Genomic DNA, 121896 nt, shown 5'->3' on the forward strand with positions numbered 1-121896 from the left:
GGCACCAACTATATGTACATTAGAGTTCTCAAAGTCTGCCCGAACCCGACAGGTACCCGACCCGACCCGACTTTCGGGTAGGGTAGGGCCTGAAATATATGCTAATTGGTCGGGCCGGGCGGTCGTCGGGTGGCGCTGCTGGGGGATGATTTTTTATTTTTATTTTTTTATAATAATAATAATTTTCTGTCAATCTGTCTGTGTGTATTCATTTATTAATTATGAACAGCAGACCGTGCTGTCTGTGTTGTATGGTGCTGCTCTGAGGCTCGGATTCGAACAATTGATTGGGTTTTTATAATGTTGGAGTGAGAGAGACTAGCGCGCAGCGCTGCAGAAGAGAGGGACATACACATTGGCAGAGAGGAATGTGAGAGATGATGCGCGATGTGTGGGCGTGGTGAACAACAGGTCAGTCAGAGTGTGAAGGAGTCAGAGACGGAGAGAAGATGGATGCGGAGACAATAAAGAAAAAACCTATGAAAGGCGAATTTAGTCTGTCTGAGAAGGAGGGAGGGAAGGCTAAAGCATGGCAGAGTTTCAAAGTGGTTGTAGTCTCTCAAGGCAAGGCGTTGGACTTTGTCCAGTGTTTAAAATGCAAAACGGTGCTTAACTACAACAGCAAGACGACAAGCACGTCGTCCATGAAGCGTCACATGGAGCATTCGTGTCCCGCAACACAATAGCCTGACTGCAAGCGTCAGACTCTAACACCACCACTACCAACAGGGGGTGGTGTTGTGCAGTCTGGTTTATTAACCAGGCTAGCAACACAAGGCCCTAAGCCCTCCACGTCAGGGCAGCCGTCAATGGAAGCATTTGTTGAAAAGAGTGCTGATACTGTCCCACTCAAGACCAAGCAGGCTGTGACAAAAATATGCGTCTCATTCTGTGCAAAGGACATCATGCCATTTTAGTTTGTGGAAGGAAAAGGCTTCGAGGAATTAGCCCAGGAGCTAATTAATGTCGGGGCCACGCACGGTAAAGTACCAGCCAAGTCCGTTCTTCCGTGCGCAAACACCATATGCACACACTGCAAGGCCATTGCTGAGGAAAAAAGAGGAGCCCTGTTAGACATGTCAACTGACATGTGGACAGATGATTTCCGGAAAGTTAGTTATCTAGCCATTACATGCCATTTTGTAATGGGAGAGTTCACATTGATTGCAAACAATCTGACCACGGCCATGTTCCCAGTGGATGAGAAAAAGACGGGGGACAACATCAAACGGGAGATAGATTGTCCTGGAGACAAAGTTTGGACTGGACCCAATGTCTTTGAGCCAAATTGTTTGGGTGACTGACCAGGGATCGAATATGATCAAAGCCCTTCAGACCTACACCAGGCTTGACTGCCAGGATCATGTCCTCAATACAGTGCTCAAGCATGGCCTCGACAACGATGACGCACTTGCTGAGAATGCCCCTGACATCGCCAAAACACTGGCTGCAGCAAAAGCCCTAGTGAGGTAGGTTTTGTTTACTGTTAAAATGTATATACCAAAATGATACTAAATTTGTCTATTGTACTTTTAGTCATGTCGTTTTCTGATGTTATTATATTTGTAGGCTGTGTGTGTAACACAATTACAAAGCAACTTAACATGTGCGTCATTTGCTATACAGTTAATAGTTATTTTTTCATTACACTGTCTAGGCATGTCAAGCAGTCTGGATTGGCAGCGCAGCTATCGAAGACCCTGCTGCAGGTGGCTGAGACGAGGTTCAGTTCTGTGTATTTGTCCTTGAAGTCAATTCAGGATATATACACAGAGCTACACCAGAAGCTGGAGTCTCGTGGAGAGGGGAAGAGGGTGGATAAAGTGGCCCCTGACACGCTCGCCTTTCTAGTGGCCTTCCTCAAGCCCTTTTGGGATGTGCAGCAAGAAATGGAGGGGGAAAAATATGCCACGCTGCATCTTATCATCCTGTGGGCAGAAAGGCAGAAACACTGTCAGCCAAAGTTTCAAGACGCACCAGGGCAAGCCTTTGTGCACCAGCGCTATCCGCAGTGGCTGGACAAGAAGCTGGAAATTCACGATCTCCACAAGGCTGCAACATTTCTCCACCCCAAATTCAACCAGCTCCGCATGTTTTCTATCGAGGAAAGGGCACAGGTTCACCAATACGTGAAGTCCCGTCTGGTAGCGGCTGCTGCCGCCGCCCCACCACCAGAGGAGACGGCAGAAATGGGAGAAGAGGAGGGGAGCGATGATGAAAGGAGAACCCGCCTTGATCCAGACACTGTAGATGCACTGTTGTTCCTCCACTGTGCTGATAAGTAGCCAATAGTTCTGGTCAGTGGTCAAAAAGATCGGTGTGAAATTTGTGTGTGCAATGTGCATGTTTAAAATGTAGTCTAGACTCTTGAGTGTGCTTGTAGTTGTCTTATTACATACATAGTCATAGGCTACATTTAAACAAATATATATATATTTTATTTTAGTTAGGAGTGCCATTTATAGCTTTACGTGTTACACTGGTTGTAACATGTTGTATTCATTTACATGTTGATGCCTGTTGTTGTTTAAAGTCAGAAACTCAGGTTCTGTTATTTTCTTTCATTATTTTTTTTGCTGCTATAATGTTAAATTAAGAATTCAGACTTGGTTTCCTTATTTTATTCCAGTCACTTTATTTTTTGCAGCTATAATGTTAATAATAAGAATTTAAGAATTCAGAGAAACTCGGTTTCTGTTATTTTGTTCATTACGTTAATTTCTTTATTAATATATATACATATACATTTTTACCATCTTTGTTATTTTGTTTGTTTGGTTTAGTTTATAGGCTATTGTAGGCCTATTTGAAGTTTGCAGTTTACACAATTGCCATTTCTGTTAAAGGACAACTTTAGTTTTTTACAACAAGGGTTCATATTTTAGATTGTAATTAAATAATATAAAAGATGAGTGTTACAATTATTTCATGTACTTCTTTCTATTGTTTTAGGGATTCTTATTTCAGTGGTTGGGGGCATGCGTACAAGTGGCTAAATATGTCATTTTACACAGAATAAGATAAGATACAACGCAACCTTTCATGGTTGGATGTGACTTACAGTATGGGGGCTAGAAGTGTTACTGTAAATAGCAATAAAGAAACTGCTGGCTTATTGTGTCTAAAAAGACACATTTTGCCACTTGTACGCATGCCCCCATGCGTACGCATGCCCCACATTTTTGCACGGTAAACGCGATAAAACTAGAGAACAAAGCAAATGAAAACATTTTAACACTCACTTTTTCTTTTCTCTAATTATAATTTAAAATATGAACCCTTGTTGTAAAAAAACAAAGTTGTCCTTTAAACACATATTTTTAATAAAGTTGAAGTAATGGAGTTGAAGTATCGTATTGCTGTGTAATACTTATGATGAATTAAATGGGCAATAATAATGAAATAAGAAGAACATCGAAGATTTAAAAGCCTAGTAGCATAGTTGTCTAATACTATATATAAAGTATATGCCTATGATTAACGAGTGAAGAAGAGCCGACGACGAGTCACAAGCAAGAATGATTAGAGGTAAGTGCTGTCTGCCGAGGTGTTATAGCATTGTTAGAAGAAAGATTCAAAGAATGAATAGCCTGTCTGCATTACAATAGCCTATTAGAGCATGCAGCTTATACAGCCGCGGTGCTCAGAGCAGCAACTCCACCAAGCACATATAGCAGACAGACAGGCAGCTATAAGCACGCAGCACTAGCAGCAGCTGCAGCAGGTTTCTGCTTGGTGCCTCCTCGGTCGTGCATCGATCAATAGCGAACTAGAATGTGTTTTTAACTTGTTACTTTGCACTGAGTCTGTGCTGCAGCTGATGTCACGCAACCATTGAAGGACACAATATAAATTACATTGTACAGGCACGCAGCATCACTTCCACTCTCCGCTATAATTTAAGCCACTGTCGCTACTTTAAAAAAAAAAAAAATTCGGGTACTCTAGGGTGTCGGGCTTATAGTTTACTCTAATTTGTCGGGTCGGGCGAGCGTCGGGTAGGCCCAGTGAGGGCCCAGTTAGGGCCCAGTTAGGGCCGGGCCTTAATTTTCAGGCCCGTTGAGAACTCTAATGTACATACAGTATGTCGGTGTCTGTAGTGGCGTTTCCATAAACGTATTCGAATTAGGGAAGCGCATTATCAGAAATGCGCTTTAAGACAAAGCGAATTTAGCCCGTTTCCATTAAACTGGTGAAACGCGATTCTTGGGAGATCCTGCCTGGGTCCGTCTGACCGACCTGCTGTAAACACTTCCCGCGGGCTTGCACACAGTGCACAGAGCTGGGATGGGGCTGAATTTTTCAGACCGAGAGACGTGAGGGCACTGCTGTGACTCGCTGCACACGCATCCCGACCCAGAGCCAGTCGCGACGCAACGCCGCGGAGAAAGTGCGGCCGGCGGGAGCACAGAGCAAGCGACCCCGGCCGGGGCACCCCGAGGGGCGTCCCCGAGCCGAGGCGGCCGGCCCGCCGCCCGGTTGAGTCCTCCGGGCAGACTGCATCCTGCAGCATCGCAGATGCGAGCTGCTGTGAGCTTGTACGGACACTTTTGGCCTGCGCAACATGGTGTGATGACGAAGGGTCACTCTGTATTTTTTCTTCCTTTCCTAGGCTACTCCGTGTGTAACAACCGGTTTGTTTTGTAGGCTAACGCTATGCAATGGACGTTAATTAAGCGGCGGGGGAAAGTGTTATAGGAGGACGATATGGACCAGAACGTCATATATTATTCGCATTTATTGTCTGACCCGTTTCCATTCACTTATGCGCATTTAGTTTATTCGATTAAAGTTGTACCATGTAACTTTTTTTATAAAACAAATCTTAAAATTGTCCTAACTGTTAAATCGCTAAAGTTTTAGAACACCCACTCCGTTATTTTCAGCTTCTGAAGCCTTCTCTTTATATGTTTTCTATGATCCTGGCCGTAGACCGGATTTCGCGCCAAAATGACGTAATCTGCATCATCTGTATACGTTGTGTATACGTTGCCCAATCACATCGCCGATCATGCACACATGGTACACTACCGGCCAATCACAGCGCATCTTGAAGTGGGGTCGCCATATTTGTAGTCGCCCGTGTGTCTCTTTACTCAAAAGGTAATCTCGCCTACCAGGCAGGGTGAAGTAGTCCGTTTCTCCGGAATGCCTGAACGCACAGGAACCAGGGACCCCTCTAAAGATAGCTCTCGGCGTTGTGGAGGCAGACGCGGGGGTGTGAAGGTACGAAAAACGGGCGAAAGACGCGAACGCGACCGCGGTTTGCTATAGGGCTACTGACCACTAGTTGAGCATCTTACACAGTATAGCTTTAAGCCTCAAAATCCTCCTCCTCCAAGCGGATAATCTTTTTTGCAGATAATGAAAGTTTATTCGCATTTTGAAGTGTTTCCATAAAAACATTTTGCTAATAAGCCGTTAATGCGCAAAAAGTAGCTTTATGGAAACGCTACTAATGTCTGTTTAAGCACGTTGCCCAATCAGGGACCAGCATTTCTGGCTATGTCATCATTAACAGCCAATGAGGAACCAGCATTCCTGGCATCACCAGTGGTGAGCGCGCTCTGCTTGCACACAAGTAGTCCATACTGTACATGGCCTACTTGTGCAGAAGATGCAAGTTGGCACCTCGACAGAGTGCTGTTCTAGTTTTCCATTGCAGTGGTGCCAAAAAAATCATGAATGAAGTGTTTAATCAAATATTGAACTCCCACATTAAGGAGCATCTATGCAGGTACAGGTGGCAGGAGTGATAGAGGAGGCACAGAGAAACAGATTCAGATGGCGGTCCTGATGGGAATTAGCTGAAAGAAGATTAAGGTAGCATAAAGAGGATTTCTTCGCCAGGTTATGTAGGCCTACAAATGATCCTGTGCATCATGCGGCAATGACGTCATTGTTTTTTTCTTTTTGGATACACATCTTTTTTATTTTGGTCATTGTGGGCTTACCTGAAAGGCGAGAATAGTATGTTATCGTCATTATTTATCTATCAAGTTCTCCTTAAAAATTACGTAATTTATCTATCAGTCAAGTTCTCCTCGACAGTACAAAGGCAGGCCCTTAACCAATGAGGTGCAGTCAGAAAGCGTTACAATAATATGTAATTGGAAATTGCAGGTGTGGTTGCTGTGACTATATTCTGCAGGTGGGTAACTGTCATGTGAAGTCAGACCAATCCTGGAGCTAGTATCACTCTCCCATTTAACCCATTGAATTGCAATTGTACCTTTCCCTCATTGAATTCCAATGTAAATTACACATTTACAAATAAAGTGTTGTTTTTTTCTTCAAAATTGTTAAATAAATAAATCAAAATCGCACCTGTGCGAAGTGAGCGGTGCAAAGGCGATCTCGTAAATGGTGAATATGTTGTTGTAGAATTGTCTGTGATGTTACAATGATAACACATTCATGATTGAGTATAATTGGTTTATATTGATGATGTATATGAATTAATAAACTAATAATACATTATTTTGTGATCCATACATGGAGATCCGTGCTCGTACACACAGATTGAAATGTATTATGATTATAGTGCTCACTGTGAATGGGTTTTTACCTTGAATCAATAGGCAGGTACATTTGGCTGGCATTTTGTCTAATTATGGACATAATAATAGATACAGTATGTGACATCATAGATAACATATACTATATGCAGTTATAAAGTGATAGGGCTTTTAAGCCGTGACATCATTTTGTAGGCAGAGGAGAACTCTGCCCCCAGAGCATTTTCTGTCCCTCGCTATTTCAACAGATCCGAGACAAAAATAACGACTAAAGTATAATTCTAACACTTTCCTTTCAACAACAAAGAGAAGAAAAATGTGTAAATAGTAAAAATAGTAAAAAGATTCACGGAAACTGGGGGCAGAAATTCTCCTCTGCCTACAAAATGATGTCATACTTAACAGCCCAATTGTCACTGTCTGCTTAATCTGAAGTTAATGTGAGTATTATGAGATCCTTGCAGCTGCCATTAGGGTGTTCCCTGCCAGGAACAACTCATTCTCCTTGGCGATTCCAACGCCAGGATTAGGCTATCACCAAAGTAATTCCACCGAACCAAGGCAAAGGGAAACCCTAGAATTAACACCAGCAAGATGTCTCAACCAGACCTTGTAGAGCAGTTTGCAGAGAACTTTGAAAGAGAAGTTTGGGGCCTTACCTTACAGTGAGATCGTCACTGCAAAATGGGAAACTCTGTGGGACATCATGCACCTCAAAAACCAATGACTGGTTTGAGTCCAAGTCGAGATGATTCCTGTCATTACAGTCAAGCGCACTGCCCTCACGGAATGTATGCAGTCACCAAGCAAGAGTCTCTCAGGGCTGCAAAGAGTAAGGTCCAGCAGGCTTCCAGACGCTGTGCCAATGAGCACTGGACACAGCTCAGCGAAGACATCGAAGCAGCTGCCTTATCAGGCAATATCAGGGGGATGTACGATGGCTTCAAGAAAGTGCATGGACCTGCCCAGTGCAAGACAGCTCATCTCAAATCCTCCACAGGAGAGACACTTATTACAGACGAGGGCCAGCATATGGAGAGATGGGTGGAACACTACTCTGACCTTAAAGGACAACTTTAGTTTTTTACAACAAGGGTTCATATTTTAGATTGTAATGAAAGAATATAAAAGATGAGTGTTAAATTGATTACTTCTTTCTATTGTTTTAGAGATTCTTATTTCAGTGGTTGGGGGCCTGCGTACAAGTGGCTAAATATGTCATTTTACACAGAATAAGCCCATTCCCCAGATACCAAGCAACCTTTTATGGTTGGATGTGACGCGTATGGGGGCTAGAAGTGTTACTAAATAGCAATAAAGAAACTGATGGCTTATTGTGTCTAAACAGACTTATTTAGCCACTTGTACGCATGCCCCCATGAGTATGCATGCCCCACATTTTAGCAAGGCAAACACAATAAAACAATAGAACAAAGCAAATGAAAACATTTTAACGCTCACTTTTTCTTTTCTCTAATTAATATCTAAAATATGAACCCTTGTTGTAAAAAAACAAAGTTGTCCTTTAAACATTATCGACCAGACCAAAGGCTATTGACAATTTATCGTGCACATTCATGTGCACATTTATGTGTCACCATAAATTCCATTTGGAATAGCCAAGATGCAGGAGAAACTCCTAAATTTCGCAAAATTATTGAAGTACGAATTCAGAGAACATTACAGAAAACAGGCAGGAGGTCAGACAAAGTCAGAGTGACCAACCAACCCCATATCCTGGACCTATCCTGAACTTTAAACCGGCACAAATCGAACACCAACTAGGATTTGAAATAGCAATCATAACCTGCAAGGGTAATGTAGTGTGGTCGTTGTCTCGAATCCTGGGTGGTGTTTGATTTGTGCCGGTTTAAAGTTCAGGAAAGGTCCAGCATATAGGGTTGGTCAGACTTTGCACTCTGACTTTGACTGATGTCCAACGCCAAGAGGTTCCGGGTTGCTCTGAAGATAATAGACTTTGCCTGGATTTTGGGCCACTGTTGGCTGGGTGCAACCTAGCCATAAATCATAACACATGTAGAGGTCGCTAATATTCGGACGTTACGTCTCTACAGGAGTTATAAAGGGTAGTCAGAACGCTCTTGATGGTTGAGCTCCAACGTCCATTTTCGGCTCATAACATGTACAAATCAATAAGGTGCTCACCGCATCGTCGAAACAGCTTTCTATCTACCGATGGGCTCACTCGTTGGCATGTGTTAGTCCATGTGTTTCCAATGAATTCATGTTTACTCAAACATCTCTGAAATATAGGAGCGGTTTGCACCGCTCAAAAAAAAAAAAAAAAATCCCAACAAAAGGGACATTGCACTTGCCTACCCTCAATGGCCATACATGTAATTTAGATAGCATTTTGTACATAATATCTTTAGTTTTTATGAAGTTTGTTTTTACTGAATAGGTGCGTGGTCTACCTACATTTGTATAGATTACTATTTCTTATGTATTGATGTTGATGTATTGATGTATTACCTTGCTTATTGTAAATCGCTCTGGATCCATTTGGCGTCTACCAAATGCCTAAATTGTAAATTGTAATTCATTCTTCTCCAAGCTTCTGTTCCATTTTCTCCAATAAACACTGTTATTATTCAGCAGCTCTCTGTCTGTTGGTGTTGCTCAGCGCTCAAACATTATTTTATAGATTGTAGCCGTAAAGTTTATTTAAATCAAAGTAATATAACTTTTTACAGTTTATTTCATTGTCTGTGTACAGAGTACGTTGATGTCAGGTTGGTGGGAGGAACCAGTAACTGTACTGGCACACTGGAGGTGAAACACCAGGGAGAGTGGAGAACAGCGACTGATTTTACGTCTGACTTGAACCTCTATTCATCATCTGTAGTGTGTAGACAGCTGGGCTGTGGCTCTGCTGTTGACGCAAAATGGAGTCCTGGTTCTGTACGTAAACCTGTATGGATGATTACATCTTCTTGTAATGGATCTGAGGCATCACTGAAGGAGTGTGTAACAATGCAGTCCTTTTTGTCTGGGGAGAGACTGGAGGTAACCTGTTCAGGTAACAAACAATGACTTCAACATTGACACAAATCTATACAGTCTCTTATTTAATCTATCTGTCTGTCTGTCTGTAGTTTGACAAATGTACAAACTTAGTCAAAATATTAAAGGTAACCTTTTTTAGTTTTTGGTCATAACTTACTGACTTCAACAATGACACTAAGTAAGACCTCCTTTAGTGCATTACCCTCTGTTGTTGTTCGGGGCAGATGTTCTTGGGGGATGTTAAAAGTTGACTTCTGCCTTCTTGGCATTTAGCCTGAGGCCAACTTTAACACAATCAAACTCCACTCTGGTCAGTCTGGTGAAGAACTCCTGTGCCAATAACCTTTACATTGAAAACTATAGGATGCCAGCTTAACAATGACCTGGTAACAAGCTATCCAAATTACATTTTATCCTTTGCATAAGGCCAAGTGCTATGGGCTGAGGGATCATGTTTCCATTACGACATGCTGCCACTCCGACATTGACTTCTTATTGTCGGAGTGGCGACACTTCCATGGGGGTTCTGTTTAGGGTATGTTTTCGCCTCCTTCCGTCCGTCCGTCCGTCCGTCCGTCCATAAAGTTTGTTACCAGCTAATCTCCGGAGGCGTTGGCCCGGTCGCTGCCAAACTGAGCACACACACTCCCTGGATGCCAATTCAGAACCTCTGCCCCACATTTTTCACATGGGCCTGTTCTAGCGCCACCGGGAGGCCAATTTGTGCAAAACTACCTTTTGGCCAGTACTCCTACAGATGTTGTCCAAAAATCACGCAAATCGGTAGACAGTATCTCTACAGTCATGTGATCGACATGGATCTGTCTGATTGTCCATATTCCATCCTGCTTGGCTGAGATTGGCTTTCAATGTTTGTAAGATTGGTCAGTTTTGAACAAAATGCCTCAAATCACGAACACAGCGTGCATTTTTTGTGAAATTGTGCACGCACATTCCCACTAGGCTGAGGAAACTTTTCAAATCAGCCTCATGGTGGAGACCTGTGCTCAGGAGCAGCACTGCTTCTAATTATTATATTGATTTTTTTTTTTATATACCATGAAGTTGCGGAATCTGTGCATACATAATGTAATCTGATACATAATGAAATCCATGCTAAACTCCGCCCCCTCGCATAGCCAGGCTTGCTCATCTGCCCCTCGCCTCCCAGTCTTTCTCACATAAACATTAGCATGCATGCCGTGCAAACTGAAGCTCTCCCCACATTCACGTTCGCGGAGTTTTTCTTCCTCTCTCCCACTTCCGTTTCCTCCTTATTCTTAAAGGGGCAGTACGTAAAATAGTATTGTCACACCAAAGAAATTAACAATAATTCCCACCTTCAAAATAACAATCAAAGACTTCAAATAAAGACTATATACAAACATAAGGCATATAAACCATGAACATTGAATAGAATTATTTCTCCGGGGCACTACAAATACTAAAATATCTCAAAACACAGATTGAACACAAAAAATAACTCAGGATTGTGTTGATCTTGTCCCAAACAACAATGAAATAAGATCTGGTTGTCCCAGAGGTGAACTGGCCCTTTAAAGATGTTTTAATGAGATGTTTCAGTCTCATGTGATCTATGATGTCATACATCTATGATGTCAGACATCTATGATGTCAGACATCTATGACATCAGCTTCTATGATGTCATGCATCTATGATCAGTCATCTCCATATTTAGGTAAATATGGCCATATTATGTCACGCTCCATATATTTTGGCCACATTTTGTCCAACTTAATCAACCAACCAGTTCTGTGCATTTTTTTTAATCTCATGGCAAAAGCCAGGGCTCACCCAGCATTCTGCTGTCACCCAGGCTGATGCGATTTGCCTGACATTGATCTATATGAAAAATAAATGCTCTCTCTCTCTCTCTCTCTCTCTCTCTCTCTCTCTCTCTCTCTCTCCTCTCTCTCTCAGGTGCTGGACCAGAACCAGTTCATGGTGGTTGGACAGGATGGTCCAGTTGGAGTCAGTGTTCTACTTCCTGTATCCCAGAAGGCCGTGCATCGACCAGGACACGTTCTCGTTCCTGTACTAACCCCGCCCCTTCCTCCTCCGGCCACAGCTGTTTTGGAGACACCAAAGAGACGGGACCCTGTGATCACATGACTTCCTGTTCAGGTACCACACTGATCACATGACTTACCAACGGCTGGTGTTGAGTTCTAGGTTAAAGGTGATACACCATGCATTTAAAAAGTATTTATGTCATATTGTTTATGTCCCAAAAAACGTTTTTCAACGTTTATGACGTCACAAACGGCAGCAAATCTGGACAGCCTGTCTTGAGAACCCGTGGGATGCTTTTAACCAGAGAAAGACACAATGGTCTGAAATGGGACTTTGTGAGGATAGAAGGTGCTAGTGGGACCCCAAAAAAAGGTTTTAAAATAGGAAAAGTGAATTTTCATATGTATCACCTTTAATAAGTTAAGTGTTGAGTTCTAGGTTAATAAGTTAAGTGTTGAGTTCTAGGTTAATAAGTTAAGTGTTGAGTTCTAGATTAATGAGTTAAGTGTTGAGTTCTAGGTTAATAAAGCTAAGTGTTGAGTTCTAGGTTAATAAGTTAAGTGTTGAGTTCTAGATTAATGAGTTAAGTGTTGAGTTCTAGGTTAATAAAGCTAAGTGTTGAGTTCTAGGTTAATAAGTTAAGTGTTGAGTTCTAGGTTAATAAGTTAAGTATTGAGTTCTACATTAATAAGTTAAGTGTTGAGTTCTAGGTTATTAAGCTAAGTGTTGAGTTATAGGTTAATAAGTTAAGTGTTGAGTTCTAGGTTAATAAGTTAAGTGTTGAGTTATAGGTTAATAAGTTAAGTGTTGAGTTATAGGTTAATAAGTCCCCCCAGGAATCCGTGTTCACAGAATTTATCACGAAATCCGATTTCTCGGCAATTCGCAGACTCTTCTGCCGTCCGCAGAATAACAGTCGCAAGTGGCGGCAGAGCGGCGGGAGTACTTATTACTACTATTATAAAACGATTTGAAATTGGAGCATATTTGACGAAGTTATGGACATTTTAAACTTGTTGCACCATAAACCCCAAAGTGCTTAAAAAGCCATTTGAATGCCAGGAACATTTTTACACCTCTAGGTAGCCAGAAGTGGGTGTGACAATGGGAGGGACAATAGGTACTTGTCTACACCCCTAAATCACTCCCCCCCAAGTCAAACCACCTCCACAGTTTTATAGCTGTCAACTTCAAATGTTGTACTTTTATTCCACTACAATTATTTAAAACTACTAGTTATTTAGTAGACAAGATTTAGATTATTATTGCAAAACATATACATTACCCACTTAGCAGATCTTGTACTTGTACTTTGCAAAGCTGCTATAACACATGCACCTACCCATAAGGGTCTATTTGGTTCCTATCATTTAGATGGCACACATCATGTGTTGGTCTACTTGTAATCTTAATGTCAAGGACCCCCAAATGGACACATTAGCACGTGGACCCCCACTTGAAAAGATACGCCAGGGACCCCCATTTGAATGTCCAAGGCTCTATCATTGATTCTCAACCATTTACATTTCAAGGACCCCCAGTTTGTCATGCATCAGAATCTGCAGTGTATACGGAACCAAATGGACCCATTCCATGTGTACCCATACCCATAAGGGTCAATTTTTTTGGTTCCTATCATTTAGCTGGCGACCCCCTAAAACTCCCTCAAGCACTTAGAGAACCAGTGCTCTAAATGTGTAGTCCCAGTTTTGCAATAAAAAACGGGCGCCCCCGCAATGTATTACCTTTTAGTTTGGCACGTTTTGAACTTCTGAAGGTACAGGGAAAAGTGTTGTGTATATCCAATCCATTGGTGCATTTTTAATATAAATCCAAACTTTGCGTTTCTCCACTGGAATTATATCCATCACGTTGATTTGTTTACAGTCGGTGGTCGCGGTTGTGAGCGTCACCGTAAATAGCAGATCTCCAAGTTTACAACCGATCGAAATGCAACATGTTGCTGGCTTGTAGATCTGTGTTTTTCCCCGCAGGACAGAGAAGGCAGCTTTTAGTTTTTTTCTTCTTCTTTTGGTTGTAGACTACTGCGTTATTCAGAAGCCTACTCACTTTTGAACGAATGATTTGTAAACGCTGAGTAAGTGAGTTCAGAGTCACTCAGCAGGTTATTTATTTAATGCTTAAGCAAGTGAAACAATTAATAACTTTAGGACCGAAACATCGACCGATTCAAGCGGTGTGTGCTCATGCAGTGAGGAGGAGGAGGAGGAGGAGGAGGAGGAGAGCGTTAGAATGAGCCTTGACGCTATGTTACCAATGAGCCCTTACGAGGCAGGAACGGCTGCGCACCCTCTCGTCTGCATGTAATAAACACAAAATACGGTTCGTTACTCAACAAAACAAAGACGGCGTAAGGGTGATGGAAGCCTACTTTACTTAGTGGGAACACTCAGAAACCCCCACCTCACGTCTAAAATACACTTTAATACACTTTTTTACCAGAGAATAAAGTTTTTCACCGGAGGTTTTAGTTACTCCACACCGCCCTCTACAGATCTTGTCAATAGAAATGTCCATTGACCACATTTTGCCTTCCGGTGAAATATTATGTTCTCTTGATAAAAAAGTGTATTTTAGACGCGATGTTGGGGACTCTGAGTGTTCCCACTAAGTAAAGTAGGCTTTCAACTCCCCAAATCCGTCTTTGTTTTGGTGAGTAGCGAAACTGTATCTTTTATTTTCACTACAGACGAGTGAGCGTGCCGCCTGTATTGCCAGCACAAGGACTCATGATGACATAGCGTTTTCAACATGCTGCTTCGATTTTCCACGTTTTCTTTGTGCGTCCAAGAGCGACTGAGATCACGATGTAGGCTATACATAAAAAAAGACATCCTTCCAGAATACTGTCTTCAGCAAACCGTTAACATTAGCGAGATGAAGTTAGTTACTGTGTGTAGACTGTTTACAACCAGATAGCACGCTGTATGGGCGTGCTGAAATACGAGACAATGCATTCCTTAGACCAATCGCGCTACCGTGAAATCGCTATGCAAATCTAAAGAGCTCCATTCTCCGCCTCCTAAAACAGCAGTAAAACTCTCCCAAAGCAAGGCAACTTTGCTACACTAATGTTGCCATTTAGCGACCTTAACAAAGATATCGTATGGAATGAAAACCCTCTAATATATTCAAACTGTCTTAAATATAAAAAAACGAAAAACAAAGCAAAAAATAAACCAATCTTATTTTCGCATTTTCTGACTTTTAAAAACGGCGACATATGGACCTTTCCACCAGCACCAGTCACAAATGTAAGAACTTAACCAAAATGTCAACCCTAATACTTATGAACAATAACTATAACACAGAGATATCTGGTTTGTAAGGCCAGCCATCCTGACTCGTATGGAAGGCTATGGGGTCTCCTTGAGAGCTGGCTAATGAATATGATTATAGACTATAGGAGTCGTGTCGGGGAGATAGGCCAAGAGTAGAGCATCTGCTTGCATCAGAGCTCGGGGACTGCCCATAAGTCCGAAGGTTCATTAGTCCTACATCTCATTAGTCCGAATTTAGCTAGGGTTACCTAATGAGCTGTAGGAACAAAGAGGTTTCGGACCAATGCCATGGCACCCTGAGCTCAAGGTGTAATGGCCACCCTTTATATAGTGCTTGGCGCATATATGGAGCTACAGTTGTCTCTCATTCAGTTTGACCCTTTTCATACCATGTACCAGGCATGGCTTGCTGAGTTAAAGCCACTGGTGTCCACTAGGGGGAGTAGAGAGCTATGTAAAAATACTGCACACAGCAACGAGGAGCAGTTGAGTAAAGTACTGACATTTTATACTGAAGTAAAAGTATCAATACTGCAATGTAGAAATACTCTGATTGTTGGGTCGCCCGCTGGTCAAGGCCATACCACCTAAAGCTCAGTGTAGCCTGACAGCTTGTCGCTGGATCAATTCCCGAGCCCGTCCAGATTTGCTGTGTGATATTTCCCATCTCTCTCCCCATTTCCTGTCAGTCTACTGTCCTGTCAATAAAGGCATAAAAGCCCTAAAACATAAATTTAAAAGAAATACTCTGTTTTCAAACGTTTACAACTCGAACTGTGTTTATTTCCTGTGCTTGGTGTGTTTTAGCAATGAATTGCCATGAATTGCCTTATTTTGTTCCAATCTAGACCACAGCACTTTTTTTATCTGACATTCCATTAATACATTATTGCGACCGTAGGTCGCATTTACTATCAAAACCTCCACCGGCTGTCCGTGCGTCAGTCAGTCCGTCAGTCACACGTCACACTTTTGCCCTGCTCATATCTCCACAACCGTTGCCCCCATCCACGCCAAATCTTGCACACACACTCCTGACCTGCCAAACTACTACCTCCAAGGACCCCCGCAGCTCCAGGGACCCCCAGGTCCCTGGGGGACCCCCAGGTCTAATTTTGCCCTGCTCCTATCTGCACAACCGTTGCCCCCATCCATGCGACATTTTGCACACACACTCCTTACCTGTCAAACTACAACCTCCAAGGACCCCCGGAGCTCCAGGGACCCCCAGGACCCTGGGGGACCCCCAGGTGTAAAAAATGACCAAATGTGCAAAAATGACCAAATGACCACCCCAACGGGGCTGCTCACGGGGAATTCCTGGGGACCACCCACTCCTGGTGCTCCAGAACGGATGCAAAAGTGGTGGCGCCCCCAGTGGAGGACCCCCTCCACTGCAGCTCACATAAAATGCCGTAACTCCTACAGATTTTGCCCTAAAATCACGAAAATTTTTGGGAAAGATTTGGGGAAAAACACATTTTTGCCCTATTTGTGGAGATAAGCGACCTACGGTCGCTTATCTCCCGATTAGGGAGTCTTACTGGTAGCAAGACCCTGGTGTAGGGGTAGGATTTAAGCATATTTCTTGCTTCTAGTTGTGTACTTGCTGGTTCGATTCCGGGAGGAGGTTTGACTGTAATTTAACCAGTAAGACTCCCTAATCTGGAGATAAAATTTAGAAGGCAATGGTAGCCAATCAGGAGGGAATATGGGAAATGGGACAGATCCATGTTGATGACATGACTTTAGAGATACTGTGTACCGTGTTGCATAATTTTAGGGAAAAATCTGTAGGAGCAGTGTCCAAAAATGTGTTTAGCAAGAATCAGCCTCATGGTGGAGCTACAGTAGAAGAGGGCCATGTGAGAAATAAGGGCGGAGATATGAGTAGGGCAAAAGTGTGACGTGACGTGTGACGGACAGACTGACAGACTGACTGACTGACTGACAGCCGGTGGAGGTTTTGTATTATAATGTCTTTGTAGATTGGCTATTTTCAGTCTGTTTTTTATCTTCAGTCACCGTCATGACGCTAAACCAGCCCTGTTGGGTATAAATTGATCTAGCGTGAGGGGGAACGAGATATCAAAAACTTCAGGGAGACCATGACACCTGAATTGTTCAGTGCGATCTCTTTTGATACATGTATGGATACTGTACGGTGGCAAAGTGATGTCATGTCTAAAATGTCAGCGGTTGTTGGAAAAATGGTAGGATATCTGTTGCATAGACATAGAAAGGTAGACACCTCCTTCGGCTAGGGGGCGTATGCATTGAGCAACTAAGGGAATCTTCATCGTTTCCGTGTTCATTGCTTCCGCATGCGTCACACATACTGAAGTCGGTAAGCCAATCAGAGGCAGGTGGGGGCTGGTCTTTACGTATGCAGCCCGTAAGAACAGCTGAGCAGCGCAACATCGGAACTGGCTCTGTTGAATTGAATTGTGGTCCTTGGATAAGTCACGGAAAAGACACGCTGTGATTGGCCAGTAGTCACTTTGACTGACAGCGTTCCCTTAGTTTTTCCAGGAAGTCCGGACTAGAACTTTTGCACATCGCTCCATCTGTTGGGTATACATGAGTTGATTTGTTTCACCAGTCCTCCATCCTACTGCCCAAGCCACTAAGGTCAGTGGTTTGATGTTTGTTTTAGCAGTCTTAGAATGTAGCAAGAGAGCTGCGTTTTTCTTTTATCAGAATGCAAACAACATTATTTCACTCTGATAGTGAGATATAATCATTTCTAAACATACTGTTGTATCCTAAAATAAACGTTTAGAAACAAACCTACAAGTTATTTAATCCATCATTTTAGGATATGTGGGGTTTATTTCAATTGGGGTCCTTTTTTAAAACTCATACAACATTGAATGACAGAAAAATAACATTCCATATATGTGTCGACAGCTGGCTTAATGTTGTATCTATTTATATTTACATTACTGATGTATGTAATTCACCTTTTTGAAGAAACAAAACACCCCTCCCCTACTGTGATGATTGGACCACAGCGTCCGACATGTTGGCCCCGCCTCCCATTGGCAGGGCTGTATTAACCATTGGGCCAGTGGGGCCGTTGCCAGGGGCCCTTGGCTCCTAGGGGCCCTTTGGGGAACTGGGCCACGTGGTCATTAACACATCGGCTGCCCCACCAGGTGGCGCCAGGCATCCCCTCTGAGTGCCCCCATAGCACTTCCATAGGAGAATAAGAGGCCATGTTGCGTCAATGCATGCGTGATGACGTCACTTGGTCACATGAGCGCAGACAGGATGTTATTGTGTAACTTACTGTATAGACCAGTGTAGATTCATAGCTGTTCATTGCCGATCAAATTTGGACATTATGCTGCATGCGGCCACAGTTTTAGCCATAAAACAAACATCGGAGATAAAGGGCTTTAAAGATGGGGAAATGCATTGGAGTATACGGACAAAAACGCCCGCGCGATGCTCTCAGCGTCGACTCGAAGCGACTAGCGGCTAATGGGCTACATCCAGGCGCAGCCCCAATGTAACGGTGAGATATAAAGTTAATACTGTAAGTACAGTAAACACGTCAACGCGTCGTGGGCCTCCAGCGACATCAAAGAAATTGACGCGTAGACACCACATGGGCACCCGCTGTGTTAACAATTAACTAAAGTTAAATGTATAGGTTAATTAAAAATCAAATGTGTGGGGCCCCTCCTCTGTTGTCTACAGGTGCTTTCTTTGCCCAGATGATCATCATGGCTTAAAATCTGAGCTGGGTAGTGCGAGTTGGGAGGGAGGGGGGTTATAGTGGAGGGTCGGGGGGGCCCTAAAAAAGTATAGGCCAGGGGCCCTCACTGGGGTTAATCCGTCCCTGCCCATTGGATCATGGATTCAGCTTTGTTTCAGATGATGATTAGTGACATTAATATCAAGAACATTTATATTACAATAATGCCATGGTGAAACGTTGCTGCTGGGGGACCTGCGACAGTGATTTGCCATTTGTCGCTGTACATGACAAGTGCCTAGTCAAAACGATGTCCAGTGATAAATTGACTGATAGATTAAGTTAATCCATAGTGCTTCTTGATATACACATATGTGTATTTTGTTTGTTAAAATGGGTATGTCATGCATATTTTCCCAGTTTATATGACAAGACTTGATGAAACTCACGTAAAAGGTATGTACCATATAGAGTACATGGATCTCCATATATGGGTACCAGGGGTCTCCATATATGGGTACCAGGGGTCTCCATATATGGATACCAGGGGTCTCGATCAATCACCGATCCGATCAAGTTATTATTTATATATTATTTATGTTTTCTAAATGTTAATGTTTTAACTTTAATTAATTAATTCACTCATGAATTCATTTATATATTTGCCTTATAGTTATTTACCAGCATTACTATGTGTTTATTTTCATAGCAGTAACTAATTATTCCTTCAGCACTGTGGAAATCAATACCCCAAAATGGCCTCAAGTGGGCATACTGAACGGCTGGTTGATCGGATGCACCGATCGGATTGGATCGGTGAATTTACCTTTTGATCTAAACCACCGATTATCGCCGATCACGCTTTGATCGGCCCGATCCGATCCATTGCCGATTGATCGGTAACATCTCGGAACACAACAGGACAGCCAATAAACGGAGGCGAAACTTTGGTGATGCGCGCTCCCCGACACAAAATAAAACGGTGACAGGGAGAATCAGTCTTGGTGAACATACACGTGGCGTAAAAAACATGGTTGCTATGGTAAACAGTTGGTTAGTAGGGTAAACCTTCAATGATTTTGACATCTTGTTACTAATCTGTCGGTAGATAATGCCGGTCTTATATAAGGGTCATTTGTGTACGGTGTGATGTCATACTGATGTCAGCAGTGTGACAGGATTAGGGAGTCTTACTGGTGTACTAGGAGGAACACAACAGGACAGCCTGTAAACGGAGGAGAAACTTTGGCGATGCGCTGATTGATTTCAGCGCTACCCGACGCAACATAAAACGAGAGACAGCCGCTGATCGGACCGTCCGTGTCCGGACGGAGCAAGCGGACACGGACGGGGACTGAGCGGGAGCTGATGTGTGAGCGGGAGCTGATGTGTGAGCGGAGGCTGATGTGTGAGGACGGGCTGTGAGCGTGAGTGGGAGCGGACGCACGGACGGACGCTCGGACGGACGCTCGGACGGACGGACGGCCGGACGGACGGCCGGACGGACGGACGGACGCTCGGACGGACACTCGGACGGACACTCGGACGGACGCTCGGACGGACGGACGGACGCTCGGACGGACGGACGCTCGGACGGATGGACGCTCGGATGGACGCTCGGACGGACGGATGCTCGGACGGACGGACGGACGGACGGACGGACGGACGGGCGGGCGGGCGGGCGGACGGACGGACGGTGTCGTGTAGTGGATACCGCACTGGACTTGATTAAGAGTCCTTAACCTTAATTGGTGCTTCCTTCACCAAACAGGACCTTCACCGTTCCTCTCATTCTTTCTCTTTCTCTCTCCCTCCCCCTCTCTTTGTCTTTGTCATACGCGGGGAGTTAGCTGTGGTTTGAGCTCAATCTGGCTGGCATAGAAGGATCCGGGTTCAAGTCGTTTATAATCAGCGTCAGATTAACATTATATTCTTATTGCATGCATCTTTTCATAAACTGAACTCGGGGGATCTGTCCTCGATCCCTCCATCTCTATCATGTTACAGAACATGTCGCTACGGCGCTATCGCGCTACCTTTCCCCGGACGTGAGAGAGAAAGAGAGAGAGAGAGAGAGGGGTGAATTTGAGCGATACGTTCCTGGTCAAACGAGCATGACTTTGCATGGAGAGAGAGAGAGAGTGAGGATAACAGAGTTTTTGGGCAAAGAAATGTGAGAGCAGTGGTGGGAAAAGTACTCAGATCTTTACTCAAGTAAAAGTATCAATACTAGAATGCAGAAATATGTGTTACTAGTAAATGTCTGGTATTCAGAATTTACTTGAGTAAAGTATAAAAGTATTTCCATCAAAATGTACTTTAAGTACAAATAGTAGCCTAAAAGTACTCATGAAGTAGCCATCTTTCATTTCAAATTGTTTTCAAAATGTATAAAATAGGCTAATAATTTGAAAATAGCAGATCTACAAGCTCACAATGTAGTGTATTGGAAACTGGAAATACTCAAGTAAGAACACATTATTTGATCTACTGGCTTGAAGGCCTGTCTTGTGAAAGGTGTTTCAGGTATTGACAGGCACACTCTTAAAAGAGATGGGTCAAAAACATCCCAAGTTGGTTTATTTAGGTAACCCAACGCGCAACGCTTTTTTTAGACCAGCCCAACATGGGTTATTGCAGACCAGCAGGGTTAAGGCTGTGACCCTGCATGTTGGGTTGGGATTGTACAACCAAGTAATGGGTTAAAAGTGACTTTGCTGTTGGGTTAACGTGTTACTGCTGATGGGTTGGGATCTTACACCCAAAAATGGTTTCAAAGTGACCTTGTTGTTGGGTTGGAATCGTACGTCCAACCACTTTAAATCTATTCATTTTTTTTACATCACTTACTTCAATGATCTTTTTCATGCTTAATCTACTCAAGGAAGAATGCATGCTGAGTAAATTATGCATTTAGTCATGACAATTTTGAACACAACAGATTATGTGGTGCTTCACTTTATTTAAAAGAATAGCACCCCTGTTTGTATGTGTCAGTCTGGACCATCTTAGTCATGGTTTGTTTTTTGTGTTTTTGCAATGCACTAACTCATGCATTGGGTAAACTCGAATTCAAAAGCCTATACCAACACTTGGGTTATGAACTCAATGCATTTTATCTGATGATGTGGGTGGGCCATCCATAGCCCAACAGATGGTTTACTAATTTTAAGTATCCATAGCCCAACAGATGGTTTACTAATTTTAAGTATTTTGAATCCAATGTTTGGTCAAACTGACCCAACCTTGTGCAGTTGACAGCTAGTGGGGGAGTGGTTGGGGGAGTGGTTAGAGGTGGGGTTAACTACTATGTCACTCCCATTTTCTGGGACCTGAAAAGGTGTTAAAATGAGAAATCTTTGAAGGGCATTTTCTCTCCTTTGCTGTTTCTGGACCAACACGTTTCAAATAATCGTATCTTCTTCAAATATTGTCCAATTTCAATGAATGATACATAATATGAAAGCTTACATTCTGTACTTTCATGAAATGTAAAAAGTAGAAAAATGACCATGGCCCCATTGTGTCTCAAAACATCATGAGCGGTCACATTTGAAAAGAGAGTATTTCTACATTGCAGTATTAGTTTTTCCACCACAATTCTTGACATAAAAAAATAAATAAAAAAATAAAAAACATACTCAACTCAAATCACTCAGAATCAGTGTGAGGTGTGATATTCAAGTAAAGTGATTTGAAAAGGAAATGGGACAAACTGAACGAGAGACTACTGTATAGGTCGTCCTGGTCCAGATATGGAGTTTGTGAGGATAGACTTTGTGAGAAGTGTCGGGTATCTCCATATATGGAGTTTCAACATTCAATGATGACCTATCAACTGCCTGTATAACATGATAGTAATTAAAGTATGATGTTTATTGATCACTATGTATGTGAAGGTACTGAATGACTGTTTATTTATCACTATGTGAAGCTACTGAATGTTTATTTATCACTATGTTGAAGGTACCGAATGACTGTTTATTTATCACTATGTGAGTGAGATTAAGTCATGCAAAGGTAATGGTGGTAAAGGTAAGGGTTAATGGCATACAACACTATATTATGACATGTATTACAGCATTAGATGAAAAACTGACTTGAAGCAGCAATTTGTAAACTCCTATATATTGCTGTTATTATTTTTATGATATGCAATAGTCTTTTTAATGTGACAAGCAGTTGTTAATCATAGTGAATCATATTAGTTAGTAATCTACAATAGATGTCTTCACACAAAGTGGTCATAGTGAATCATATTAGTTATAAACTCATTGATTGCCAAAACTGTTAAAACATCATCTATAGCTGCCCTTGCCAGCGATTCTGAACGTTTTCACTTACCTTTGAAAGATCATAGAATATTATGCAGTGCCACAATCCACCTACGGGTGGTCTCAAAAGACATACAGGGGTCTCCTAGAGTTTGGAAGATAAAATGGTCCGGTGGTGATAATCCGCAGAGTTTTGTAGAATGTACCTTGTTTTCTCCAAAAAGCAGCAGTAAAACAAAAGTAATTCTTCTTGTTTCTTTTTTCTTCAGCTCTCCAGGTTCAACCAACAGTCCACACAACAGGTAAACAAACACCAACAAATGACTAAATAGTTCTCAGGGCTGGTTCTGTCCCAATTGCTGCCCTAAGCAAGCTTTCTACAGCACTCAAACAAATTATGCCAGAGCACCTGGTAAACCTAGTAAAAAAATAAAATATAAAATAAAAAAGAAAGAAAGAAGTAAGAAAAAAAACATGAAAGAAGTGTCAAAATCTCTACCTTTTTGCCAGACCCAGGGGGTCGGCCTACATAAGGCTTTGTCGGTCGGTCTGTCGGTCGGTCTGTCGGTCTGTCGGTCTGTCGGTCCCTCTTTTCCTCCTCTGCCTGTCCCTCTTTTCCTCTGCTCATCTGCCCCTCCCTTCCCTTGCTGGGCTGATTGCCTTGAGTGCCGTCACCTGTACAGGACCAGCTGAGTTGAGTTGGCTGACGAGCTGCTGACACTATAAATTCCTCAGCCCATCTCCAAGCTCACAAACATTTCCAGCTGCTCAGCCTATACAATCCTGTGTGTTCATGTGTTAGTTCAGTGCCATACTAGTGAAAACAGCCGATCTACAAGCTCACTACGCTTTGTTGCTGAGACTATAAAATCCTGTGTGTTCATGTGTTAGTTCAGTGCCATACTAGTTTTCATTGCGGGTCTGGCACGTCCAGGTGACCTGGTCTAGTTTCCCAACAAAAGGAGTGAATGCCAGCCTAGCCTTGGGCTCAAACACAATAGATAAACATGTTATGAAGCGATAGAGCGTTATATAAAACAGACAAAATGCACTTTATTTGCAGTCGCACCCATACAATCATGAAATGATGATTAATCTGTTTTTGACGGTCCAATGTCACCACAACACTAGAGACATTCTTTCTGTCTCCAATGCTCTCTTCAGGGGCGGTCCGTGGGGGGGGGGGCAAGCAGGGCCATTGCCCAGGGCGGCACTTGGGGGGGGGGGGGGGGGGGGGTGGGTGGCGTCATGATGATGAGGGGGGGAAAAAATGCTGCTGGCCTGCTACTAGGCTGCAAGTTCTGCCCTGCAAACATAAGATCAACTCTCAGGTTCTGTTCAAGCACAAACTAGTGACATGACCTGTTATGCCATTCTCATATAGCCTATATGATATAGCCTGTTATACAGTAGATATATTCTCAGATCATTATAGCCAACCCTTGTTTTCCATACTTTAGCTAACTAGCCAAAGTTCTGATTGCATGCAGAATCATTTTTGCATGTAGGCTAATCATGTTCATACTTCACCCATTCATAATAGTCCTATACTGCTTCTTTTTTCTCCTGTTCTACTTCCTATGTATATATGCTTGACTCCTCTTGCGCATTTGCTTGAGCACTGCTGCTATTGATTAGTAATTATATATTCTGCACACCTGCACACATTTAAGCTGTGGAGCGTAGGAGGCGCCCCCGCGATTAGGCCAAAATAACCACTAAAAAACATCCAAAAGGGGGGGGGGGGGCATCACTGCTGGTTCGCCCAGGGCGCCATATAGCCTGGGACCACCACTGGCTCTCTTTGTCTTTTGTCTCTGTGGTACCCCACTCACCCGTTAGTTGGATGTTATTGTATTCAATCTGTGGTACCCCACTCACCCATTAGTTGGATGTTATTGTATTCAATCTGTGGTACCCCACTAACCCATTAGTTGGATGTTATTCCGCTAATAAAACTAGTCTTGACATGATTTCATTGTTCATACATTCTTTGGGGGATGGACATGATACACTAATCTAAACACTAGCTTATCAAACATGGATTTTAAGGATGACAAAACTTTAATTGATTTATACATTTATTTCTTACTTACCGATTTCAGTTCTGACTTTTAGGTGAATAAAACCATAATTTACAGCTACAACCTTTCCTACATGTTTAGTAAGCTAGTATTAAGCAAACCCGATGGTAACATAATCCATATACTGACCTATTTAATATTGGATTCATAACAAAATGATGGTTATTCATTGATTGATTGATTGATTGATTGATTGATTGATTGATTACTTTATTAAGGTCTGCAAACAGAAAAGCACAGGGCAGTTCAATACAATTGGTCTGCTATGAGGATTTAAACCATAGAAAGCACTATTAGTCCGAGCGTTTCAGGCAAACATCGTGCACTTTATGAAAGAAGCATGAAATTTGGCACACAGTTAGAACATGCCATATGGAACATTTTTGGCTATAGGGGCATCGCAGATTTGTCTTGGGAAACTTGTGGGAGCCAATCAAAGTTGCTCTCATAGACTTTACTATAGAGTCAAATAATACAAAAATTAAATATGCTTTAAGTAGCATGTGAGGGGTCAAACTAGGTGTTATTAGGGATTCTGAATCCAATGAAAGCATTTGTTTTGCACGAAAAACATTCCTTTCCGAGAAACGGCCGCCACAAACCTTGAAAAGTGATGACTCATCACTAAACCATAGTTATATGGGGTCCGTTTTTAGCCCAAGGAATGTTTTTCCTGCAAAACAAATGTTTGCATTGGATTCAGAATCCCCCAAAACACTCTACAGTAACTCTACTCTACAGTAAAGTCTATGAGAGCCCAACTTTAATTGGCTCCCACAAGTTTCCCAAGACAAATCTGCGATGCCCCTATAGCCAAAAATGTTCCATATGGCATGTTCTAACTGTGCGCCAAATTTCATGCTGCCCGAAACGCCTGGACTATATGGCTTTGATATTGACCCCCCTCCCAAAAATCTGTACGACGGCCCTGCTTGTAGACCAGTATTTAGTCAGGTATATGGGTATCTTAGTGGTGTAGTGTATCTTGTAGACCAGAAGTCTGTTGGTGTTGCTCAGCACTCACACATTATAGATTGTAGACAGAAAGTATTCAAATCAAAGCAATATTACTTTTTACAGTTTATTCTCTTGTCTGTGTACAGAGTCTGTTGGTGTCAGGTTGGTGGGAGGAATCAGTAACTGTACGGGTACACTGGAGGTGAAATACCAGGAAGAGTGGAGACCAGCGGCTGATTTTACATCTGACTTGAACCTGAAGTCATCATCTGTAGTGTGTAGACAGCTGAACTGTAGCTCTGCTGTTGACACTAAATGGACTTCTGGTTCTGCACGTAAGCCTGTATGGATGATGACATCTTCCTGTAATGGATCTGAGACGTCACTTGGAGAGTGTGTAACAATGCAGTCTGGTAGATCTGTGGAAAGACAAGAGGTGATCTGTTCAGGTAACAAACAATGACTTCAACATTGACACAAATCTATACAGTATCTTTTTTAATCTACCTACAGTATGTGTCCGTCTGTCTGTCTGTCTGTCTGTCTGTCTGTCTGTCTGTCTGTCTGTCTGTCTGAGGTTTGAGAAATGTACAAACTTATATTAAACTTCATGTTCCATCCTCCATGTTGTCCAGCCCTGTTCTCCCAGTGTGGCAGAGCTGAGCCTGCCGCTGCCAGCAGGATCTTGGGAGGCAGAGGGTCTGCTCCTGGGACTCATCCATGGCAGGTGTCTCTGCAACGCAGAACCAAAGGTTCATCTGAGGACTTCAAACATCACTGTGGAGGAGTCCTCATTGCATCCTGCTGGGTCCTCACTGCTGCTCACTGCATGTAAGCTGCTCTGTATTCACTGCTGCTCACTGCATGTAAGCTGCTCTGTATTCACTGCTGTTCACTGCATGTAAGCTGCTCTGTATTCACTGCTGCTCACTGCATGTAAGCTGCTCTGTATTCACTGCTGCTCACTGCATGTAAGCTGCTCTGTATTCACTGCTGCTCACTGCATGTAAGCTGCTCTGTATTCACTGTTGTTCACTGCATGTAAGCTGCTCTGTATTCACTGCTGTTCACTGCATGTAAGCTGCTGTATTCACTGCTGCTCACTGCATGTAAGCTGCTCTGTATTCACTGCTGCTCACTGCATGTAAGCTGCTCTGTATTCATAGATTTCTGCTGCTCACTGCATGTAAGCTGCTCTGTATTAATAGGTTACTGCTGCTCACTGCATGTAAGCTGCTCTGTATTCACTGCTGCTCACTGCATGTAAGCTGCTCTGTATTCACTGCTGCTCACTGCATGTAAGCTGCTCTGTATTCACTGCTGCTCACTGCATGTAAGCTGCTCTGTATTCACTGCTGCTCACTGCATGTAAGCTGCTCTGTATTAATAGGTTACTGCTGCTCACTGCATGTAAGCTGCTCTGTATTCACTGCTGCTCACTGCATGTAAGCTGCTCTGTATTCACTGCTGCTCACTGCATGTAAGCTGCTCTGTATTCACTGCTGCTCACTGCATGTAAGCTGCTCTGTATTCATAGGTTTCTGCTGCTCACTGCATGTAAGCTGCTCTGTATTCACTGCTGCTCACTGCATGTAAGCTGCTCTGTATTCATAGGTTTCTGCTGCTCACTGCATGTAAGCTGCTCTGTATTCATAGGTTTCTGCTGCTCACAGCATGTAAGCTGCTCTGTATTCATAGGTTACTGCTGCTCACTGCATGTAAGCTGCTCTGTATTCATAGGTTACTGCTGCTCACTGCATGTAAGCTGCTCTGTATTCATATCTTATGGTCATGTGTATGGATGGGTATCCGGTTATGGTTCTGCTTATTGGTTCCGGTTCCTAACAGTTCCCAATTCCAAATGGTTCAACGAGCAGAACCTCCTGTAAATGAACAGGAGGTTAGGAGTTAATCTAGTATAGCCCACTCACCAAGGGTTCTTGGGTACCTATGGTTGTCTGATTTAAAAGAAGATTGACTTTAACATAATTGTACAAAATCCCCTCCTCCCGTTCGTGACTATATACTACAGCGTGCTCACTGTCATGTGAAGCTCTACCAATTGATTCCCTATTGATTCCCACTCCCATTGATTCCCTATTGATTCCCACTGCCATTGATTCCCTATTGATTCTCTCTCCCATTGATTCCCTATTGATTCCCTATCCCAGGCAGAAGTCTGTCTGTTAATTTCCAATGGTGGCGGAAACATTACCCTAGTACTCATTTTAGGCAGGAACATTCACGTCAAGAAGGTTTAACCATTTATTGCATAAATGGAATACAGGTCAAGCATATTTAACCGTTTATTGCATTTAATGGAATACAGTTAATATTGGCGTTTGAAGGGCTCCGCGTTCGGAGATGCTCCCTGAATTTTGTGTAGGCTTTTCTGAGCATGCTAAGCAAAATCAGGGAACGCATAACAACCCCCCAAAACTAATGAAGCTTGCTCTCTGTCTTGGCAGAGCTCGGCCATCCCAGAGAGCGCATGAAAACCCCCCAAAACGCGGAACCCAACACCACATAAAACCTGGTCAGTCACACTGCTAAAAGACTGCAGAGTCTTTTACCATAAAGAAGTCATTCTACGCTTAGCAGTAACTATGTGTAACAGCCGGTAGCTGTGATCTCTACGTTGATTTTTATCTCATGCAAAAAGATTAAGGCTGGGACTTTAACTGATTAATTGCGATTAATTAATTATAGAAAATTAACGCGATTAAAAAAATTAACGCATTTTAATCGCACTTAGTTTTTTCACCACAGAACCTTCAGTTTCGGGCATACCGATCATAGCGATGCACCAACCAAGAAGAGACAACAAACGCAAAGGGAGAAGTAGCCGATCAGAGCGCTTTGCTTGGCCCAGTGGATGCGAAATTTAGATTTAAAAAACTCACTTGTTGATTCACTCGTACAACAAAATGTGTTTTACTTGAAAAAATGCTTCTCAGGTCAAATATCGACGTGCGAATAAAATGCGATTAATTGCGATTAATTAATCACAGAGCCTGTAATTAATTAGATTAAAAATTTTAATCGCATCCCAGCCCTAAAAAAGATACAGCTGCATCTTAAAAAGAGAGATCTGGAGATTTTTTGTTTGTAAAGCCTTCTTTTATGGTAAATCCAGAAGCGAGGAAAAATGAATGGAATCAATCAGTGACCCGTTTCTGCAGCAAAAAAAACCCAATATCAAAAATCCTTCCATTAAAAAACAAACAAAGCTCCAGTGTGCTATCAAAGCCTGTAGTTCCATTATCTGTTGAGACCAGTTCAAAAAGTTCCCTGTACAGTGAGAAAATTAACTTTATAAAATGCTTCCGGTGTAAATAAACTGTGCACGAAAAGGGAGCGCGCTTGGCCAGGCGTGTGCATTCTCAGCCATGCTCGTTCGTGAATGTGCCCTGTTGTTTTGAGGTTGCGTCATCAACGCAAGCAGGCACCAGCTGTTTATGGAGAAATGAAAGCTACTAGAGATGGGATTTATGGCTGTATGAGGTGAGCCGGATTCATGGAATCGTTCATTTTAAAGAGCCGTTCAAAAGATTCAATTCGTTCACGAACGTCCTATCTCTACAACGAGCATAGCTGAGAACCATGAATCAGGCTCACCTCATACAGCCATAAATCCCATCTCTAGTAGCTTTCATTTCTCCATAAACAGCTGGTGCCTGGTTGCGTTGATGACGCAACCTCAAAACAACGGGGCACATTCACGAACGAGCATGGCTGAGAATGCACACGCCTGGCCAAGCGCGCTCCCTTTTCGTGCACAGTTTATTTACACCGGAAGCATTTTATAAAGTTAATTTTCTCACTGTACAGGGAACTTTTTGAACTGGTCTCAACAGATAATGGAACTACAGACTTTGATAGCACACTGGAGCTTTGTTTGTTTTTTAATGGAAGGATTTTTTATATTGTTATTTTGCTGCAGAAAGGGGTCACTGATTGATTCCATTCATTTTTTTCCCTCGCTTCTGGATTTACCATTAAAGAAGGCTTTACAAACAAAAAATCTCCAGGAGTCATAAACATCACAGGGTAAGTAAAACGATAGAATAAATGTCATGTCTTGGGTGAACTACTCCTTTAATACAAATACATACTCAGTAGTTCCAACCTGCTTACTGAGTAAAATCAGCATTAGCTGTTATGATTAGCAGCCATGTTAGCTGCCTCCTGAGAAAGAGGCATAGGCCTAAGCTCTATTAGAAGTGAACAAGCGCAATAGCATCAGAATATCATCCATGCATGATAGCAATAATAGCATACACCTGTTTAAAGCAGGATGGGAATACCGGCCAACATGTTGGATTGGCTGCTGAACTAGCTGGTGTTTGCAGAGTGTAGCCCTGTGATTAAAGGTTTAAGAAACCAGTGTGGCATCTGCTGGAGACAACAGCACTGGAAGCTGGGGCAGGAACAACAGTTCACATACTGTTCTAGCAGCACAAATCACAGCCAATTCCATCATGGTTCAGGGTGCACTGTAGAGCAAAGCATGCTGTTAGCTTATGTTGCTACAAACAATTTGAAGCTTCCACTACTACCACTGTTAGCATATGCTATAACTGTTGAAATGTTTTTCTTCTGAGAAGCAAGCATGCTAGTAATACATTTTTAGACGAGACCTGTTCAAGTTATGAGTAGTAGTAAAACACGTAAATGAGAACTAATGAAGTAGTGGCATTGTGATAGCTGTAGTTAGCATTAGCATAATACTGTTAACAGTAGTATAGAGATAGCAACAGAGATAAAGCAGGTTAGCATTGCTGTTGAAGCAGCACGGTAGTAAGCTATCTAAGCAGAACCAAATGGTATCACCAAGCTTTTGAGCCGACCGGAGAGTAAAGCAGCAGCAGCAAGCAGAAATGATTCCGAAGCATCGGAAACCAAGCATTGGTAGAGAAGCAAGCCATATTTAAAGGAGCCTTCCCTACTGATTGAGCTTTGATTGGAGTATGGCAGTCATGTGACCTAATGACCAGCAGATATGTTAATGAGGTATGAGAACAGAGCTGACAGACATCTGACTACAGCTGAGCAGCGACTTGACTCCCATGTCCTGCATAAACTAACACTGAAGCTTCATATAAAGTTACAGGGCTGCCAAGTCTCACACTTTGAGCGTGAGAGTCACGCAATTTAACCTCTTCTCACGCCACACGCCACACATGGCATTTCTCACGCATTTTTACAGCAATCCCACCGACCTCTCCCGAAAGTTGCGGGGGTTTTCTCACTCGGTAAAAGTCGCACAGAGAATTCTAAGCGCAGTGAATGCAGCTGCTCTGCTCCTCCACTCTCTCTCCCCTCTACACATACACACATGCAGGGCAGGCGACGGAGCGAGAGAGAGAGAGCTCTACAGACGGCGGTTGCTTGGATCAGCGGGGCCGGGGGTCGCGCCGCCCCCGCGGTGGAGAAACACACTTGCTCCGTGAGTAAACGCTGGGCGATATTTCACAAAGATGACCACAATCCAGCTCTTGCCTCCCGCGAGCGCATGCACGAACGAGCCCACGCGCAATCATTTCATGGGTTACTATATCCACTTGTCTTCAACCCTAATATCCCCATATTCTGTGGAGGGCTTTATAGTCGGGGGCCTAAGGGAGATGACATGGTAATCTCGCGCTAATTAGTCTAAAAGCGCGAAATTTTGCACAGATGTAGCCCAGGGTATGCTCTAATGATTTAGCTAGGGCGCCCGAGTCGGCGACCTTCGGGGTCGCCACAGCGGCCAAATCAAGTTGGGCTCCCATTGACTTTCTATACAGGAGGAAAATACCCAGAAAAACACTTTTTTTCTTGGTATTTAAGTTGGATTTGAGGGGTCTAACTAGGGGTTTGTAATGATGCTGAATCTATTGCAAGCAATTGTTTTGCACAAAAAACATTCTGGCCCAAGAAAACGATGGTTTAGTGATGAGTCATCACTTTTCAGAGTTTTTTGGGTGTTTTCTGGAGCTGTGGCGACCCCGAAAGTCGCTGACTCGGGCGCCCTAGCGAAATCATTAGAGCATGCCTTGGGCTACATCTGTGCAAAATTTGGCGCTTTTAGACTGATTAGCACGAGAAAAAAAAACCAAAGGCCTCCGACTAACATGAATGCTCACCCATACATGCATCGTTTTCTGATGCCATTTCTAGCCCAAGGAATGTTTTTTGTGCAAAACAAATGCTTGCAATGGATTCAGCATGATGACAAACCCCTAGTTAGACCCCTCAGATCCTACTTAAATACCCAGAAAAAAATGTTTTTCTGGGTATTTTCCTCCTGTATAGAAAGTCAATGGGAGCCCAACTTGATTTGGCCGCTGTGGCGACCCCGAAGGTCGCCGACTCGGGCGCCCTAGCTAAATCATTAGAGCATGCCCTGAGCTACATCTGTGCAACATTTCGCGCTTTTAGACTGATTAGCGCGAGATATCCTTAAGTCCCCCGACTATTAGAAGAGATAGGGCGGTTTGCACCAACACTACCAACACTACTACTCTACTAGAGGGAAGAATCCCAGTAGCCCAGTGGTTCTCAACGTGTGGGACCCCCAGGGAGGTCCCCAAATTATTTTGTGGGGGTTGCCATATGATTAACTTAATGTGCAACATTGTTTTCTCACTCAACAGTAAACAAACCAACATAAAGTGTAAGTGTATAGGCCTAGAGGGTATCTGCACATTTCTAAAGTGACAATTTAATGACTTTTTAATAGCTCTAAAATGACAAATTAAACATTGGCCAAATTGTCAAGTAGCCTATTAGAGGCAGACATTTTGAAAATAGCAGATCTACATTCTCACATGCATCTGCTATTTTCACTGTAGAACTGTGTTATACAAAATGTTGCCTGAACTCTTATAGGGTGGAGGGGTCCCCAGTTAAAATATGATTATTTTGGGCGCAGTCTGAAAAGGTTGAGAACCACTGAAGTAGCCTACTGATGAGACTTTTAAATGTTTGATAAATACACAGTGCTGTCAAACAAGTCTATGGAGCTATCTATGACATCTATTAAGATTTAATTTGCAACAGAATTTTGATACAATAATGTAATGGGGGTCCTGCTTCATCTCCCTTTAGCTAAGGGGCAGTGCCTGCCTGGCAAACAGCCAGTAGCCACAAATCAAAATATAAAAATAGAAATGATTGTCCAGGATATTTTATCAGCTGCTATAGTAACAACAACAACAACAATAATTATTATAATAATTATAATTAATAGAAAATATGTTTAAAATGGGTCGTTGGTTTGTCTGGAGCCCTGCAGCAGTGTTCACTGTTCAGCCTGTAGGTTAGCTGCACTTTATCAACCATTCCAGCCCAAGGACCGCAGGTATTAAAATAAAAAAATAAACCATAGAAACCCGGGAAAAACATGGAAAACCCCCCAAAAAACTGATTTTTTCGTGAGGGTACCCCCAAGGCCCCCCCCAAAGTCTCACTCCCAACTTTTTCTGAAACTTGGCAGCCCTGAAGTTACCTAGTAGTAAATAAAGTTTCCCCAGGACTATAATATGTTGCCAACCACATCATAATAACTAGATAGATGCAATTGAAATTACAAGTGTGGTTGCTGACGTGACTATTTTCTGCAGTAAGCTAACTGTCATGTGAAGCTCCACCAATTGATTCCCTACTGATTCCCACTCCCATGGATTCCCTATTGATTCCCACTCCCACTGATTCCCTATCCCTGACAGAAGTCAGTCTGTCTGTCAATTTCCAATGGCAGCAGAAAGGTTACCCTAGTAGCCTACTCAATAAAGTTACCCTAGTAATAAATAAAGTCTCCCCAGGACTATAATGTGTTGCCCTATTGGGCAACCACACTAACAATAATACTATAATGTTCAGCAACAGCTCCATGGAGATGCAGGTGGTCTTGGGGGGAGTTTACCTTAAGAAGATGATAGAAGAGTCTGACCAGGTCATCCCTGTGGTGAGAGACATCCTTCACCCTGATTACCGAGTAACAAAGACGCCTGATGGGCGGCTCATCGCTCTCCATAATGATGTTGGTGAGTGAATCTATGGATGTAAATATGAAGAACTCAAACAACGCAGTTCAATATTGTCTCAGGCAGTGAGGTAACCTATTGTAGAATGTGGTTCAACATACCAGTAAGACACCCTAAGGGCGAGAAGGGTGCGCGCAGATGGGCGTGTGCACGCATCCGCCTGGGTGACAGCAGACTGCTGGGTGAGCGCTGGTGCTTTGGCATGGGATCAACTTTTACCAGACCTGGTTGGTTGTTTAAGTTGGCCAAAATGTGGCCATATTTCCCAAATATGAAGATTTATACTTCATATTCAATATGAAGAAACATCATAGATGTTTGACATATATTGTAGACTACATGAGACTGACACAATATGTCCATATGGCATTCCCAGATATGGGCTATGCCCATATATAGGCATTCCCAGATATGGGCTTACTATTGATGACACAGGGATCTCCATATAAAAGGGATTCTATTAGTGTGATTGCCCTAATAGGGCATCATCTGGGAGTGCCCATAATACGCCAATATTAAGTCCACATATTATATGGACTTAATATTGGCGTACCGTTAATTCCCTGTAATGAGTTTACAGGGAATGGAATGAAATAGACCCCAATAAGGGAATCCTAGAAACAGAGCCCACAGGTGGACGCTGGGGTGGAGGTGGGAGCAGAGTACAAAGCAGCAGCAGCAGCAAGAAAAATGAGCTGTGAGCAGGGAGTTATGAGTCCAGCAGTCATTATTCAAAAATGCTCAATTTAGTGATTGGAGTTGTGTGAATCCAAAATAGTAACATTTTTCAATAAACATTTTTACAATCACATGCACTGTAATGATTTCATTTAAAAAAAAAAAAAAAAAAAAAAAAAAAACAGAATTATCCATTAGTATATCTGACTAACTGACATGTGTATGTTAGTCAGATATGCTAATGCACCATTCTGTGTGTCAGCTTTACTTCAGTTGAACGCCACCTACAGTCCTCTGTGTGCCATGGAAACCCGCTATGTTAAAACTGCCTGTCTGCCAAACCAGCTCTTCCCTGATGACATGGAGTGTGTGATCACAGGATGGGGCGTCACTGGTATGAATCTATCTACACATTACCACTGATGTGAATCACTGTTATGAATCTATCTACACATTACCATCTGAATCACTGTTATGAATCTATCTACACATTACCATCTGAATCACTGTTATGAATCTATCTACACATTACCACTGATGTGAATCAACCTCATACCAGAGACAGTTTCACTGGTAGATAGATAGATAGATAGATAGATAGATAGATAGATAGATAGATAGATAGATAGATAGATACCTTTATTATCCTGAGAGAGAAAATCAGTCGCCCAGAGGCAGTAATTAGTGAAGTTTATTTAATTGAATTCCTCAACCTCAAAAATGTACACTTTGACACCAATATTTCTATTATACTGTAGCTCTAACAGAAGCAAAGATATGGGGTCTGGTGTAATAGTGGTTATTCTCGGCAGGCAATGAAACAAATATATTTTCCTATGGCCCTAAGTCTCTGTGTGTTTGTGCCCCTCAGGGAATAACAAGCGTTCCAACAGGCTGTTGGAAGCCAGGACTCCTTTGATCTCCAAGCAGAGCTGCATGGCTCCTCATGTCTATGGAGACCGACTGGACGACACCATGATCTGTGCAGGACGCATGGAGGGAGGAGTGGACACCTGCCAAGTACGTGTGTGGGGGGTGTGTGCGTATGCATGTGCGTGAGTTTGTGTGTGTACACTCGGTCGGCAGGGCTGAAGTACAAACAACGACGATAAAGCCCTCAAGTGAAATATTGTGATTATACAACAGTTTACCTTAAAACCACGTCAATTTTGTTTCATTGTAATTAAGATATTCAATAGAAATGTGTAATTGTTTAATGCCACAATTAGCTACTATGTCCCTGAACTTCACATGAAAACTGCTAGCCTAGCCGCTAGCATAGTATTGGGAGAGGGCGCTCCCCTCTCCCAATACTATGCTCAGTTCTTTCGTGACCAGTGCAGCTGTTTCTTTGTTTGATGAGACCGTGCGGTAGTGCTCATTATTTGCATGACGGGTAGAAAAGCTATTTCAACCAAATAAAATGTTAAAACGGGTGCGGTTGGCAGCAGCAATGAACACTAATTAATAGGCTAATACAAACATTGAGTTCCCAGCAGCACTTCATCCCAACGACACATTTCCAAATAAACTAAGGGTCGATCCATACCGTTATAAGGAGCCTAACTAATTTCGGTTCGGCAGTAGGCGAACCCAAATATGGTTCGCATCCCCTGGTTCGGGGGGGCGTCAACCGACTAAATTCGGCTCTACGGTGCTGACGAAATGTTGTGACCTCCCGACTTAATTTCGGTACTCAGCGGTGTCTTCTCATTCATTCATCCCGGCTTCACGTTCATATTCTCGGCTGTGAATCCAAGGAAACAGCCGTCGTTTGTGTGGGAGACACGCCGACTTCCAAATGCTTGTGTGGCCGTGTATTGGGCATCAGAGAGCGGATACTGGAGACGAAGAGTGGTGGACTGGGAGGCGCGCGCGCGACACACACACACACACACACACACACACACACACACACACACACACACACACACACGCACACACACACGCGCCTTTGCTGCGTGTATCGCTGCTAACGCGTCGCCGACCGTTTTAAAGAGAAAAGAAGAGCTTAAACACAACTTTGCTAATTGCTAGTGTTCCGTGTTGATATTTTTTTTTTCCACGACGAGTTGTGTGACTGCGTGATGACATGCATGCAGCAAGGGAGGCGGCACGTCTATAATGTGAGCTTGTAGATTAAATGTTTTTGACAGAGCTCGAGCCGAGCGTTTGTGAGTGTGAATGAGAGAGAGAGAAGAGACCCCGCTGGTGCTGCTGCCTGCTGGAGCTGCTACTCACTGGACCTCCAGTCATTCAGTGTGCAGCGCGAGGGCAAGTCAGATATGTATATCCGCCCTGCAACGCTCATTCATCGGCCACAAACGTCGTCATGCCACGGACCTCCAATATTTACAAGCGACTTGGGCACTAGCCGTTAAGAAAGTATGGATGAACTCCCCCCGAACCTAAATAATTTCGGGTCGGGGCGTCCTCCCGAACCGAAATTAGTTAGGCTCCTTATAACGGTATGGATCGACCCTTACACTCCAAACACACAGTGCTGCTAGTGTAAAATATAAACTAACACTCCCCCTCCAAACACACAGAGCTGCTAGTGTAAAATATAAACTAACACTCCCCCCCAAAACACACAGAGCTGCTAGTGTAAAATATAAACTAACACTCCCCCTCCAAACACACAGAGCTGCTAGTGTAAAATATAAACTAACACTCCCCCCCAAAACACACAGAGCTGCTAGTGTAAAATATAAACTAACACTCCCCCTCCAAACACACAGTGCTGCTAGTGTAAAATATAAACTAACACTCCCCCTCCAAACACACAGAGCTGCTAGTGTAAAATATAAACTAACACTCCCCCTCCAAACACACAGTGCTGCTAGTGTAAAATATAAACTAACACTCCCCCTCCAAACAAACACACAGTGCTGCTAGTGTAAAAGATGCATCATCGGAGCGAACCGACAGTTGTAAAGTACTGTTAATTTATTCATTAAAGGGATAAGAAACCCCGCCTCTTTATTTGTTTTATGGGATTTCAGAACATGAAAAGAAATCTGAAATGTAGGCGTGGTTATCTGCTGTTGTGGGGGGAGGTTACACCCCGCCATTCCGAAACACCGCTATTCCGAACGTTGACTTCTAACCCTAACCCTGCCCCTAACCCTAACCCTAACCCTAACCCTTACCCTAACCCTAACCCTAACCCTAACTAACCCTAACCCTACCCCTAACCCTACCCCTAACCCTAACCCTAACCCTAAACCTAACCCTAACCCTGCTTCGGAATAGCGGTGTTTCGGAATGGCGGACTGTTGCCGTGGGGGGAGGGGGTGGAGTAAGTCTTGATACAACTCTATATTAAACAAACGTTAATATTAATTAGATATGCCTACGTCACATTGCACAATAGAACAGTGTGAGCTAATATTTAATGAGTGGCGCGAAATATTTCTTTTCAACCTAGAAACTGGAAGTACACAGAAATAGCTACAGAGACAGCAGAAAGCTCTGAATCCCCAAGCCTAAATGCACATCTTGCGTTGAGCACTGCCTTTTGGCCCGGCCCTCCACAATATTTTCTGTTGTTCATGTGGCCCCACGGAAAAAAATTATTGCCCACCCCTGCCCTATTATGTCACAGGGATCCCCAATCCAACCCTTGGTGCTGAGTGCCAAGCAGGGAAGCATTGGGTCTTTAGTATGACCCGGCCGGGGATCGAACACCAACCTCCCAGTCCCAGGGAGGACACTCTAACCACAAGGCCACTGAGCTATTCTATTAGTTCGTAATAACCCTGTATTAAACTGGTTGTCTCTCCAGGGTGATTCAGGTGGTCCTCTGGTGTGTAAACAGGATGGGGTTCATTACATCGCTGGTGTGGTGAGCTGGGGGGAAGGATGTGCTGAGAGGAACAAGCCTGGTGTCTACGCCAATGTCCACAAATATGTGACCTGGATTAATCAGACGATGTCTAATGATCACTCTGACAACTCTGAGGATTATGATTACTCTTATGATGATTAAATCATCTCCAGTCTGTGAAGCCTGTTCTAAGACAGGTTTAAGACAAGCAGAAATGACAACATATACAGTTAGTCATAGATTGATAATCTGGTGAAGGCCTAACAGACCTAGACATGCTTATATTCCCATTAAAAACAATTATTGCATTTACAATGATAATTCTAGAGAGACAAAGTTGATGATAATACATGATACAATGTTAATGTTACTAGATAGATTAAATTGATGATAATACATGATACAATGTTAAAGGTGTATTCAGTGAAAATTTAAGTGGCCGGGGGTCATCTTGTCCCTTAGCGTGGAAATGTTTAGTTTTTTATAGATTTTTTACACCATTATAATGTTCTCGTTTTTATCATTAGACCCAATCACTGAATATCGGTAGGCATACGTCTCCAGCTTCAGGATATGTATGACACTGATTTACTACAAGACTGTGGTAAAGTAGACGTTTTCTTAATTCAGAGCGACTGTGGTTCTCAAAACTTTTATTTTGACCATCATAATTAAACATCATAACATAACTACGGCTATACTCTACCCTGATTGGTCGAGGACTGGCTGGCCACCTCTGAAAACCGAATCTAGCTATGCTCGTAAAGGGCCATGGTGGAAGTCCTTATATGGTCAGCACACATTCTAGTGAGGAGAATGAATGGAAAATGTACCAATTATATTTTTATTTGAATGAAATACAATCACTGAATATACCTTTGATGGTACTAGATAGATTAAACCGATGATACATGATACATTGTTAGAGCCTAAATTGATAAGTACAATACACAATACAATGTTACTAGAGATATGAAGTTAATATTAACACACAGCAGTGTAATGGTCATTGTTTTATCAGCTGTACACTATTTTAATAAAAATCCGTAACCCACAAGTGGGTCCCGACCCACAGATGCATTTGCACTCTCACTTGTAAACCTGCTGTGCAAAGCAGCCATTTGAGTAGTTGGCCTGTGAATCACGTTCTAGAGTGAACACATCATGAGTAGTTGACCTGTGAATCACGTTCTAGAGTGAACACATCATGAGTAGTTGACCTGTGAATCACGTTCTAGAGTGAACACATCATGAGTAGTTGGCCTGTGAATCACGTTCTAGAGTGAACACATAGTTGAATCACCTTCTAGAGTGAACTGTCAGCGCCTGCGGGCCGTATACGCAGACTACGCATTCTGCGTAGGGCCCCGCCGACCAAAAAGGCCCCCCACCGACCCCTCCTCTGCAGAAAAGAACGGGAGAAAGGGAAATGCCACCCCCGGGACGAAAACCCTTATTTTACTGATATTTTTGACCTAATAAACACACTCTTGGGGTTCTTATGTGTTCAAAATGTGTCTTTAGAAATCTTAGTATTTCATGATATTCTGTGTTTGACTGAATAACTCCAACTCCCAGATTGCTTTGCATATCACCATTCCTCGACTCCTCCTAAATTCCCACCCATATAGGATGTCCTTCCCTCTAGACTCTGCCCACGCAAAACATAAACAAACACACATGTAGTAGTCACATGGTGTCGAAGTGTGTTGTCATGGATTGGATTGCAAAGTATTCACCTCAAACCTTAGTTTTACAACTGAGACATATACCTTATTGTTATGTTTAATAGGCTATTGTTTGCTCAGATGTAAATTAATTTCACTGACGACTCATGAAGATAAAACATGATGCTCCTGTCCATTGAAGTCTTCCTCTGTTGCGTGATGGCTGGCCTGGGTCCTGCATTGGAATTCCATCATGCACCGTCCAGCACACCAAAATGTATATGTATTTATATATTTCAGCTACAACAAAAACATGCTTTACCATGTACAGTATAGACAGACTATGCATTTATCCGTGTTCTAAACATTATCAACTATTCAGCTAAATGATTACCAGTTGAATACACAGGGAATATGCAAGTAGGCCTGTATTCAAGTAAAGGAATTATACTGAGGTGGAAAAAGTACTAACATGTCTTACTTGAATGGAAGTATCAATACTGCAATATAAGTATACTCTGTTACAAGTAAAAGTTCAGGAATAAAATAATGTACTTGAATAAAAGTAGCCTACAAAGATATTGGCATCAAAATATACTCAAAGTACCAAAAGTACAAAATGGAATGAAATGAAAATAGCAGATCTACAAGCAATGCGTTGCGACACGTTGTGAGCATGTAGTGGAGTAGTCTAGAAGTAAAGTATTGAAAACTAGAAATACAAATAAAGTATAAAATACCTCAAAATTGTAGGCTCTAAGGATAGTACAGTACTTGAGTAAATGTACTTAGTTACGTTTACACCACTGGCATAGATCAAATGATCTCACATCCAACCAAATGTTTACATGTGCAACCAACATGATAAAGAAATAGTTGTACAATAGTATGAATAGCAGTTTATTTACACAAAGGATTGGCAATTACAAATTATCATTAGCTCAGTAGCCTATTATTTGATCATGTTAATCCATTACACTGCAGCTGTTGAATCATTTTCTGTCAGTGGCTAGACAACGGCGACGCTGTTGTCTGAAAAAAGAATGAAACAACAAGTAACATTAGTTTAATAGATCGGTAGGCAACTATTTTAGCATAGCATTATTGGGCTAAATGTAAAGACCGTAAATACGCTACGCTGCGCCAACCGTGAATTCAACACAATCTCCTGTTGAGCAGTTTAACCAATTTGCTACGTACGTCTACACAAACGTTCAGATTACAAAGATTAATTGCTTAGTGAAGGCTCACGGATGTCACAATAGGGTACGCTCCAGCAGAATGTCCCGTAATGATCGTATTATTTAACGAGGAGCATTTTAATCCGATCGGTCGTCGTTTCCTTAAAAAGGTTTTAATGTATCTAAGTGCAGTACACCTCGCAACCGATGGGGTCGCATGGCTGAAAAACAACAGAAAATGGCCTCTGATCGGATTAAAATGCTGTTTATTAAACAATACGAAAGATACGGGTAATTCTGCTTGAGCGTACCATACTGTGACATCTGTGAGACTTCAGTAAGCACTTTATCTTTGAAATCTGAACGCTTGTGTAGACGTACGTAGCAAATAGGTTTAACTGCTCAACACCAGATTGAAGTGAATTTATTACGGTCGTCAGCGACCGACGTATTCAGGGCTATTAGTTCACAACGTTATTTACTTACTCAAGTCGAGATGATAACCAACGCCGTCCATCTGCCTTCTGCTCGGAATTGTTCCTGTGTATTTGGGCCGTGTCTCTAACTATATAACTTGGAAATACTCATTTTCCTCCAGTCAAATTTGTGCCTGCAGCCAACATAACAAACAAACTCAGCAGAGTGCAAGTGGGGGTGGGGTCGTATAACGTTCTGGGTGGAACCATAGACTGAACGAAATCTTTGGGACAACCCTCTGCTTTTTCAGTCCACAGAGCACGTAGTCCGGAAAGGAAAAGAGACCTTGCTACAACGCATCATTTGACGCGTTGTGGCAAGGTGTTATATGCAATTTTCTAAAAACAGAGTTTAAACATAAAAATGACACCAGTATGGTGTTCCAAAACTCCCAAACAACTTGAATATCAGGGTTTTTGTCTCAGGGATGACATGTCCCTTTAAGATTTCTTGACTCTGGAACTCTTTGGGAGTTTCCGCCTCGCCCCCCTTTCAGAGTCTAGTGTTTGTTTACTTTCGCTTTGACAATGCACGTTTATCTTTCTGGTTATGAGAGAAAGAAAAAGCGTCAAACGGAACTGCAGCAACAGCAATCAGGTAAACACACATTCAACTTGCACTATCAGTTGTAACTTGTGTTGTGCGATGGAGCCACGTCTCTTTAGCGGAGATATGCAAGGGCTTTAAGTTGCGTGTTAGCCTGCTGTCTAATTTGCGTGTCACGGCTGGACACTTCTTCTACTGCTGTCTGCTGCTGTCTCGCTGACAGTCGCTGGGAATATCAACTCTTTTTCTCTGTGACCATTGTCTGTGATTTGTTTCTGCTGTGCTCATGGTTGGTTTTTGGTTCGTCTGTCCATGAGACATATAATATTTGCAATAAAAAAAAAAATTGGAGTAGGGTTTGAATTCATGAAAACTATTCAAGATTAAGTGGGTAAGCACACATCATGACACACAGGATAACATGATACAATCTGACAAGGAACACTCAAACAGGGGGTTTAAAACAGGGACTAACAGGACACAGGTGAACTCGAATGACATGATTGGCTAAGCCTTAGCCAATTAGGCATTTTTTTATGGCCAAGGAGTCATTTTTACTGATAACTAATAGTTGGAATGGATTCAGCAGCCCAACAATACCCTAATTACACACCTCATACGTTCATATTGGCCATTTATTATTTTTCCCCCTTTAATCCCAGGCCCTGGGTATCCCGATACTCCCAACTTTGATTGGCTCCCACAAAGTATGTCAAGGGAGTTGGGTTTGACAAAGTTCAGAGGTGATAGTAGACACCTAGTAGAACACATTTGTGAAGAAAGCTAGTCATTTAGATTTAGTTCCCAGATTGATGTAGCTAGAGGCTAACTTTCCCTAACTACTGCTTGAAACTCAGCATCAAGGGTTGGATTGGGGTAACTCCCTGCGACATACTAGCGTCATGTCCAGGGGGTGTACTTGTACATCAAGCTGCCTTACGCTACAGAAACAGGATATAGGCTCCAGCCCTATGAGATTCATGGCTCGGCTGATTGATATGGTCTTCATAGCTCAGCAAGGCTTACTATGTACATCATCAAACTGTCCAGGTGCATAGTATCACAGTTTTTTATGTCTGTTGCATATAGGCCTACAGTCTTTTGCATACATGTTGTGTAGAGGCCAATTTGTGCTTTTACCTATAACCACCAATTAGTGTAAAACTTTGTATGCACACTTCCCAGAGGCCAAGGAAAAACCTGTGCCCTGAATTTTTCACATCTGCCATTTATAGCGCCACCAGAAGGCCGACTTACAGTATGTAAAACACATTCTTCAATATTACTCCTTCAGATTTTATCCGAAAATCACACAAATCACTACACAGTATCTCTACAGTGATGTAATCATGACGGATTTGTCAGATATCATATTCTATCTAATTGGCTAACATTGAATTCCAAGGTTTGCAGGATTGCTCCTTTTTGAACAAAATGTCTCAAACGCAGCCTGCTATGTGTGTGAGATTTTGCACACACATTCCCACTAGGCCAAGGAACAGATGCCACCCTTCTCACATTGGCCTGTTATAGCGCCACCAGCGGGTACATTTTTGCAAAACACATTTTTGGAACAAAATGCTTCAAATCCCGCATGCAGCGTCCAATTGCCGTGAAAGGCCCAAGAACACGTGGCACCCTTTTCACTTTGGCCTATTATAGAGTCACCACTAGGCCAAAAAAGACCTACCTGACCTGCCGGAGTCCTGTTCGGAAGAACACTGCTTCTAGTTTTTCTTTGATATTCTTCTTTGCTTTCCCTTGATGCCTTTTGACTTTCCTGCTTTTTATGCCTTGGACACTTTATCGCTGTTTGCAGCTATATTATTTGTCTTAAAATACATAAGCAGTCCAAGAGTTGCACTGCACGCACATCATTAGAAAAAAATATAAATACAAAATGACAATGCTGCCATTCAGACATCCCCCCATTCAGACACTAACCCTATACCTAACCCTAACCTCTATGGAAGTGTCCCCATTCAGACAATTAGAAGTCAATGTCTGAATGGCAGCTTGTCTGAATGGAGAGCGGGCCCAAGTTAAAAGAATAGTTTATTGTCATACCTCCAGACAAGGTCCCCCATTGGGATATCAGCGCCATCTGGCGCTGCAACAGAGTAAAACTCATAAGCTCCCGTACGAGAAATATCATTTGTCGGTAGGGCTGTCAATCACAAACGAGGGCACCGCCCCCGAGTGTATATAAGCCCTGCGGGCTATCATAACTTCCTCTCTTCCGCACCTCTGCTTACCTGCAACTAGTGTCGCGAACTCAGCCATATAAGTATAATTTTCTTTAAAGTTTAGCCTAAGCGTTGACTAGGAAAGTCGGCCACTGGCCTTTAGAGATTATTCTCCTGTACGTTCTAATTCTATTCTTCTTAACAGTTCGGTCTCTTTTCTTCACTTTCGCTTTGAGTCTTTACTTCTTCTCTGTACGTTCTGCCACGTGTCTCCCTGCCTTAGCTTAGCTTCGCTTAGCTTCGGTTAGCTCACGATGGCAGCTCGTCGACCTACAGTTAGCAGCCTGCTAGCTAGGGTACCGAAGAAGTGCGGCCTTCCCAGCTGCAAAGGCCTCATCGCCAATGAAGATACACATCCGTTCTGCATTGTCTGCATGGGGGTAGGACACGCCTTGGCCTCTCTGTCCCCTCCGGCCCCGGCCACGGGGGTGAACTGTGCTGAATGCCTCCAGTACGATGTTCCAGCCCTCGAGGCACGATGCGAGATCGCTGCCGCAGGCTACGGCCTTCACACCACGGTCTCCGCCGGAACCCTCCCAGACACCTCTCCTTGTGTGCCGGACAGCGCTGAACGCCACAGCGCTGCTTCTCGCCACGTGGTTAGGCCTCCAGCGGCCTCGCCCTCTGCTAGCTTCGGTAGCCCCGTTGCTAGCGGGTCTGCGGCCCCTGTTTCCACTGCTGTTTCTCCGACGGGCTCGACTGGTGCCGTGCCCAAGAAGAGAACATGCAAGACCGCCCACGTTGTTTCTCCGCCAGCTACAACGTGGATCGTCCCCCCCAAGGAATTCCACCCTCTAGTCGTCGGGGACATTCCTCTCTCCTTCTCCGTCCCCCAGCTACGGGCTATGCGGCCACCTAGCCCCGTCTCCTGGCATGCTAGCGACGGAGACGAACCGGAGCTAGAGGACTACGACATGGAGGAGTTGGACACGGAGGGTGAGTACTCGGAGGAGGACGAGTCCTCTTTCCCCTCCGGACAGGGCGGAGGCGCGGCCAGGGTGGTTCCTCATGCCGAGGCTTCCATCTCCGCCGCGTCCTCCCAAGCCCCTTCTGCCTCTCTCCCCCCTTCCATGCCGGCTGGGGCGAGAGGGGCAGCGGCGCAAGACCCAGACTCCATCCCCATGGACGAGCTCTCGGTGCTGGAACGCGCCGCCATCCGTTGTGGCCTGGAGCTGCCACTCGGAGATGCGCCACTCGGACCACGGGCTAGGATTCCTCTCCTGGGCCAGGATTTGGAGTCCTCTCCCCCGCGTCGGATGGAAAAGCTACCACTAGTCCCAGGCTTTGCAGAGGCCCTGCATTCAACCTGGACTACACACAAGGACCCCCCCAAGCTCCCCTTCCTGGTCGATTACCGCGACTCAGAGAAGGCGGGAATCCCCTTGTGCCCTCCCATGGACAAGCTGATGGCCCAGTCCCTGATAGGGAGCATCAAGCCCAACCATGAGCGGACCGGTCCTGGAGGCCGGCCTCCCCTCAATCTGGCCGTGGGTAAGAAGCCTCCTGGGTTTGCCATCCCCTTTGACGACAAGCAGTCTTCAAGGGTGAGGAACTCTTACAGATCGTCCGCGCTGGCAGCCAGGACGATGAACGCCACCCAGCTGCTGCTTTCCTCCACCAGGCGCCTCCTCAGCGAGATGCGGGAGGTGCCTGACGTGTTGGTGGAGGAAAGGGACAAGTCGCTGCGCATGCTGATGGACTTGAATGTCCACGCGATCGAGTGGCTTGGACATGGCATGGATTATTGCATCCAGGCGGAACGTGCCAGGTGGCTAGACAAGGTACAGTGTCCTGGCAGTTCTGGAGAGGAGACCGGGAAGATCCTGCAAGACCTTCCCGGCCACCCTACCTTCCTCATGGGCGGTGGACTGGAGCTTCTCCGCCAAGAGGTGGCGGATAAGAAGATCACTCTGGAGCTCCTGGGAGCCACGACGGACCCCCAGGTACCCAGAAAGGAAAAGAGACAGGGACGGAGCAAGGCCCCTGGTCAGGCTGACAGGGGGCGCTCTTCCTCCAAGCAGGGGAAACAGAACAATCCCCCTAGGACCCCCTCTTCTTCCTCCGCGGGACCCCCTCGCACTGCAGCGGGGGCTCAAGCCCGCTCTCAATCCCGCCACCCTCCCAGGCACGGGATACCGGCCAGCTCCCACAAAGCCCGTGGGAAGCCGCCGCGAAAGTGACACTGGACTCTGGCGGGGTCCCCCTGAAAATTCAGGGGACCCCCCCTTGCAAGCGCAGACGTTTGGACAATATGAACAATTTTTCTTATGCAAAGAAATCAATGTTTATTCCTCCTCTGTGCTCTCCTCCAGTGCCTGTAATAAAAAGTGTGTTGATGAAACAATGCCTGTTTATTTCAAACCCACCTGCTTTACTACAGACGACCCCATTTTGCATGAATTTAACCAGTGTAGAGAAGTCCAGGCTGGAATTTCTTTCCACTCAGATAATATCGCTTCCTCCAGTCATGCAGACAGGTTACAAGCAGAATATTTCTCTTTGCAAAATGTTCCCAGACAAGCTAATTCCTATTCACAGTGGTATAGTCTCTCTAGTGTGCAATACCCCTCTGTCTCCACCGAGCGGCACTGTTATGCCGACTCTAGTTCAGGACAGGAGTTTGGTCTTAGCGTCAGGGAAGAAGCCAACACATATCACCCAGGGTCGGCCTCGTCTTCCCGCAAGGAAGCATATAAAGGCCTTAGCACAGGTTATAAACGTAAATACAATTCCCCGAGCCGGGGATTATGTTACTTATGCGATGAACCCTGTCCCCCGGGCTCCACGTTGTGTGTCGCATGTATTATTAACAAGCGAGGCTTCTTGGAGGTCACGTGTTCGTCCCCCACCGGATACGGAAATAAGCGTACCGGAAACGGAAACGCTCTTTCCGCCGGTGACTCCGCGCCTTCCGGCCCGGAGGTCACGTGTTCGTCCCCCACCGGATACGGAAATAAGCGTACCGGAAACGGAAACGCTCTTTCCGCCGGTGACTCCGCGCCTTCCGGCTCGGCGTCTAGCGGAGACGGATACGTGCCCGGATATGGAACCTTTCCCTCCCGGCCCAGTAGTTCCGCTCAGGCGGTACAACCCCAAGGCTTCTCCGTTGCTCAGCAACACGTTAGCACAGTGTGCAGAGCAATGGAAACGTTGCAATCCGAATCACTGGGTGTTTCGGACGGTGACGCGGGGTTACAGACTACAGTTCGCGAAAAAACCCTCCCTATCCAGCAAGGTTATTTATACTCGAGCCCGCGGCTTGAAGGCCGATGCCTTGAGGGAGGAGATAAGCTCACTATTGCGCAAGGGCGCTATAGTGGAGTTATCACGCGACCAGAGCCGTTTAGGCTTCTGGAGCCGTTATTTTCTGGTTCAGAAAAAAGGAGGGGGGCTGCGTCCGATTATGGACTTACGTGCTCTGAACAAGCACTTGAAAAAGTTCAAATTCAGGATGTTGACGTCAGAGTCACTGATGAAATCAGTGAGACAGGGGGATTTCCACTGTTCAGTGGACCTGAAGGACGCTTATCAGCACATCCTCATTTATCCCCCACACAGGAAGTTCCTGCGGTTCGCCTTCGAGGGGCGCCTGTACGAGTACACGGTCCTCCCTTTCGGTCTTTCTCTGAGCCCTCGGGTTTTCGTGAAAGTGACCGAGGCAGCCATTGCTCCACTGAGGCATCAGGGAGTCAGGCTGGCGAACTACATAGACGATTGGATGATTTCCGCCGCCTCCTGCTCAGAAGCGGCGCGCCATACCAATCTGGTGTTGTCACACCTGAAGGCCTTGGGTTTCAACGTCAACTTTGGCAAAAGTATGTTGTTACCCTCCCAGCAGATTTCCTTTATAGGAATATCTCTGGACTCGGCCACCATGTCCGCTCGCCTCTCCCCGGAGAGGGTGGACAGGTTTCTGGCTTGTCTGGGCTCCTTCCGACTGAACCAGGTGGTCAGGTACAAGGAGTGCATGAAGTTGACTGGGCTGATGGCTTCAGCAGTGCAACTTCTGCGTCTGGGCAGGTTTCATATGAGACCTTTCCAGCGGTGGTCACTGGCGCTCAGGATTCCTTCCCTGCAAGGGTACAGGAAGGTGTCAGTCAGCCAGGTCTGCATGGACGCTCTGGTCCCATGGAGGGACCAGGCGTTGTTGACAAGTGGGGTCTCCATGGGCGAAGTGGTGTCACGCAAGGTGATCACCACAGACGCCAGCCGCTCGGGGTGGGGCGCCACCCACGAGGGGCGCTCAGCCAGGGGTCTTTGGACCCAGGCCATGTTGGAGTACCACATCAACTATCTGGAATTAATGGCGATCTACTTGGCGCTCAAGCATTTCGAACCATTTCTCCGGGGTTGCCATGTCCTGGTCAGGACGGACAACACGGCGGCCCTGTATTATCTCAACAAACAGGGCGGCCTCTCCTCGCGGACGCTGGATCAGCTGGCGCGCGAGATGACCCTCTGGTGCTTGCCTCGGTTGAGGTCCATCAGAGCCTCCCATGTCCCGGGCCTTCAGAACGGCGGCGCCGATCTGTTGTCCAGGGGGGAGCCTCGTTACGAGGATTGGTCTCTCCACCCTGCGGTGGTGAGGCAGATTTTCTCCAGGTTCGGTCGACCGCGAGTCGATCTCTTTGCCTCCCAGGAGAACGCGAAGTGCCCCCTTTACTTTTCAGTGAGGGGACCTTCTCCTCTGGGGATGGACGCGTTTGCTTACGAATGGCCACAAGGTCTTCTCTACGCGTTTCCACCCCTGGAACTGATTCTTCCCACTCTGGAGAGGATCAGATGTTCCAACCAGGAGGTTCTTCTGGTGACACCATCCAGGGGAGTGTGGAGGTCTCTGATCACCCCACTGCTCTCTCAACCCCCTTGGCGGCTTCCCTTGCTCAGGGATCTGCTGCGCCAGGCAGGGGACGAGATCTTCCATCCAGACCCACGGGGCCTAGACCTGTGGGTTTGGCCCGTGAGAGGGAGAACCTGCTTGCAGCAGGCTTCTCACCGATGGTTGTAGCCACTATTCAGAGTGCTAGAGCCCCCTCTACTAGGGCTGTGTATGATGGAAGATGGAATGCCTTTTTGGACTGGTGTGAGCTACAGGAGCCACCTGTGGTGGCTCATATAGCTTCGGCCCAGAAGGTGTTAGATTTCCTGCAGGACCGCCTGGACCTTGGTCTGGCGTTCTCTACACTGAGGGGTTATTTAGCGGCTATTGATGCCTGCCACCTGGGGGTGGCAGGCAAAGGCCTTTCTAAAATCCCTGAGGTGGTCCAGTTCATGCATGGTGTGGACCATTTGAGACCTGTGACCAGAGCCTTGTTTCCTGTTTGGGATCTACAAGTGGTTCTTGAGGGCCTTTGCAAGGCACCTTTTGAACCGATTGGGAGGACCTCTTTGAAACATTTAAGTTTCAAAACAGCTCTTTTGCTTGCCTTGTCTACGGCTAAGCGTGTGAGCGACCTTCATGCGCTCTCTGTGAGCCCTGATTGTATGAGGTTTCTCAATAATGACTCCAAGGTTCTTCTTAAACCTCATTTGAGTTTTATTCCTAAGAACCGAGTGGTCCCGAAGGAACCTGTTGTTTTGACGGCTTTCCATCCTCCTCCGTTTGCATCAGAGGAGGATAGGCGTCTTCATTGTCTTTGTCCAGTTAGGGCCCTGAAGGCCTACTGTGATAGGACGGTGGACAGCAGGTCTACTTCTCAGCTTTTCGTGGTCATGAATGCCCGTCAACGGAAAGCGGTGTCCAAACCCACTCTGTCGAGATGGCTTGTGGATGCTATTAGGTTGGCTTACACCCGGTCTGGGTCTGAAGTGCCGGAAGCACTTAAGGCCCACAGTACTAGGGGTGTGTCTACCTCTTGGGCTTTGTCCAAAGGTGTCTCCATTGAGGAGATTTGTGCAGCGGCGAATTGGTCTTCGCCGTCCACCTTTGCGACCTACTATCACCTGGACGTTGCGCCTTCTGCTATGGCGCATACGGTTCTGGGTGCTGCTGCCCTTCCTACTATGTAGTGGGGCGGCTCTCTCTCCCCTTCCTGAGATAGCATGTTGCTGTCTCTAGAATACGTGGGGGGACCCTGAGTTTTTCCCTTATATTATTGCGATTTTATAAGGTGGACCTGTGTCTGCCCTTAGTGCATAAGGCGGGCCTCGGTCTGTCAGGGTCTTTTTCTGTCTGAACACGCCCAGGCCCTGTGGGTCTGGGTTGGATCAGTCCTGAAAGGGGTCACGTCGGTTGACAGGACCTCCTTTCCGGGTGTGGTCGGTGTGCACGACAGTCTTGTCGGTTCATGACTTCTCGGGGAGTATATGAGTCCCAATGGGGGACCTTGTCTGGAGGTATGACAATAAACGTATAGGTTCCGAACGGAACCATGTTTATTTAATACCGGAGGACAAGGTCCCCCAGAATAAAGCCCCTCGGTTCGCTAGTTGCGGGCGCAGAGGTGCGGCTTTAGAGGAAGTTATGATAGCCCGCAGGGCTTATATACACTCGGGGGCGGTGCCCTCGTTTGTGATTGACAGCCCTACCGACAAATGATATTTCTCGTACGGGAGCTTATGAGTTTTACTCTGTTGCAGCGCCAGATGGCGCTGATATCCCAATGGGGGACCTTGTCCTCCGGTATTAAATAAACATGGTTCCGTTCGGAACCTATACGTTTGATGTCAAACTCTTCGTTTAAACCATGAGGAGCCATTGTATTGAGATAATGAATGTAAAACATTTCTCCTTGTAATAAACAGCTCTCCTGATTGCCTCCTGTTTCCACCTTTTCAATGCCTACAGTACATAACAGAATGAACTACAGTAATACTGTGCCCTGCATGCTTAAGATGAACGGCGATGGGATTTCTCTCTTCCCTGCATCTGATATCAGAGCCATGCTCACTGATGTATCTGATATCAGAGCCATGCTCACTGATGTATCTGATATCAGAGCCATGCTCACTGATGTGAAGTGGTCTGTTGGTTTAGTCTACGTTAGTTGATTCGATCCACAGAGGCAAGATGGTGAAGATCCTTGAGGCCTACGATGTCCCTCCCAACATATTCCGGGCTATTGAGACCATGTATGCAGGAACAAGGGCCAAGGTGGTGACTCCAGACGGCAACAGTGAGGAGTTTGACATCCGAGCTGGTGTAATGCAGGGAGACACCCTAGCCCCCTTCCTCTTCATCATTGTCCTAGACTACGCGCTCAGGAAAGCCATCGGTGGACGAGAGCAGGATCTTGGCTTCACACTAACACCAAGGAGGTCGAGACGACATCCCACAGTAGTCCTGACGGACCTGGACTACGCGGACGACATCAGCCTGCTCTCCGACAACATGACACAAGCACAGGAACTCCTGAACAGAGTGGAGTTAGAGTGTACCAAGGTTGGCCTTAGGCTAAATGCCAAGAAAACTGAGGTTATCACCTATAACTTACCGGAACACCCACCTCTGACAACAACAGGAGGCGCTGTGTTGAAGGAAGTCAAGGACTTCAAGTACCTGGGCGCATGGGTCAACTCAACAGAGAAAGATCTTCAAGTGAGGAAGGCACTTGCATGGAAGGCCCTGAACGGCATGAACAGTGTATGGAACTCCAACCTCCCCCGACAAATCAAACTCAGCTTCTTCTTTGCAACGGTAGAGTCTGTTCTCCTCTATGGCAGTGAATGCTGGACCCTGAAGCCAACCCTGCAGAAGTCTCTTGACGGGTGCTACACTAGAATGTTGCGTGCAGTACTTAACATCAGCAAGAGTGCACATGTTACCAACAAGAGCCTGTATGAGGGAATACCAAGGGTTAGCGAGAAAATTGCTGCCAGAAGAATGAGACTAGCAGGACACTGCCAAAGACATCAGGAGCTTCCTGCCAGCAAACTGGTGCTGTGGGAACCAACACATGGGCACCGGTCACGAGGACGTCCCACAATCACATACGTGGATGTACTCAAGAAAGACGTTACAAAGATGTTACAGGTGGTGAGAGAAAGTGGAAAAACTGGACACAGTTTAGAGTAAACTTGCTCAGGATGCCCTAATTTCAAGTCTTTCACTCTTATCTCATTTTTGATTTTATATTCTTTGTTTTGAGCTTTTAGATCTGCTATTTTTGCTACTTTGGTATGACAATAGGACATTAATCAAAAAAGAAAAAAGGTAAAATATGGAGATATGGGGTGTCTGCCTGACATCAACGATATGCTATAGTTTTCTGAGCAACATATTGTAGGTAGGTAAAGGGTACTTTGATCCAGAAATCAAGAAAATGGGTTACTGAAGCCAAAGAAGTTTGAAAACCACTGGTCTAAAGGAAGAGTTTGACGTCAAATGTTGTAACTTGGTGTCTTTTTTAATCTTGTATGTTGTCTTGTATTCTGTACAGCAGGGGTCTTCAATGTTTTCAGGCCAAGGACCCCTTAGTTGAGAGAGAGATGAAGCAGGGACCCCCACAACCTTTTCATAGACTCCATATAGTTTCATCGTTTGACAGCACAATCATCAGTTTATTTTGGATTCATGTCAATTTGTGTTTTCAATACTTAATAAACTTGACCAGTCTGTACTTAGTCTTTTCTTTTCTCCCCTCTACACCAAAGCTTTTTGCCAAAAATCGGCTATTTTTGGCTAAAGTTCTCAGAATATTGACACTAGGGTTCAAGTGGTTAATATAAAAATCATACCCGTATGAAATGAGCGGTGGTTGTGGTGTGTGTGTGTGTGTGTGTGTGTGTGTGTGTGTGTGTGTGTGTGTGTGTGTGTGTGTGTGTGTGCGTGTGCGTGTGCGTGTGCGTGCGTGTGCGTGTGTGCATGTGTCCTTGCTGTGGTGGTGGTGTGGGTGTGTGTGTGTGTGTGTGTGTGTGTGTGTGTGTGTGTGTGTGTGTGTGTGTGTGTGTGTGTGTGTGTGTCTGTGAGTGTGTGAGAGGGTGTGTGTGTGTGTGTGTGTGTGTGTGTGTGTGTGTGTGTGTGCGCGCGCGCGCGCGTGTGCAGGTGTGTGTGTGTGTATTGCAGTTGATGCTACAGACCCACACGGACAGAGACACGGAGACACACATACACACACGGCCATGCTAAGGAGCGGTCTAACCACCGCTCAAAAAAGGAGAAAAGACTATCTATCACTCAAAGATTTGTAGGACCCCCTGTAGTAACTCTGAGGACCCCCTAGGGTTCCTGGACCCCATGTTGACCCATGCTGTACAGTATATAGCTGACTGTGTGTGGCTTCTCTGTAGTTCAGGGATCTCAGATTTGATATGTTTCATTATGGACAGGAACAATAACATCTTATGTATCTGCTCACTCTGACACAGACTGTATCTGTGACAAATTGTCTGATTTGTGATCGGTTACGAATCCAAACGTCTTTCATTGGGCAGGCAGGTTCATTATCTGCCTCACTCTTTACACACTGTTACACCTTGCGAAGGCAACAGAGGCCAAAACGTAGTTTTCACTGTTTTAATCAATATGCTTGAGAGCATTGAGACGGTGTGAGGATCTTAGAATGCATAACCCATACATGTGATGATGATTGTGACTGAAGGTCGCAGTTTACCATGAGAAACGTCACAGCTTGTCCGCGTGTAGACTTAAGGTCTATGGGCAAACTCATAGACCGTAAAAATGTGTCATTATGATGTCATCATGCTTTGATGTCACTGTGATGTCAGGGGAACCACTCTGCCAGAATGGGTTTGCTGCTCTGACATCATGCTCTGGCGTCACTGTGATGTCACACTAACAGAATCCCTTTTATGCCCATACCGGTATATAATAATAATAATAATAATAATAATAATACCGGTATATGGAGTTCCCTGATGTCATCAGTATGAATGATGCCCTGTTAGAGAGATCCCTGTGATGCCAGGGGGAACAAATCCCTTTTATGCCCATATATGGAGATCCCTGTGATGCCAGGGGAACAAATCCCTTTTATGCCCATATATGGAGATCCCTGTGATGCCAGGGGGAACAAATCCCTTTTACGCCCTTATATGGAGATCCCTGATGTCCACATCACTGTGGTGCGACCTCGCCCTGAGGCGTCTTAATAGTAATGATCTACTATTGAATTGTAGATAATTGATGACATTCATGAGTATTCCTGTAAATGTTGCCTTCTTGTCTTCTGTTAATCATTTGCAGTAATCAATTAAGCAAAATGCAGATCCAAAAAGAAAGAAAATGTGAGAATGTTCAAATTAAATGCATAACAAATACACACATAAACACTTGGTAAATCAAATGTAATATTGTAGCAAAATCTGATTGTTTGCGGAAAGAGGTTTGTGCCATGCACATCAATGGTTTTAACTCATTAACTGAAATACATTAAATTGTATGGCAGTGGTTCTCAAACATGATCATGTCAGTGACCCCCAAATCGATAAATTCTTCGGCCACAGTCTGTGACCCCATTTGTTTTCCAGAAAAAGGGCGGGTGAGGGGGTAGATGGGAGAGAAATCAAACTGTTGTGACTTTGTGAGGATAACTTATCTGGAAGCGTTGCAGATGTTTTGTGTGATTGAGTATTGATGACTCAACATAGAGGTTTGAATGCTTTGTGGAGAGCAGCTGACACCAGAGATTGGAAAACACACACACACACACACACACACACACACACACACACACACACGCACACGCACACGCACACGCACACGCACACGCGCACACACACACACACACACACACCCTCCCCCCAAGAACTCTGACCCCCGTTCTGACCCTTTGACTACGTCTCTGTCTGGTCCCTTTGCCCCCCCGGTTGCCTCCAACCCCACCACCCCCCAGCTGTTTGAACTTATACCTGCCTCTGTGCCTGCTTTTGGGTCCTATACTGTTTGGTGCCTGACAGAAAGGAGTCTTTGCATTTTCACAAGACAGGAGAACACTAAAAACCAACATTTCGGACACCCATTCTGCTTTCTTCTGGGTAAAACAATGCATTTTGTGAGGGCTTTTTTTAATGCTACAGAGCATGTTTGATTTGACAGTCTTGTCCTTTTCAGAGCCAGCTATTGAGCAGTCCTTGGGCTAGATGAGATATCAGTACCGCTGAGTTGGCAAAACCTTACCTATACTAAATTGTTTTTAGGGTCAATATAAGTAAATTAAAATATGATAGACTTTCCATAGGAATAGGATTTTCATTCATGCATATCTTGGTATCGGCTCATGTTCAGGACATATTCCAAAGTTTTATATGATATGTTTGGTATTGTTTTTAAGGGGACACTTTGAGCTTTAATTCAAGCCCTTTTGTGAATATGTATGATACGTACAGTGGAGCTCTTCAAAACTTTAATAACTAAATTTTCCCACACTTTCCGCCTAAACCATATATTTTCTTTTAGTTCTGTGGCATCAAGCCTCCCTAAAATAACGAGGGGCAGAGGTTCTGCTCTGGTACCAGGGAGTGTGCGTGCATAGTTTCAGTGCCAGTGTGCCAACGGTACCAGAGAAGCTGTTCACAGAATGAAGGAAGGACGGACAGACAGACGCAACACAGTCTCTGCCAAAAGTGTGTTTAAAAATAAATACATTAAATTGGCGGAAAATGCAATCTGAAAAGGTGCCCATACAATATATTCTCTATACCAGGGGTGGGCAACTTTGATGATGGAGAGGGCCACTATATTTCCACCTTCACTCCAGAGGGCCACATTGCATATTGCTACGTCCTACTTTGTCATTCTAGTATCTCATACAAAAGAAGCAACAATAGCAGATCTACAAGCTCAAAGCACGTTGTGATGCGTTTTGAGCTTGTAGATTTGCTTCTTTTTAATTGGAATCCTGAAATGTACAAATTGTATTTAATTTCAAATGCATGTAGTTATACTCATGTTAACTTCATGAACTTAAATAAAAATGTGTTTGACACTAACATTTTAGTACTAGGCCTACTTTACTAGTCATTAAGCTACTAAGATAGACTGATGGAATTAAAACGGGTCATGTTTGCATGTTTGGAATTGGAACAGCAGAAATCAATAATATATCAGTATTCTGATATTAACCTTCATTAAGTGAAGGTGGGGGCCGCATGTGGCCCCCGGGCCGCCTGTTGCCCATGTGCTCTATACTCTCTCCACATTGTGAAGTGTTAGACCTGTTATAGCGCCACTATGAGGCTGATTTGAAATTCTTCCCTGGCCTAGTGGGAATGTGTGTGCAAAGTTTCTCTGCAATCGGACGCTGTGTTCATGATTTGAGGCATTTTGTTCAGAACGGGCCACTCCTGCAAACTTTGGAAGCCAATCTTTGCCAGCCAGGATGGAATATGAAAAAAACGACAGATCCTTGATCACATAACTATAGAGATACAACATTATGTAGGAATACTATCAGGGACGTGCTGGCCATTGGGAAAAGCGGGACAACTCCCGAACGGCCGGTTCATTCTCAGCCGGTCCAGGCCGGCCATTAGGGAAAAAAATTAAATAAAATGTCGGCCTTTGTTCCATTTTGGGGGCTGGGCGGCCAACAAAGTAAATCGTCTCTGTCGGGCAGAAATCTTGTATCTCCAAGTTTCAAATTTGTAATTTTTTTTTGTACAACTTTATACTTGACAAAGCACATCGATAGTGGAAATAGCCGATCTGCAAGCTCACAACGCGTTGCGATGCAAGCTTGTAGATTGAGCTATGTTTTTCAAGATTCAAGATTCATTTATTTTGTCCCGAAGGAAATTTGTCTTGGACATGCAGGCTGCTACATAAAATACAACAGGACAAGACAGACAGAAAGTAAATTACAACGAATAGTGCTGACATACACACAGTGCTGACATACAGGTCAAGTGCATACATTACACTACATTACACCAGAGTGAGAGTCATCACCCCTACTAACGGCCTGAGTTTAGCAGATTAACAGATATGGGAATGAATGAGTATTTGTATCTGTTCAGATGTCTTTTCTTGTTTTTAACTGGGACTCTATAACGTCTACCCGAGGGTAGCAGTTCGTATTCTGAATGCAGAACATGAGAGGGGTCAGCAATTATTCTCTTAGCTTTCTTAACTACACTTTCCTCAAATATTGCTTGAAGGGTGGGGTGCTCCCTCACACCCATCACCTTCAATGCAATCTGAGCTAGTCTATTAATCTGTGCTTTTGACCTCACAGTCAAATTACCAAACCACACACAAATTGTATAACGGAAAATACTCTCGATCACAGCATGATAGAAAAGCAACATCACTCTCTGCTGGACACCAAACACCCTGAGCCTACGCAGAAAGTGAAGTCTCTGCTGGATCTTAGTACACACATGATTAACATGGACATCCCAGGATAACTTGCTGTCAATATGCACGCCCAAGTATTTGTATGAATCGACCTGAGCAATATTGACATTGTTTATTAGTAATGGAGTGTGGTCCCCCACATGACCTGGATCGAAAACCATTTCTTCAGTTTTTTTTGTGTTAACAGTGAGGTGGTGGTCATCACACCACTGTACAAAACTGCTTACCTCCTGCTCATACACAGAGGTGCTTGTCTTATCATCTATAAGACCCAAAATGGCCGTGTCATCTGAGAACTTAATAAATGAAACACCAGGATGAATGCTGATACAGTCATTAGTGTATGCCGTAAATAAGTAAGGACTGCTCACACAACCTTGAGGAACACCTGTACTTATTCCTCTGGTCTGTGATATTGTCTGGTTCACTCTGACCTGTTGGGTCCTGTTGGTTAAAAAAGAGTGATACCATCTAATGATATACGGGTTGACAGACATTTGTTTCAGTTTGTTAAAAAGGATGTGTGGCTGCACAGTGTTGAAAGCAGAGCTGAAGTCAACAAAGAGTAGTCTGGCATAAGCTTTGGGATCTTCAAGATGGCCCAGGATTGAGTGAGTTATTGTGAGTATTGCATCATCAGTGCCACGGTTATCTCTGTAGGCAAACTGATGTGAGTCTAGTTGTCCATGCAAGTTAGACTTCAGCTTCCACACCATCAACTTTTCCAAACACTTGACTACAATGGAAGTCAAGGCTACAGGTCTGTAATCATTATTTTCACGGGGAACAGCTTTTTTGGGAAGGGGAATAATAGTTGCCCTTTTCCACAGAGATGGAACTGACTGTGAATCCACTGACCTTTGAAAGACAGGGGCCCAAGCTGGTGTAAGTTCCTCCGCGCATGTTTTTAAAAGAAAAGATGAAACACCATCAGGGCCTGCAGCCTTTTTGGCATCTATTCTTTTAAAGAGTTTAGTTACTTCAACATGGTCTATGTCTATTTTTGGGACATCTCCCTCTATTGGTATACTGCTAATGACATTGGTACATTCAGAAGAGAAATCCTGTGTCTCAAACCTAAGATAGAAATCATTCAACTCATTTGCCATGGAACCCTCATCTGCTGAGTGCAGTGGTGTCCTGGTAGGGTTCATATTTGTAATTGATTTCATGGTAGCCCACATTTTCTTTGTATTGTTTGCCCTGAAATCCTTTTCGATGGATTCCTTATATTGTTGTTTAGCTTTGTTCAGTTTCTGATCTAGTTCCTTTTCCGCTGCTCTTTGTTGCACAAGGTCCTTGTTCTTAAAAGCAAGCCTCTTGCGTCGGATACAGTCTGTTATGTCCTTGCTGATGTATGGCTTGTTGTTGGGATACAGTTTAATTGTCTTATGGGGTATTACTGCCTCCACACAGAAGTTAATATAGTCTGTAATAACCTCTGTGGATGTGCTCAGATCAGGTTCATGGAATATGTCCCAGTCTGTGCTCAGATAGCACCCCTTCAATGTTTCAATGCTGTCGGTGGACCAGATTTTGACAGTTTTAACTAGGGGTTTACTCCTCTTCAATACGGACCGGTACGTGGGAATAAGGTGAATAACATTATGGTCCGAGTCGGCACCCGATCCTAAATTGGCCGGCATCGGTGGCCTAGCTCTAGCTGTATAGGCGTTTTTAATATTCCCATAACATTTGTCCAATACTTTATTTTTCCTAGTATCACATTTAATGTACTGATCATAGCCAGGTAAAGACATTTCCAGTTTGCAATGATTTAAGTCTCCCAGAATGAGTATGGGAGCATCAGGTGTTCGCTGCAGCTGTCTATGCACACAGTCTGCTACATGGGCTGCAGCTCTCCCTGCGTTGGCACTCGGGGGTACATAAACAGTGCAGATTAGAATGTTTCCAAACTCCCTAGGGAGGTAGAATGGCCGGAGACTCAAGCATAGCAATTCAATGTCCGGATTGCAAACGGTCTCCCGTGTTGTATATTGCCTACACCACCTGTCATTTACGTAGACACATATCCCCCCCGCCTTCGTCTTGCCAGACTCAAAACTCCTGTCACAGCGTGCAAGAGAGAAACCGTCCAGCTCAACGAGTGAGTTGGGAATGTCTGGATGGAGATGTGTTTCCGTGATAACCATAGCGCATGACTCACGGTACTCGTTGCAGTGTCTGGTGTAGATCCTTAGCTTGTCCATTTTATTCCTCAGGGAACGCGCGTTGGCCAGGATCAGCGATGGTAGAGGCGGTTTGTTCCCCCTCTTTCGGAGCCTCTGCCTCGCTCCGCCGCGTCTCCCCCTCCGCCGTTGTCCCCGCGGCTTGTCCCCCATGTCGGGACCCTCCTCGTCCTGCGCGCCGCCTCTCGGGGGTCGTTGTAATTCCTTGGGCAGGTCAGGCAAAAGCTGTACTTCTGCCGCGTTGTTGTTACGCAGAGACAACAGTGTTCCCCTGTCGTAAACGCGCCTTTCCTGGTTGTTGCCAATTGTTTGGTAGGGCTTCACTGCAAAAAGCAGCAAAAGCAGCCCTATGCCAAAAACTCTCAGAAAACTTGCCATTTTCACAATGTAGTGCTGGTGCAATGTATCGCAACGTCAACACCCATGTTCGCCTCTTGCTTACTTAATATTTGACAGTTTGGCCAGTTTGGTATTAAAACGGTCTTGAAAGTCCTTAAATTGTGACTTTATAAATGTGCAGATACCTTGTATACACTTATACTGTATGTTGGTTTGTTTACCATTGAGTGAGAAAAAAAAAATGACATTAAGCTAATCATATGGGGACCCCACAAAATAATTTGGGGACCCCACTTGGGGTCCCGACCCCAAGTTTGAGAACCACTGGACTAATCGCAATTAGTTGACATAATCACAGTTATTTTATCAAATAACCGCCATAAGTGTTTCCATGTCGAAATCATATATTCATATATTCAAATCATATTCAAACATTTTCAAAAACAGCAGAAATGGCAGATCTGCAAGCTCGTTGTGAGCTTGTAGATTGGTTATTTCCACTATCAATGTTCTTTTTTTTTATAAAGTTGTCCACTATGTCGGTCATTTCTTTGTATATTTAGGTCATATCTGCCATGTGCAAATTAAAGGCCTACAAGCCAAACAGAAATGTAATTGTCAATGACAAAAACACAATTAAATCGTTAATCGCAATTATTTGAGTGGCAATTAACTCATTTAGACCGTGTACGCATTAATGCGTATTATTATTTCATGCTTTAACTATTCAAAAATAGCAGAGCTACACGCTCACAGCGCGGCACCGAGTGCCGCGCTGTGAGCTTGTAGATCTGCTATTTTTTTTTAAATACCCGCTTTGACCCGATTCTATAAGTGTTGTTTGAATCCTTCAAAGGTGTTTTGAAAAACCTATGTTTCTACGTCTTTGGTTCTCAAACTTTTTCATGTCAAGGACCCCTAGAATTATATGTATTTGGCCGCCGACCCCCGTCTCAAAATATTGTGTATCAGGGACCCCCCAGAAGCAAATATTTGAGTTAAAAATTAGATATTCAAAGATTTGCACACGTTTTTTTTTTTTATCTACAAGCTCGCAGCGCGGCACTCGGTGCCACCCTGCGAGCTTAAACGCCCCTCATTAAACAAAATGAGGGGGGATTGCTTAAACAATTTCAGATAAAAAAATACTAGTTTGTGGTTTACAGTTTGGTAAATCCAAAAAAATATATATTAAAAAATATATATATATTATTAATAATTAATAATCGTCTCAGGTACTAAATTCTAAATGGCTTTAATCGTCATGTAAAATGTCCTAACGGTGCCATCCCCATAGGAGGAGGTGGTGGGGGAGAGGAGTCTAACGGACAGAGAGACGGAGACGCGGGAGGAGAAGGAGGAGGAGGAGGAGGAGGAGCAGGGGAGGAGGACGGGGACGGAGACTATGGCCAGAGCGGAGGAGAGCGGGACGAGGACAAGGACGGAGACGGGGAGCCGGAGGAGGAGGAGGAGGACTTTGACGACCTGACGCAGGACGAAGACGAGGAGGAGGTGATGTCCTCGGCCTCCGAGGAGTCGGTGCTGTCCGTCCCCGAGTTGCAGGTAGAATTAATATTAAAAAAAAATATTTTTCTCCTTTTGCACAAAGTAGTGCAATGCAAGATAGAGGGCGCCAGATCCCTTTGAGTCACACTCTACCACTACTTCCTGTTCATCCACAGAGCATTGATTCAAGTCGTTTTCTCCATTAGATTTCTTTTCACTTTTTTCAACTTTTATTACATGGGATGGTGTCACATAAAGTGAATATTGTGTGCCAATATATATATTATATCTGCCCAGCCTGCAGTGCGCATGTGCGCACCTGTGTGAGTGAGTTGTGGTTGAGTGGCAGATCAAAGTAAAGTGAGTCCTTTGATGTTAACGTGCAAGCAGCGTCTCCGCGTCCTGTGTTCCTCTTAAACATTGCTTAATCTAAATAGATTACGAGCGTATGAAAACGCCACATGGTGTCAGAAAGTGAACTAAACGTTGGGAGAGAAGAAGGATTATAACTTTGTGACTTTTGAACGTGCGTGTGCATCGCTATGGCGAAGTTTTCCCCTCCGGAGCAGATGGATTTTACCAAGCCGGCGACCTGGCCAGATTGGAAGCAAAGATTTTCCCGGTACAGAGTTGCAACAAAGCTGAGCGAGGAGGAAGAAAATGTACAGGTCAGCGCCTTAATATACTCCATGGGAGCAGAGGCTGAGCACATATATAAATCCTTCACATTCACGACGTCAGGTGATGCGAACAAATATGCCCCAGTGCTTGCTAAATACAATGAATATTTCGTCCCTAAACGGAACGTCATTTTTGAGAGGGCTAGATTTTACTCAAGAGCACAGCATGCTGGTGAAAACGTGGAAGCCTTCATTAGGCAGCTCTATGAGTTAGCAGAAACCTGCGAGTTTGGAGCCCAGAAAGATGACCATATGAGGGATAGATTGGTCCTTGGAATCCGTGATAAGCACCTGTCTCAAAAGCTACAAATGAGAGATGATCTGACGCTGCGCAGTGCAATAGAAATGGCGAGGCATTTTGAGCTAATTAAAGGACAAAACCAAGGCTCATCAGATAATGTTGATGAAGTCAAAACCTTCAGGCAGAAGGGGAGGAGAGATTATGGTGCAAGTGGAGCTAAAGCACACAGACAGAAAAACGAAAGATCAAAGGGAAACTGTGGAAGATGTCACAGGGAACACAGTGATCCAGATCAGTGTCCAGCTAAAGGAAAGAAATGTAACAAATGTAAGAAAATGGGACACTTTGCAGTAGCATGTTTCTCTAAGAGCCATGTGCGGGAGGTTACTGTAAATGACCAAGAAAGTGCACGTGATGAAGAGGAGTCTTTCTTCCTCGGGTCACTCACCGAGCATAACACAAATGTGAACGAGGTCATTACAGAGGATGAGCCACCTTGGCACACCACACTGAACATTGCTAATACTCAAGTGACATTTAAGATAGACTCAGGGGCCGACACGTCAGTGATGACAGAAGCTACATATAATGGCCTAGCCAAAAAGCCCCAGCTCAAACCTGTAAAAACCACACTGGGAAGCCCAGGCGGCAATGTGACCACTAGAGGGCAGTTTTTAGCCAAAATCAAGGCTGAGGTGCAGGACAAGCTGCGTGATTGCCACTTCAGAGTGGTTGTAGTCAAGTCATGTGGTGAAAACCTGCTTGGCCGTGCAGTGGCCACCAAGTTAGGCCTGATCAAGCGGCTGAATGAAGTGAGTGTGTTCGGGGAGCTGGGCACATTAAAGGGAGATCCTGCAAGGATTGTGCTTAAAGATGGAGCCAAACCCTACAGTGTAGCCACACCACGACGAGTCCCTGTTCCACTGTTACCCAAAGTGGAGGAAGAGTTGAAACGGATGGTGTCACTGGACATCATAGAGAAAGTAACGCAGCCAACACAATGGTGTGCACCTATGGTCCCAGTTATAAAGAAAAACAACAAAATCAGAATATGTGTTGACTTGAAGAGGCTGAACGAATGTGTGGAACGAGAAAAGTACATCCTGCCTACTATTGACGACCTTCTGCCAAAGCTAGCAGGGAGTACAGTCTTCACCAGCCTGGACGCGGCCAGTGGATTCTGGCAGATCCCCTTGGAGGAGAACTGTGCCCTGTTGACTACGTTTATCACCCCGCTGGGTAGATATTGCTTTAAGAGGCTGCCTTTCGGCATCACTTCAGCGCCCGAAATATTTCAGAGAAAGATGTCGGAGCTACTGGAAGGGCATGAAGGCGTTATAGTCTACATGGATGACATTCTAGTCTTTGGAGAAACCACACAGCAGCATGACATGAGACTCAGCAAGGTGATGGAGTCCATCAAGAAGTCTGGCCTCAAGCTCATGATGGGCCGGAGCCTGCGTACAACCCTGCCAACCCTCATGGAGAATCTGAGACCTGCCTGGCCTGACTTGGAAAAGGTCAGGAAAAATGACAAGCAAGCTAAGCAGTCCTACGAGAGGTTCTACAACCGTAGATACTCAGCAAAGCCACTCCTGCCTCTCACCTGTGGTGACCAAGTTCGTCTTAAGATCAACGGTGAGAAGACTTGGGCGACAACAGCGGTGGTGCAGCGCGAGGAGGCGACGCCACGGTCGTTCACAATGCAAACAGGCCGAGGTGACACGCCCAGGAGGAACCGCAGAAACATCCGGCTGGTCAACGGAGAGACCCCAGCGGAGCCGCCAGCGGCCCCGCCTGAACTAGCACCAGTACACCCTGATCCTGTTCCCCCGGTGCTAAACACTGCAGAGCCTGCCAGCAGCCACCCAGCAGCAGGGCCCGGAGGTCCTGTTGTCACCAGGAGCGGAAGAGTGGTGAAGCCTAACCGTCGTTATGATAGTTAGAGAGAGATGGATGGCATAAGGGCAGAATAATCCCTGTCGCCTCTCTCAAGGGGTTGTGGTGGTCCACCCACTCCCCTAGGATTTGCATGCTTGATATTATTTACAGTTCATTGCTAAAGTTAATAAGTTAATGATAATACATTTTTGATGCACGATGAGAGTTAATTTGATGTTTAAAAAAAAAGTGGATTGAAGTTAATTTTGCTAAGATAAAAAGGAAGACTGTTTTGAATTACGTTTTGAGTATATATATATTGCCCATAGGAACTTTGGGGTTTCTTTACTTAAGAGGGGAGGTGTCACATGAAGTGAATATTGTGTGCCAATATATATATTATATCTGCCCAGCCTGCAGTGCGCATGTGCGCACCTGTGTGAGTGAGTTGTGGTTGAGTGGCAGATCAAAGTAAAGTGAGTCCTTTGATGTTAACGTGCAAGCAGCGTCTCCGCGTCCTGTGTTCCTCTTAAACATTGCTTAATCTAAATAGATTACGAGCGTATGAAAACGCCACAGATGGTAAAAAGATGAGGCAGACAAATAAAATTTATTTTGAATTGAGTATTTAATAAAAGTTGAAAAAAGTGAAAAGAAAGCACTTAAAATCTAATGGAGAAAACAACTAGAATCAATGCTCTGTGGATGAACTGGACATAGTGGTAGGGTGTGACTCAAAGGGATCTGGCGCCCTCTATCTTACATTGCACTACTTTGTGCAAAAGGAGAATTATTTGTCAAATTAAGCTGGCTGCACGCTAGAGCAGTGGTTCTCAACCTGGGGGTCCCCAAATTATTTTTTGGGGGGTCCCCCAGATGATTACCTTAATGTGCAACATTGTTTTCTCACTCAACAGTAAACACACCAACATAAAGTTTAAGTGAATAGAGGGTATCTGCACATTTCTAAAGTTACTAAATTAAACATTGGACAAAATTAGAGGCTGAAATTGTGATAAATTGTGAACGCAAGGCATTGTGAGCATGTAGATTTGCTATATTCACAATAGAACCGTGTTATACAAAATGTAATGCCTCGACTCTTAGTGCTCGTCAGGGAGCAAATATTATTATTTTAGGGGTCGCGGCCTGAAAAGGTTGAGAACCACTGCGCTAGAGGATTTTTTTTTTAATGTGGCAGACCAGTCAAGTTGCTTTACACCAAGGGTGTCCAAAAGTCTCCAAACATTTTTCAAAGGGGGCCACATTACAATATATTTCAGTGCCAACCCCGAGTTTCCTGAGTTTGTATAGGTACCCTACCTGTGCCAACCCTGAGTTTCCTGAGTTTGGGCCGTTAAAAAAAAAAAAAGTATTAGGTATGATCGCGATCGCGAAATTGCATGTTTAACCCCCATACCAACCCCATCTTTCAAACTTGGCAGCCATGTTTGTTTACATTTGAAGAATGCTCATGAACGGATTTCCAAGCGTATTTTTTTGTTTGAAAGCTGTGAACAGCGTGTACACACATGGTGCATGATCTAGGCATGGGCGTGCATGATCCGTGCACTATGAATTACATGGAAGTCTATGGAGACCATGGCATCGGGGACCTTCAAGGAGATGTAATTGATTGCAACGAGAGAGTTAAAACACCTAAGGGTGTGACATTACTTTCCATAACAAAAGCCAAGTCGCACTGCAACGCGTTGTTGTGAGCTTGGAAGGTTATAATAGTTTTGGATTTTTCCATTAGTTTTTATTTTTATTAGTTTTGAGGTTTTGTTTTCAATTACAGTTTAGTTTTAATTACTTTTTAAAGTGGGGTTGCTTGATTGATTGATTGATTGATTGATTGATTGATTGATTGAAGAATGTATTAGAAGTTTGCAATAGAAAAAAAGTACAGTTTCATGACAAATCAAATCACTGGTACAAGGTCAACTAAAAGGAGATCCTAGAAAGCCGAGGCTTATTTCCACAGGAACCACACTTTAAGTATCTCATATAACATTGAAAGACAGACGGATAGAACATAGTACTTTATCTAGGATAATATCAGTTTCAAAAGCATAACATCAAATACAAAGGCAGAAAAAAGGGGGGGGGGGGGGAGCATGGGGGCTTAGTCTATTTACAAGTCACGGGTAGCAGCCGCCTGAAGGTGACTTTTCATACCAATTTTGAAGGAGGCAGGGGATTTGCTCTCCTTTAAGGCTTGTGGAAGGGCGTTCCACATGTTGATGATATAGCAGGAGAACGAGTTAGAGCCCTGTTTAGTGTTAAATCTACGTTGATGCTAGTTTCATTTGGTTTTTATTTTTTGAAAATGCTTAGTTTTAGTTTAGTTTTTAATTAGTTTTAATGTTAGTTTTAGTATTTTACGTAATATGGGGTATTTGTCAGGGGTGAGATTAAAAAAGCTCATATCATCAAGCTCAGATCATATTGTTGAGAGTGGCAGGAATGTTGAGACATACAACTTCTCTCTTTGACCTCACCAACTGGTGTTTTTTTATTTTTTATTCCCACAAATAAAAGACGAAAACTAAGGAGATTTTCTCTATAATTTTAGTTTATTTTAGTTAGTTTTGTAAACACACAATACCGTTTCATTTAGTTTTAGTTTTTTTTTTAAAAGCTTAGTTTTTTTTTTTTTTTTTTTTTCAGTTAAAGGAGCTATAGTCAACTTTTTCTTGAAAAACGGATGCTAAAATAAAAATAATGTTTCGAAAATATTTTATAAAAAAATAAGCTTCATATATGTGTTTCAATAAAAAAAATGACCACAAAAAGCGGAAAAATAATGATAACATAATCATTTTGGTCCTTTGTTTACATTTACAGGGTCCGAAAAATGTAAACAAAGGGCCAAAATGATTATTTTATCTTTATTTTTCCGCTTTTTGTGGTCATTTTTTAATTGAAACACATATATGAAGCTTATTTTTTTATAAAATATTTTCGAAACATTATTTTTATTTTAGCATCCGTTTTTCAAGAAAAAGTTGACTATAGCTCCTTTAACTACCGGTAAAATGTTTTTCCATTCTAGTTTTCGTTTTTTAGTTAGTTTTCGTTTACTATAATAACCTTGGCTTGGAGGTCGTCTATTTTCCATGTTTTCACCAAAAGTGCCCTTTTTAGAAACGTCAGCCCCTGCCTCTCTAACATTCTCTGCACCAATGTTGTTTTTGACAGCAAATTTATTTAAGTCATAATTTTAGTCACCTGTAAAGGTTTAGTTTTAGTCTAAATCTACAGTTGATTTAGTCAACTAAAATGTATTTTGGCGGTGCCTTGATGGCATCGTAAAGACTGATTTTACACAAAATAGCAGATCTACAAGCTCACAACGCGTCGCAGCGCTATTTTCAGCACGCAACACCTGAGAGCAACCAAACATAAAATGACTCTCTTCTCCACTAGTCCCTCCCTAACGTTTTAGTCTAGTTTTTATTGTGTTGACGAAATTGTCAATATGTTTAGTCTTAGTTTTAGTCATCACAGCTTAGTTTTTATTTCGTTTTTATTTCGTTTTCGTCCGTTATAGTCCAGGCGTTTCGGGCAGTATTTTGATGGAATCGTGCACTTTATGAAAGAAGCATGACATTTGACACACAGTTAGAACATGCCATATGGAAAATTTTTGGCTATAGGGTCCCGAAAAACACCTAGTTTGACCCCTCACATGCTACTTAAAGCATATTTATTTTTTGTATTATTTTACTCTATAGTAAAGTCTATGAGAGCCCAACTTTGATCTCCCACAAGTTTCCCAAGACAAATCTACGATGTCCCTATAGCCAAAAATGTTCCATATGGCATGTTCTAAAAGTGTGCCAAATGTCATGCTTCTTTCATAAAGTGCACGATTTTTGCCTGAAACGCTCTAAACGCAGTCGGCAAATATCTTTCGTCATCGTTTTAGTCGACAAAATCAACACTGCTCTGCTCGTCCCTGCCTCTATAACATTCTCTGTACGTCCCTGCCTCTCTAACATTCTCTGTACGTCCCTGCCTCTCTAACATTCTCTGTACGTCCCTGCCTCTCCCACAGGAGACCATGAAGAAGCTGACGTGGCTGGCCTCAGAGGGCCGGCTCTGCGGGGACGTGGGGGACTCCGAGGAGGACCACGACTCCCCCGCCTCCCCCGGCTCCCCCAACTCCCAGGAGGACAACTCTGAGGAGGAGGAGGCCAAGGCCGAGGAGGAGGACGGGGAGCTGGCAGCCGGCCAGGGGAGAGGCAGCAAGGCCACCGAGGAGGAGGAGGAGGAGGAGGTGGCGTCTGGAGAGGGGACGCCCCGGAGGTCTGGGAAGGGGCCCGGACGAGGCAGGGGTCAGTTTGATACACAACAGCTAAAGTAGATCTAGGGCGCCCGGTGGCCTACTGGTCTAGGCGCATACCATATAGGCATTGATGCCTGGCGGCATCGCCGGTTCGATTCCCGATCCGGACGACCTTTGCTGCATGTCTCTCCCCATCTCTACCCCGTTTCCTGTCAGTCTACTGTACTATCCAATAAAGGCATAACAGCCCCACAAAAGCTCGCAGCGTGGCACTCGGTGCAGCGCTGTGAGCTTGTATATCTGCTATTTTTCAATAGTTAAAGCATAAAATAATGATACACAATAATGTGTACCCGTTCTAAAATGTCACCCCTCTGTGCGTGCGTACGTGTGTGTGTGTGTGTGTGTGTGTGTGTGTGTGTGTGTGTGTGTGCGTGCGTACGTGTGTGCGTTGGGTTCCCAGGTCGTGCCAGAGCGGGCAGCCTGCGGCGGAGCCGCCGCCAGGAGCGCCACAGCAAGGACACGGCCAAGCTGCTGCTGCTCTACGACCAGCACATCCTGGACAACGACCCGCTCAGGGACAGCAAGGACACCGCCTTCGCTCAGGCCTACCTCACCAGGGTAAACACCACATGAACATGTCCTTCACCAGGGTAAACACCTTATGAACATGTCCTTCACTCAGGCCTACCTCACCAGTAAACACCTTATGAACATGTCCTTCACCAGGGTAAACACCTTATGAACATGTCCTTCACTCAGGCCTACCTCACCAGGGTAAACACCTTATGAACATGTCCTTCACTCAGGCCTACCTCACCAGGGTAAACACCTTATGAACATGTCCTTCACTCAGGCCTACCTCACCAGGGTAAACACTATATGAACATGTCCTTCACCAGGGTAAACACCATATGAACATGTCCTTCACCAGGGTAAACACTATATGAACATGTCCTTCACCAGGGTAAACACCTTATGAACATGTCCTTCACCAGGGTAAACACCATATGAACATGTCCTTCACCAGGGTAAACACTATATGAACATGTCCTTCACCAGGGTAAACACTATATGAACATGTCCTTCACCAGGGTAAACACCATATGAACATGTCCTTCACCAGGGTAAACACCATATGAACATGTCCTTCACCAGGGTAAACACCATATGAACATGTCCTTCACCAGGGTAAACACTATATGAACATGTCCTTCACCAGGGTAAACACCATATGAACATGTCCTTCACCAGGGTAAACACCATATGAACATGTCCTTCACCAGGGTAAACACCATATGAACATGTCCTTCACCAGGGTAAACACTATATGAACATGTCCTTCACCAGGGTAAACACCTTATGAACATGTCCTTCACCAGGGTAAACACTACAGTATATGAACATGTCCTTCACCAGGGTAAACACCATATGAACATGTCCTTCACCAGGGTAAACACCATATGAACATGTCCTTCACCAGGGTAAACACCATATGAACATGTCCTTCACCAGGGTAAACACTACAGTATATGAACATGTCCTTCACCAGGGTAAACACCATATGAACATGTCCTTCACCAGGGTAAACACTATATGAACATGTCCTTCACCAGGGTAAACACTATATGAACATGTCCTTCACCAGGGTAAACACTATATGAACATGTCCTTCACCAGGGTGAATACCATATGAACATGTCCTTCACCAGGGTAAACACCATATGAACATGTCCTTCACCAGGGTAAACACTATATGAACATGTCCTTCACCAGGGTAAACACTATATGAACATGTCCTTCACCAGGGTAAACACTATATGAACATGTCCTTCACCAGGGTAAACACTATATGAACATGTCCTTCACCAGGGTAAACACTATATGAACATGTCCTTCACCAGGGTAAACACTATATGAACATGTCCTTCACCAGGGTAAACACTATATGAACATGTCCTTCACCAGGGTGAACACCATATGAACATGTCCTTCACCAGGGTAAACACTATATGAACATGTCCTTCACCAGGGTAAACACTATATGAACATGTCCTTCACCAGGGTGAACACCATATGAACATGTCCTTCACCAGGGTAAACACTATATGAACATGTCCTTCACCAGGGTAAACACTATATGAACATGTCCTTCACCAGGGTAAACACCTTATGAACATGTCCTTCACTCAGGCCTACCTCACCAGGGTGAACACCATACGAACATGTCCTGTCACCATTATTGTGATCTAATAAATTGTGATTTATCAAGTATCAAGTACGTTATCAAGTGCGCATGCATAAAGTGAATGGTGAATCGAGTGGCAAAAGTGAGTTTAACGTTGTTTAATGCAATCAGATAGGACTTTTCTGTTTTGGATGTATGGGCTGTCAAGGCCAGAAAGTAGTTCTTCGCCACTCAGTAGGTGTTCCCGCATAACTTCCGGGGATGATGATGATGTCACACGCATACCCTCTATTTACAGGTCCTTTTTACCAATTATATTGTAGAGGATTTAAGTGGTACCGGATATGCAGCTCAGCAAATAAAGGGTGAATTGCATCACAGTAAATTGATCCCAGTGCCGATCTACAAGCTCGAGAGCTTGTAGATCTGCTTGGTTTGGGAACCACTGGGTTCTGGGTCTAAACCAGTGGTTCTTAACCTGTGGGTCGGTACCCCCATGGGGGTCCCCAAATTATTTTGGTTGGTCCCCAGATGATTAACTTAATGTGCAACGTTGTTTTCTCACTCAACAGTAAACAAACCAACATAAAGTTTAAGTTTATAGAGGGTATCTGCACATTTCTAAAGTGACAATTTGAGGACTTTTTAACACATCGGGTGCCCACGTGGTGTCTACGTGTCAATCTCTTTGATCTTTACGAGTGCCCAACGACGCGTTTGACGCGTTGTACAGTAAACTATACTGTACTGTAGCTACTGCACTTGGCTACCGCGGTGATGAAACGACTCCATTTCCCAACATGCAGCGCGCAATTACGTCACCCGGACGTGCTGTGTGGCTCGTTGACTTCCTGTTTACCGGCTGCACAAAAATGCTGTTTTCTCCGGATTCTCTTCCTTTTTTAATTTTTTTCTCAAAACGGCAGCCTCTTCTACATGCCGTAACACAAACACTGTGGCTTAGAAATGATAAAAAACGGTCCTGACTGAAAGAAAAGATTTTTGCGGAATAAACTGGACATACTCGGATTACATTTACTCGGATTACTTTTCTCGCCAGTACTCTCGCCGGTAGGTAAAATGACGCGTTGCCATGGGCACCAGCAAATAAGACGTCAGAGATCACGTGGGCATCCGATGTGTTAATACCTCTAAAATGACAAATTAAACATTGGCCAAATTGTCAAATATTAGAGGCAGAAATTGTGAAAATAGCCGATCTACATGCGTTGCGAGGCGTTGTGAGCATGTAGATCTGCTATTTTCACAATAGAACCGTGTTATACAAAATTAAATGCCTCAACTCTTAGTACTCATCGGGGTGGGGGGTCCCCAGTTAAAATATGGTTATTTTGGGGGTCGCGGCCTGAAAAGGTTGTGAACCACTGCGTGTAAAGGATTGCTGTTTGTTGTCCAGGTGCGAGAGGCCCTGCAGGACGCCCCGGGTAAGATGGAGGAGTTCCTGGGTCTGCTGTACGACTTTGAGCAGACGGGCGAGGGCCGTGACGTGGTGCAGCTGTTCAGGAACCTGCGCAGCCTGCTGGCAGAGCAACCCCACCTCCTCAGAGACTTTGCAGCCTTTCTCCATCCAGAGCAGGCCTTGGAGTGTGGCTTGGTAAAAGCTCTTATTAGTTACTGCATTGAAACCCATTTTGACCGGGTACGCATGATTAAGTATCATTTTATGCTTGTGCCGCGCTGTGAGCTTGTAGATCTGCTATTTTTTTAGAAAAATCTTGAAAATGTTTGCAATTCTTTGAATATTTTGACCCGATTCTATAAGTGTCTTCTGAATCCTTCTAAGATGTTTTTGAAAAAGATATATTTCTATGTCAGTGGTTCTCAAACTTTTTCATGTGAAGGACCTCCAAAATGATATGTATTTGGCTATGTACCCCCATCTCAAAATATTTAGTTCCAGGGACCCCCCCAGAAGGTGGTTGGTAATGGTGGTTGGTAGATTAGCCGTGAAATTTCTATTATTGTATTGTGATCTGAGACATAATATTATGTTTATAAACATGACCACGCCGCCCTTCCTTCTTGGACAGCGCCGTTGTTTTTTCTTTTTTTTCCCCCCCAGGTCATAAACTCACCGTGATTATCTGGTTCTCCGTTGGGATAGAATGGGGGTTTTGGCCGATCATCGATCTCCCCGTGCGTTTCGCGTGCGCGATCCTTTCACGTAAATGTCCCCGCAAATAGTCCCTGTGTGACTCAAAAGCAGAACTGAAAATTTTCGCTAGCATAGCCCCTAGCATGGCTGCTGTAGAAGCACCAGGGTACAGACAGTAACCGAATAGGGTAATGTGCCTTGGAAAAGGAAAGGCCAATGACATCACTTCTGCTTCATGTCAGCCCAGCCATGAGCTATCAATGCACGAGTGGTGACTAGGGAAGGTTAGACGATCGCCGATTTTCGGATCAAAATCATTTATTCCGGTTTTAATGACAAAGTCCGGGAAAGTACGACGTGGCTGAGACTCCCCGCTGGGATGTGCGATAGAGTACGGTTTTAACATTATGGGGCTCCCCGTGGCTTTGAAAGGGTTAATGAATTTGATGGAAAAGACAAATACAGAAAGTCCTTTAAGTCATTTGTTTGGCGAGTCGTTTTCTTAAAATATATCGTAACAAAATGATCTTGTGAACCCAGTATTGTGAATTGTGTAAATCGTGCGTCGAGTGAATTGTTATTTTTCTACTTGGATCAAATGATCGACAGGCTATGATTAAACCCCCCTCCCCTTCCACTCCTTAACCCATTCAGAACGGGTACACATTATTGTGTATCATTATTTTATACTTTAGCTATTGAAAAATAGCAGATATACAAGCTCACAGCGCAGCACCGAGTGCCGCGCTGTGAACTTGTAGATCTGCTATTTTTGAAAAATCATGAAAATTTGAAATTTGACCCGATTCTATAAGTGTCTTTTGAATCCATCTAAGATTTTTTGAAAAACCTATGTTTCTATGTCAGCAATCTGGCCAGCCATCGTCAACGAAAAGGTCCTTTTCATTTAACTGGAGCTCAGTTAGTCTGTTCTTGAGAGACTGAGAGACTACTATGTCAGTGGTTATCAAACCTTTTCATGTGAAGGACCCCCAAAATGATATTTATTTGGCCACGGGCCCCCATCTCACCCAGAAGCAAAATTTTAGTTTCAAACGTTCGCTTTAAAAATACATATATTCAAAGATTTGCGCATAATTATTTTCTAGGTCTTCTAGGTCTAAAACTCTCCTCTCCTCTCCTCTCCTCTCCTCTCCTCTCCTGCGATCGGGGGATAGTCACAGGGGAGATAAATCAATCGCTCCTGTGATTCGCTAAACGTTTACGGTGAAGTGGTCTGCGTATCATGCGTATTGTAGCTCCTCCCTGACCACTACCGATTGGTCTGGGGTATTATAAGTTATATCTAGCTTGGTGCCTCCCACAATGACCCTCTGTGGCTACAGGGCAGACTTATTACACTATTACTACTACTATTGCCCTACTATTACTATAATGTGTCACAGTAAGATGCGTTCTGAGCTTTTAGATCACTTGTCTGATGTAATAGATGGATAAAGAAAATGACCAAGACCGAGACAGTTTGCCCTCTTGGCTCCCAAGTTGTGGAATAAACTCCCTGTCGCACTTAGAACAACGGACTCACTCGCTACCTTTCGCCGTGGACTGAAGACTCACCTTTTCAGACTCCACCTAAACCCTTAGCACTACAGTAAAATCAATGACCATACATGAAGCTAGTTAACTTTGTTTGTTAGGTTTCTTTAGAACTTGATTATATTGTGTTTTTCTATAGATAGATATCCATTTACATTGTTATATTGCTGTTAATGTACTGACCTATTATCTTGTTTATTATTGCGATGTTGTATCTGCTTATTGTAAGTCGCTTTGGATTAAAAGCGTCTGCTAAATGCCTAAACTGTAAACTGTAAACTGACCAAGTGTAGGCTCCTTGGGGACCCTGTCAGCTGGTCCTTGGTGAGAATGAATGAGGTCCACACACTTGAACCCTAGCATCCCTGTTATATGGGGATTCTGCTGAACATAGAGTGTAAATGTGAGCCATCATCTCTCAAAAGTAGTTTTGCAAGAATGGAGTTTCCCCCAAATGCCTTTTGTTTACATATCACTTCTATCTTGTATTTAGGAATCTGATAAAATGCTTGTAGTACTGTATGCCAACATTATTTAGGGTTAGGGTTATACGACATTGTTTAGGCACCTGTACTTACAAGCTAGCACTTCTGTCTGCTTTTCAGAACAAAGAAACCTTTCTGTCTGCTTTTCAGAACAAAGAAACCTACATTGTTGCAATGATATTCCACAACTCACTGTTATCATATTTATTATAGCATTGTCTTAGTACAAAACAAAATATGTTTCTGTCTCTCTTTACTTATTCCACATTGTGTACATTTCGTTTTCAATATGCTGGGCAGCATATAGCAACAGTACCTAACACCTACAAAGGGTAGCCAAATGATGTCTGTCTGTCTGTCTGTCTGTCTGTTTGTATGTCACGTCAACATAAAAGGGTTAGTATTAATTTGGGGTCCTTGACACACAAAGGTTAAAGAACCACTAGCACACATATGTATTTATTGATAACAATAGGCCTACACATAAATATATCTCCTATCATGTAGCCTAGGGAGCTCTTGAGACAGACACTTAAAACCTGGATGAAAATAGACGATCTACAAGCTTGTAGTAGTTTTGGAATCTAGATCTACAATCTCACAACGCGTTCCATTGGTATGCACCAGTATCACACCAGTCCTATGTCACCTTCACTGGCTCCCAGTCAAACAAATAACAGCTTTTGTTGTTTTTTTAAGTACTCAAAGACAAACAAAATAGAGATATAATGGTATACACGGTGGGGGGAGGGGGTTTAACCCATTTAGACTGGGAACACATTATTTTGTGCTTTAACTATTGAAAAAACAGCAGATATACAAGCTCACAGCGCGGCGCCGAGTGCGGATGCTGATGGTCCTACTTTTCTTTTTATAATCTTCAAAAATTTGCATTTATAATATGAATGAAAACAATGACAATAAGTCAATTTACTGTGCAAACAGCGACAATATCAAACATATAATTTTCGGAATGTCTGAGTGTCTGTCTGTCTGTCTGAAACAGCGTTTCTCCTCAGTGGCTGGAGCAATTGATCTGAAATCGCATCACCATTAGCATATGAACACACCTGACATAACTGTGAAGCCCGTTTGTCACTTTCACAAATCATATGCTGTATATTAGCATTTTTATGGTGTATCTATTCTGCATCTAGCATGAGGCATATCTATTCTGCATCTAGCATGAGGCAACATGTTTAACCAGCTCTGTGTGTGTGTGTGTGTGTGTGTGTGTGTGTGTGTGTGTGTGTGTGTGTGTGTGTGTGTGTGTGTGTGTGTGTGTGTGTGTGTGCGTGCGTGCGTGCGTGCGTGCGTGCGTGCGTGCGTGCGTGCGTGCAGGCGAGTGGGCGGTTGTCAATGTTACAGATGTTGTCCAAAAATCATGCAGATCGGTACACAGCATCTCTATAGCCATTAAACGAAACGGGTATTTCTTACATTGATGCTCCTACATATTATCATGCAAGCACCAGTTAAAGTTACTTTCCATCCCTCATATACTGTGTGCACAGTGCACACCCCAGAACCCACACACTGCACATCATTTCGGAGCTCATATCTTTGAACGGGTAAGGGCTAGTAATACAATAATGAATAAAAAGAAAAACTATTACAGCAGCCTTTGTAAGAGCACCTACCGTATATTGCAAATAGGCAAATAATGCCCTGCTTCTTCACAAAGTAGTGAAAATATAAAATCTGCAAGCACACGTGTCACATGGCACTTTTAGATCACCTATTTTAATTAAAGGTAAAAACAAACAAGGAAGCCCTCCTAAATGACAAGCCTTCTCCTTGGGTCCTTGGCAGGGGCCTCTGGCTCACCTCACCCTCTAGTACAGTGTGTACCTGTGGGTCAGGCCTGGGGACACACCAGATTATTTTGGGGGGTCCCAAAATAAGAGGTTGTGAAAATAGCTGATCTACATGCTCACAACGCCTCGCAATGTAGATCTGATATTTTCACAATTGAACAAAATGTAATGCCTCATGTGCTTGTCAGGGTGGGGGGGTCCACAGTTAAAATATGATTATTTTGGGGGTCGCGGCCTGAAAAGAGAACCATTGCTCTAGTAGTGAGGTGTGTATGGTGGAGGACCATCTTAAGTTGTCTTGTTGTCTAGTTTCACATCTCTGAGGATGGTGGAGGAGGGGCTGGACAATCTGCAAAACCTACAAAAAGAGCTCAAGTGACAACTTTACTTTAATACAAAACTATTTAATTGGAAATATTTTTTACATACTGCATAATGTGTGAAATAATTTAACCACAGTATGGTTGCAGAGTAAAGCACTGTTGTATGATGGACTGTCATGAAATATAGAATTGTGAATTTGACATTTCACATAAACCTTTTACAACAGAGACATTTAGGTGACATTTAGCATTTACAGAGCCGTGAGGAGTTGAACCCCAATAACAAGTCAGTGAGGTGTAGCACCCCAAAAACAAGTCGTTTCCGAACCGGCTCTTTGGTATTGGCTGTCGTCACCATTTAGTCAACTGCAAGTGCATTTAACATTAGAAAACATGTGAATATCTATCAGCCTAAAGCCCAAAGCCCATTAAAGTGTATGTGCTAATTTGTAAACACAGGGCTATCTGATGCATTCAGGTATTATGAATAAATACAGTGATTGCTGCCCTTAAATACGCAATAGCTAAAGTATAAAATAATTAAGGCCCCTCCACCTTGGGTCCTAGTAACCCCCCCCCCCCCCCCCAGTCATACTGTAGCTTTAGACATATGATACTCCAGGTTTTGTTAATGCAGCATTTTAGAATTTTAGACGATCTACAAGCTGGAAGATAGGCTGTTTAAAATAGAATAGCCTAATAGTGAACGTTTTGAAGTATTTGCATAACAATGTTCACTGAGACATACAGACAAGCCCCATCACCACACATGAATGTAAACTTCACGCCTTCATCCATGACAATAAACAAGCATTGTCATGTTAAATAGCCTAGCTGTCCTGTCAGGTTATAATGAATAAACATATAAAAACGGAGCTGCTAGCTAGCTCCAGCTAGCTAACTCTCAGTCAGCCCTGTACAGCCCTGTACACATTCAAATCAGATGTCAGATTATCTCAAAACGAATCCTCTATAATCCCCATATATTAACAGGTTACCTGGCCATCAAAACGATTGGTTTGCCTATGTCAGAAATGACTAATTCATGCATAAATGACACTTTAAACAGGCGATGCTAATACGCTAATTGATTAGCTTTGGCTGTCATTGGATCAAAGATGTCCAAATACAATGAAATCAGGCATTCTAGACACAATGATACCTGTGTTTGGTGGCGTTGTGGCATTCTGTGTAAATCTAATGCACAACTGTACATACCTGTATATGACTGTTATCCTCTCTACATCCAAGTAGCCTGCTAGCTATCAGGCAGGGGCAGACTGAGTGACAGATACAATAATCCACATGCCATCAATAAGATATAACAAATAAAAACGAAATGTTATTGGAGTCTAAACAGCACCTACAGACCATAAGTATCTGTTGTTGGGGGTCTGTAATGAATTAAGTTGCTAAATACCCTCCATGCCTGTGCAAAACAAACGCTGGCTGGCTGAGTGCTGTTGTGAAGCAGGTGGGCGGGCACTATAGTTTCTGCTACAGAGCGCACAACGATTGGTAGTTTCAGCTTAGTACGGTCTGTGGGTACTAACGAGGGCAGTGAGCGATTGGTCGACTGAGCCAATGGATGTAGAACAGCCAATGGGCGCAGTAGGTTTGGTGGAGGGCGGTGCTCTGGACTGCTCTCCTCTGCTTTCGGCGATCTGCTTGGGGGGATAGTCACAGGGGAGATAAATCAATCGCTCCTGTGATTCGCTAAACGTTTACGGTGAAGTGGTCTGCGTATCATGCGTATTGTAGCTCCTCCCTGACCACTACCGATTGGTCTGGGGTATTATAAGTTATATCTAGCTTGGTGCCTCCCACAATGACCCTCTGTGGCTACAGGGCAGACTTATTACACTATTACTACTACTATTGCCCTACTATTACTATAATGTGTCACAGTAAGATGCGTTCTGAGCTTTTAGATCACTTGTCTGATGTAATAGATGGATAAAGAAAATGACCAAGACCGAGACAGTTTGCCCTCTTGGCTCCCAAGTTGTGGAATAAACTCCCTGTCGCACTTAGAACAACGGACTCACTCGCTACCTTTCGCCGTGGACTGAAGACTCACCTTTTCAGACTCCACCTAAACCCTTAGCACTACAGTAAAATCAATGACCATACATGAAGCTAGTTAACTTTGTTTGTTAGGTTTCTTTAGAACTTGATTATATTGTGTTTTTCTATAGATAGATATCCATTTACATTGTTATATTGCTGTTAATGTACTGACCTATTATCTTGTTTATTATTGCGATGTTGTATCTGCTTATTGTAAGTCGCTTTGGATTAAAAGCGTCTGCTAAATGCCTAAACTGTAAACTGTAAACTGACCAAGTGTAGGCTCCTTGGGGACCCTGTCAGCTGGTCCTTGGTGAGAATGAATGAGGTCCACACACTTGAACCCTAGCATCCCTGTTATATGGGGATTCTGCTGAACATAGAGTGTAAATGTGAGCCATCATCTCTCAAAAGTAGTTTTGCAAGAATGGAGTTTCCCCCAAATGCCTTTTGTTTACATATCACTTCTATCTTGTATTTAGGAATCTGATAAAATGCTTGTAGTACTGTATGCCAACATTATTTAGGGTTAGGGTTATACGACATTGTTTAGGCACCTGTACTTACAAGCTAGCACTTCTGTCTGCTTTTCAGAACAAAGAAACCTTTCTGTCTGCTTTTCAGAACAAAGAAACCTACATTGTTGCAATGATATTCCACAACTCACTGTTATCATATTTATTATAGCATTGTCTTAGTACAAAACAAAATATGTTTCTGTCTCTCTTTACTTATTCCACATTGTGTACATTTCGTTTTCAATATGCTGGGCAGCATATAGCAACAGTACCTAACACCTACAAAGGGTAGCCAAATGATGTCTGTCTGTCTGTCTGTCTGTCTGTTTGTATGTCACGTCAACATAAAAGGGTTAGTATTAATTTGGGGTCCTTGACACACAAAGGTTAAAGAACCACTAGCACACATATGTATTTATTGATAACAATAGGCCTACACATAAATATATCTCCTATCATGTAGCCTAGGGAGCTCTTGAGACAGACACTTAAAACCTGGATGAAAATAGACGATCTACAAGCTTGTAGTAGTTTTGGAATCTAGATCTACAATCTCACAACGCGTTCCATTGGTATGCACCAGTATCACACCAGTCCTATGTCACCTTCACTGGCTCCCAGTCAAACAAATAACAGCTTTTGTTGTTTTTTTAAGTACTCAAAGACAAACAAAATAGAGATATAATGGTATACACGGTGGGGGGAGGGGGTTTAACCCATTTAGACTGGGAACACATTATTTTGTGCTTTAACTATTGAAAAAACAGCAGATATACAAGCTCACAGCGCGGCGCCGAGTGCGGATGCTGATGGTCCTACTTTTCTTTTTATAATCTTCAAAAATTTGCATTTATAATATGAATGAAAACAATGACAATAAGTCAATTTACTGTGCAAACAGCGACAATATCAAACATATAATTTTCGGAATGTCTGAGTGTCTGTCTGTCTGTCTGAAACAGCGTTTCTCCTCAGTGGCTGGAGCAATTGATCTGAAATCGCATCACCATTAGCATATGAACACACCTGACATAACTGTGAAGCCCGTTTGTCACTTTCACAAATCATATGCTGTATATTAGCATTTTTATGGTGTATCTATTCTGCATCTAGCATGAGGCATATCTATTCTGCATCTAGCATGAGGCAACATGTTTAACCAGCTCTGTGTGTGTGTGTGTGTGTGTGTGTGTGTGTGTGTGTGTGTGTGTGTGTGTGTGTGTGTGTGTGTGTGTGTGTGTGTGTGCGTGCGTGCGTGCGTGCGTGCGTGCGTGCGTGCGTGCGTGCGTGCAGGCGAGTGGGCGGTTGTCAATGTTACAGATGTTGTCCAAAAATCATGCAGATCGGTACACAGCATCTCTATAGCCATTAAACGAAACGGGTATTTCTTACATTGATGCTCCTACATATTATCATGCAAGCACCAGTTAAAGTTACTTTCCATCCCTCATATACTGTGTGCACAGTGCACACCCCAGAACCCACACACTGCACATCATTTCGGAGCTCATATCTTTGAACGGGTAAGGGCTAGTAATACAATAATGAATAAAAAGAAAAACTATTACAGCAGCCTTTGTAAGAGCACCTACCGTATATTGCAAATAGGCAAATAATGCCCTGCTTCTTCACAAAGTAGTGAAAATATAAAATCTGCAAGCACACGTGTCACATGGCACTTTTAGATCACCTATTTTAATTAAAGGTAAAAACAAACAAGGAAGCCCTCCTAAATGACAAGCCTTCTCCTTGGGTCCTTGGCAGGGGCCTCTGGCTCACCTCACCCTCTAGTACAGTGTGTACCTGTGGGTCAGGCCTGGGGACACACCAGATTATTTTGGGGGGTCCCAAAATAAGAGGTTGTGAAAATAGCTGATCTACATGCTCACAACGCCTCGCAATGTAGATCTGATATTTTCACAATTGAACAAAATGTAATGCCTCATGTGCTTGTCAGGGTGGGGGGGTCCACAGTTAAAATATGATTATTTTGGGGGTCGCGGCCTGAAAAGAGAACCATTGCTCTAGTAGTGAGGTGTGTATGGTGGAGGACCATCTTAAGTTGTCTTGTTGTCTAGTTTCACATCTCTGAGGATGGTGGAGGAGGGGCTGGACAATCTGCAAAACCTACAAAAAGAGCTCAAGTGACAACTTTACTTTAATACAAAACTATTTAATTGGAAATATTTTTTACATACTGCATAATGTGTGAAATAATTTAACCACAGTATGGTTGCAGAGTAAAGCACTGTTGTATGATGGACTGTCATGAAATATAGAATTGTGAATTTGACATTTCACATAAACCTTTTACAACAGAGACATTTAGGTGACATTTAGCATTTACAGAGCCGTGAGGAGTTGAACCCCAATAACAAGTCAGTGAGGTGTAGCACCCCAAAAACAAGTCGTTTCCGAACCGGCTCTTTGGTATTGGCTGTCGTCACCATTTAGTCAACTGCAAGTGCATTTAACATTAGAAAACATGTGAATATCTATCAGCCTAAAGCCCAAAGCCCATTAAAGTGTATGTGCTAATTTGTAAACACAGGGCTATCTGATGCATTCAGGTATTATGAATAAATACAGTGATTGCTGCCCTTAAATACGCAATAGCTAAAGTATAAAATAATTAAGGCCCCTCCACCTTGGGTCCTAGTAACCCCCCCCCCCCCCCCCAGTCATACTGTAGCTTTAGACATATGATACTCCAGGTTTTGTTAATGCAGCATTTTAGAATTTTAGACGATCTACAAGCTGGAAGATAGGCTGTTTAAAATAGAATAGCCTAATAGTGAACGTTTTGAAGTATTTGCATAACAATGTTCACTGAGACATACAGACAAGCCCCATCACCACACATGAATGTAAACTTCACGCCTTCATCCATGACAATAAACAAGCATTGTCATGTTAAATAGCCTAGCTGTCCTGTCAGGTTATAATGAATAAACATATAAAAACGGAGCTGCTAGCTAGCTCCAGCTAGCTAACTCTCAGTCAGCCCTGTACAGCCCTGTACACATTCAAATCAGATGTCAGATTATCTCAAAACGAATCCTCTATAATCCCCATATATTAACAGGTTACCTGGCCATCAAAACGATTGGTTTGCCTATGTCAGAAATGACTAATTCATGCATAAATGACACTTTAAACAGGCGATGCTAATACGCTAATTGATTAGCTTTGGCTGTCATTGGATCAAAGATGTCCAAATACAATGAAATCAGGCATTCTAGACACAATGATACCTGTGTTTGGTGGCGTTGTGGCATTCTGTGTAAATCTAATGCACAACTGTACATACCTGTATATGACTGTTATCCTCTCTACATCCAAGTAGCCTGCTAGCTATCAGGCAGGGGCAGACTGAGTGACAGATACAATAATCCACATGCCATCAATAAGATATAACAAATAAAAACGAAATGTTATTGGAGTCTAAACAGCACCTACAGACCATAAGTATCTGTTGTTGGGGGTCTGTAATGAATTAAGTTGCTAAATACCCTCCATGCCTGTGCAAAACAAACGCTGGCTGGCTGAGTGCTGTTGTGAAGCAGGTGGGCGGGCACTATAGTTTCTGCTACAGAGCGCACAACGATTGGTAGTTTCAGCTTAGTACGGTCTGTGGGTACTAACGAGGGCAGTGAGCGATTGGTCGACTGAGCCAATGGATGTAGAACAGCCAATGGGCGCAGTAGGTTTGGTGGAGGGCGGTGCTCTGGACTGCTCTCCTCTGCTTTCGGCGATCTGCTTGTCCAGTTTGAGGAGCAGCAGGCGTTTGAGCGCAGCCGGCGTTTCCTGCGTCAGCTGGAGATCAGCTTCGGGGAGAACCCCTCCCACTACCAGAAGATCATCAAGGCCATGCAGGGAGGAGTCAACCTGAGTCAGGCCAGCGTCCACGAGGTGCACATAACAACACCTACACATTGACCCATTTAGGCCTAGAATTATGTCATGCTTTAACTATTGAAAAATAGCAGATATACAAGCTCACAGCGCAGCACTCGGTGCCGTGCTGCAAGCTTGTAGATCTGCTATTTTTGAAAAAGTTGTGAAAATGTGTGCAAATCTTTGAATATCTAATTTTTAAAGTGAACATTTGTTACTCAAATATTTGCTTCTCAATATTTTGAGACAGGGGTCGGCGGCCAAATAACTCTAGGGGTCCTTGACATGAAAGAGTTTGAGAACCACTGACGTAGAAACGATTTTTTATTTTTATTTTTATTTATTTTATTTCTCACATGGCCCTCTTCTAGCCACCATCAGGCCGATTTTTGCAAAACAAATTCTTTGGACACTGCTCCTACAGATTTTGCCCTAAAATCACACAAAGCAGTACACAGTATCTCGAAAGTCATGTCATCAACTGTCCCATTTCCCATATTCCCTCCTGATTGGCTACCATTGCTTTCTAAAGTTTGTGTATGCGACATGATGTTCGCATAGCTCCCGATTAGGGAGTCTTAGGTGCTCTCCAGAGTAGACTAGGCGCGGTTGCCGTCGGGGCTGCCGCTAGGATCAGCAGTGGCCGCACCGCTGGAGGCCACTGACGGCCACCGACGGAGGCGAGCCGGTTGGCGGAGGGAGCCTCGGAGGCGGGGCCAGCTGTGGCTTTGAGGAAGTGACGCTTCCCGACCTGGAGGAAGAGGAGGAGCTGCACAAGATCCGGCCAATGGCGGCTCGGCGGCGGCGGAGGAAGATCGGTTCCCATGGGAACTACAAGGTTTGTAGGATGTTTAGACCAGGGCTGTGGGCAACTTTTATGATGGAGAGCCACTACATTTTCCACACTCACTCCAGTGGGCAACATGGCATATCGCAACGCCCTACTTTGTCATTCTAGTATGTCATACACAAAATATTAAACGGTGTTTTAAGTGCCGACCCCGGGATGTCGCACGAAATATACTGTATATACAGTAAAGCTGGCGTGGGCTCACCTTCGGTCCGGCTATCACTGTGGCACTGGTGAAGTCCGTGATTCGTTTCCAGCGCACGTTCACGTGCACGCAAAGTGCTCCCATCCCATAGAAAACAGTGGCCCTTCTCATCTTTACAGTCCATTTTCTCCAAAAAAAGACTTTTGATGCCAAGGATGGCATTGGATTCTCGCTAAAATAGCACAAGCATGAAGGCATCCATCTTAGATCTTTGTTTACGTTCCGGACCGGAACTAGTCACGGACTCACGGGTGAATCTTGAACATCGTCAAGTGGGAATTGTGAGCTCGATCTACTTCCGGCCTTCAAAATAAGAGAGTGGCCGTGAATGGAGAAAAGACGCCGGCACTTTGGACAATAACCCTTTCATGTCATACAATGAGTTAAGTGAAGGTGGGGCCGCTTGTGGCCCCTCGGCCGCCAGTTGCCCATGTATGATTTAGACTTAAAAGCCAGAGCGAATTTTACCTTTTTTTAAACTTTTTCAAAAAGAGGCGTTGTATCGCTACAAATTGTTTATTGTTAAACTTTAATCAAAGTTGTTCAAATGGATTTCATGATGCTGTACTTTTTGACCAAAGAAAGAAAGTAATGGGATTAGATTAGACCAGATTTTAGATTCTTCCGACGCAGCCCGATCACATTGATACGAAGGCTGTTGGATTCTGATTGGTCTCTCTGTTGGCTCTCCTAGGAGTGTGATTGGTCGGATAAGGACTGTCCCTGTCCATGCCACGAGTCCAGCCACGACGCCAAGCTGCGCAAACACAGGAGGAAAGGATGTCCTCGTTGTCATGGAAACAAGGTGATCTGTTCTGTTTAGGACACTGCTTGATGTGTGCTCTGATGTGTATTGTATCTGTTCTTAATTATTATCCTTTTAGCGCTGCTCAGAGCTGAAAAGGGGTTGTTTCTTATTCTCTACACCTGGCCTTATGCGGTTCCATTGGCCTTAAAACGTCCTGTTGTTTTCCTCTAGACGTCAGACGGCGTCCCCAGGGCCGTGAAGAGCCTGGACCCGCTGTACAGCCTGTCAGTCAGTCCCACAGCCAATCGGCTGACAGAATCCAGCCTGGAGGAGGGACCAGAGAAGGACAGAGAGCTGGAGGCGGAGCTCAAAGAGGAGCTGGACAGCGACGTCAACAGCCCTCTGCCAGGTGTGTATTCACCTTAGTTAGGGCTGGGAGATTAATCGATTTTAAATCGAAATCAGTTTTTTTTTTGTTTGGAGGATAAAAAAAAAAAAAAAAAAATCTCTTCAATTAGGGTAATTCTGGTGGGCATTGTGGGCCCCTCAATACTAAATTGTCTATTTTTCCGAAAATGTTAAAAAGAAAAAAGGAATTTGGATAATGGTGTGTAAAATATATTATTATTTGAACATTTAGGAAAGAATTAGCCAGTAGCTATGCCCCTCCCAAAAAGCTTTTGTCCAATGCTAGCTTAGAATAACTTCCTGCTTGCCAAGGTTTGCCTCACCCTGTAGACAATATGCCTCCCGTTTGGTTCCAAGATTTCTAGCGGAAGTGCTGCATTTAACGGACGTTAGTCATGCGATGCGGGTCTGTTTACATTCCCCAGCGAAAAAATAAAATAGATTGTAGCTCTTAATAGGTGTATCATTGCTTGAATCAATGTTTTTGTTTGTATATTGTTTATTGCGAGCGCAACCGACGGAGCAGGAGACGTAAACCAGATTTTTTTCGTGCAGGGAATACGTTTGCAGGAACACCGTACTGTGAAAAAAATACAGCTTCCGGGAAAATTCAGCCCCACCTCCCAGAATTCACAGATGAGTGAAAGCATGGCTACGTGAGGCTAGGTTTGCCTTGGCAACAGCCTTGGCAAGCTGCCGGTTGCTAAGCTAGCATTGGACAAAAGCTTTTAGGGGAGGGGCATAGCTACTGGCTAATTAAACTTTGAGGTTACCTTTCAGGAAGAGATTTGTCTAGTCAAGAGAAGAAGAAAAAATACATAAAAGAAATACATTTTGTTCATATATATATTTTTTTATGAAAACAAGATTTTTGAAACAATATATTATTTTTACCAAAAAATCGTAATCGAATCGGGATTTTATTTTTAGGCCAAATCGAACAGCCCTAACCTTAGTACCAAAAAACGCTGGATTACCATTTTTGTACCTCTCTTTTTATTTGAACCCGTTAAGACCTGAAGACCATTCAACACATAGTCAGGGGATTTTAATAAAACCTGGGAATAAATTCCTTACCAAACAATTTCTTCACCAATGTGTTCGTAAAGGTGTCTAGTAACATATCTAACAAAGATTGAAATTCAACATCCCTAGCAAAATGTTTGACAGCTAGGGTCATTCTGGGTCTCATTCAACGCCTCGCGTTGCGAGGTGTTGTGAGCATGTAGATCTGCTATTTTCACAATATTTATCTGAGTCACATTAATACCTACAATTCCAAGTGCTTGTCAGGGTGGGGGTTTATTTTTAATTATGTTTATTTTGGGGGTGATGGCCTAAAAAGGTTTGAGAAGCCCTGGTATAGAGCATTAACAAATGCATCCACCAGGGGCATTGACAACTCATTCTTATGACTTCCTATCTAGCCAAGCTTTATAAACTATATGCTTTTTAAAAGAGAAAACAAAAAAAACTAAAAAAAAATAAGTGAATGTTCGACTTCGGTGAACAACGTTGCTAGTGACTTTGATATTCGAATATTTGAATATTCCAATATTTGGTGAATGCCCTAGCATGAGGCAGCTTGATGCACACGCTCACAGAGGAGCTTTTACATCTGTTATTTGATAATCACTGTTCTAAACCATCCATCTAAATCCCACAGGTTTTTTGTTGCTCCATTATATATTTAGCTAAAATCTAAAATGATAACAGATGCTTTTCCCGGTTTCAATGGGTTATTGTCCCCTTTTTGCAGTTTGGAATTTGCAATACTGCAGTTCAGGGGTCTTCAACGTTTTCATGCCAAGGACCCCTTAGTTGATTCCATATAGTTTCATCGTTTGACAGCACAATCATCAGTGTATTTTGGATTCATGTCAATTTGTGTTTTCAGACATTTAACCACTTGAACCGTCAATACTTAATAAACTTGACCTTTCACTCTGTACTTAGTCTGCTCTTTTTCTCCTCTACACCAAACCTCTTAGCCGAAAATAGCCGATCTACAAGCTCACAACGCCTCGCAGCGCGAGGCTTTGTGAGTTGTAGATCTGCTATTGTTGGCCAAAGTTCTCAGAATATGGACACTAGGGTACAAGTGCTTAATATAAAAAAGTCTCAAAGTTTTGGAGGACCCCCTGTAGTAACTCTGAGGACCCCCTAGGGGTCCCGGACCCCCTGTTGAAGACCCATGCTGTAGTTCATAATGCAATTTAGATGATTCTTCATTTAACTGTGTAGCCATATTTTCTATAAGCTATGAACATGAGCAGTTGAACCTCAGTCTTCTGCTGATTCATGTGTGAATAATATAGTCAAAACGTGGTCGTTTTTCCTCCGACAGAACGAGTCACGGCATCGTGGGAAGGTGTCGAGGAGACCCCCTTCCCGCCAGCAGAGGGCGCCGGGGGGAAAGAGGACAAAAAGGAGCCGGAGGAAATGGAAGAGGACGAGGAAGAGAAGAAAGACGACCGCGGCGGCGGAGAAGCCAGTCCTGTTGCCAGGTAGACCTGTCACAATTATTACATAATGATCTGATCTCAATTATTTGACATAATCGCAGTTGTTTGGGGGCACGGTGGCGCAGTTTGTAACTCTGTCGCCTCACAGCTAGAAGGTCCTGGGTTCGATTCCCGCCGGAGGACGCTGTGGGCGCTGGGGGCGTGTTCCTCCCTCCGCGTCATCAGCGCCCACACCCTAGGTGGGGTTAGCGAAAGGGCCTTTCTGTGTGGAGTTTGCATGTTCTCCCTGTGTCTCCTAGGGTTGATACCCTCACAAAAACATGCAGTAATCCTGGTCTCAATAATGCCTCCCCCTGGCCAGCCGGGGCGCTTAATGGAGGGGAAAGGAACTGGTTGGAATAACGTGTTCCTTCCACGCGCTACGTCCATCCCGGGGAAATCCCCACTGTCAGGTGATAAGAAACAACTTGGACTCCTCATGCATTGAAGGAAGCATGAGGTCAGTCCGTTGTCTCCCCAGGCGCCGCGGGCGCGGCAGAGGGAGAGCAGAGACCAGGATTACAAAGTCGTGGGATAAAAATGATAAAATTAAAAATAATCGCAGTTGTTTTGTCATAATCGTTTCCATGTTGAAAAATGATCATAATATTTTCAAACACTTTACAATTTAAGCATTTAGCAGACGCTCTCAATCCAGAGCAACTTACAATAAGCAAGGCAATACATCAGTACATCAACATCAATACATCAAATGGAAAGAAATAGTAGGCAAATCTAAGAAAACAACTCGACCGAGCACCTATTCAGTAAAAGGTTCAACAAGTTATTATGTTTAAAAAATATATATATATACATTTTCAAAAAGAGTTGAAATAACAGATCTCAAGTGGAAAGTTGTCAAATATGTCAGTCATTTCATTGTATATTTAGGTTATGTGTCTGCCATGTGGGATGATGAAATGTCTGTATAGCACTTTGGTACAATGACAATTGTTTTTAAATTTGCTCTATAAATAAATGTGATTTGATTTGATGTGCAACTTCAACGCCTCCAAGCCAAACAGAAATGTAACTGTCAACGACAATTATTTGAGTGACAATTAATCATCGTGTAAAATGTCATAATCGTGACAGTCCCGTTTCCAGGAAGAGAAGGAGAGGAGCAGGAGAAGGAGGAGGAGAAGAAGAAGGGGGTGAGGAGGAGGAGGAGGAGAGACACGTGTCCTCCTCCCTCTCCTCAGACAGTCCCGTTCTGCCCAGCCCCCCTCCCCCTCCCGCCCCCGCCGAGCCGCCCGTCCCTGCCAAGAACATCTCTCTGACGCCCTCGGGACAGAAGGTCATCCTCTGGACCAGGTAAGCATTATTACTAGGGGTGTAACCATACCTTTTAAATAAGGCTGGGACTTTAACTGATTAATTGCGATTAATTAATTACAGAGAATTAACGCGTATAAAAAAAATTACGCATTTTAATCGCACTTAGTTTTTGCACCACAGAACCTTCAGTTTCGGGCATACCGATCATAGCGATGCACCAACCAAGAAGAGACAACAAACGCAAAGGGAGAAGTAGCCGATCAGAGCGCTTTGCTTGGCCCAGTGGATGCAAAATTTAGATTTTAAAAACTCACTCGTTGATTCACTCGTACAACAAAATGTGTTTTAATTGAAAAAAAAATGCTTCTCAGGTCAAATATCGATGTGCGATTAAAATGAGATTAATTGCGATTAATTAATCACAGAGCCTGTAATTAATTAGATTAAAATTTTTAATCACATCCCAGCCCTAATTTTAACCCATCCAGAAAAGGTACACATTATAGTGTATTAATATGTTATGCTTTAACTACTGAAAAATAGTAGATATATAAGCTCACTGTGAGCTTGTAGATCTGCTATTTAAAAAAAAAAAAAAAACTATGTTTCTATGTCAGCAATCTGGCTAGCCATCGTCAAAGAAAAGGTCCTTTTCACTTAACTGGAGCTCAGCTAGTGTGTTCTTGAGAGACTACTATGTCAGAGGTTCTCAAACTTTTTCATGTGAAGGACCCCCAAACTGATATGTATTTGGCCACGGACCCCCATCTCAAAATATTTAGTTCCAGGGACCCCCCCAGAAGAGAAATTTGAGTTACAAACGTTCGCTTCGAAAATACATTTGGTCAAAGATTTGCCCACATTTTCGCAACTTTTTCAAAAATAGCAGATCTACAAGCTCGCAGCGTGGCACTCGGTGCCGCGCTGTGAGCTTCTATATCTGCTATTTTTCACTGGTTAAAGCAATCAATAATTCATATCACGATACATATCACGATACATGGTTGACGATACGATACATGGACGATATTGGTTCATTCATGGCGATACAATATGATTCAATTTAATGATTTAAAATCGATATAGTATCTATTTAGAAAAAACATTAGATATGTGAAAAGTGTGGATAGTGCAGGTTTTTAAGGGAAACATGTATTATTATGGATACTAGTCCTTACCCGTTCAAAGATATGAGCTCCAAAATGATGTGCAGTGTGTGGGTTATGGGATGTGCACTGTGCACACAGTATATGAGGGATGGAAAGTAACTTTAACTGGTGCTTGCATGATGTAGGAGCATCAATGTAAGAAACCCGTTTCGTTTAATGGCTACAGAGATACCCCCTAGGGCTCCCGGACCCCCTGTTGAAGACCCTGATATATATGATTTCATATAATGGCGCTACGAGTTAGAATAAAAGATGAACCAACACATGAACATACCCAACGATTATTATACCAAAATAAATACTTATACCAATTTAAACCAATTTTAAACTGGGATGTTAGGTGCATGATGGGACCTTAACTGGACGTTTTTTTTTTGTTTTGTTTTTCAGGGAAGCGGACCGTGTCATTCTAACCACATGCCAGCAGGAAGGAGCCAATCAGAGCACGTTTCAGGCCATCTCCACCCAGCTGGGCAACAAAACGCCCAACGAGGTGAGCGCTCACTTCATTCATTCATTGAGTACAAGAGCTGTAGAGGTCTGTGTGGGCTACACTGTGGGCCTGCCTTGTCCAATCCCTTTTATGCCCATACATGGAGATCCCTGTCTGTAGAACCAGCCACACACATATGGGCTGTCTTGGCCATACATGGATTCTGTTAGAGTGCTATGTGGCTGATGTGGCCTCCATGTATGGGCATTCCCATTCAAGTCCTGTTGGATAGATGTTGATGACATCAGGGATCTCTCCATGTATGGGCATAAAAAAATATATATACAAAAAGATTTTTGGTGTATAAGGGAAAAAAGCACAAAGCAGGCACATGTGGGCATGCGTGCCTGCGTCTCTCACACACATGGTAATGTGATTGACAACACATGCAGTCTCACAGAGAAGCCAGGAACAGAGTGTGACTCCATAGCTTGGTGAACAGCTCCCTCTAGTGGCCAACAATGGACTCATTAATCTACATCTCTGGGGATTTGGCTTATGTAATGATGACTCTCGTCATCTCCTAAATGGTAAATGGAGCATTTATATAGCGCCGCCTTTATCCAAGTCGCTTTACAGAGATTGTGCATTACATTCACCCATTCACACACACACACTCACACACACACACACACATTCATAAACCGATGGCAGAGGAAACCATACAAGGCACCAACCTGCTCACCGGGAGCAGTTAGGGGTTCAGAGTCTTGCTCAAAGGACCAATCGACTCCTGGGATCGAACTGGGAACCCTCCATGTTCTAATGATGGTTTCTCTACCCCTGAGCCATCGATTAATCGGTCGATTATTTAAATGATTAATCAGATTATGGCATTTGTTTAGCTATAACCTTATACATTAGATATGAGTTTCTTGTAGACATGTTTTGACTAACAAAAAATACATTAAAGATGAATAATCATTCAAAAATACATCATTTATTACATTTTGCTCAGCTGCCGATAAGGTTTCTAATGAAAGACAAAAAATAAATACCTTTTTTCTTTGATTGATTGATTGAAGACTTTATTAGAAGTTTGCATAGGAAAAGGTACAGTTTCATGACGGTACAGTTCACTGGTACAAGGTCTACTAAAAGGAGATCCATGAAAAGACTAAGCTCATTTCCACAGGAAACCATTAAAGTATCTCATATAACATTGAATAACAGACAAATAGAACACAGTACTATGCAGTAGATATGTAAAGAAAAGAAAATGAGAGAACAAAAAAAAAGAAAACAGTAAGTCTAAACAAACAGTAAGTATATACAAAGAAGGGGCAGGGGAGGGTAGTACTGCATAGTGAATAAAGAATAGCTTCACATTTGTCAGGCAAAAGGGTAACAGTATTCTTTTCAAATAAGTCATATTTTTTGTTCTTGACCCTATATTCCTGCACGGTATAAATAAAAATTCCAACGATTCGATTGCGATTACTAAATTAGTTGGCAACTAATTGAGTCATCAATTTGATTACGATTAAACGTTGCAGCAGTAAAACAACCTTTTTTTTATCTTGTGTGTGGACCAGGTGTCTCGACGGTTCCGGGACCTGATGCAGTTGTTTCACACAGCCGCCCGTCAAACCAACTCTGAGGATGAGGCTCCACCCACTGAGCCTCCGTCTACCAATGAGGAGGAGGCAGGAGTGAAATGAGATCAGGATCAGCCGAAACCCCCGAACATCCACATGACCGCTCCTCTGGCCCGGGACTTTGTGATATCTTCCAGACCAGTGCCATGATATCACATAGGGGACCCCTAGGGGGTCCTCAGAGTTACTACAGGGGGTTCTCCTAATCTTTGTGTGATAGAAGCTTTTTTTTTCTCCTTTTCTATATAAACCACTTGAACCCTAGCGTCCATATTCGGAGAACTTTAGCCAAAAATAGCAGATCTACAAGCTCACCGATGAGCTTGTAGATCGGCTATTTCCGGGCAAAGAGGTTTCGTGTAGAGTGGAAAAAGAGCAGACTACGTACAGAGTTAAAGATCAAGATCAATTTTATTAAGTATTGACGGTTCAAGTGGTTAAATAATGATGATTGTGCTGTCAAACGATGAAACTATATGGTATCTATGGGTTGTGGGGGGGTCCCTGCTTCATCTCTCTCTCGACTAAGGGGTCCTTGGCCTGAAAATGTTGAAGACCCCTGACGTAGGAAACAAGAAGCAACATAGTTGACGTTCATAGTGAAAGCTTTTGGACAAGAATTAAGCAGACTTTTAAGTTTGTGCTAAAATGCACAAAATACAAAATGACATCAATCTGACCTCAACAACTTGGAACACTCTGACCTGAGAACGACCACAACACACCACCACCACTTCTTCACTGTGGGCCTGCCTTGTCCCATGGCAACTTTATGTAAATTGTGTTTTTTATGCTAATTTATTTGCGGATGGCACACGGTTGTCGTAAGACTTGCACATGAAGGTGATTCTTATGAAAACAAAACAGAAGTTTTAAGTAAACGTTATGGCACCACCAAGGCCCTTTGACATTACCATCATGTACAGTTGCTGTTACTTTCATTCCCCTAAAGTGGCTATAGAGCATCGTAGCGGAAGTGGTTTACTGGGGTCACTTAAAAATGTCCATTTATTTTCCCCATGGACTTTTACAAAAATATTTATAACAATTATGTTAAGCCTCGAACCAAGCCATCCAGGGTGGCAGTGAATCATGAACATGAGACCTTTGTTTCTATGAAAAGAACATTTTGAAAATCACTAAACAAAGGGTATTTATTAAATGTAGTATATCAAATAATGTAATATTAAAATATGTTTTCACATAGGATCAAAGGTTTTATGTTCATGATTCACTGCCATCCTGGATGGCTTGGTTCGAGGCTTAACATAATTGTTATAAATATTTTTGTAAAAGTCCATGGGGAAAATAAATGGGCGATTTTTAAGTGACCCCAGTAAACCACTTCCGCTGCGATGCACTATAGCCTGATTTATGCTTGGTTGCATGACAGTTCTGCACACCAAAAAAAAAAAAAAAGATCTACAAGTTCACAAGATTGAATGCCATTTCTGGCATGCATCCAAGTCTAAAAAGGGCTTGTGTGTTTGTTCACTTAGTTGTACTCGCAGAAGGACATTGATGTAAATATGAGGATGCAGGATGGAAGTTGACATTGTTACAGAGTGACGCCATTAAGGCAGACAGCTGCTGTACAAGAGTTCTATTTTGTACACATTAAAACATTACATTTGTGTGGCCATGCTTTTTTGTGTGCATATACATTTTATGATTGCTTTAAATTTCATTCATAGAAGATCCTGTTATGTCATAAGGCACGCATAGTATAGGGCAGGGGTTTTCAAAGTGGGTGATTTTGGAATTTATTTGGACACTTGAAAAAATATTTAGTATCATTTTAAACTTTAAGTACAAAGTTATTTTCAGTCTGTTCTAACCAAAATGGCTGTTATCGCAATGTTTTCCTCGCAACATAATCACAAAAATATCGTCACTGTAGGGCAGAAACCTTGTATCTCCAAGTTTCAAATGTGTACGTCTTTTGGTAATGCAAAGCCCAGCTTCATCTTACAAGACTGTCACACAAAACGAGTGAAAACAGCCGATCTACAAGCACAGTGTGCTTGTAGATCTGCTGTTTTCACTAGTTTAGGACATTTTATAGATGATAAATACAAAACGAATGGTTTTGGACCCGACAACGACGATATGCTATAAATATAAGGTGCTGGGAGTGAAAATTATAATGTAGGAGTGCCTCGGATTAAAACAAATATTTATGGGGTGCCCTGAGACAAAAAAGTTTGCGAATGCCTGGTATAGGGTGTTAACAGGTCTGAGATAAAACTAGGTGGTTAGGCCATGTTTAAGCGTGACATACTAACCGTAAGATCTTTAAAACCGGTTCTGCATTTAACGGAGACAGGCTGCAGCATGTTGAAGACATTTTAGCAAGCTATTGCAGGACTAGAGACTTACAGTAAAGACATGTTTAATCTTTAGGCACTTTAAGTATAGGTATGTCTGCATTTCAAAGCAAGGTCATGATGACTGGGAGTTTAAATGTCGTATTGTTTTCTATTATGGTTTAATTCCTCTAGCCCAAAGAGTTGAGGGATTCCATTTTGTATATAGCGGTTCGATTGTGAAAATAGCCGATCTAGATGCTCACAACGCCTCGCGTTGCAAGGCGCTGTGAGCATGTAGATCTGCTATTTTCACAGTTTCTGCCACTAATATTTGACAATTTGGCCATTGTTTATTAATTTGTCCTTTTAGAGGTATTAAAAAGTCCTTAAAGTGTCACTTTAGAAATGTGCAGATACCCTCTATACACATAAACTGTATGGTGGTTTGTTTACTGTTGAGTGAGAAAACAATGTTGCACATTAAGTTAATCCCTTGGGGACCTCCCAAAATAATTTGGGGACCCCCCTGGGGGTCCCGACCCACAGGTTGAGAACCACTGCTCTAGCCTAGCATGGCCAGTCAATGGTGTTGCTCTGGCAGATCAGTTTTGGTCTCCAGGCTATAATTATAACCATGACTCAAACTGTCACCTTTCCACAAACGTTCATGACTATTAATGGACAGAAACCTTGTTTCTCCACATTTCATCTTTTAATGTAGCAATGCACTACTTCATCATACTAGTCTAGTCTCTCCATTACAGACTAAACTTTTCCTTGACGATGGCTAGCCAGATTGTATTGTCAAACAAAAGCATCAAAGATTGCTCATCTACAAGCGCAACGTGTCGATAGATAATATTATGGTCAATCTATCCTACATTGTCCCATGGTTGTTGCCTTAGAGAAAGCAGGAGAGAAGTCAAATATGCAGTGTTCATCAATGTTTGCTTTCAGAGAAGATCTGACAGCTGACAACGTGTGCACATTACACACACACACACACACACACACACACACACACACTAATATTATTGTTACACCATAGATTTTTACATCTTTGAATGAGAGATACACATTTTACTGTCTGTCTGCATTCTGACACTGTAGAAATTCTCAAACATTTTATTATAAAGCTGTAAAAAAAAAAGGCCTTTGTCAATAATTATTGTCATTATCATTACACCATATGTTTTTACATTGAATGAGAGGCGCACACACACACATTGTGCACATTCATGCACGCTTTACTGTATGTGTCTGAATTCTGACACTGTAGAAATTATCACAAAAATATTATTATATAGCTGTAAAAAAAAAAAGGCCTTGGTGTACTGAACAGTGTGTAAATGTATAAAGGCAGGTATATAAAGGGACACGTGGACAGAGCACACATCAGTCCATGAATGAAATACACCCAAGGACAACGCCCCGATTTGGAACCGATCACAAACCAGATAGTCTGTCAGAGTGAGCTACAGTACAAGTGACTGTTCCTATAGCAATCAGGAAAGAACAAAAAAATGTATACACACACACACACACACACACACACACAAAGACATCCAAATCATATTTGTCACATCACAGGTTTACAGAAGTAAAAACATCAAGTGCCGGCGTGCCCCATACAGAACACCTGTCCACAATGTGTAGAAATGTTAATCCAAGCTCCCTGAACGATGCAGTGCACCTACTGTCTGATATACAGGATAAAAGACACAAATACAGTATTAAAAGTTCAAGTTAAAGGAATGGCTTGATGTCAAACTCTTCACTTTTATAATTCGACCATGAGGAGCCATTGTATCGAGACAATGAATGTGAAACATTTCTCTTTGTAACAGACGGCGCTCCTGGTGGCTTTTCAACCTTTTCAATGAACTACTAATGTGCCTGTTTAAAACAGATTTTGCTCATCCCTGCATCCAATATTAGAGCGATGCTCGCTGATTGTGTGTTGGGCCAGTGCATTGAGGACCCTGATGGCTGAAGTACCCCTATAAGTGTTGTCCAAAGCAGAGAACACAACACCACACCGAGAATCACTAGAGTAACTGCCTTTAATTGCTCCTCTGGGTGCTGTATGAACACTTGTTTGTAGGTATCTTATGTTGTGGGAAAAACGTTTCTTCTTTTTGGTTAGGTCGTCCAGGTAGGAGCTTACTGGGAAAACCTTGTTCATGGCGAATAATTGCAGTCTCTTTGAAAAGATCACCAGCACTCCTAACACTAAAGAATAAAGCCCTTTGCACACAGGCGTGTTTATCCGCACGGATAAAACGGACATTTTTTTTTTTTTAAAGAAAACAATGATTCTCTACGACCTCATGCACACCGGATCTGAATTAACCGTGCGACGAGTGGCTGCGGCCGTGCGTTTTTTTCTCTCGATCGAACCCAGTTCGATTTGTGCGTCTTGTCGCATGCAGTACAAAACTCATCACTCCTTTTATGACTCCTTTTGGGATCTGAAGCGCCGATTCCGCACAGCATTGCACACCAAATCCAATGCGTTTTATTCATGCAGCAAACGAAAAAAACGCAACTGTCCTGTGTGCAAAGGGCTTAACTTTGAAACAAAAGTAGCGATATGCTTATGGGCTCCCATGGCCAGTCATTTGGGATCAACTTAACTAGGGAAATGAGCCTATATGTTATTTAGTCCGTATTTGTCCTTGTCTTTGAGGAAGAAAAAGACAAGTTGTCTCAAGTCAAAATCCTTTGTGTTGGATGTGGGTGCAAACAAAACGCCTTTGTCAAGAGTGGTAGTGCAACAACTGTGATGGGGTTTGGTTGAAAGGTTCATGTGTGTTTTGTTCTTCCACATTTAAAAGACAGAAAATCACAGCAACCTTAGAAAACGCAAATAAACAAAAGTAAAAGAGAGGAAAAAAAAGAAAAAAAAAACAGGGCACGGGTCCGATGGCTTGTAGTTTAGAGTGTCCGCCCTGAGATTGGTAGGTCGGGATTTCAATTTCCCGGCTGGGTCATTAAAAAAAAATCACACCCGTGTGAACTGAGCGGTGGTTCCCTCCCCCCCCCCCCCCCCCCCGCGTGTGTGTGTGTGTGTGTGTGTGTGTGTGTGTGTGTGGCCTGGACAACAGCGCCCCTCCCTTAACATGTGTGGCCACTAAAGGTACTACACAGGCTTGAGGCTACATACAGACCCACCCACCCACATACATACAAACAAACATACCTACACACACGGCCACGCTATGGAGACGGTGTGACCACCGCTCAAAAAGTATACAAAAGGGACCCGATGCGTCCCTGCTTGCCTTGGCACCTGTCACCTGTCCCTGCAACACACTAGCAGCGCCACACGTCCAGGAGGTGTATTTGTACTTCAAGCCGGCTCATGCTACAGAAACAGGAGATATGCTCCTGACCTATGGGCACATGGCTCGGTAAGGCTTACCCCCCGGCTCCACCGGGCGCGTCGAGCATCACGTCAACGTCAACGCTAGGAACGCTCCAGTTTTAATCAATGAAGGGAGCTCCACTGCCGACGTCAACGTCGGACACTCCGGTGATGGCGTCCAAACTCAAAAATCGCCCCGGATCAATTTTTTGACGCCGTCCACAACGTCCAGTCATGTATAAATTATGATTAAATGTAATTGCATTGCATTTTAAATGTATGTATACGTGCTTTTCTGCTGTTGGCTATCCATTCACGTCATTCACAAGGGTGACTAGATGTCCCAAAAATCCTAGCATATTTTTTTAAATGTTACGTTAATTACAGTGGTCTTCTTTGATCAAATTATGTACGGTATACACACAACAGGCTGGGAAACAACTCCTTTCTCATGTCTTCCTCCCAAAACAGGTCAGCAGTGAGTCACTGAGTCTGAAGTTCTATGAACACTAAAGCAAGATTTGTATACATTGTCGTGGCGGTGCTGGTGCACCGAAAATAGCCGTAATAGCAGTACGTCCTGACTGCATGCGACGTGTTGTGAGCTTATAGATCTGCTACTTTCTTTTCGGGCACTTTACACAGCATAAATGATAAATTAGGCATAACTATACAGTTGATAATGCTCATATCCTCATCTGATCTTTGATAATTTGAAATGTCAACAAATCCACGTTCAGTGGAGCCAGTCGGACATCAACGTGACGGCGTCACAACGCAGAGCAACGCGACGCCCGCAGTGGAGCCCTGGGGTTACTTACTTACGGAGAGCGATCTAAATTCATTCAAAGGCGAGGGAGAAGAAGTGTTTTTTTTTTTTCACGGCGGGCAGCTCTGACCAGCTCGGTCCATAGTTTTGGAGCAGCTGCAGAGGCAGGTTTTTGGGGACCTTGAGTGGAAGATCTCAGTGGCCTGGGGTTGAGTAACACTAGAAGTGGGTCGTTGGATGGATGTACACTGGAAGACCAGACATTGAACTGGACTCTACTGGATCAGGAGCCTGGAGGATCAAACAAGCATTATTAATCACAGAGTATTGGTTTATTGATTCATTTGACTATAAAGCATGTAGCATATTATTTGCACATAATCTGTCAAAAAGGATAACAACAAAAACAGTGTTTTTTGTTGGTGTGAGCAGAGAGGAAAGAAGTGAACATAAACTTTCACTTCATGGATTAAATGGAATTGCCTTGTCACATGGTTTCAAAGCTACTTATCAACAAGAAAACACTTGCAACGTTGATTTCCTGTGGAGTGCCCCAAGGATCAATACTCGGTCCTTTATGGTTCCTTATTTATATACATGATTTATATCTAATCTCTCCAAAACGTGTATTTATTCGCAGATGATTCAAATATTTTCTTATCCGGTAAAGAAGAACAATAATTAATATTGGAAATGAACCAGGAGTTGTGTAAAGTAGACATCTGGTTCAAAGCAAACAAATTATCCTTGAATGAATGAAAGTTCATATATGATGTTTAGGCCTCTTAATCGCCCAGTTATGAGTACCCATCATAATATCCAGATTGATAATATTATACTAGAAAGGGTCACTGTAACAACATTTCTTGGAATACTTTAGATGAAAACCTTAATTGGAAAGATCATATAGCACTTATATCTAATAAGATTGGAAAGAATATTATACAGTATATAGTCATCAAGTGTGGTGTGGTGTGGTGTGGTGTGGTGCTAAAACTGCAGTCGAAAAGGGGCTATAGACGGATCCACAGCACACTGCCTTTAGTTGCGGTGTCGCGGGGTCAATCTGTGCCGCTTGACACCGCAGTTCTGACTGCCGCTCTGTGGATTGGTCTACGATGAAAGCACCTACCAGGGGTTGGTAGACGGTGGATTGGGGCTCTGCTGGGCAGGAGGGAAAGTTGAGTTTGTCCGAGGTGTAAACGTCACAGTCGGGTGGAGCAGAGGGGAACGTGTCAAAGCGGGTCCTGGCATTTGAAGAAGCAGCAGCAGTGGAAGCAGGTTCATGTGATGCAGCGGAGGAGGTCCCCGCCTGGTGGAAGAAGCAGGGGTCATTTAGACCGGGAACTAGCTAGGGCAGGGCCGGACTTACCATTGGGCTAGGGTGGGCACGCGCCCGGGGGCCTCAGGGGAGGGGGGCCTCCGGCCCCCCTTTTTTCAAAAAAAAAATTTTTTTTGGACCCCAAAAAATTTAGTAGGCATGATTGCAATCGCGAAATTCCATGTTTAACCCCCATACCAACCCCATCTTTCAAACATGGCAGCCATGTTTGTTTACATTTCAAGAAAACATAATGGCTGCTAGCTCATGAATGCCTGAATGGATTTCCATTCGGATTTTTTTGTTTGAAAGCTGTGAACAGTGTGCACACACGTGGTGCATGATCTAGGCATGGGCGTGCATGATCCGTGCACTATGAATTACATGGAAGTCTATGGAGAGGGAGGCGGTGTGGAACTTGGAAGCCATTTTGAAAAGACCCTGAATGAGTTAATTTAATGATGACATTTTAAAGTATTGCAATCCAAATAAAGTGATATTTGTGTTTAGTTACAGTACATTTTGTTTTATTATTGAGAGCTTCTGCTCTGCTGGCCGCACTGCATGTAGCTGCTCTGAAAACTTAGTGCAGTCTAAAGCCCGCCCACTCTATGTATCCGGTACTTTCCACACACATAGGCTACACACATGCACGCAAACTCCAATTCTGTATCCGCGTGTGTGTGTGTGTGTGTTTCGCTGCATGCTAAATAAATAGTAACAGCTATCTGCAGCTCCTTGTTAGACTGTTGTGTGGGGAATAAACACCTGAAATTGATATAAAAAGCACCCAAAAACGGGTAAAACCCCAAAAAATTCGCACCCGCCCTATGGGCGGGTGGATACACTTAGTTCCTTGCAACACCCTAGATATTGGTCAAATTACGCCTCTGCACACAGTCACATTATGCATGGGCCGGTCCGGAGGTGAGGTCACGCACGAGGGCCTCTTTATTTCCCCTTGCCCAGGGGCCTCATGACATATAAATCCGGGCCTGAGCTAGGGCATTCACCAAATAATCGAATATTCGAATATCAAAGTCACTATTCGACGTTGTTCACCGAAATCGAATATTCGCTTATTTTTATTGTTTTCTCTTTAAAAAATATAATAGTTTATAAAGCTTGGCTAGATAGGAAGTCATAAGAATGAGTTGTCAATGCCCCTGGTGGATGAATTTGTTAATGCTCTATACCAGGGCTTCTCAAACCTTTTTAGGCCGTGACCCCCAAAATAAACATATTTGAACTGGGGACCCCCACCCTGACAAGCACTTGGAATTGCAGGTATTAATGTGACTCGGTTCCACAGATAAATATTGTGAAAATAGCAGATCTACATGCTCACAACGCCTCGCGTTGTTTGCCTCTTGCTTACTTAATATTTGACAGTTTGTCCTGTCGAATATTTGACTATTCGAAATACTTTGAGGTCGAATAATTCGAATGCTACAAATCACTATTCGTGAATGCCCTACCGGGAACACATTATTACATATTATTACTTTAACCATTATGTTATGCTTTAGCTATTGAAAAATATCAGATATACAAACTCACAGCGTGGCACCGAGGGCCACGCTGCGAGCTTTTAGATCTGCTATTTTTGAAAAATCATGAAAATGTGTGCAAGTCTTTGAATATACTGACCTGATTCTAACAGGTGAATTGATCCCAGTGCATGGCGGAGGATAATTTCACGATAAATGATTTGATTATCGGGAGTGTTTTTCTCATCCCTAGCACCTACCAGTGGAGGGGTGTAATCAGGTGATCTAGCACCTACCAGTGGAAGGGTGTAATCAGGTGATCTAGCACCTACCAGTGGAAGGGTGTAATCAGGTGATATAGCACCTACCAGTGGAAGGGTGTAATCAGGTGATATAGCACCTACCAGTGGAAGGGTGTAATCAGGTGATATAGCACCTACCAGTGGAAGGGTGTAATCAGGTGCAGGCTCTTTGGGGAGGTGCGGGGGGGCAGAGTACGTCAGTCCACCTGATGAACTAGGATGAGCAGAAGTGGAAGGCTGGGCGGGGTCCTGGAATTGAGCCAATGGGATGTCCAAGTTACATGAAAACACACACACACACACACACACACACACGGCTAGTTACCTTACAGCAGTGATTCTCAACCTGTGGGTCGGGACCCCCAGGGCGGTCCCCAAATTATTTTGGGGGGTCCCCAGATGATTAACTTAATGTGAAACATTGTTTTCTTTCTCAACGGTAAACAAACCAACTAGTGTATAGAGGGTTTCTATGCACATTTCTAAAGTGACAATTTAAAGACTTTTTAACCCCTAAAATTACAAATTGTCAAATATTAGAGGCAGAGATTGTGAAAATAGCAGATCTACATGCTCACAACGCCTGCTATTTTCACAATAGAACCGTGTTACATAATGTAATGCATCAACTCTATAGTGCTTGTCAGGGTGGGGGTCCCCAGTTCAAATATGATTATTTTGGGGGTCCCGGCCTGAAAAGGTTGAGAACCACTGCCTTACAGCAGGGGTCGGCAACCTGTTAGGCGCCGTACAGACATCTGCGTCACGCATCATCATCTTATCGTCTGAGAATGGCCACTGGGGGCGCCGTACTAATGCATTCTCAATGCACGGTTGTTTGGTGTTTTGTCGTTGCCGTGTCTCTTCAAGAGCATACAGGCTGCGGTTGAGCTAGAGACACGGCAACGACAAAAAACCAAACAACCTTCCATTGACAATGCATTAGTACGGCGCCCCCAGTGGCCATTCTCAGACGATAAGATGATGATGCGTGACGCACATGTGTGAGCGCGGCCTTAGACATGAAGTGCCATGTCTTCATTTTCTTGATCAACATTTAGAGATATACAGTGTTCTTTTACATTAGGATGTAGGCCTAATGATCATTAGTCTCAAGCAATAACCCACTTCTCTCGACCCAGTCAAAGTTATCAGTTTGAATGAATGTAGAATTGTATGCATGATGTAAATTGCATACATTTTTGAATTTCATGTATTTATAAATCATTAAATGTGCTGGCTCCAGCATATATATCTGCACTTGTTGCACCTTACACTCATTTAAAAAAGAGCAGGGGCTACGGCTCTTTCACAGCCACGGCCCCTCTGCTCTGGAATAGTATACCCCTCCAAATTAGATCTGCACAGTCAATTGGGACTTTCAAAACTCTACTAAAAACCCATCTGTTTTCCCTGGCTTTTAACTCATACGGTGCCGCCGGCCACAAGGGGCGCTAGAGTGCCAGAAATTTCTCTATAGACCTTCGCTCTAGCTTCCGTCGACACTGTCCCAAGTGCCTTGGGATTTCACTCCAGCCAATGCTATGGGTGACGAGAGGAGGAAGCTAGCTGACACGTAGCCAAAATGCTAACCCATTTAGAAGCCCGATCTAAAGCTATTTCAGTCGCAAAAAACTTTTTCTTTGGGTCTGGGAACACAATCCGGAGAAAATCCTGTCTAAAGATGTGATTTATTATTGGAGTGGGCGGCGCGATGCGGCCGTTAGCGCGACTACGGCCCATGTATGGCCGAGTGTTGGCCTGGACCATGGATGGACGTTTAGACCGGGGCTTCGTTGAGGCCTCCGATTAAATAATTCATTTTATTAAATATCCCGAACTAGTTCGGGATAGGCACCCTGGAATACGTCGCGCCGCCGACAGTATATATTGAGGTTTTTTTGGGGGGCTCTAAACTTTATTTTAAACCATTTTCAATGGAATAAATCGTCGGACCATCTAGCGTCTCTCGTTGGCTAGCGCTGGACGAGCAAGGACCACCCACGTTGCTCCAAGCAGCTCGGGGTAAGTAAAATAGCAAATAAAATATTGTATTGGATTGAAATAAAGCCGAACTTGTTTGGGATAGGCACTTATAGGGTTAACTGCATCAAACTGTTTTAACTGTGCATAGTCCTTCTTTTAGCTGTTTTTGCAAATTGCCTATTGTTCTTTGTTTTATTATCCCCTTGGGATCTATCTATCTATCTATCTATCTATCTATCTATCTATTTATCTATCTATCTATCTATCTATCTGTTTGCTTTTAATCGTTTGTTTCCATGAATTGTTTGAATTGTTTTTGTTCTAACCTGTACAGCATTTGGTTCAGCTTGACTGTTTGTAAATGTGCTATATAAATAAAGCTTGATTGATTGATTGATTGATTGATTGATTGATTAAGCTAAAGATATGAGTACACTCTCTCACACTTCTAGTGTTCCAGTGATCACCCGCCCCTGTGCCAATGTTGGTACCTGTGCCTAAGGTTGCCTACCGCTACTAGTCAGGGGCATTAGGGATATTTTGTGCTATTCAGTCTAAAAGCGCCAAATTTTGCACAGATGTAGCCCAGGGCATGCTCTAATGATTTAGCTAGGACGCCCGAGCCCTAGCTCGCCACAGCGGCCAAATGAAGTTGGACTCCCATCGACTTTCACAACAAACCTGACTCTATGCTCCGTCTGACCTGGCTGTTCACACCACATCCGGCCAGCTCCATCCAAGTGCCAAACGTCTCTCCACTGCCCCCCTATGGTCGGGCGGACCTTCCTCCGTTATTTCCACTGTTAATTCCCATATCAGATACACTCACGCTATTACCATCATAGATCCAACTCCTAAATCTATCCCCGTTTTAATCACTCAGCATTCCAGAAAAACACACTCCCACCTACGCCATGGTACGGTTCCCCGAAACCTTAGAGAATTGATTTACACCCCCCTAACATCACAAAGACCCTCAAACAATGCCAAACTTGCACTGCTGAATGTCAGGTCACTTAATAATAAGCAATTCATCTGCAATGACTTTATAATTTCAGATAATATTGATATCCTTTTCCTCACCGAGACCTGGATAAAAAACGACTTTAGCTTACTGAACGCAGCCTCTCCCCCCACCCATACCTACCTCCAGAAATCCAGGCCCTCCAGCAGTGGACGTCGTGGTCGTGGAGGTGGTGTGGCCATTATTTATAATTCTATTTTCTCCTGCACTCCCATCTCATTCGGAGATTTTAATTCATTTGAGCACTTGGCCATCTGCTTCAAGCAACAGTCAACGTTGTGTATTCTAGTTTATCGTCCTCCTAAACCCAACACCTCCTTTATCACAGAATTTTCTGATCTTTTATTACTCGCCATGCCTAAATTTGAGCGAGTAATTCTGCTGGGTGATTTCAACATTCATATTTGCTGCCCCAATAACACCTTAGCCGGAGATTTCACCACTCTTGTGGAATCTTTTGATTTCGATCTTCACCCTACTGGCCCTACACACGACAGGGGACATACACTCGACATGGTATTGTCCTCTGGGGTAAACATCTCTAATCTAGAAACCAGCCGTTTGGGCGTATCGGATCATTACACCATTGCTTTTAATGCACTGAATTCCCCTCCCCCATGCCACCCCCAGCCCCTACACACTCTCGAATTATTAACCCCCTAACCGCCAGTAAATTTAGGTCTGTTTTTATTTCCTCTGCATCCGCTCCAGCTGTATTTGACACTACTGACAATCAGCTTAAGTACTTCAACACCATTTGCCAAACCACCCTCGATTCTGTAGCCCCATTCAAAATAAAGTCCCACCTGTCTAAGTCAGCGTCACCATGGCTCAACGACCACACTCGGGCCCTGCGAAGAGATCTGAGGAAAACAGAACGTAAATGGAAGACCTCCAAATTAACAGTCTTCTATGAAAGTTTAAAAGACCTTCTAAAAGGCTACAACGAGGCAGTTACAGCTGCAAGAGCACTATATTTCTCCAATCTCATCTCCAACAATTACCAGAACTCACGCACCCTATTTAGGACAATTGAACAGGCAGTAGGAGCCCCCCAAAACCCTAACTTACAAGCCTCCCCAGAACACTGTGATCAATTTCTCAGCTTCTTCACCAATAAAATTAATACCATCAGGTCTCAGTTGACTAACACACAGTCTGTACCAGTAGTGCCCATCTCAAATGCTACAGAAGTTGCCTCCTCATTTGCCTCCTTCACTCAAATATCTCCTGCTACTCTTCTGGACATCATTGGGCACATGAAACCCTCCTCTTGTCCCCTAGACATCATCCCCACCTCCCTCCTCAGAGAGATTTTGCCCACTGTCGCCCCCCACATCCTGTCTGTTGTCAATAGCTCCTTGTCCTCTGGCACTGTCCCTCCATATTTCAAAATGGCTCTGGTCTCCCCATTCCTAAAAAAGCCCAACCTTGACCCCTCCTCGCTGTCCAGCTACAGACCCATATCTAAGCTTCCCTTCCTCTCGAAAGTCCTAGAGAAGGTGGTTTTCACCCAGCTGGTCGACTACCTGAGTGGAAACAATCTCTTCGAGAAATTCCAATCAGGTTTTCGTGCTCTCCACAGCACTGAAACGGCCCTCCTGAAAGTCATAAATGACCTCCTCATGGTGGCAGATTTAGGCAACTCCTCCGTTCTTGTCCTCTTGGATCTGACCGCAGCCTTCGACACAATCGACCACGCTGTCCTCATCGACCGCCTGGAGAACTGTGTGGGCATCTCTGGTTCCGCCCTTAAATGGTTCGTCTCCTATCTGAGCGATAGATATTTCTCAGTTTGCATCGGCGAGTCGACTTCGTCCAAGGCCCACCTACATTGTGGCGTCCCCCAGGGATCGATTCTAGGTCCCATCCTCTTCTCCCTCTACTTACTTCCCCTGGGAAACATTATACAGGCCCATAACATTAATTTCCACTGCTATGCAGACGATACCCAGTTATATTTACCCATCAGTCCTGACAACAATCTCACCATAGCCAATCTCCATTCCTGCTTAGCCGACATAAAAAATTGGATGACCGCTAACTTTCTCCAACTAAACGACACCAAATGCGAAATTATAGTCTTTAACCCGCCCAAAGACCCAGCGCCCATAATAAATAACCTCGGGCCACTGCTACCTAACCTACAACCCACAGTAAGAAACTTGGGTGTTTTCCTCGACTCAGACCTCTCCCTTGAAACACATAAAAAAGGTTGTCCAAACCGCTTTCTACCATCTCAGGAACATAGTTAAAATTAAATCATTTCTGTCCACCCCTGATCTGACAAAGGTCATCCATGCATTTATTTATTCACGCCTTGACTACTGCAATTCCCTCTACTCTTGCCTTTCTAAAAAATCAATTCACCGCCTCCAACTCATTCAGAACGCAGCTGCAAGACTTTTAACTGGCACCAGAAAATTTGACCACATCACACCCATTTTAGCCTCCCTGCACTGGTTACCTATTTCATTTAGAATCGACTTTAAAATCTCACTCATCACGTACAAGGCCCTGTCCGGCCTCGCACCCTCTTACATATCTGATCTACTCGTCCCCTATGAACCGTCTCGTGCTCTTAGATCCTCAGGCAAAGGACTGCTGATCATTCCTACCTGTAATTATATAACTAGAGGTGAAAGGGCCTTTGCTTTCAGAGCCCCAACGCTTTGGAATGCCCTACCTGAACAAATAAGACTTGCTGATTCTTTGCCCCGCTTTAAAACACTGCTAAAAACCCACCTCTATAGAGCTGCCTTTAACCCCTAGCACATGTGATTTCACAGATGTTTTTATTGTTCCTCGTATGCTTTTTATATATTCTTATTTTTGCTTTTCTTATTTCTGATGTGTTGTTGCTGTAATGATTTTGATGATTTGCGTGTTTTCTTTGCCGCACCTTCACTGTCAAGCACTTTGTGACTCTGTCTTAAAAAGCGCTATACAAATAAAGTTTATTATTATTATTATTATTATTCTATACAGGAGGAAAATACCCAGAAAATAAATCTTCTTTAAGTAGGATGTGAGGGGTCTAACTAGGGGTTTGTCATGATTCTGAGTCATAGACTGTATAAATGATATGGACAAAGCGAAGCCATTGGTTTCTATGCAGCGCAAATGACACAATATGGTTACTTGGCATGGGTGTTGCCATCATAGATTGAAATGCAAACGGGGGAGGCTATTGGCTGGCAACGGTCACGTGCAACCGCAGGGATACATGGGAGAATGTGGTCGGAGCCTCCCGAAATACAGCACACGAAGAAGAACACAGCCGGCTGGTATTAGCCTGACTGCAAGCGTCAGACTCTATCACACACTTCACTACCAACAGGGGGTGGTGTTGTGCAGTCTGGTTTATTAACCAGGCTAGGCTGGTATCAGTTTAGTTGGCCACGCCCCCCGCAACTTTATCATCAATTTTAACATAAATGGGACCTTATTTTCACAAAACACAAATCATCGTGATTGAAAGGCAATTTTTAACTAGCGATAGGAACCATAAAGTGTTCATGAAAATGTTAATTAAGGTTAGAACACGAAAGGGGAAAATGAATGGGTTCCAAAGGAGAACAATTCTTTTTGCAACCGGCCAGGGGGAAAACAGCGCAACTAGCGGCCAATCATAGGAAGTTTTAGTTCCGTATTGGGCTCATTTTAAATCGGCGGAACTCTCCCCCTGTTCTGAATCCATTGCAAGCATTTGTTTTGCGCAGAAAACATTCCTGTGACTCATCACTTTTCATCACTAAACCATTGTTTTCTGGGGTTACTACAGTGGGTCCTCCAAATCTTCCAATCCTTCTTATATTAACAACTTGAACCCTATAGTGTCCATATTCTGAGAACTGTAGCCAAAAATAGCAGATCGCAAGCTCAGCTTGTAGATCGGCTATTTTCGGCAAAGAGGTTTGATGTAGAGGGGAAAAAGAGCAGACTAAGTACAGAGTACACACATTGACATGAATCCAAAATACACTGATGATTGTGCTGTCAAAATGAAACTATATGGGATCTATGAACAGGTTGTGGGGGTCCCTGTTTCATCTCTCTCTCAACTAAGGGGTCCTTGGCCTGAAAATGTTGAAGACCCCTGATTTAGTCTGTTATAAATACATACAAATTATTAGTTTTCCTTTTTTCTCTGTACTTACATCAGAGAAAGAAACGTCTGCAGCTTCATTGAGAGGAACAGAGTTGGTCTTCCTGCTCTTGTTCCTGTGCCTCCTCACACACACACAGCAGAGCAGCAGCACCAACAACACGCCCACGGCAACACCAACGCCCAGGTAGATCTGACCAGAGTCATCACAGTAATCAGAGCCTGGAAGAACAACAAGAACATGTCAGCGGTCTGTCCAACATTTTCTCCTTGGAGCCTCTCGTTATTATTTATTTTCTTTTTACTAAAATGTTTATCCCACTTTTTTGTAACCCATGTTTCACCCGGTGCCAATTGCCTAAGCCAGGGGTCTTCAACGTTTTCAGGCCAAGGACCCTTTAGTTGAGAGAGAGAGATGAAGCAGGGACCCCCACAACCTGTTCATAGATTCCATTTAGTTTCATTGTTTGACAGCACGATCATCAGTGTGTTTTGGATTCATGTCAATTTGTGTTTTCAGATATTTAACCACTCGGGGCCTCATTATCTAATAAACTTGACCTTTCACTCTGTACTTAGTCTGCTCTTTTCCCCCTCTACACCAAACCTCTTTGCCAAAAATAGCCGATCTACAAGCTCACAACGCCTCGCGCTGAGAGGCGTTGTGAGCTTGTAGATCTGCTACAGTTCTCAGAATATGGACACTAGGGTTCAAGGTGTTAATATAACAAGACGAACCTCGGTTCGAAGTGAAGCGGTGGACAGATAAAACCTCCAATAGCACATGAAACCAAGTCATTTGATGAGACGATCAAATTGTACATGTTCCTCTCCATGCTGACTATAGCAAAGTTAATAATTATTTAGTATATAAACCATGCTATTACCTATAGGGTTGAATTGTCATGTGAAGCTTCACCAATCCAATGCAATAGGTGAGACCTATGCAATAAGTGAGACCTATTGCATATTTGAAAAAGCCTATTCATTCTGGACTGATATTTTACACGTACGGGACAGGAAAAACCTGTTCATTCTGGCCTGGAGTGACCATATATGGACATAAGGTAACGGACATTGTGTTTTTGAAAAAACCTGTTCATTCTGGACTGAAATGACCATATATGGGCATGGTACACAGATTCATTGGAGGTAACGGACATTCTGTTTTTGAAAAAACCTGTTCATTCTGGACTGAAATGACCATATATGGGCGTGATACACACAAAGCCATTCATTGGAAGCGGTTTCCACCGCTTCAAAAAGGATTGGAAGATTTGGAGGACCCCCTGTAGTAACTCTGAGGACCCCCTAGGGGTCCCAGACCCCCTGTTGAAGACCCCTGGCCTAAGCTGTAGCGTGTTATTCCAACGTTATTCCAATTTTATTACATAATCGTCTATTCGCAATTATTTGACATAATCACAATTGTTTTGTCATAATCGTCATAATCGTTTCCATGTTGAAAAATGTTCATATCAGTTTCAAAAATAGTGGAAATAGCAGATCTAGATCAGCTATTTCGGCTACTGTCAATGTTCTTTTTTTAAGTATAAAGTTGTCAAATGTGTCAGTTATTTATTTGTATATTTAGGTTACGTGTCATATCTACCATGTGCAACTTCAAAGCCTACAAGCCAAACAGAAATGTAATTGTCAACGACAAAAACACAATTGAATCGCAATTATTTGAGTGGCAATTAATCGTAAATGTAAAATGTCATAATCGTGACATCACTACCAGGGGCGTCACAAGGGGGGGAAAAGTGGGACTGAGTTACTAGGGCCCAAGGTGGAGGGGCCTTAATTATGTTATGCTTTAACTATTGAAAAATAGCAGATCTACAAGCTCACAGCGAGCTTGTATATCTGCTATTTTTCAATAGTTAAAGCACAAAATAATGCGTAATAATGCGTTCCCAGTTCCCCCTATGAATAACATTCATGGGGGGCCCGCAGTGAATGCTTGTACCCAGGACCCAGAATTTATTGCGACACCCCTGATCTAGGGATGGCCAACGGTTAAACGTTACCGTTTAACCGATAAGAAATTGGTTATCGGTAAGCACTAACGGTTAATGGTGACCGATAAAAAAAGAAAAACAAGAAAAGCAACCCATGTGTCACACCAAAAGCCCCATACACCAATATCTATGCAACAATCAAGTCATCAACCATGCAACTATACGCGCTGTGGTCACAGATTTATTTCAATCCCACCGTTTCTTTGCAAAAACAAATTTCTTTTAGAAAACATTTGTATTCTTGTTTCTCCTAGTTTTATTGTTTTTAATGTGTAAATATGGCACTTTATTATGGGGAAAATACGTGTGTATTTTCCTTTTTGAAATCGCTAAAATAGCGTATTTTTTTACACATTTCCTTAACGGTTAACAGTTAATTAACCGACAAGGCCTTACGGTTATCGGTTACGAAAAATTCTCCATTTGGCCATCCCTACCCTGATCACTGCTCACCATGGGTAGTTCCAGCTCCAACCACAGAGCCAGGTTGATCACCAGGGACATGCTGGGCCCCTGATTCAGCCCGGGTAAAAGAGTTGGAGAGGCCCTCATTGCGTGCTATAGAGAGAGATCTCTCTCTATAGCGCTGCTGCTACTCAAAGATTTGCCATTTCAGATCATGACAAGTGACAAGCCAGTGGGCCAATTACATGAGTTATATGTTGTGTCGGGTGGAAACCTTGTATGTCCAAAACCATTTTAAAAAATGATTTAAACTAGTGAAAACAGCAGATCTACAAGCACACAACGCCTCGCACCGCGACAGCCTTGTATGATGAAGCAGGGCTTTGCTTTGCGAAAAAATTTACAAATTTGAAACTTGGAGATACGAGGTTTCTGCCCGACAGTGACGATTTACTTTGTTGGCCGCCCAGCCCCCAAAATGGAATGAAGGCCGACATTTTATTTTAATTTTTTTCCTAATGGCCGGCCTGGACCGGCCGGGAATGAACCGGCCGTTCAGGAGTTGTCCCGCTTTTCCCAATGGCCAGCACGTCCCTGTTGATCACTACTCACCATTGGGTACGTCCAGCTCCGCCCACAGAGCTCGGTTGCCCTGCTGGTCTCTGACCTCCAAGACACCGGCGTCGCACGGCTGGACGTCTGTGATGCTGACCTGCAGCCGTCTGCTCCCGGTGCTGATGGAGATCCTACCACCAAACACCCACTCCCACTCGTACACCGTGGAGGTGGAGTTGGAGTTCCCCTTTGGGCCTGCGGCCAGGATGCGGCGCGTGGCTGGGATGTAGACCAGTTCCAACTCAGCGGGGTCCATGTCGAGTGTGAAGGTAACATCCTCGCCGTGCAGTTTGTGAAAATACAGGTGCCGCGCTGAAACACGAGACAGGAGAGATGGTGGATATGAAATGATAACAATAATAATAACTTTCACTGTGAAAACAAACAAAAAAAGCCAAGATGAAACGCAAGGATCTCAAAGGATTATGTTCCTTTCACACCAGGAGGCTTTTATTTTGTACGATTAATACACATATTGAAAATAAATGGTAGAATTTTGAATATTTAACAAATCTTATGAGAACGCAGGGATTCTCTGCAATAAAATATTTACAGATGGGGTTCCGGGGACAAGCACACTTTGATTAAACAATGATTTAATCGCAGAGTGCCATGCTATTGATTCTTCCTTATTTTGGGGGATCAGAGTAAAAGTAATCTGACTATTTCTGATAGTATTGTCTTTTACTCAGAACAGAAAAATGACAATCGCGGTCATCAGTGCTTTTGTAACGGCCGGTAGAGAAGGGCTCGTTTTAAACATGAACGTGATCTGGAGTTAGATTAAATCCACTTTTGTGAATCTCATAAAACCGGATTTCCTGATCATGTTATCTGCCATTGCATTCTGGGAATTGGAGTGTTTCTCTTCAGCCGCGGCTGCCCCAGGCAGTACATTACAGTTTAATTTGGGTGGCCTTGACGTGAAAATGTTTGAGTACCTCTGATGCATTCATTCACACTCCCCAAAAATGGCCTTTAATCGTTATTGAATCCTAACCTTTAACTGTCAGCTTTCTCCTGAAAGGAAGTCTCTGGTTGTTGTTGTGCCTCAAGGTGTAGTAGCCGTTGTGCTCCTGCGTGACGCGCTCCATGGCCCACGTGTTGTCCACCAGCCTTCCCCTGCGTCCCCCCACGGCTTGCGGGTTGCTGGTGCGATTCCACAGCAGCAACGGCGGCTCATCCCAGAACAGTCGAGGGGTGAATTCCAGGGTGTGCGCCTGGCCCAGGGAGAAGTTGTAGGAGTCTCCATAGATTGTGTCCACTTCGCGCAAAGTGCAATCTAGACACACGCGTGCACGCACACGCACACACACAGAGGGCAAAATGCGACCTAGTACCCAAAATATAAAATATTGTGAAACACTCTGCCTTGAGTCCATATTTAACTTTATAGCTGCCGTTGACATGTCAGCTCGTCAATGAAAGGGTTAATACCATGACGCCGTTGACGGGTCAGCTCGTCACTCTTACTGTAAATGCAGTAACACTGTTATGACTTACTGTACGTCTTGGCTGTCCATTCTGCATCGGCGATGTCCGCGATTTGTTTACAACACACACTGGGCGTGCACGCGAAGTGAAGCTCCTCCATTAGAAATCCATTGATCTTCCCATAAAGAGACTTCATTTACTCGAAAAAATACATTTTGATCCCAAGGCTGGCATGTTTACAGCTCAATCTGCTATCGCAGCAAGGAAAATTCATCCCTTCAAAGTAAGGGGCAGCAGAAGTGATACTGCTATGTGCTCATCAGATTGAAGATTGACTTTTCAGCACTTTTTGACAAAAGGACTTAAAACTGTATTAATGACCCGTATGAAATGTTGACGAAGACTAACATTAACCAGTAAGACTCCCTAATCGGGAGATAAGCGACCGTAGGTCACATGTATACACAAAGAGGGCTGTAACTGCCATTGGTTCCTAGTTGTGTGGGCAATGTGTAGACATACTGTGTACCGATGTGCGTGATTTTAGGGCAAAATCTGTAGGAGCAGTGTCCAAAAATGTGTTTTGCAAGAATCGGCCTCATGGTGGCGCTAGAAGAGGGCCATGTGAGAAATGAGGGGTGGGGTCTCCGCGTTGCCTTGGCGGACGAATAGGTACCGGCCCCGGCTCTCCCGGACGCTCCTAGCCCGTGTTACGGCATTTTATGTGAGCTGCAGTGGAGGGGGTCCTCCACTGGGGGCGCCACCACTTTGGCATCCGTTCTGGAGCACCAGGAGTCGGTGGTCCCCGGGAATTCCCCGTGAGCAGCCCCGTTGGGGTGGTCATTTGGTCATTTTTGCACATTTGGTCATTTTTTACATCTGGGGGTCCCTGGAGCTCGGGGGGTCCTTGGAGGTTGTAGTTTGGCAGGCAAGGAGTGTGTGTGCAAAATTTGGCATGGATCGGGGCAACGGTTGCGGAGATATGAGCAGGGCAATAGTGTGACGTGTGAGGTGTGACAGACAGACGGACAGACATACTGACTGACTGACGGACTCACTCACAGTTTGTGCAGGTTTTGATAGTAAGTGCGACCTACGGTCGCAACAATTTTGCTGCCATTTTAAACATAGCTGTAGTAAGCAGCTGCCAAGTTGTCCGTACCTTTTAACGTGGGCACGCGCACGCATCGTGCACTATCTGTGCGCGACTCATCTAGTAGACGTGTAGACTCGGTGACAGCTTTCGAATAAAAAAAACCCCATTGAAATAGACATATCCGCCAGTGTTTACATAAAAAAAAACATTGGAACAGCCAGCTGTGCGCTATGGTAACACGTGGACACGTTCGCGCACATAGCAGACGATATGTGCGCAGATCATATGCCAGGCGGGTAAAAGAATCAAACAGCTACAAAATAAAAAAGAAACGCGTGAAAAAATTCCATTCTATGGCCATGCAGTCAGCTCACTTGTTTACAATGAAAAGCTATGCGAACGGAGCTGCGATTGGACGTCAGACCGGATATGGAAACCTAGATCCGGTCAAAACGGGAAATACGACCGGATACAGTTAGGAGGCGGGCCTAAAGTCTCCGAATCGGCTATATACAGCGACCATACTTTTAATCGTTTCATAATGATTAAAGCTAATTACATTTCCGGGATCGACGGGCATCGCAGAGTGGTACAGCGGGAAATGAGTTAAGAGTTAGTTTACTTATCGTTGTTGCGTAAAGCCTTGTTTTCATGTTTATTTCAACTTTTAATTTCATGTTCTTGTTTCCATCATTCTGTTAATTAACTATAAGGTCCCTGGAGGATTGAAGGGTCCAACTGTCTCACCTCTGATCAACAGTGTCAGGACATCTGTCATGACGCCGTTCAAAAGGGCAGAAAACACCCCGTCATCTCTCTCCGTCACGCTGCGTACGGTGAGAGCGCCATCAGAGAACATGTAGTGTGGGTCTAACACCTGCAGGGGGAGAAAACACAAATATATACCAGTAAGACTCCCTAAATCGGGAGAAAAGCAACCGTCAGGTCGCATACACAAACTTTGGAAGGCAATGGTAGCCAATCAGGAGGGAATATGGGAAATGGGACAGATCCATGTTGATGACAAGCTGTAGAGTAAAGCCCTTTGCACACAGGCGCGTTTACCCGCACGGATAAAACGGACAATTTCATTTTTTTAAAAGAAAACAATGATTCTCTACGACCTCATGCACACCGGATCCGAATTAGCCGTGCGACGAGTGGCTGCGGCCGTGCGTTTTTTTCTCGATCGAACCCAGTTCGATTTGTGCGTCTTGTCGCATGCGGTAAAAAACTCATCACTCCTTTTATGACTCCTTTTGGGATCCGCAGCGCCGATTCCGCACAGGCTTGCACACCAAATCCAATGCGTTTTATTCATGCAGCAAACGAAAAAAAAACAAAAAAAAAAAAACGCAACTGTCCTGTGTGCAAAGACCTTTACTGTGTACCACTTTGCGTGATTTTAGGGCAAAATCTGTAGGAGCAGTTTCCAAAAATGTGTCTTGCAAGAATCGGCCTCATGGTGGCGCTAGAAGAGGGCCATGTGAGAAAATAGAGGCAGCCAAGGAGTGTGTGTGCAAAGTTTGGCATGGATCGGGGCAGCGGTGGTGGAGATATGAGTAGGGGAAATGTGTGACGTGTGACGTGACGGACGGACTGACAGCCGGTGGAGGTTTTGAGAGTAACTGCGACCTGACAATTGCAAATAAAGACATGGATGGTGCAGTATTTTCTCCTCCCTACAACATAAACATCAAGTATTATGATTATACTTGGAGGAAGATTGTTTTTCAAAAAAAGTGTACAGAAAGTGTTAAAAAATATGTTTTTATGACCACACCCACAGTGTTGTGTGGTTAAAAAGGGGAGCGGATGATATTATGATGTCATTATATCAGTTTATTTCAGTTAGAGTTCTCAAATTCTGCCCGAACCCGACCTGACATTTAGGGTAGAGTAGGGCCTAAAATGTATGCTGATTAATCGGGCCGGGTAAGGCCTTGGGCTGACCCAGTTAAGGCCGGGCCTTAATTTTCAGGCCTCTGACTTGAGAACTCTAATTTCAGTTGCGCCTTTTGACTCAAGAGGCTTTCAGCAATCAGGAAGTAACCAAAAATACACAGGGAAGACATATTTGCACATCATAACCACACCTGGGGGTTTATTAGAGTAATGTTGACTCCATAGACAAATACAAAACAGAAAAAGTACAAAACAATGGCACCAACTCTTTAATAAAATACATAGTCACACAAATAAATACATACATACCGGTACATACAGTAGCCAGAGATGTCATTTAATTATTATTCTGCCCTTCAAGTTAGATCTCTGGGCAGCCATTGCTGAATGGGTAGAGAGTCTGTCTGGGAAGGAGCCTGGTCCCAGGTTTGATTCCTGTCTCCAGCAATGTGTTGAGGTGATCCTGAGCAAGATGCCTAACCCCTAACTGCTGCCACACGCAGTGGCACGTCACTTGCCATGTGCCATGCTTAGCTCCTTTCGGAACCACTCGCTCCGCAGCTATGCCGCTCCGAGATGTGGTTCCTGCTCAAAGCATGCCCACATGAGGTTTTGCCGGGGGTAGTTCGCCAGGCAGGGACGTGCTGGGCCCCTGATGCAGCCTGGGAAAAAGAGTTGGAGAGGCCCTCATTGCGCGCTACAGAGAGAGATCTCTCTCTATAGCGCTGCTGCTACTCAAAGATTTGCCATTTCAGAACATGACAAGTGACAAGCCAGTGGGCCAATTAAATGAGTTATATTTCGTCATTGTCGGGTGGAAACCTTGTATGTCCAAAACCATTTTAAAAATGATTTAAACTAGTGAAAACAGCCAATCTACAAGCACACAACGCCTCGCACTGCGAGGCGTTGTGTGCTTGTAGATCTGCTGTTTTCACTACTTTTGTGCGACAGCCTTGTATGATGAAGCAGGGCTTTGCTTTGCGAAAAAATGTACAAATTTGAAACATGGAGATACGAGGTTTCTGCCCGACAAGTGACAATTTACTTTGTTGGCCGCCCAGCCCCCAAAATGGAACGAAGGCCGACATTTTATATTTATTTTTTTCCTAATGGCCGGCCTGGACCGGCCGGGAATGAACCGGCCGTTCGGGAGTTGTCCCGCTTTTCCCAATGGCCAGCACGTCCCTGTCGCCAGGTTATCAACCGCTCTCTTACCGTCACCAAGCGTTGTATCCAAAAAGCAATGGTCCTATCTCCTACCCGTCTCTTGCATCTCTACTTTTTTAGCGGCGGGGGTAATCCAAGCGATGTGTTGAAACAATACTTTAAAAACGCTCACTTTGTCAGCCCCGGTCTGTGTTTTTTGCCAGCCTGTTGACATTTCTCGTGGGAAAATCTCGCGACACGCTCCCATTTCTCGCAACACAGATTAATGGCGAGTCACGTGACTGCTTCCGTAACATTTCACTGGGAAAACATGGAGCTGGCTGACAAAACGAGCATCTTTAAAGTATTGTTTCAGCACATCGCTTGGATTACCCCCGCCGCTTGGATTACACTCACCACTCCGCTTTCAGACACCTGTACCCTTTGGCTGCCGGGTCGACTTGGAGTGAAGAACATGGTCAGACGGGAGGGTTCGATTCCCATGTCCGACCAGTCGGTGGTAGAATTACCCCCGTAGCATGGAGCTCTTTTTATTCCACGTGAGCCTTAGAAAAATAGAGACAGCACAACGGTCAGATGCGTGAGTAAACTACCTGAACATAACAGGGGTGGGGACAGGGGCGTCACAAGGGGGTGGGTGGGGAGCTTGTAGATCTGCTATTTTTTTTTAATCGCTAAATCGTCTCAAACCTTTTCATGTGAAGGACCCCCAAAATGATATGTATTTGGACCCCCATCTCAAAATATTTAGTTCCAGAGACCCCCCGAAGCAACATTTTATAGTTACAAATGTTCGCTTAAAGACATATTCAAAGATTTGCACACAGTTTCCCGACTTTTCAAAAATAGGAGATCTACAAGCCTGCAGCACGGCACCCTTGTATATCTGCTATTTTTCAATAGATAAAGTATAAAATAATTGAGGCCCCTCCACCTTGGGCCCTAGTAACTCAGTCCCACTTTCCCCCCCTTGTGACCCGCCTGAATCCATCCATCCATGTACAGTGTATATCAAATGACGAATATGTATAATCATCAGCAGCAGCCAACTGTTACAGATCTTTATCCTTTCCACTACATCACATTTTTATATGGTAGCCTACCTAATTATTTTGACCGTCCTCGTGTAGCCATGTTTATGTATTTGGACAGAGCAGAATAATTAATGACTCATTATGATTAGGAAAGCAAAATAAACTGAAACTGGCCAATCACACTGAGCACTACAATGTCTGTTAGTGTGTACATGCATTTAGAATATTACACAAAGATAAGATCAGAGACCCTCAGTCTAGGAGGGGCTATGAGCACTCTATAGCCTAACTATAACTATAAAATATATAGTTTTAAAAATAGTTCTGAAGCCAAGTGGATGGCAGTGTTTTCAACAACTATTACAAAAATAAATGGTGAAAGTATAGTTATAGACAGTTATCTTGCCCAGTGGGAATGTCGCTTTAAACGTGTGTATGTAGGCTATGCATGTAGAATAGATGAAAAGACAGAGTTACTTACCACCAGCACAACAACTCTGAACCACGAGCAATACACAGAACAAACAGAACATTGTGTTCTGTTTGGAGACACTAAGCTCCAATAAATGATGTTATTAACGTGTAACAGACAACTATAAGTTCATTTTACTCAACAAAAAAACTAAACAGGCTGTCTGAAACATTTCCAGGCAGAAACAAAACAAACCCTCCACCCTCCAAGCCCCGACCACTTCCTTTCGGGTACTTATTGGTCTGAACCAGAGCCATGGACGTATAGAGTTAAGACTGTCCTACAGCACCCCCTGCTGTTCTGTTGCTGTAGGCTAAATGAGGAGAGGTCGGTTGATTGATTGATTGAAGAATTATTAGAAGTTTGCAATAGAAAAAAGTACAGTTTCATGACAGTACAAATCACTGGTACAAGGTCAACTAAAAGGAGATCCTAGAAAGCCGAGGCTTATTTCCACAGGAACCACACTTTAAGTATCTCATATAACATTGAAAGACAGACGGATAGAACATAGTACTTTATCTAGGATAATATCAGTTTCAAAAGCATAACATCAAAAACAAAAAAAGAGAAAAGGGGGGGGGGGGGGGGGAGCATGGGGGCTTAGTCTATTTACAAGTCACGGGTAGCAGCTGTCTGAAGGTGACTTTTCATACCAATTTTGAAGGAGGCTAGGGATTTGCTCTCCTTTAGGGCTTGTGGAAGGGCGTTCCACATGTTGATGGTGTAGCAGGAGAACGAGTTAGAGCCTTGTTTAGTGTTAAATCTACGTTGATGATGATTCGTTTCACCAATGGTTCGTTTCACCAATATAAGACATCCGGTTCTTGAGCTGGCCAATATAAAACTTTCGGTTTAATTGATTTGCCTTCAAAATAAAATCTGCATAATAGTGTGTGTGGCGTGTGTGTGTGTGTGTGTGTGTGTGTGTGTGTGTGTGTGTGTGTGTGTGTGTGTGTGTGTGTGTGTGTGTGTGTGTGTGTGTGTGTGTGTGTTTTTAAAGGACATTTTGTATTTTAAAACATATATTCATGATCTTGGTGTTTTTCTTTTAATTGATTATACTGGAGTAGGCCTACTTCTAAGTAACCTAACAGCGCTTAAGATATTTAAATTGGCAATTGATCCCCTGTAAATGGGCACTTATTAGCACATTTTCCATACCAACTTCTGACCACAATGTGATAATTGCCATAGCAGATGAGTTTCTGTGGAGAGTGTGGTGTGTCAGAGGATGTCTCCCCGAACGCGTGCGTGTGTCAAAAGTGCCGACACGAAGAGCCGTCTCCAAGAGCCCATTTCTAAAGGCTATGTTGCACACCAGTGAACAGCATTTCTCCATTTAGACATTGTTTTAATGTTATTAAACATTTTATTTTACACAGAAACATAATTTGCGTTGTATAAGTTTGTTTAATGTGCATATTTTTTTGTTCTCCCATTTTATTTTTCTTTACATATACTGCATTGTACTGTGTTCTATTCGTCTGTCATTCAATGTTATATGAGATACTTAAATGGTTTTCTGTGGAAATAAGCTTAGTCTTTTCATGGATCTCCTTTTAGTAGTCCTTGTAGGCCTACCAGTGAACTGTACCTTTTCCTATGCAAACTTCTAATAAAGTATTCAATCAATCAATCAAATCATGTTGAACAGGGGCTAACCCCAGTACTTGAGTCAAAGTATATGGACTGGCTATACTCCTGATAGCCTAATTGAAATTATGCACAAATTGTGTCATAAGTGGGCGTGGTTGACTCCAAATATATTTGAAAAAAATGTTAAAGGCATGCATTTAAAAAGTATTTATGTCATATTGTTTATGTCCCAAAAACGTTTTTCAAAAGGTTTGAGGCTAAATTACCACTCCTGAATAGAGAGCCTCTCATTTTTTAATGGCT

General features: G+C 43.6%; 3 protein-coding genes across 8 annotated transcripts in view; 2 read left to right on the forward strand and 1 right to left on the reverse strand.

Moving 5' to 3' along the window:
• Window positions 1-39721, forward strand: part of LOC308294081 (uncharacterized protein) — a 54376-nt gene extending 14655 nt beyond the window's left edge. For 3 of the 6 annotated variants that reach the window (XM_080736800.1, XM_080736802.1, XM_080736797.1), the window contains 10 exons: window positions 9256-9558; window positions 11488-11691; window positions 23129-23161; window positions 26047-26349; window positions 26536-26731; window positions 33767-33930; window positions 34871-35002; window positions 35480-35628; window positions 38396-38844; window positions 39366-39721. In XM_080736800.1, coding sequence (XP_080592926.1) covers window positions 9256-9558; window positions 11488-11691; window positions 23129-23161; window positions 26047-26349; window positions 26536-26731; window positions 33767-33930; window positions 34871-35002; window positions 35480-35628; window positions 38396-38599 — 1688 coding nt within the window. In that variant the 3' untranslated portion in view covers window positions 38600-38844; window positions 39366-39721. Of the gene's footprint in view, window positions 1-9255; window positions 9559-11487; window positions 11692-23128; window positions 23162-26046; window positions 26350-26535; window positions 26732-33766; window positions 33931-34870; window positions 35003-35479; window positions 35629-38395; window positions 38855-39365 lie in introns of those variants that run through there. The other 3 variants (XM_080736799.1, XM_080736798.1, XM_080736801.1) reach the window with 3 other exon arrangements.
• Window positions 39722-60057: 20336 nt separating this feature from the next.
• Window positions 60058-93240, forward strand: LOC308308542 (GON-4-like protein; the record flags this gene model as incomplete). Its single annotated transcript, XM_080753958.1, has 13 exons — window positions 60058-60211; window positions 61635-61900; window positions 68709-68988; window positions 69403-69560; window positions 72545-72742; window positions 83782-83925; window positions 84542-84748; window positions 85660-85770; window positions 85945-86122; window positions 88469-88628; window positions 89721-89939; window positions 91463-91565; window positions 93101-93240. The coding sequence occupies 13 exons, from the start codon at window positions 60058-60060 to the stop codon at window positions 93224-93226; spliced, it is 2304 nt and encodes a 767-aa protein (XP_080610084.1). The 3' UTR covers window positions 93227-93240.
• A 5483-nt stretch (window positions 93241-98723) lies between these two features.
• On the reverse strand, window positions 98724-120126 carry LOC308294141 (uncharacterized protein). The gene is made up of 9 exons (XM_080736865.1): window positions 120004-120126; window positions 118885-119033; window positions 116161-116290; window positions 113884-114165; window positions 112881-113195; window positions 109892-110061; window positions 102860-102970; window positions 100741-100920; window positions 98724-99899 (listed from the first exon to the last, which is right to left on the reverse strand). The coding sequence occupies exons 1-9, from the start codon at window positions 120053-120055 to the stop codon at window positions 99828-99830; spliced, it is 1461 nt and encodes a 486-aa protein (XP_080592991.1). The 5' UTR covers window positions 120056-120126; the 3' UTR covers window positions 98724-99827.
• Window positions 120127-121896: the final 1770 nt, after the last annotated feature.

The sequence above is a fragment of the Nannobrachium achirus genome, assembly GCF_963921795.1.
Source record: "Nannobrachium achirus genome assembly, chromosome: 2".
Classification (NCBI taxonomy): Eukaryota; Metazoa; Chordata; class Actinopteri; order Myctophiformes; family Myctophidae; genus Nannobrachium; species Nannobrachium achirus.

Bases quoted from the DNA above. Each gene is read 5' to 3' on its own strand.
- LOC308294141 (XM_080736865.1), bottom strand. From the start codon at position 120,055: ATGTTCTGTTTGTTCTGTGTATTGCTCGTGGTTCAGAGTTGTTGTGCT. The intron at 116,291-118,884 runs GTGAGTGTAATC...CTCCCCCTGCAG, and splicing joins AGGTGTCTGAAAGCGGAGTG to GTGTTAGACCCACACTACAT. The intron at 99,900-100,740 runs GTAGGTGCTTTC...TTGATCCTCCAG, and splicing joins CCACCGTCTACCAACCCCTG to GCTCCTGATCCAGTAGAGTC.